This window comes from Esox lucius, chromosome 17 (assembly GCF_011004845.1).
Source record: "Esox lucius isolate fEsoLuc1 chromosome 17, fEsoLuc1.pri, whole genome shotgun sequence".
Lineage (NCBI taxonomy): Eukaryota > Metazoa > Chordata > Actinopteri > Esociformes > Esocidae > Esox > Esox lucius.
Genome location: NC_047585.1, coordinates 30,267,636 through 30,411,814, shown reverse-complemented (window position 1 = coordinate 30,411,814; position 144,179 = coordinate 30,267,636). Strand labels below are relative to the sequence as shown.

The 144,179-nt window shown below is 40.8% G+C and overlaps 2 protein-coding genes and 1 pseudogene across 3 annotated transcripts; 2 read left to right on the top strand and 1 right to left on the bottom strand.

Annotated features, from left to right (window-relative positions):
* The first annotated feature begins 42,828 nt into the window (after window positions 1–42,828).
* On the top strand, window positions 42,829–53,041 carry nr1d4b (nuclear receptor subfamily 1, group D, member 4b). The gene is made up of 6 exons (XM_010881260.3): window positions 42,829–43,627; window positions 48,381–48,686; window positions 48,784–49,017; window positions 50,449–50,996; window positions 51,097–51,493; window positions 51,596–53,041. The coding sequence occupies exons 1-6, from the start codon at window positions 43,612–43,614 to the stop codon at window positions 51,790–51,792; spliced, it is 1,698 nt and encodes a 565-aa protein (XP_010879562.2). The 5' UTR covers window positions 42,829–43,611; the 3' UTR covers window positions 51,793–53,041.
* Window positions 53,042–64,852: 11,811 nt separating this feature from the next.
* LOC105016997 lies at window positions 64,853–69,409 on the top strand (annotated as a pseudogene).
* A 6,149-nt stretch (window positions 69,410–75,558) lies between these two features.
* LOC105016998 (RNA-binding motif, single-stranded-interacting protein 2) lies at window positions 75,559–129,105 on the bottom strand. 2 transcript variants are annotated; one of them, XM_010881261.3, is made up of 14 exons: window positions 128,934–129,105; window positions 99,419–99,579; window positions 92,123–92,181; window positions 91,586–91,677; window positions 86,077–86,234; window positions 85,800–85,879; window positions 84,989–85,098; window positions 84,730–84,773; window positions 84,410–84,503; window positions 84,143–84,193; window positions 79,388–79,498; window positions 78,537–78,617; window positions 78,282–78,369; window positions 75,559–76,499 (listed from the first exon to the last, which is right to left on the bottom strand). In XM_010881261.3, exons 1-13 carry the CDS (start codon window positions 129,003–129,005, stop codon window positions 78,289–78,291), a joined length of 1,194 nt encoding a protein of 397 aa, XP_010879563.1. In that variant the 5' UTR covers window positions 129,006–129,105; the 3' UTR covers window positions 75,559–76,499; window positions 78,282–78,288. The 2 variants fall into 2 exon arrangements, with proteins under 2 accessions (XP_010879563.1, XP_010879564.1); XM_010881262.3 differs by having other exon boundaries at window positions 99,419–99,576.
* Between the last annotated feature and the right edge of the window lie 15,074 nt (window positions 129,106–144,179).

Here is a 144,179-nt window from a genome sequence, read left to right as displayed (position 1 = left end):
GAAGAGAGATGTTGCTTGCCCCCTTCTACCATTGTTGATCAATTTGCTGGAGGTTTTCTTTTAATTCGTTGCCCATCTGTAAGTCATGGTTCATTTCAGGAAGGAGAAGCAAGTCAATAGGGATGAAACTACAAATCAAACCAACAGTATAGTACATCCTGATTAACAGCAATAGAACAGCACAAATGGTCCTTTTCCGACCAGTGATTTGTATCTAGACTCCAAATGGAAACCGGTATAATGCAACAGGCTTTGTATTGAGGGCTTATCTTGGACAAAGCACTGGCTGTGTATGATAACTTAAAGATGACAATAACAAGTTAACTAACAAACAGAAATTGATAATGCAACTCCTTGCTCAACTCACAACCGGCAGGACAGAATACAAAGTCTTGTGAGTAGTTTGTTAATGTGACTTTGAACCGGTTTAACGAAACAAGGGGGGCGGGATTTTTGGGTCCCTATATGTCCACACCCTTTTATCATTGGGCTGTGCATACATCATTCCAACACGGAAAATATTGTTTGTGAATTAAGTTGTCTCAGTGTAATTAAAGCAAAACTACTTCACTCAAATTTAAAGTAATTTTAGTGCAAAATTTTATAGAAATCTATTTAAAACTGTGAAGTTACTTTATATAAAGGATTACCCTGATTTACAACCCTGTTTTGTAAAAGACTGTTTATTTTCTCCAGTGATTAAAAGGTAATTTTTTGTAATCAGATTCAGAAGATTGTGGCCTGGTGTGGTCACATAAAGCACCGCTCATTTAGCACACACTCTACTCTTTCTTTCTTTCGTTCTTTCTTTCTTCGCCATTGTGTCTTTACACAACAAAACCATAAAATATAATTTATTTCTAAATCAAAAGGGGTGTCATCAAAAAGTGATTGAAATCAAATAAAACAACCTGATACTCTACACCAACTATATGTACCAAGACCTCTATCATCCCCACAACTGTCTTGGATACCCTGTCTGCCTTTCTATCCATCTTTCTTTCCTGTGTCTATCTCTCCCCTCCAACCACCTTTTCCTCAATCTGAAAACATCCCATTTGCAACCATTTCCATCATTTCCAATAAGTCCTTGCACCACCTCCGATAAGTCCTTGCAGATGAGTTTCCAGGGCTTTAGTCTGGTTATCATTGTGCTCTTTGTTTCATCACTATTACTGGCTCTGACCCTACCATTTACAGGATCTTAGACTTTTTTACATTTTGTTTGTTTTTCTCATGTTCCTCAATAAGCCAACCCTTGATTCAATTATTCACTGCCCCATAATTACATGCCTGCATGTGATTACACACATATACAAACAAAAGCGCAAACTATTGTTTTGAAATCATAATTCCCCTCATTGGCATTGTATTCTTCAGGGGCTTTGGTTCTCTCTAAGGGTCAATGTTGGCTCTAAGCTCTTAATGTTTTCACTGAGAGCGTAAAAGTGTCTACTGCTCTAGAGAGAAATGTGTTATAGCAAGAAGTTTCTGCAAAAGCCATTGAGTAGGTGGGATGGTATGAGTGGTACAGACTTGTGTACAATGCCTATATTAAAACAAGCGGTGAAAAGACCACATTCCTTCAGACACATTTTTTTATTAAATAAAAACCTGAAGATGTGATGCAGAGATTAGAAGTCAATGCGGAAACAGCATCTGCACACCACAGATTGCCTTGCTGTTGCTTCAATTCCTATAGTTTCCTTAACTCACTTTACATGAATGAAGTCCTTCTGTAGTACTGTGGAAAATGAGGAAAAGAAGGAAAAAAGAAAAGAAAGAGAAGGAAAAAAAGAAAGGCTTAAAAGCAAAAGAAGATGGAAAAATGAAGGAAAGAGAGACAGAAAGAATTTGTTTCAGGCATCTGGAAGGCACAGAGCCTTTACTCCAGGAGGTACGTAGCATTTCATTAATTACTCCCATATTGGAAGCTGGATTAATAATAGAGAACCAATGGTGAAGAAGGTGGGGGGGGGGGGGGGGGGGGGGGAATGAAAAACATACATAAAAATAAAGAAATGGTTTTATTGTCCCCCAATAAACCCATGAAATAATGAGCGTCCAAGCCAGGGAACTGTTTCTCTAATGAGTCACACAGGCCTGGGCAGCTTCTCCCTCTCTCTCCATCCCTCTCTCCCTCCAGGGAGAACACACCTTGGGCAGGGCAAACAAAGCAGTGCTGTGCATCTCTGGGCCTCCAGGCCTCAATGCTGCCTTTATGAGGCTGGGCTGGGTCGGGTCAGACTGGGCCGTCTGGCCCTGCTGACATACTGTATGTCCACAAACACATACACACACACTCCTGCTTGAGGGGCACATCGATGACAGACACCTCACTTACCCAATGCAAAGGAATGGTGTGTTCATGTGTGTGTTATTGTGTGTGTGTGTGTTACGAGACTCTGGCTTGATTTTGTTTTACTAAATGAACTTTATCACACACCAAACACAAACCTAATGCTGATTTTAACATTGTCTTGTGGCATAGGTGGAAACATCTAAAACTATGGAATTCATACCCAGTTTTAATTCATCTTCATGCTGATATACTGTTGCATGGGACTGATAAACAGCTCCAGAAAAAATTAAGAGACCACTGCACCTTTTTCTTTCCTTTCCAAAAAAGTAGAAAATGAAAGTTTTGAGTAAGGAATAGAAGCGTTCAATTTGCAGTGGTCTCTTAATTTTAACCCTTCTGTTCCTCACTCAAAATATTCCTTTTTTGACTTATTTGGAAAGGAAAGAAAAATGTGCAGTCTCTTCATTTTTCCCAGAGCTGTAGCTTCCATCTGATTCGTCCAATCTTAATGTCAGTTAAAAAAATAACCAGAAAGAAAACTCCCCAGAAGTGTTATCAATTGCACCTGCCTATGAAACTTCAGTTGCCACAAATCATTTGTAAACAGTGTTTTTCCAACTGAGTTAAACCCACACAACAGCTTGTCTGTGAGGCGAAGCATACACTTCTCTGGGTGATTTTGAAGTACCCAGGTTTCATGTGGCTAATGCAACCCACTGTTTAATATGGAGGGGTGGTTTAATGTGCCCCTCATTATAAACTTAAAGACATATACACTAACTCACCCAGTTTCTCCCTCACACACACAAACACAACACACAGGCAACATATACACACACACACTCATACACAAAGACACGTTTCATTTCTGAAGAGATGAAAAAGTCTTAGCCATTAATTAGTGATTTATAAGTTAACATGGAATTGTTGTAAGACTGAAATACCAAGGACCATTTAACCATTTACTTAGGAGATGTTGGACCTATAATGACCCCCCCAGAAATAATTGAAGTAGAATCACAACATACAACTCTGCAAAATACATCTGTTTTTTTTTAACCTTTTTTGCATCAGTGTGCTTCCATGTTTTACAAATGTTTACAGAAAACGTTACTTAGTGTAACTTTTGACTGATAGCAAAACAGCAAAGATTACACATCCTTGTGTTGAACGATATTGTTTGGTCCTAGCAGCACTAGGACTTGGCATTTGTTTTCATGAGAAGACACCTTCAGAAAACAGTCATTGGTCATTCTTAAATCATTTGTTGGTAGCTCCAGCTGTCGGTTTCCTTAAACCGTGAGAATTGATTCCCCTAGACTCTTTCCTTTCAGAAAATGTGACTCACTAATTTGTAGTTCAACAATTGGTGGATTCCCAAGTAAGACATACAAAGAAAACTAAAACAGTGATGCATGTTTTTACCTGTCTGCCTGCCAGACTTTTCATTCACTGTTTCCCCATGTGTGCAGTTGGAAACAATTGGACACAATAATTTCAAAGAACAGTATTGTTCAACTGTGTAACCATTGAAAATAAGAGAAATAATGGCTAATCTTAAAGAGCATTTATAAATGCATTTATAAACAGTTAATACCTGGAGATACATATTGGCTCACTATCTGACAAGCACTGACAAGCTATTTAAACAATGTGTTAAAACCATTTAAAAAACGCATTAATAGCAAGCAAGCCAATTGTGAAAAAACAAACAGTGAAGAGGTCTGTTGACCACTCTCAGTGGGCAGAGAGAAGGGACCTATGACTTTCTTATCCAATGGGTTTGAGATAGAGACAAAGAGAGGGGATCAAACAAAACCCCAAGACAACTCTTGATTGGCTTCAGTCAACCAATGGTAGCTGCAATGAGCATTCTAAAAAAGTAAAATCTGCGCATTTTGTTGTCCTTTACACAGCAATCCATTTTGTGTCTATCGAGACAACACCATGGTAACCCACATCAACATCAGCAACATATTTTGTGTTACAATGAGTTACTGATATACTACACTTGAAATGTGTCAAAAAAAAAGCTAAATAGGGATTTTCTCATACATTTCTATACATATAGTACGAATAAAAGAGCTTCCCATGAAATCAACTGTCTTCTTTGTGGCACTTTCAGAGAAAACATGAGGGACACTTATTAAAGGTGCCCTGGTTGTACATTTTCAGAGGAAATCACAGTCGCCCTGATATTAGCTACAGTAGTTAATGTTAGTTATCCAAGCACTGGAAACAGAAAGAGAGTCTGCTGAGCTGAACAGCATGACAGGGGATGAGCTAACGTGTGTTGGATTATAGGGATCTGCACAATGAAACTGGGGGAACAGTTCTCCTTAAAAATGGTTCCTCAAAGTACCTTTTGCAGTCGATTCTTTATAGCGCGTTGTTCATAGTTCGTTAAATAACAAGTTTAAATAGTAATTTAAAATACCATTTGAGATTTTGTTATAGTAATTTACAGAACGTCCGCAACAGTTTCAAAGTATAATCAACCCAGAATCACAGGAATTACGGAAACATTTTACTTACTTGTAAACCGCGATTAAGTTCAGTATGAACATAGCAGTGCTATTACATTCATTATCAACATACGAGAACTGCAATCTCCTTACCATCAGAAACTGTCCACCAGGGGCAGTAATCAGTGTATTAATAGTTACATAGAGTGGATGTTTGCAACGGTGCTGTGGTCGGGGAAGGTGGGGCCCACCGACTTATAGTCTGATTATTGATTTCAAATCTGGAGAGAGGCAAGAATTTTTTTTTGTTGTGAAATGTTGTCGTTTTGTTGTGGACAGATGTTTTCTGTTTTGCAGCCTTACCCTTCATCCGAACCCTAACCTCAGTACTGTGATGCCTTACCTTAAACTAACCCTAACCTTATTCCTAACCCTAACCTCCGTACTGTGATGCCTTACCTTAAACTAACCCTAACCTTATTCCCAACCCTAACCTCAGTACTGTGATGCCTTACCTTAAACTAACCCTAACCTTATTCCTAACCCTAACCTCAGTACTGTGATGCCTTACCTTAAACTAACCCTAACCTTATTCCTAACCCTAACCTCAGTACTGTGATGCCTTACCTTAAACTAACCCTAACCTTATTCCTAACCCTAACCTCCGTACTGTGATGCCTTACCTTAAACTAACCCTAACCTTATTCCTAATCCTAACCTCAGCACTGTGATGCCTTACCTTAAACTAACCCTAACCTTATTCCTAACCCTAACCTCAGTACTGTGATGCCTTACCTTAAACTAACCCTAACCTTATTCCTAACCCTAACCTCAGTACTGTGATGCCTTACCTTAAACTAACCCTAACCTTATTCCTAACCCTAACCTCAGTACTGTGATGCCTTACCTTAAACTAACCCTAAACTTATTCCTAACCCTAACCTCAGTACTGTGATGCCTTACCTTAAACTAACCCTAACCTTATTCCTAACCCTAACCTCCGTACTGTGATGCCTTACCTTAAACTAACCCTAACCTTATTCCTAACCCTAACCTCAGTAATGTGATGCCTTACCTTAAACTAACCCTAACCTTATTCCTAACCCTAACCTCAGTACTGTGATGCCTTACCTTAAACTAACCCTAACCTTATTCCTAACCCTAACCTCAGTACTGTGATGCCTTACCTTAAACTAACCCTAACCTTATTCCTAACCCTAACCTCCGTACTGTGATGCCTTACCTTAAACTAACCCTAACCTTATTCCTAATCCTAACCTCAGCACTGTGATGCCTTACCTTAAACTAACCCTAACCTTATTCCTAACCCTAACCTCCGTACTGTGATGCCTTACCTTAAACTAACCCTAACCTTATTCCAAACCCTAACCTCCGTACCTTCATGCTTAACCTTAACGCTAAGTTAACCTTAACCGTTAACCGTAAATGTTACTGGTATCGAGTCATTTTTATTTTCATTTGATTATGTTAAGGACCAACATAGTAGCAAAATGTTAAGGAGCAACATAATGGTGAATCATTAAAGACAAATAGCACTGGGGAAATGCTGATAGCAAAATGTTATTGCACTGATTTATGTTCAAACTGAACATAATTGCGGTTCACAAGTTAGTTGTATATGAACGTAATTCCTGAGAGGTAAGGAAGGTTGAGTAAAATAATCTTTTCTTTTTGCAGTTAATGGTGCCGTATTTCTAAAATAGCTGTGTGACTTTTTCACAATTGGGGTCTTTTGACGATGCAACCGAATGCTAAACTGAAACACATGTATCCAGAACACATGCACAAGTTGATTGCAGGCCTACATAACTGAAGGGCATGGCAGATGGCGAAGTATTGCTCCATGTCATTGGTCATGGGTACTGTAGTCTGGCCCTTAAATGTCTTCACACACAAAGATTTCTAGAAATATTGGAAGTCTTTCTGGAAAAGTCATTTGCCGACTCAAATAAACAAATGTAAAGTGTGCACACAAAATTGAGCATGTGTTTTCTATCTACACAGAACCAAAGCAAGTCTTTACTGGACTTAGAACTCCGGGTCAAACAGTCCAGGTGACTGAAGCTGGCTCAAGCTGCAAATGCTGCATGAAAAGCACCTTATTACACAACCAAAATATCTGTACTCGACGCCTTGTACTGCAGTAGATTCCACCAGGAAATATAAATGACCATGTATTAAGAGTGTGAATGGGAAAATAGGCACTGTGGAAAACCATGACCTTAACAGGGTTAGCTAACTAGTGACTTTTGAAAATAGAAATCAAAGGGTTTCACAAACCAAACTCACCGAGTTTTAACCAAAGCCCAAAGCACATTGTCGTCAACAGGTAGATGAACAGATAACTCACACACACACACCAACACATGCAGCCAATCACACGAATGACAGGCAAATAAACAGACACATACATAATTCAGTTAGGTATTCTCTCTTTCACAGGCTAAAGTCTATATATTTGTTATTGTATGTACACAGTAAATTTGTAATTAGGAAATCTACATTTACTGTAGTTGGCATAGAACTCAAATACATAATACTCCCTTTCTTCTATCACTAAAGCATTTTTGCATTGTGGGGCTTTCTGGAGAATAGCTTATGAGCACTTCAGATGTTATAAAAATGGATTACAGAGATTTTAGTATTTACAAAAAATATGGTGAGTTCAAATCAGCATTGCCTTTTCTATAACTGTCAGTGTCTTTGAGACAACTGGACTTTCCTTCATGTGATTGTTCTACTTTCAGTTGAGGAGTTTCCCTCATCATTCATCATGTTTGTTTTGTTTATATCGAACCATCGAAATGGCATGCATACCTAAGCAACAGTCATCTGAATGCCTTTCTCACTGTCAAATGGACAAAGGTAAGGAAAGAAACGTTGGGGTTTGGTTAGAAAGCAGTAAAGTTCTCTTTACAATCTCATAATTCCAATTATGGAAATGGTTTCATAGAACTATGTATATTACTTGTTTTAAACAACCACATATTCATTATGCTTAATACAACCACATCTTCAACGTGGTTTATACAACCGCATGTACTGTATAACTTTTTACACCACCACATCTTTAAAATGTTTTCTATTACTGCATCTACTATATAACTTTTTACACCACCACATCTTTAAAATGTTTTCTATTACTGCATCTACTATATAACTTTTTACACCACCACATCTTTAAAATGTTTTCTATTACTGCATCTACTATATAACTTTTTACACCACCACCTCTTTAACATGTTTTCTATTACTGCATCTACTGAATAACTTTTTACACCACCTCTTTAACATGTTTTCTATTACTGCATCTACTATATAACTTTTTACACCACCACATCTTTAACATGTTTTCTATTACTGCATCTACTATATAACTTTTTACACCACCACCTCTTTAAAATGTTTTACATTACTGCATCTACTATATAACTTTTTACACCACCACCTCTTTAACATGTTTTACATTACTGCGTCTACGTGTAACTTGTTTTATACCACCACATCTTTAACATGTTTTATATTACTGCATCTACATGTAACTTTTTTATACCACCACATCTTTAACATGTTTTACATTACTGCATCTACGTGTAACTTGTTTTATACCACCATGTCTTTAACTTGTTTTATATTACTGCATCTACGTGTAACTTGTGTTACCAAGTTACACATAGATGCATGATTTTTTGGTTTCTCTCAACATCAACAAATGCCCATTATAAAACAATATATTTGTACTATCTGTACTTGGCTAGATTAGGAAGAGTTGGTTTGAGTGCAAAATGTTGTTGCTGCAATTTACCTAGTATCCACATGGTGAATAAAATGTAGCCCCTTTAATGTTACAAAAGCTGTAATTTACTAACCATATCGTAAATAATGTTAACTAGAGATACTCCAATAATAACTATATTGTTGCTTTTGTAATGGTAATCATAATAGTTAATGCAATAACAGCACTAATGATAGATGATGGTTATGATGATAATAGTGATGTTAAAATCAAACACAATGGTGAGCTTATGTGGAGCCTAACCCCTCCGGCTCATTCTGGGGTTACCAGGTCATGGCTGAGGTCACCCCATGTCGCCCCAGGCTGCGGATACAGGCCAGGGGTCACGCCTAATTGAGGCATTGGGCAGGCACCTTTAAGCTCTGTCCTCAAGTGGGTCTGTGTCTGTCTACCCTAGTGCTAAAGTTTACCCTTCTAAAACTCTCTCTATCCCCCATCTGTATAGATCTGCCTCTTTTTTGGGGCTCTCTTTCCCTCTCCTCTCTCTCACCCTGGGGGTCAAGGGTTATGGTCTGCCACGGAGTGAGAACTAGAGGTGACTGGCAGTATTTAGAACTAGTGGATTTTGATCTAATGGTAAGGCTTGAGGCAGGGATTATAGTATACAGACAGAGGACAGCTTCATTGATATCTCAGGTGACCAGATGATACAAGCTGAACCAAGGACAATGGCCACTGTTTAACACATCAAACACAGTGAATGGCCAAATGCGGGTACATAGACATACATTTTAAAATAAAGAAGCTTCTTGTAAAGACAGATTTTGGGAACATGTTTTTCTTGGAAGGAGTTAAATACAATGTTCTTATACAATGCAGACAAAGGCAAGCTGTTGAATAATGGCCTGTATCACAAGTGAACTAGCTCTCCAATAGCACTAAAAGCAGAAGCACAATCCTCCATGGTATCAAGAGTCCTTCATGTAACACCAAAGAAAATAAATCTTTGTTTCAGAACAGAAATATGTTTATTCCATCCAGGCTGGAAAACCAGCCAAAATGTTCATGAATTCTGAGGTTGACAAAAGCACCAACAGTGTCAAATATGCACAATGAACATTGTTTTTCCTGTAATAGTCAGACAAGGAAAAGTGTTGTTCAGTCAAGTACCTTTTCAGTACTGTGACTATGTCAATTTTTTGGGTGTGACTTCACATTCTGCCAGAAAGACCAGATATTCAACAAAATAAAAAGCACCCATACCAAGGGGTGAATAAATAGGCTATGGTCTGTAGTAAGTGCCAAATAAAGTAACATGGTTGACTGTAACAGGGTTTAATCTTAAAACAGCCAGAAACCCTCTTGTGAAATGGAGAATAGAAGTTTGTTGTGTACAACAGGGAGTGGCAAGTGAATACAGGCATCACAATGAAAATTGCTTAAACATTTCTAGCCTGACTATGTGTAATACTGTAGGGGGCGGTTTCCCATAAACAGATTATGCCCAGTCCATGAATAAAAAAGCAATTCTCATGAGGGTCTAGTCCTTGCTTTTTCAGTCCAGTACTAAGCTTGGTAACCCCTTATTTGGATAAACAGATGATCAACTGTAGATGCCCTGAAGATATTCATACTATCAACAAACAAAGTAAATGCTCGCTAAGGTTAAGAACTGAGTGAAATTTTTACAAACTGGTTTCCAAAAAAGTTGGGACACGGAGTTAAATGTAAATAAAAAGAGAATGCAATGATGTGCCAATCATTTCAACCCTATATTCAAAAGAAAATAGTACAACAACAATATATCCAATGTTGAAACTGAGAAATGTTATTGATTCTTGAAAAATATATGCCATTTAGAATTTGATGCCAGCAACACATTTCAAACAGATCGGGACAGAGGACAGCAAAAACAAAAAAAAAGGAAAAGTTGCATAATGCTAAAAACATAACCTGGTGGAATATCACACTACTAATTTGGTCAGTTGGCAACGGGTTAGTAACATGGGGTATTAAAAGATAATTCCAGAGAGGATGGGTCTGTCAGAAGTGAGGATGGGGAGGGCTTCACCACTCTGTGAAAGACTACACGGGCACATTGTGCAACAATTTAAGAATAACATTTCTCAAAGTAAAATTGCAAAGAGTTTGGGAATCCCATCATCTATGGTACATAATGTCATTAAAAGATTCAGAGAATCTGGAGAAATCTCTATATGCAAGGGACAAGACCAAAAACCAAAAATCTTCTGGCGCTCAGGGAGCACTGCATTAAAAACAGACACAATTCTGTAGTGGACATTACTGCATGGGCTCAGGAACACCTCCAAAAACAATAATCTATGAATGCAGTACGTCGCTGTATCCACAATTGCAAGTTAAAACTCTACCATGTGAAGAAGAAACCATATATAAACACGATCCAGAACCAGCGCTGCCTTATCTGGGTTGAGTTCATTTAAGATGGATTGAGGTGACGTGGAAAACTCTCCTGTGGTCGGAACAAATCAAAATTTTAAATTGTTTTGGGGAATCATGGACGTGAGGATAGGGAATCAAGAGGAGAGGGACCATCTGGCTTCTTATCACTGCACAGTTCAAAATCCAGTGTCTGTGATGGTATGGGGGTGCATTAGTGCACATGGCATGGGTGACATTTACATCTGTGAAGGCACCATTAATGCTGAACGATATAAACAGATTTTGGAGCAACATATTCTGCCATCCAGTCTTTTTCAGGGAAGGCCTTACTTATTTCAGCAAGACAATGCCAAACTACATTCTGCACGTATTACAACAGCATAGCTCTATAGTAAAATAGTCTGGCTGCTAAACAGGCCTGCCTGAGGTCCAGAGCTGTCACCCGTTGAAAACATTTGGCGCATTATTAAATGAAAAATACAACAAAGGAGACCCGAACTTTTGAGCAGCTGAAATCCTATTTCAAGCAAGAATGGGAACACATTTCACTTCCACAACTACAGCAATTGGTCCCCTCAGCTCCCAAATGCTTACAGAGTATTGTTAAAACAAGAGGTGAAGCAACACATTGGTAAACATGCCCCTTCATCAAAATGGGCATTTATTTTATACAAAAATTATAACGTTTCAACATTTGATATGTTGTCTTAGAACTATTTCCAATTAAATGTAGGGATAAATGATTTGCACATCATTCCATTATGTTTTTATTAGCATTTTATGTAGTGTCCCAATTGTTTTGGAAACAAGGTTGTAGTACGTATCAGGGTAAGGGTTAGTGAATGGGGTAAGATTAGGGACATAATTTTTTAGGTTAGGGCTAGGGCTAGAGCGGTTTGAGATTAGGGTTAGGGTTGGTATTGGTGTAAATCGATGGTTTATTGATGGTTTAGTAAATACTTGGTAGGGTTAGGGATATGATGAAATTTATGTTTTTTTTTTTTTGATAATTCATTTAAATTATACTGTAAATAGTCTGCTAAGCACCTACAGACTGACTATCCAAATAAACTGTTACCCTAGGCTTAATCAGTGTCCGTGAAACCTGCCTGTGGAGATATTCCAATGATATTTCCATTGAGCTTGAGAAAAAGAAAAATCCATTGAGCTTGTTTTTTTTGTCCTAGACTAGGCTTAATCTCTGTCTGCGAAACCTGCCCTATGTCTATGTGTTATGGTCGACCCACAGATCTGTTGACCAGAAAAAGTAGAAAGATCCGGAAAAAATGATGAGACCACTGCACCTTTTTCTTTCCTTTCCAAAAAAGTCGAAAAGGAAGGTTTTGAGTGAGGAACAGAAGGGTTAAAAGTAAGAGACCACTGCAAATTGAACGCTTCTGTTCCTCACTCAAAATCTTCCCTTTTGACTTTTTTGTAAAGGAAAGAAAAAGGTGCAGTGGTCTCTGCATCAGTGTTGAGGCATTGCCACAAGGGAGAATTTCTTAGCCTGGGGCTGCAAAATGGAGCCCTTAACACAGCTCGGCTGCCACTGCTTGATAAAGCACACCTGCCCCTAATCAGGCCTCGTCAGGGGCACCCAGGAACGATGTTCTGGGCAGAAGGGAATGGAAGATGAGGGTAAGATTCGGTACCCTGCCCTTTAGGTTTTTATTATTAATTTGTGATTGTGTTCCTGGTTAATAAATGCTTTCCAGTGCCCAGAACGCTGACGCTTGTGTCGGTTCCCTGTATTGCTCCCCAGTACCATACATAGTTCCCCTATTTCTACCCATTTACTTTATGTTTTTGAGTCTATCTGTGACTGTATTGTAATAATATCCATTTAGCTAGTGTCTACATTTGTCAACAAGTTGTCTCAACTGTCACGTTGCGCTGACCACAAAATGGGATTCATGATTACTGATACTGTTTGGTACAGGACTAATTGAGGGCTGTTTGTTGTTTGATTGGTAATTGTAGTATTGCCTGGTTTCTTGCAAATCCACACAATTATTTATTGACATTGAATGTGTATATTAGACATCATGTGGGGGTCCACACTGCTATGCAGTCCCAACAGGGTCAAAACCACGCATAACTATAACATGCACCTTTGGGGTCCCCCAGACCCGGATTGGGAAACATTTCATTGCACCAAAGGTTATAGAATAATAGACAGGTATGTTCTATCAAATTATGTCTGAGAGCTTTCAATGTTTAGTCCTGATTCTAGTCTTTACGTTGGCTGTTACTGTCAACAAGTGGACTGAAGAAGTTTCAATGAATATCAAGGAAGCAATTATAAGTCTGAAAAACTCAGGAAAAACCTCAATCAAAACATGATCAAAACTTTAGGCTTAGTAAAAACAGTAATTTGGAAGACTAGAGAGCTCAGCAACTGAAAACATTATTTGCGACCAAATACTGAACAAAAATCCTTAATTTGTACATTATATTAATCTGTCCCAAAACTTTCAGTGCCTTGAAATGTTTACAACGCGATACTGTAAATATATCTCTGTTTACATTTCCAAACTGTCAGGAGAGTTAATAGACATGAGACCAAATTAAAGTACTTCCAGTATGTAGTATTTGACCTACAGCTCGTGAAAACATTAAGAGACCACTGCACCCTTTTCTTTCCTTTCCAAAAAAGTCGAAAAGGAAGGTTTTGAGTGAGGAACAGAAGGGTTAAAATTAAGAGACCACAGCAAATTGAATGCTTCTGTTCCTCACTCAAACTTTTTTGGAAAGGAAAGAAAAAGTTGCAGTGGTCTCTTACTTTTTTCCGGAGCTGTATATCACAGGTGTAAATCAGGGAATAGAATATCTCACATGACTGATATCATAGAGACTGCTTCTGAAGTAATAAACTGGTACAGTTTTGTAAGACACTGATTCAGTCGGTTTTGCCTTAGAAGGTGCCTTAGAAGGGATGAGCTAATTCTAGACCTGTCTTCCCGTTTGTTGCAAGTCGGTGACCTAGAGGTTTGGACTGGGAGTATTGTTGCTCAGGGCCATTAGTTAACACTGTCCAGACAAAATTACTGGGATGTGGAAAAGTGTTTGGATGTTTACCATAAGCTACACACATACACAAGTGCGCGCGCGCGTGTACACTACTAAATTTGTTCACTCAATAGCACAATTCACAGTGACTCGCAAAGAAAAGAAGATACACACATTTTTCAATTCATTCCTGTGAAGACTAGGATCTTTAGTACACAAAGAGCACTCAGACCCATCACATGCAATATACAGTGAGGAATGGCGGTAGTAAAACTCCACTGAGACATTCAGTCTGAGTTAGTGACAAAGAGTTGTTCTGGTAGAGAATAGGAGAGGGGGACTCTCCATGGAGTATATTTAGACACTCTGACCATGCTGTCTGCCAAGCATGATGCAGACACACTGCTTTTACTAGGCCTTTACAGGCCTTCTCGCTGTGGAGAGATCCACAAACTACAGTAGTGTGTTGTGTTACAGTGTTTTTTAGACGCTTTAAAACTATTCACACAGGTATTTGGTTATGTTTCACCACTCTCAGTGCAAAAACACAACAGACCAACAAAGAACACCTATTTTCGCAACTGTAAATACATCTGACATTGACTGAGTACAAAACTATCTAAAATGACGTTTCGCTTTGAATTACATTACGTTCATACAAAGTATAACTTTTGATAAGATTTTCTTCCCTTTTATTTAAGAATGAAATGTGTTTCATATCACAATAATATATACTAATTGTTTCTAATTGATCATCACTCAACCATTTGGGGAATATGCTGTATTTTACTTCTATGTTCAGATTGAAAAGTACAGAATCGCCACCCTAAAGCGAGAGATTTGTATGTGACCTCAGTGAAATTCAAACCCACAACTTTAGTACAGTAGATGTTGGTCAAGTGGGCCACAACAGACCACTGCATTGCTTATATAATATACAATATTGTACATGATTGCCAATATTGTACATGGTTGCCATCCATATCAGTAACCACAACTGGTAAGCATATTACAATATAAACCATATTTACACTGGCAATGCCTTTCAACATGGAGCAGGATAGACAGCAAGGCAGGCTGAAACTACAAACTGAACTGCTGTGAACCATTACAAGTATATCTTTGTTGATAAAGCATGCTTCTACTGGACCAAAAGTGTCAGCACAATATCACTGGCCAATGAGCAACTGTCTATGTGCCTGGCTATCATTGCGAAACATTTATATGTGTAGCCATATCTGAAGATGGTGTGGAAGGACAAAGTCAATTTCTTGGGTCTTACAATGCTGTGACTGCACACCTTATTGAGTTCCTCAGTGAAATTCTGTGTGATAATATTGGTTTCTACCATTCAGAGGTTATTCAGGAATGGTTGTGGACCAATCTCTGATTCCTGACCCTAGACCTGACCCATAATGTCCTTTTCCTTATGGAGGAGGAAGGTCTACAACTGCCATCCCCATGAGCATGACACCCTCCTCCATGGCTAAGCCCTGCCATGACATCACTGGTGACCAATATTCACATTTGGATTTGCCAAGCCAAAAGATTCTTCATGCAGTGCATGGCAAAATGAAGATATTAATTGTGACGTGGACAAGATATCAATGCCGAAGACAGAATTTACTCAAATTAGTGTAGTGTGTGCTAGACATTGACATTTCTTATTTGTTAGTATTTCTTACAATTGATTAGACAAAAATGTTTTTGCCATATAAGTTACTTTTTTGCATCAATGACTGTAGATGATGTATGCATTGATCACACTTTTAAGGGATAGAAATTATGGAAATAATTTTCAGCCAAATGTGATTGTGGTTATGTACAGTTAGAGTTTGGCCAGATGTAAAAACAATGAAATAAATTGTAATAGATTACCTTTAGCACATCAAAGACTCATTTTGAAATACATTTATTACATTGTTTGGTCTTGAACTAACTAATTGTTATAATGACTAAACTCAACAATTGCTCAATGTTATGTTTTGATGACTTAACGAATGTCCTCGATTTCACCAAAAACATAGTGGCTGAATAATAAATTTTGTGGTGAAAGACATTTACTAACCAAATGAAAGCACAATCCGTTGTTATGAATGGAAAATACTGTGGTTTATAAGTAGGTTTAGTTTGGAGTTTCATATTAAGAGTTTTGAAACACTGCACCATACTACTGACAATAGTACATATTGTAATCTCAGAGAAGTGTGTGTGTTTATGTGTGTGTTTCTTGGATACACAGGGTTCGAAATAACTTAACATACTATTGGATATTCACTCCTGAAAACTATATCAAGCCCTACTGACGTGTTACATATGAAAAACGTCAATTTTCAAATGTTGCTAACAAGCGGCTGAAAACAAGTCAAATTCTATCTGTCCAGTATTCCTTAATCCTACATCATATGACAAAGGAAGTCAAGCCATTTAATTTCACTTAATGTTAACACATGCCATTTGCAGTAACCACTTTGTTCACGATAATGAAATCTAGGAAAAACCTATGAACTGTTATGCTGTGTTGCTGATTATGTTGATTATGAAGGAAATAAGAATGTATTTCACTTTATTATGTTAGCTTGATGACGCTGAAACAAGTTGCACACTATTGTGGGTTTGGGACTTTTTATATTACGTTTTTTTACTTTCTTCTTGTTCAATTCACTTAATAGACTGACTGACTGATTTATATGTCTTGCAGGCTCTTGCCCTACAGAGTGGACAAGAGGTAATTGTCAGTAACAATCTATATTTGTCAATAATCAATGTACTATTTTTGGTCAAAACAGCATTGTTAAGCAAAAACTAAAATAAATAGTTGAATATACCAGGTGTGTAATAAGGTGATTACATTCCTCTGATTTCACATGTTATATGTGCCATCTCTTGTTAATGTAGTGCAGTTTACCGTTCTTCTCTTATAAAGCGGGTTTTCTCTCGCATCCGGGCTTCCCTTGGTAACCCCTGTGTTTCACGTCACAGAGCTATGAACTTTCCCTCAGGCAAAGTCTGCAGAAATGCGGACTTACGAAAAGGGTGCATAAAGGGCTAAAAATGTCTGCAAAAGAGCCCTTGCGCACTTGACGTTTTGACAGTGGGACAGCCCTAAGCCCTCGCAGACTAAACGAGAACGCGCTTCAAAGTCTGTGAGTCTGTGAGTCTGTGAGTGTATACATTGGGATTGGGCCATTGACTCGAATTCAAACAGCTGCAGAAGTTGGTTGATGATTTTGTAGCTTGCTAGTAAACAGCTAGCTAACATAACGAGTGATCTGTAATTCAATGCAGAGAAAAATATATATATTTTTTTAAACACGCTCTTATGTGACTATATTGAGCACAAGTGCTTTAATTGTGTCTTATTACTATTATTGAAATTACACAGTAATGTTTACCCCAGGATGGGGGGGGGGGGTCATGTCCCCTCTGTACCCCCCAGGATTTCCACCTATGGCTGTACTTGGCTTGACTGGGCTAAGCTGGCCTTTGCAAAATATTGTTTCAATAACAAATTAATTGCTATGTTAAAATATTCAGCTAAATTACAATTACAATTTTTATGATGAAATCTGATAATAATTAGTGTTAACTAAGCCAATATGGCTACAATTTCCTCATTAGCTATGTAATCATGTCCATGATGCACGATTCTAGGTTCAGAAAAACAATTTAATTCTCAGACTCATTTACACACACATTCATGCTCAAATTAATTTAAAGTCAATCAAGTCACAAACGTCCAGGTTATTACTCATCATCAATGGCTGGGCAAGCAGGTTGGTAAAGCGAGGTACGAATAACTAGATTACTGTCGCTACAATACTGTAGCTATTAGGTCAGCTAGTTGCAGCTAATATTGGCTTCAATATTCGCCCAGCTCGCTAGCAAATCAGGCTGGCTAAATTACTCTTCTAAACATAATGTGGGGAATCTAATAAATGTAACATTTGATAGAGGATCAGCTAATATTGTACTATAAGCAATTATAGAGAGATCAACATCAAGCACGTCATGTACTTTCATTCATTAATTGTCGTAGTTTTCAGTCAGAAAGCTGTCAAGTCAACTGTGTATGTGCGGTATGCCGGTTTCAGCTCCGTGTGTGCGCGAGCAGCAACACAACCACCTGTGATGCTGAATAAGAATTGCTGGGCGAACGGACTCACTTATCCAGGCGAGCCCGACCACAGCCTCAGGCCAGCGAATACATTTATTATTGTTGCAAATTATAAAGCGTCCTTGAAGACCAATAATTTCCCCAGTCATTATTGATGATTTAAACGAGCATTCAAATACATTTTTGTGGGACCCTCCAAACTTAGAACAATAAATATTATGTCCCAATAGACTTATGTAGGGTCCCCCCCGTCCCCCCCGTCCCCCCCGTCCCCCCCCGTCCCCCCCGTCCCCCCTTCAAACCCTGTTGATACGCACCAGTGGGTAGTGGTGTTTTGTGCCCTGCTGTTTGTGATGTTTGCTGGTTCTTCCTCCTCACCCTGTGCCAAGATAGTTACTGGATGTGCTGACTAACATTCCATCAGACATTAGGAAAATAAATCTGGAATAGATTTCTCAAGAGTCTGTTACATTAGCAAGGGTCAGGATAGGACGAGTGTAGAGCTATAGCCTGTACTCCATAGATCAGCACAATGTGGTAACAACACATACCTCCTTGTAACACTGCGTAACATTGGAACACTGTTTAATATCTATGAAAGGGTACAATGTTGACGCTATTTCTTTTTTACATGGGGTCATTTTATCTTTCTATCAAACAATCAGGCACCACCTGTACACACAAACATATCTAAACTATCTGTGTAAATGAGTACATCAGCTTGCATTCCCCTAAATATATATATTGTACTAACTCTAACCCTATCCTAATCGTAACCCTTATCCTAAAACTAAACATACAGCTGACCCTAATTGTATCTGTAACCCTAAACCTAACCTCTAAGCCTAAGATAGCCCTTCTCTGGCAACATTTTCTCAGGTCTCTGAATTTGCCTTGGTTTACTATATCTGTGTAGACACATACTTGTACCACACCAGGTCAAGCCATTTCCATGACTGATGAAGCTTTCCATTAAATGTGACAGATCACAATGTTAGGGAAGTCTGTGAGCAAAGCAGAGGCCCCACTGTGTGAATGTAGTGTGGTTAGCTGACTGGACCTGTCTGCTCCTACAGAAGTTAATAGGTCTGTGCTACTGCTTGTTGCGTGGGACCATAACATTGGGCTGGAAATATACTGACACATATATACGCATGAGACATGGCTGTGCATTTCTGCCCCATCAGTCAGCAACACATTCAACACATTCAACTGAAAAAAACAAGAAAACACAGACCTGGGAATATCACATGCACAGCCTCACTCACTCATACAATTCTGCACATTCAGTCACACATGGAACAGCTGTCAAACAGGAAAGAGGCAATTGGCTTTCATTGATCTCTTTTAATGTGATTCTGACTCATTCGTTTAGCTTTATCTCTTTAAAACTCTTCAGATTCAAATCTGCTCTGTGTCAGTTGAAACACTCTGCCCGTTGTGTGCCATTCCTCCTTAAACACACACACACACACTAGTTGTTTCAATCATCCCCTTTCACACACCACACACGCAAGTGCACACACACACACACACATGCTCATGTCTAACTCCTGCTCTGACATGTTCTCTTTCTCTTTCACTGCACCGACGAGTTAAGACACAAAAAATACATGGAAATGAGAAATGGTTATGGTCTATAAAGTTGAATCCCCACCAAACTCACCAGATCTGAAGTTGGTCTAGCCTTCAGATGGACGAATGGAGAGAAAGAATGAGTTGAGGGATGAGCAGTGAAGACGTGTATTAGAGTTCAGTTCGTCCGTCAGAAGATAAAGCGCAGGCTGTTGCATTCCGCTTCTCTCCCTTTTCCCTTCTCTCTCTTCTTCGCTTCCCCACTCACACTCTCCTTCTTCGTCTTTGCCCTCTCTCTCCCCACTGAAACCATTATACACTTTGATTCACAAACCCTGCCTCTGTCACGTGATCCAACACTTCAAATATACAGCACATTTTTTTACAAGCCGCAGAATGCCTGAAGGAACGGAAAATAGGGTCCAGAAAGCTTTGGTTTCAGCTTCTAAGCCCCCTCCTCTCTGTTTTCTTCTTTCTCTCTTTCTTTGTCTCTCACTCCTGTCTCCATCCTACACTTTTGGACAGTCACCTAAGTAACTATTCTTGGATTTTCCATTATCTCCCTTTATGCATCGTCCACTTTCTTTTAAAATAAACCACTGCCCAGCCAACTTTGTCCGCGTTTGTTTTCCCCTGTGTATGTGTGTGTCAGGGGGTAGGAGGGGCATTCGTTATTTTTCCTCCTCAGCCTCAGCATGCTCTCATGTTCTATGGTCCTGAGTTGTCTTCTTATTTAAAGTCACACACACACACACACACCATGAAACAGTCATTACCTAGTAGACATACGCAAACACACACACAGCAGAAGGCCTGTGCACCTTTGGGGGTATCAGTATCAATCGCTGGCCTTTGCTTAATGTTTACAATGCCTGAACTGCGGGACTGGGGCCAAGGATCTAGGAACCCAAAGCCCAAACCACAGACAACTGAACATACTGTTTTCGCACTGAAGTTTCACTTCAATTTCACTCTGATTCAGTACCATGTGAAATTATATTTTAAAAGAGTGACAACAACAATAACAACAAATAATAAAGCCGTAAAAAATAATTACATATTTTTCTAGTATGGGTAATTAAGTCTACAAATTGAATAACGAAAAGTATCAGACATCGCTTTTTTGCCAAGTAACAACCCACCTCTGTGGGTTGGGGGGACTAATAGTACATACAACTATGCATTATTGACATTTGTTAATTATTGCATTATTAACAAAGTGCGGGCAGTGAAAACGAAGCTTGGGCAGTGAAAACGAAGCCCGGTCAGTGAAAACGAAGTGCGGGCAGTGAAAACAAAGCCTGGTCAGTGAAAAAATGCGCTGGCAGTGAAAACAAAGCACTCGTTGCACATGGTTCTTTACACCATCCCATCTGCGTTAATGTCAGACATCTTTGCACAATTATGCCCGTGGTTATGCAGACCCATCGAACCAAAAAAATAAACCCATCTATTTTTGGAATTGAATCAAAAGACCCAGAGCTGTAGCCCCAGAAGCCCATGTCTAACTAAGCCACTGACAGTAATGCAAACATTGTCCAGTGGATTTGTGCACTTTTATAATTTAGAGGGAAACACAATGAAATGGTTATAAATACATTCATTGTCCTGACATCTTAGATTGAAAGCAATTACTTTCTGCTTGGTTTGTTCACTTTAGGACAATCAAGTTTATTCCAAGATAAAGACAATCATTTTCAACGTTTTGTTTGCCCCAACAAGCAGTGAGTCCATCTGTTTCCTCTAAACTATTTTTTACAATAATTTGTTTCCATCACAGGTTTTTCATACTCAGAAGAATTGATACCCTGAGCTAATTAGCGAGTCACAGAACCCCCTAGCTCCTCGATCTCTCCCCCTCGCTCTACCCCCTACCTCAGCCCCATACCCTGCTATCACCTTTCAGCCTCAATCACACACATGCACCCGCACACACAAACACGTGCGCACGCACGCAAACACACAATTTAAAAAACACACACTGTGATTTATGAAGCACAATGGGTTCATTCTCCACTGGTTTCCATACTCTTAACTTGTTTCAGTATAAGCTTGCCTTCTTCCTCCTCCAGAATGTTCCTAGGAAAATCAGCAGTAGGGTTTTCTGGTAAGGAAGCATTTGACGGAAGTAAAATGAATCAGTCATGGCATCATACCTATATTTGTCTATAAGCCTGCTTATCTGTCTTTGTGTCAGTATGTCTGCCTCCTTTCAGCTTCCTGTCTACCTGCCTGCATGATTCCCTGTCTACACACACAGCAGATGAAATAACTACTATCTGTCTTCTAATGTCTGACAGAAAGCAGAGACAAACCAGTTAAGTACCCTAGTAGTTAGAGCACCAGAATGTGGATTGAAACCCCAAGCTGACAAGTTGAAAAAAAAGCTGTTGTTCTGTCCTTGAGCAAGACAGTTACTAATAATGGCTCCCATATTGTAAGTCACTCTGGGAAAAATGGAAACAAATGGAAATGGAAACAAATGGAAATCTTCCAGACAAGCAGTTTGAAACAAACTGTGACAAATCCTAGCCGGGTTAACATAAACCTAATAACAGAAAAGCATATGAAATAAACACTTTATCATAATAGACATCATAGTGGAACCAGACCAAACTTCATCATAACTACAGACCAGACTTCATCATAAAGACCAGACTTTATCATAGTGGTAACAGACAAGACTTCATCATTGTAACAAACCAGACTTTATTATAGTGGTAACAGACCAGACTTTATCATAGTAGTAACAGACCAGACTTTATCATAGTGGTAACAAACCAGACTTTATCATAGTGGTAACAAACCAGACTTCATCATAGTAACAGACCAGACTTATTTATAGTGGTAACAGATTAGACTTCATCACTGTAAGAGACCAGACCTTATCACTGTAACAGACCAGACTTTATCATTGTGGTAACAGACCAGACCTCATCATTGTAACAGACTAGACTTTATTACAGTGGTAACAGACCGGACTTCATTGTGGTAACAGAACAGACTATCATAGTTCTAATGGATCTTACAATCAGTGTCTGATTGTAAGATTGTAAGTGTCTGCATATGTAAATAAAGAATAGTTAGATCAGGCTTTAGATAAAAAGCATGTGTACTGTATAAGTGTGTGTGTGTGTTTGAACCTATTGCTGTCTGTGGGGCAGGAACATCAGGGAGGTTAAAGGTTAGTAGTGTTTGCGTTTCCGTGTCGGTGAAGTGAAGTGTGCAAAGAGCAGGGGGAGTAGATTTATGGCTTTTTTTGTGTGTGTGTGTGTGTGTGTGTGTGTGTGCGTGTGTGTATGAGGAGTTCCAATCCAAAACATTAATCTGAAACCGTGATGATCCATCATCTTCTAAAAATCATTACCTGGGGTTGTCCCATGACTAACATGTATTGTATTCATTTAAAATCTGTAATTTAGTTTAATTTCAGAGACAAATAATTATGTGTCAGTCAATTTTAATACATTACAACAGTTTTTATTTAAATAGAAAAAACTATATTTAAAAAATAAGATCTGTATTTAATAGACAATTTAATTAAGCTGACATTTTGTGGACGCTTTCTTCCAATGTGCAAACATTAAAACAGCTAGAGAGTCAACTACACATCTCTGTCAACTATGCAGAATATAACTATTCCATCCCAAATAATGGGAATAGCGTTTTGTAACAAAACACATTTAAAGACAGTAACCTCTATTAACATCTATTAATAAAATCTTATCTGAGATAAGTCATAATATACAAACACATCAACAATGAATTCGGATGGGGGAAAAAAACTACTTTCTAACATTGATAAATGGATATATCCTTTGGTCTCTGCACTCCTGGTTTCCTGTCCCCTTTCCACCACCACCTTCTGTCTCTGTGTACCAACATCTCCGTGACTCAGCCACTGTGTATGCCCGGCAGACATTTTGTGCCTCTGCTCTAAACACATGAATTACAACTTCTGGATCGGGTTGGCTTATGTGTCATTTTGTTGTATTGCATTTTGTACTTTGTGTGGACCCTGGTGAGAGTAGCAGTTGCCAAAGTGACAGCCAGAAAGATATACAAAAATAAATGACCAAAGAATAAATAAATGAAAAGAATAAGAGGATCCAAAGAGGGATGTGGACGGAACAAGGAGAAGAACTGGAACAGCCCGGATAATGGAAATAAAAGTTCAAAGGTGTTCTTGCAGTCTGTTTCCAGGTAAATGAAAAGAGGAATGAGAAGAAGTTACAAACTGACAGCAAACCGGAAAGAGGAAGACTTAAGTACATTGGCGACTTTTTGGAAAACTTTAAATCGGGTCCCATATAGATGTTAGCAGTGGAGAAAGAACAGGATGGTGTGAGCCCCAGGCTGGCTGGAGGGAGGCAGGAAAGAAAAAAAGAGGGGTTGTGTGTGGGAGAAGGGAGGGGGTGTATGGCAGGTTTTAATCAGCAGCAGGCCGTTGGTAATGAGATCACTATCCCACTGCTCTCAGATTTATGTCATGTGAAGCTCTGAGAGGCATGCTGAGGACAACAGGCACGCACACACACCCACACACACATGCGCAAACACACACACGCAAGCACGCACAAACACACGCCTGCACGCACACATATATACACACACACAGGCACAAACATACACACACTCACACAAACACGCACAAACACAGGCAAACACTCACACAAGCACACTCATGAACACACACATACCAGTGACACATAACAACACACACGAATGCACACGCAATGAGCAGATGCACACATACGTACATACACTTAACAAACACTTGAGGATTTTGTGTTCAAGTAGTGTGCATGCAAATTGTTTAATAAATAACACAAATAAATACAAACAATCCCACTCTCACACTCAGACCCACACAGCCTAGAGAGAGAGAGGGGAGAGGGGGGGTTTGGGGGGAGGCGAGGTGTGGTTATCGGTTTTGGGTTATAAAGTTAAACATACATCCTGAGTGCTGAAGGAGCTCATTCATACAGCAGCCCAACGCCATGCAACCTACACAGCTAAACATTAAAACACGCACACAAACAACATTTTACCCATTCATAAATGTATTTCCCCTAATCCCTGAAGCTTTTTCGCTAATCTAACCCTAAACCTTAACCCAAACTATTTTTGTCTAAACTTGACCTCTAAGACTTAAATAGCTTTTTATCTCATGGGGACTGTCAAAACGTCCCACCAGCTATAGTCATACCAAACAGACTAAAAAGACCAGAAAAAGTCTTAGGGTTTCATTAGTCAAAGATAGTACTGCAAAATCTGGGTGCCAATACTTCTGTGGGTCAATACCTCTTGAGTTGGCTGTATATCATAACATCTTCTGTTTTGTTAGTTTTTTATGTAAGTCCAGCTGGCAAACTGCACGACAAAATTCCCATATAACTAATCAATCGAAACAATCAATCAAAATATTTTTGTCTCATCTAGCCATTGTCCCCACTGGTGGAATGTTCTGTATATGGGGAGTTGAAGTGTGAGGTAATACAGTAGGGGGAGTGCGAGTCCTTCTCAAATGTACTTAAGTTTCCAATATTTTCCTCCCGACCATAACATACTGAATGGAATGCTCCCAGAGAAGGCACTAGGACGATTGAGAGCGTGAAGCATTGTTGCATGCACGTTTAGAAAGACCAGTTTTGTTGTTTTATATTGGCCTGTGTACTGTCAGCATGTTTAGAATGTCTGTGTGTGTGTGTGTGTGTGTGTGTGTGTGTGCGTGCGTGCATATTCTCCTACATGTGTGTCCAATGAGAGGTGAATAGTTTTCCTATATGAAAGCTTCTCAGAACTCTGCCATGATGTCACTTTGAACCTGTCCTGACCTACCTCTGTCAACTACCATTACTGTCTTATTCTCACTCCTTTTCTTCCATTCCCTGCTATCGTTCCCTTTCTCCCTTTCAGCCCCCCTTTCCCCCTCTGTCTCTCCCTCTGTCTCCCCCTCTGTCTCTCCCTCTCTCTCCCTCTGCCTCCCATTCTGTCTCCCCCTCTGTCTCTCCCTCTGTCTGTTTCTTACTGCCCTTCCCTTCCCTTTTTCCCTTCACTCTTACTTTTATGTTAACATACCCTGGCTCCCTTTTTCTTTCAAAGTCCTTCCGAAACTAATCTTACTTATACTGTCTCTTTCTTTAGCTTGCTCTGTAATTCCTTGCGATCATTTTGAAAGTTCTGGTCTTACAAAGTCATTCTTAATCAGAACAACCTGGCACATTTTGGCAAGTAGCAGCACTTGGTAACACATGGTAAGGCAATCAGATACTGTATAGGAGAGAGAGACAGAGTGGGGGGGGGCATGATTAGGATAGTGTGTATAAATAAGGTAAAATAAGGGATTTTTATAAAGCTGGGGAGAAAGAAGGTAAAAGAGATGGGATGATGTAGGTAGAAAGAATGAGGGAGTGTAATTCGGGTTGAATGGCAGTTTGATCAGCATGTGTAAATGATTGTCTAATTACAGCAGATCTGTTGAGCTCTACGGTCCAGTGGAAGGAAATGATTGAGAGAAAGCAGTACAGGAGAACAAAGATTGGTCGAGGCCTCATTCGAGAAAGAAGAGGATTGGTGGAGGACTTAACAAAGCAGTCCTCCCACCTTTCTTCACGGGTCTTGTCCAATGAGAAATAAGAATAATCTAAAAAGACGACAAAATCATACCTGCTACTCCCAACAATTTCAAAAGTAGTGACAGATGCAAAACTGCATTTATGTTGTCAGCAACCACAAACTCCTATTGCATTTACCTCTTCCAAATATATGACTCTCTTCACCACAGAAAAGGTGAACAAGTTGCTAGGGTACAAACTCCAGGCCCCCGTGGCAAATCTGGCACCTTTACAAAGAAAGCCCACTGTGAATAGATCACCCATAGGAGAAATCTGTCTGTCTGTTGGTCTGTTTATACTGAAAGGAAGGTAACACCATTCATTTAACACCATGTTACTAGCAAGAGTAATCAACATCTAAATACAATTTGAATAATATGTAAATAACCTTTCTATTCACATTATTGACAAAAATGTATAATTTGTCAGGGCTAAGCGATGCCTGTCCTTCAACTTCAGAACTTGGGCAACGCAACACATTCACATTGCGGAGGTGCGTCTATGGCAGAAAGCTTGCATGTGCAACAATTTAGATCAGAGGTCTCAAACCGGTTCCACGGAGGGCCGTGTGTCTGCAGGTTTTCGCTCTCACCTTGTACTTAATTGACTAATTAGGTCACTAATTGGTTCGTTTCTACCCCCACCTGGTTGTTTAGGTCTGAACTGGGAACCAATTTTTAAGGGAAACCCAAAGACCTGCAGACACATGGCCCTCAGTGGAACCGGTTTGAGACCTCTGATTTAGATAGTTTAAATAAATAAAAAATCGTATTCCCTTATAGGCCTTTACTTTATGTGTGTCTGTGGGAATTTGATAAAAAGTGATAGAGACAGAACAAAAGTGCGAGAAAATAAATAGTAAGAATGCTGGTTGAATGCTTTTTACCTGAGTGTTTTAGTGCTAGTTTATTTTGCATGAGTGTATTAAAATATGCATTGTCTGTGTGTTTACACTCCTACTCATCACTGTGGATTTGAAGTGTAGCTGTCATTTCCATGCCCTTCTAGGAAAGGTGCAAGCCGAAGAGAGTGTACAGAAGCCATAATGGCCTGTACGTAAGGGCCTATATACACACTCTAGGATGGGTAAGTTGTGTGTAGGCCCGTGTTTGACAGCAATGGAAGAAGCCAGGATGGCAGGACCAGAGAGCTCGAGGCACAGGGTGGTTTGCAGGTGTGTGTGTTGGGAAGCACACAGCCTTTTGTAAGTATGAACATGCCCTGTCACAGCCTGTTCCAACACACCCCATACACAGACTTTCTCCACAGCACAAACACACACATGCACAGACATAGAAAAAAACCTATGCACACATTCTCAAGCATGTAAACACAAAAAAACGAATATGCAAATTAAAAAGAAACTCTGGATAAAAAACAATCAATATACTGAATAACTGATGCAAATAAATGTTTAAAAATGGGCCTTTGAACCGGCTACTATGTTACAGTCTCCCTATTGCAACTGATGAATCTGCTACTATGTTACTGTCTCCTATTGCAACTGATGAACCGGCTACTATGTTACAGTCTCGTATTGCCACTGATGAACCGGCTACTATGTTACAGTCTCCTATTGGAACTGATGAACCTGCTACTATGTTACAGTCTCCTATTGCAACTGATGAACCTGCTACTATGTTTCAGTCTTGTATTGGAACTGATGAACCGGCTACTATGTTACAGTCTCCTATTGGAACTGATGAACCGGCTACTATGTTACAGTCTCCTATTGGAACTGATGAACCGGCTACTATGTTACAGTCTCCTATTGGAACTGATGAACCGGCTACTATGTTACAGTCTCGTATTGGAACTGATGAACCCGCTACTATGTTACAGTCTCCTATTGGAACTGATGAACCTGCTACTATGTTACAGTCTCCTATTGCAACTGATGAACCTGCTACTATGTTACAGTCTTGTATTGCAGCTGATGAACCGGCTACTATGTTACAGTCTTGTATTGCAGCTGATGAACCGGCTACTATGTTACAGTCGGCTACCATGCTTCAATTTCGATTTCCTGCAAGTGTTTTAGCAATGTTATCAACATAATGTGAAGTAGGATGGCCCATGTGTTTAATCACAGTTATATAGGCTATATTTCAAGAATGCGTGTATAAGATCAAAGTAACCGTATTTGAGCTAATACCTTTGGCATACAGTACGGAATTATGGGTAGTGTAGTTTATATCCTTATCTACCTGTCATGTAGGGCTATTATTTGTTCACTTCTTGTCCTGCAATTCATTTTATTTGAAAGACAAGTAGTTGACATTTCTGTATGCATCTTGTATAGAAAAGCTTAATATTGGTGCATTAAAGAACTTCTGCTTGTTCCTATTCATGTGATTGCAGGTACTGACATTTTATTGTGACATTCTATTTGCTATTTTTCTGTATACCCTTTGTACCTTTCTTAATGCTCAGTCAAGTCTGGATTGAGAGAAAGAGAGAAGCTTAATATTGGTGCATTGAAGAACTTCTGCTTGTTCCTATTCATGTGATTGCAGATTGAAGATTACAAATTGCACAAATAAAAGAACCAAAAGGGCAGTGGCGTTGTGTGGTCCCGTAGCAGTCCAGAAATCACTACACTATGTTACAGTCTCCTATTGCAACTAATGAACTGCTACAGGCTACTGTCTCCTGTTGCTGTTAATTAACTACTACAGGCTACTGTTTCCTACTGCTATCTACTACAATCTACTGTCCCCTACAGCGATTAACTACTACATGCTGCGGCTCCTACTATTATTAACTACTACAGGCTACTCTCTCCTACTACTATTAACTACTACAAGCTACTGTCTCCTACCGCTATTAACTGATGTATGTTTTCTTACTCCTTCAATTTGCCTCGATTGCACATTTAGAATGCCATTTGGAATTGCCATTTGTACCCACACAACTATTTATCCCACTTGTAACATACACTATACTTAATTATACATAACTCATTTTCTGCCCTGCTCTGTTTGCCTTAATTGCACATTTAGTACTGCCATTTGAACTCTCATTTATACTCTCATCTATACATTCCCCTTGTAATACACATGTACTTAATTCTTGTACATTTTCTGCCCTCTTCTATTTTTACTTCTGGTTATATTCTAACTGCATTTCGTTCTATGGTACTTGTTCCATGACAATGTAAAATCTAATCTAATCTACTATAGGCCATGGTCTCCTATTGCTAAGCTACTGTCTTCATTTTTGCAATTCATTTTCTTCAGTACAAGCTACTGTCCCCAATTGCTTTTTACATGACAAGCTACTGTTTCACTATTGCCAATTTATCTGCCTGAGCTAAATGTGTTGTTTATGTGCTATGCTTTCTTTAGTAGAGCTTTGAGAAAACTCATTTATAATCTTTATTATCCTGGTACAGCATACCAAGAACAGTCCCAGATGATCCTGCAAAGGATGCTGAAAACGACCGCTGTCTGTCGTGCTCAATCCTGTTTGTTAGCCATTCAGTGACTAACCTGATGTAGCTTTTCATCCAAATAATTATTGGAATGAGGCATGTTAAATTAAGATTGGAGAGAAAACCAACAGGAGGGAAGCTCTCTAGGAACATGGTTGGCAAGCCTGGTCTAACAGATTACACAACACAGGCCTCCAGAATAGTCCAGAAGTCTAGCCACTCTATTGAAGTGACAAGGCGCCTAGGCTCTTACAGTATTTCAGTACCAGGGTGTTTCACAACCAGTCATGGAAGGTGGGAACTAAATGAACGTCCTTGACTCAATGTGCTTGGCCAACAAGGTCATTAGGTGAAGAAAACCTCACGTTCAAGCACATCATGTTCTTGGCTAGGTTTTTTCTTGGAGGATGTCCCAATCTTCACATTTCTTGCTTTGACATTTGATTGGTAAGACAATTAAACTAAATGCAATTAAAAAAGCAAGATTAACAAATTATTATTGAAACGTAAAACATTTGCAATGCATTATAGCGGATGTAATTGTGACCGAGATACAACACAATCACCTGAACACAGTGGTTGGCCATCAGGGCCAGCCAGGTTATCTCAGCTGGCCTATATATTGTCTGAATCAAAAAAAAATAATCAATATATGCTATATGTCCTTCTGCTGTTGAAGCGAACAGAACCATGTTGTTTATTGTCATATTAATTAAACAGTAAAATTTTTAGTTTTCCATGGGCGTATTCTTTGACACGCCGGAATCTTCCAGTTGACACCTGGCCTAGCATTATTTTCGGTTGTGTGAAACTTGATTTTTAGCTGTAGTGCTTTAGACATTTTGTTTAGATTTTTACTTTTGGCAGAATGACAGATGGAGGACAAGCAATAGATTTGGTGGCAAATATATAAAAAAGTATTTTTCAAAAAAGAAAGGAGGATGGGATTCGTCTTCAAATTATAAGCAGCTTTGGTAAGTTTGATGGATTTTTATGTATTTTTACTTGCTGGGCCGGCGCCACGAGTGTTCTTAAGGGGGCTTAGTGTTTTTGTATTCACTTGTATTTGCGACTGAAACACAGCAGGAGGAGATCGAAAACACACTTCATCCTGGCGCCAGGCCTGTTAGTAGCTACTTATTATTATTGCTTGCTTTAGATCGTTGCTGCTGGTGTGAAGCATGTTCAGATTCAGTGGCCTAGCTGGCTGTGCCTTTGAGTGTGCATTGTGGCATACGTGTGAGTTTAAGTCCAGCAGCTTTCTGGAATCTCTGGGGAAGCCTGTAATTGATCCTGATTTTGTTGTTCCTCCTGACATTTTTGCTTGCTTTGTGGTCGCATGAGTAAAGGTGACTGGTTGTTGTGAGTTTGTTCTTGTTTATTTGGTAAGGTGGAAGGACATTGATTTGGGCAATGCAATGCCTGTATGTGATGCAGCATCCTGTCATACTGTGTTGTAGTGGTACATTCTTGATGGTTTCAGTCCCTGTGTATTCAGGTCGTGTCAATTAGAGCATTCTACGTGTCATAGGTGTTGAGCCTAGTGTTAAATCAGTTTATTCCCCTCGATAGTGGTTATCGTCACTGTGAATGTGGGGGGGTTATATGGAATGACAACCTTCTATTGCCCTATAGTGTCATGGTGGGGTTTATTAAGAGAAGATCGTCCCGGAGGCCTTGGTCTAAAATGCACGGCCCGCCACAGCCTGAACAATCTGATCAAGCGTTCCGCTTTATTGTACAGTACTCGTTTTTATAAGCCAACAGCGACCTCTAGTATCAGAAAGATGAACTTCCCAGTTATCCCTTTTTATCCTACAACTAAGAGGCCTCCCAAAAAAGCAGTAAAAGTTCATAGATAAGAGTTTCCTCATAAAACCTATTCCCAAAGCTGCTGAGGCCAACTATTCCTAAAGAATGGGGAGAGGTCTTAAGCTAAGGGAAAGGGCGGGGTTGACCTCGTTGCTATGGATGATCTCCTGTTCCATGAACAAGCTTACATACTATGCCCACAGTGATTGGCTGATAGGGGAGGGGTCTCTGTCAGTGAATTCATCATAGCAATACTGTAGAAGGGTGTGTCATGTTGCCACATTGAAATAAAGATATCCAAATAAAAATGTGGGCAGTGTCACTGTTGTAAGCTAATTGTAAGTCTCTTACATGTCTGGCTGTTCGTAAACAACCTTGATCTCCAGTGTTATTGGGTTGTTTCTGTTTGTTGTTTAAGTGCCTGCATCCATGACTAGCTTTTCTATTAACATTACCCTGCGATGAAGGCAATACCGTTTTAAAAGCTCAGTATCATTAAATGTTTCTAAGTTGTCAACATGATTGCAAGGAGGATTGCTGACAGCAGCCATTTTAGGATAATTTTTGATTTGGTCTTGGAAGCTACTTTTAGCCTTAAGACGTTTTGTGAATGCGAAGTAAAGAAAGGGACAGCTTGTTTTCCCCTCACGCGTTGATGAGACTTGGGCGCCCAACACCCACTGCTGACAGGGAGCACCCCACAAGCCTTGCTGTTTCAGAGATGCCCTGACCCAGTCATCTGGCCATTATAATGTGGCCCTTGTCAAAGTCACTCAGGTCTTTACTCCTGCCCATTTCTCCAGCATCCAACACATTCAGTACGAGAACGGATGGTTCACTTACCATCTAATCTACCCAGACCTTGATGTGTGCCCTTGTTAGGAGACGATCAACGTTATTCTATTCAGCTATGAGTGGTCATTTTTCTAGTGGTCTTGTCCATGATAGACAATCTATTGTTTCTTATAATGTTGGGCACAGCATTCATCTAGGCAGGTGGCAACCATGTGTTTTACTCCTGGGCTCAACATCAGGAAAGGCTTAGCTGCTCATGTTGATGGAACATTTGGTTTTATTTACTGTTTGCCATGAGAGCTAGTTCTGAAGAAAATCAATGCCATTTCAGCCTGTAGGACAAACGTGTCCTATATAACAGGTGAGGTGTGCATGTTTTACCTTATCCTCTTTCTTATGTACAGTTCCCCACAGCAAACACCATTTTCTCAGAGTGGCTATGTCTCTGTCCACTTGAATCAGTGAATCAGTTAATGCCAGCCTCCCAGTTAGGCGCATCCTATCTAGCTCTAGTGGACCACCAATCTAACAGGATGTGCACAAAAAAGTAAATACATTTGTTTTTTAGAGTTCAGCACATATAAAGTGCCATTTAAAAAATGAAAGTGCCTCTGTGGAATGTTTGAGAATGATGGTTCAATCTGCTGCTGAATGCAGATTTATTGGAGACTATAGAGATATAAAGACACAACACAACAGACTCTACTACCGCCCAGCCTCATAGAAGACCGCCCAGCGTCAGAGAGGACAACCCAGCATGAGAGAGGACCACCCAGCATGAGAGAGGACCACCCAGCATGAAAGAGGACCACCCAGCATGAGAGAGGACCACCCAGGGTCAGAAATGACCACCCAGCGTCAGAGAGAACCACCCACCATGAGGACCACCCAGCATGAGAGAGGACCACCCAGCATCATAGAGGACCACCCAGCATGAAAGAAGACCACCAAGCATCATAGAGGACCACCCAGCATGAGAGAGGACCACCCAGCATCATAGAGGACCACCCAGCGTCAGAAAGGACCACCCAGCGTGAGAGAGGACCACCCAGCATGAGAGAGGACCACCCAGCATGAGAGAGGACCACCCAGCATCACAGAGGGCCACCCAGCATGAGAGAGGACCACCCAGTATGAGAGAGGACCACCCAGCATCATAGAGGACCACCCAGCGTCAGAGAGGATCACCCAGCGTCAGAAAGGACCACCCAGCGTGAGAGAGGACCACTTAGCATGAGGACCACCCAGCGTCAGAAAGGACCACCCAGCGTGAGAGCGGACCATCCAGCATGAGAGAGGACCACCCAACATGAGGACCGCCCAGCATCATAGAGGACCACCCAGCATGAGAGAGGACCACCCAGCATGAGATAAGACCACCCAGCATCATAGAGGACCACCCAGCATCATAGAGGACCGACCAGCATCAGAGGACCACCCAGCATGAGAGAGGACCGCCCAGCATCAGAGGACCACCCAGCAAGAGGACCGCCCAGCATCATAGAGGACCACCCAGCATCATAGAGGACCGCCCAGCATCAGAGGACCACCCAGCATGAGAGAGGACCACCCAGCATCAGAGGACCACCCAGCATTAGAGGACCACCCAGCATCAGAGGACCACCCAGCAAGAGGACCGCCCAGCATCATAGAGGACCACCCAGCATGAGAGAGGACCACCCAGCATCAGAGGACCACCCAGCATCAGAGAACCACCCAGCATCAGAGGACCACCCAGCATCAGAGGACCACCCAACATCTCTGACTGTAACAAAAACAAGGGAGGACTAAACAATTTGGACAAGGTAACTGAGACACACAGTTTAAAGCAGACGATGGCTTTATGGCCTTTAGTCTTCTTCTACCTTATCCTTAACATGTCTGCATAGAATGCATTTTTGCTCTAGTCTGAGAACCCTGGATTGGACACAAGAAAATGTCACAAGAATATTTTTTTAACCGACTCCTGTCGTAAGTTCAGCAACCTGTCATAGGCCCAGCACCAACTGGTGAGAATTCAATATTCAATTTCATTGCAACCGATTTGCAAAAGCGCTGTTCGTTTGTCTCTCACAGACACAACCCTGCATGTCAGAAGGCCCCAATCAACCTTCATTGCAACTTTGTGTCCCCAGCCACACCAAAATGACAGATGAATTCATAACAATTCTATTTAATCTATTAAGATAAATAGTTGCAATACTACCAACGTCCACACGGGGGAGTATTAGTCCACATTTTAGTATCAGTCCCACTACACACAAAAATAACAGCAATTAAATCCACAGTACAAACAAGAGATTATAAAGCACTGGTAAATGTAAAACAAATGTTTGAATGTCATTTTGTAACTTTGACCAAAAAAATTCCATTTGGTTTTGAGAAATTCAATGTGACTCCTTGATTTTGATTTGAATTAAGTTTTTTTGGTTTGGCTCTGTACTCCAGCACAATGGATTTACAATGATACAATGACTATTGGGTTAACATACAGAATGTTTAGAAAAATCGGTACACTTTGTACATGGCCCCCTATAGGTTTCCAATGAATGAAGCCTTAGCTTGACGCTCTAAAGATTCCCTTCGTCCAGATCCACGTAAAGAATCCACAGGACCACTAGATGTAGTTCAACTATTTACTTTGACATAAGCAGTAATTAGTACACACACATGGTCAATTTCAGTATCATTAATTATAGGGAGAATCGCAAGAGAGAGGCCAAAAATGTGTGGCTCCACCCTCTTCTTGCCTGACTGCCAGAACATCACCCCCCAAAACCTTTCCTCGCGAGAGTATCAAAGACAATTAAAGGTGAACTCAGTACTAGGACGCAACAACAACAATCACCTATTCCCAAAAATTACTAATGTAAGATAAATGACATTTTAGGCATTCTAAATAATCCACACATTTTAGTGTGAGAAATAAAACAATTAAGTTGCTACATACTGTAAATATGAACTGTACATTAAATTGTAAATACTGTAAATATTCCTTCCGATTACTAATAAACAAATTAACCATGTAGTTACAATTGTTTGCATATTAACTTACATTATTGAATCACAATTAGTCAAATATTCACATTCTATTTGAAAACTGCATTTAGGCCAATACACCCACCACTTATCAAAAGTATCCAGACAATTGGCTTCATAGCGGTCTCTAGGCAGGTGTGTTTGTGTCATCAGTGCATGCTCAAGAGAGTTGTCATTGTCTACTCTTTGTATTTGCATTTGGAGACTGGTGTCGCTGGTGTCTAACTACATGAGGACCAAAGAACTGTCAGTGGAAGTCTCAATGGCCATCAAGTAACAGATACATTAGAATAAATCTAATATAGACGTAGCCAGAACATTTAGGCATTCTAAAACCAACTTTGTGTTACATGAAGTGAGTAATAAGGCGGGATCTATAATAAGATGAAGTGTGTAATAAGGTGGAGTGTGTAATAAGATGGAGTGTGTAATAAGATGCAGTGTGTAATTAGGTGGAATGTCTAATAAGGTGGAGTGTGTAATAAGATGCAGTGTGTAATAAGGTGGAGTGTGTAATAAGGTGGAGTCTGTAATAAGATGCAGTGTGTAATTAGGTAGAGTGTATAATAAGGTGGAGTGTGTAATAAGATGCAGTGTGTAATAAGGTGGAGTGTGTAATAAGATGTAGTGTATAATAAGGTGGAGTGTGTAATAAGATGCAGTGTGTAATAAGGTGGAGTGTGTAATAAGGTGGAGTATGTAATAAGATGTAGTGTGTAATAAGGTGGAGTGTGTAATAAGATGCAGTGTGTAATAAGGTGGAGAGGGTAATAAGATGCAGTATGTAATAAGGTGGAGTGTGTAATAAGATGCAGTGTGTAATAAGATGCAGTGTGTAAAAAGTGGAGTGTGTAATAAGATGCAGTGTGTAATAAGATGCAGAGTGTATTAAGGTGGAGGGGGTGTTTTGGGGATTTTTTTCCCCCATCAATTTTTTCCAGTAACATTGCCCAAATACACAATACTTCATAATGACAAAGCAGAGTAAGTATTCCAACACTTTGCTTTGATACTTTAAATTGAGCTCAGTGCATCTGGCTTCCGTTGATCATCATTGAGATGATTCTACAACTTGAGGTTGAAGGAATTGTCCATAGGGCTCAGTGACAGGATTGGGTCGAAGCACAGATTAGCATTTGATGAATGAACACACTGGCCTCCATCATACTTTAATGGAATGAAATTTGGAACCTAGAGGTGGCCGCACCAACAAACTACACTATCCGGCCTCGCTCAGGGAAGTGTCCGCAAACCTAGTGATTCATTGTGTTTCCTATCTGATTAGGAAACACGATTTGACACAACACCTGTGGGGCACAAAGGGGCAATCTGAAGTTGTTAAAAGTATTGTTGGACCTGTACATTCATGCTATTTATATATTGATATGCATCCAGTAACATCTGAAGATTATAATGTATAAATGCATCATCAGCTTTTACTGTTGTACTCAATCAGAAACCAAAACATCAGCTTATAGAAATAACTCAAACGTTTGTAAACAAAATCAAATAAAAGCACCCCTCTAAAACCTCAAAACATGCTTCAAACTCTAGGGTAACATGGGGTAAGGTAAGACACACCTTGGGGTTTCATCAAAATCTGATGCCACTCCATCTCACCCCTTTATGGGGGATCAGCTAATCCGGTCCCCAAGAAAAAAACACTATTAATTTGGAACTACTTAAATGGATAGTTTAAGCAGCATAAAATTCATATTTTTCTCCTATGTTCACTTACCAAGAGATAATCCATTATTCAGCTTTGTCCCAGTCTGTAATTAGCAACATAAACATTGCCCAAATTAATGTAGGGAAACGGTTCGTACTGCTATCGCAAAGCTGAATTGCAAGTGGAAAACTGCTACAAAACACTTCAAACTACATTCAGTAATCTGTCACGGTAGCATCTTCGTTTTTAACTGAACACTGGCGGAATTGGCTGAATTAAACTATTGAACTATTTCCTTTAGCCACCATACACAGTTTCTGTCCTTCAGCACTTTAACCTCAACAAGCTATGTGAAGATAGGTTGCTTCGCCTAGCTGGCCCATTTTTGTCGGTGAATATCAGAATAATATTTGCAATTGTGGAAAATGCCGTGGTCATAAGAAAGGGACATGGGAGAGGAGAAGTGAGGTTTCACTCGTTGCCAAATCTGTTAGGTCTGTTCACAGTTCCATCTCTCAACCACATCACCAGGATGACATAAAGCCTCCAGATCCCAAGATCCTCCAGATCCCAAGATCCTCCAGATCCCAATCACATTGAACGCAGCACTCCTCCCAGCTCCCCGCAGCTCCCATCACCGAACTACTAACCCTGTTCAAGACTTTGTGATAGCCCTGACATTCTTTGTTCCTAGCATGCCTTCCGTGTTTACGATTTAGCTTATCCTAGTCTGTACCTTTGCCTGAGCCTTTATAACTTGCACACTTGTATTTTGCATGCTAGTTTACATAGTTATGTATACTGTTGCTATACTTATTCAATATTCAATACTTCTACCCACATTGTTCATATTTCCAATCCTACTCTTTTTAAAATTGCTGCTAGTTTACACTTATGTTTATTATTGCTATATTGTTTGCGATATTTTTGCTTTATATATTTCTTAATTCTTGCTACCTAGATGTTGTGTGCCATGTCACAAGAATTGCATTGTGCAGAATGACACTGTGTTATTCGGTGCATTTGATAAATCAACTTTGATCTTCTGGATTTCCTTTGTTTGTATCAACGTTGACTTCTGCCTGTTCATTTGCCTGTTGGTTTATTTGAAATGAGAATTATATTGTGAAAATAAAAACTTCATTAAAACTGTATTTAGAGGAATACGATCATCATGTTCTTTGAGGAAAACAACACAACACCACAGTTTGGAGTGTTTGAGTAGTGCTTGCAGCTTGCAGTTCAGCTTTACGATAGTGGTAAGTACTGCTTCCATTCATGAATGTCTACAATGCTAATAATGCTATTTATTGACTGAGACAGTGCTGATTAATGGATTGCTCTCTTTGTGCCAACTCGGGTTAAGAGGACTGTCATCAAAATATGATTTTTGGACGAACTATCCCTTAAGTGGTACTTTAGTACCTAAATAGTATTAACATTGTATTAACACTGAAGTGTGTTCAAATGGAACCACTTATTTCATACATTAGTGATACATGATTGGGAGTGGCATTTTAGTACTCTTTATTAAACATTTTATTATTGACAATATTTATTGTATCTGTGTCCGAGAAGGTCGTTCATGAATTATATTGGCCCCACCAGGGTGTTCAAAATATAATACACTACTCAAAAATATTAAGGGAACACTTAAATCACAAATCGGTTTTGTAGTGTGTATGGCCCCCTTGTGCCTGTATGCATTCCTGACAACATCTGGGCATGCTCCTGATGAGACGGTGAATGAGAATTTCATCCCGGTACACCTAACAGCAGTCAGGATACCATTGGCTAGCACATGGAGGTCTGTGCCACTCTCCAAGGATTTGTCTCCCCAGACCATCACTGACCCACAGCCAAACCCATCATGCTGGATGATGTTATATGCAGCATAACATTCACCACGGCGTCTCCAGACTCTTTCACGCCTGTCACGTGCTCAGTGTAAACCTGCTCTCATCTGTGAAGACAACGGGACGCCAATGGTGGACCTGGCAATTCTGGTTTTCTCTCGCGAATGCCAATCGTGTTGCACGATGCTGGGATGTGAGCACAGGTCCCACTAGAGGATGTCAGGCACTCATGGCAGTTTGGTCACACTTGCACCGCAGTAGCCTACTGGAGGCCATTTTGTATGCTCTGGCAGTGCTGCTCCTGTTCCTCTTTGCACAAAGGAGCAGATAAGGCCTACCAGTCCTGCTTCTTGGTTGATGCCCTTCTACAGCCCTGTCCAATTCTTGTGTAAACGCCCAACTCCTGGTATCTCCTCCATGATCTTGAGACTGTGCTGGGAGACACAGCAAGTGATGGCACGTCTGGATGTGCCATCTTGGAGGAGCTGGACTGCCTGTGCAACCTGAATGGGCTGCAGGTACCGCCTCCTGCTACCAGTAGTGACAAGGATACTATCAAAACTAGAGAAGAATCAGTCAGGAAGGATAAGGAGAGGACAATTGTCTGTGGCCACCACCTGCAAAACCATTTACTTTTTGGGGGTTGTATTGCTGTTGCCTCTCCTGTGCACCTGTTGTCACATTCATTTGCACCAAAACAAGTGACATTGATTCACAATCGCTTATGCTTCCTAACTGGTCAGATTGATACCCCTGAGGTTTAATTAACTTGATGTTATACTATGATGATTACGTGTTCTCTTAGTTTTTTTGAGCAGTGTACAGTGGGGAGAACAAGTATTTCATACACTGCCGATTTTGCAGGTTTTCCCACTTACAAAGCATGTAGAAGTCTGTAATTTTTATCATAGGTACTATTCAACTGTGAGTGACGGAATCTAAAACAAAAATCCAGAAAATCACATTGTATGCTTTTTAAGTAATTAATTTGCATTTTATTTCATGACATAAGTATTTGATACATCAGAAAAGCAGAACTTAATATTTGGTACAGAAACCTTTTGCAATTACAGAGATCATGTTTCCTGTAGTTCTTGACCAGGTTTGAACACACTGTAGCAGGGATTTTGGCCCACTCCTCCATACAGACCTTCAGGTTTCGGGGCTGTCGCTGGACAATACGAACTTTCAGCTCCCTTCAAAGATTTTCTATTGGGTTCAGGTCTGGAGACTGGCTAGGCCACTCCAGGACCTTGAGATGCTTCTTACGGAGCCACTCCTTAGTTCCCCTGGCTGTGTGTTTCGGGTCGTTGTCATTTTGGAAGACGTAGCCACGACCCATCTTCAATGCTCTAACTGAGGGAAGGAAGTTGTTGGCCCCATCCATCCTCCCCTCAATACGGTGCAGTCGTCCTGTCCCCTTTGCAGAAAAGCATCCCCAAAGAATGATGTTTCCACCTCCATACTTCACGGTTGGGATAGTGTTCTTGGGGTTGTACACATCCTACTTCTTCCTCCAAACATTGTGAGTGGAGTTTAGACCAAAAAGCTCAATTTTTGTCTCATCAGACCACATTACCTTCTCCCATTCCTCCTCTGGATCATCCAGATGGTCATTGGCAAATTTCAGACGGGCCTGGACATGCGCTGGCTTGAGCAGGGGGACCTTGAGTGAGCTGCAGGATTTTAATCCATGATGGCTTAGTGTGTTACTAATGGTTTTCTTTGAGACTGTGGTCCCAGCTCTCTTCAGGTCATTGACCAGGTCCTGCCATGTAGTTCTGGGCTGATCCCTCACATTCCTCATGATCATTGAGGTCCCATGAGGTGAGATCTTGCATGGAGCCCCAGACCGAGGGAGATTGACCGTCATCTTGAACTTCTTCCATTTTCTAATAATTGTACCAACAGTTGTTGCCTTCTCACCAAGCTGCTTGCCTATTGTCCTGTAGCCCATCCCAGCCTTGTGCATGTCTACAATTTTATCCCTGATGTCCTTACACAGCTCTCTGGTCTTGGCCATTATGGAGAGGTTGGAGTCTGTTTGATTGAGTGTGTGGACAGGTGTCTTTTAGACAGGTAACGAGTTCAAACAGGTGCAGTTAATACAGGTAATGAATGGAAAACAGGGGGGCTTCTTAAAGAAAAACAAACAGGTCTGTGAGAGCCAGAATTCTTACTGGTTGGTAGGTTATGCAAATGAATTATCTAAAAATCATACAATGTGATTTTCTGGATTCTTGCTTTATATTCCGTCTCTCACAGTTGAAGTGTACCTATGATAAAAATTACAGACCTCTACATGCTTTGTAAATAGGAAAACCTGCTAAATCGGCAGTGTATCAAATACTTGTTCTCCCCACTGTATATAGCCTACAGTAGGGGTGTAACAATGCATCGATCTGCACCGATTTGCGAGGCAACAATTCAAATAAATTAATTTGTATTTTGTATTTGTTAGTAGAATGTGTGCTATTACACGCTACTCCCGATGGAGCCATTTAAATATAATTTTAACATCTTATGCTCTATTGGCTAGAAAAGGAAATGGGAAAGATGATTGGACTTTGAAATGGAATGGATTTTACCTTGCGATATGTTGATAACAAATGTATGTTGTTCCAATTAATATGTAATTTGCAGATTTTGAATGTTGATGAAAGTTTCTACATTACTGAAAAATTTAAGGATGACCTGTTAGATCTGTGCGTAACTGCATTAAAAATCTGAAAAGGATAATATCCAGTAGAATCTTGGAATGTGGTCAGAAAGGAAAAACTCTCGATGACAAATTGGCAGCTACCACTAACATCTCGTTATTCTAAACTACAGTTGGTGAAATAGTAAATATTTCGAGCAGAATGAGCTATGAAATCAATGGCTAAAATCCTACATTTTACATTACTGCACTGCTTTAATGTGATTAAGCTTTTCAGAATTAGTTATACCTATTATATTGGTTTTATACATTACTTATTTTTCAATTAAGTGGTTAACAAATTAAACCCTGTAAATGTTTTATAGACTATATTCAAAACTATCGTAAATACAGAGGTCCTGTAAAACATTATTCGGATTGGGCAAGTGTGTCATAACTTGGCCACATCATCATGACCTCTTTATCCAAAAATTCACGTTGCTTGAATCTGAAACAACGTGGCCATGCGATATGACGCACGGAATTCACCTACTGCCCTGCTAAACTAGAGCGTGTGGCCAACTGTAACCGCGGCACAGTGAACGCTACCACCAAGCGGCGCTGCTTCATTATGAACAACACGTGAGGATATGCTCTGGCTGTCGTGTCGTAAGCTACCCGTGATGGGTTTTCGCATCATAACGACGTCTAGCAGCCTATCACCATTCAACAAATCAAACCAGCTGCCAGAAAACATGTAACAGAAACAATCCCCGTTTTGCCACCTGTAAAATGTGTTATAGCTTGGCGTAAAGCATGTTTGTCAGTCATCATGACGTAATTACAAATCGGTTATATGGTTAAAAGAAAACATGAGGCGCATGTAGGTATATGTTTATTTATAACCACTGAATTGGAGCCAAGTGAATGACCTACATACAAATGTATATCCGCTGTAAACATGGGTACTTCGCTGTGTCTGAAGGTGCCTTGACATTTGACATATTGTACTTCATAAACATATTATTATTATTTTATTATTTTAATCATAGAAGTAGGCTAACTGATGTTGGCCCACATTCCCACCACGATCCATGACAATTTCCGATGCGGAGATTCAAACAAAAACAAAATCGCTTTAAAGGGCATAACGTGAGCGTGGGGGAGAGGAGGGATGGAAGGCGCGGAAGTCACGGTGAGCTCCGCCTACTTCCCATGTGCTAGGCTGCTTTTTCTCCTCCCTTCTTTTCAAAAGGCCTCGTACATTTGCATAGAATGTGTGTCAGTAGGACAGCGGGCTCCGCGGCTCACATGCCTCACGCACATGCAGCGGAGCTTTACCAGCATTCCAATGTCGATCGAGTTCAGCTGTCTCGCCTCCACTCTAGCTCTCCACCAATGAAAACGTGAGAACGAATAAAGAGTGAGAGGGAGGGGGGTTAAAGAGGTGGATGTGATATTGTAGTAGAGCGTAACAGACAGACAGACTGTCAGACAGACAGACAGACAGACGAGTGTATGAGAGTGTGTAATCCCTGGCGTACAAAACAGAGGTTGAAGGGACAAAAAAAATGGTCACATTTCGCAGACACCTGAAAACGTGCTGGTTATTGTGGGCGCGGTATATTGCCTATTAATTGGTGGGTAGGCTTAAACTACTTCCATACTTCTGTCTTCATGTTCATGGTGACTGTACACTGTAACTTGAGCTGAATTCTTGGAATTTCTTATCACAGAAAGCTTGTTATGTTACAGTGATAGTTCACTGTAGCCTACACACGACTTACTGGAACCAAGCAATCAGTCTACGGACCGCAAAGGCACTGAACCTGTACGCAATTACGCAGGTTGGAAACGATTTGTGACGACCGGCTACCTATTTTGGTTTTACTCAACTGAATTGATTATATCCACTTCACGGGTTTGAAGAACCCCCCAATGACCTGCGTACGGTCTCATTGCTCATATAATTGGGATACCCGTTCTATGCTTTCTTTGCGGTTTATGACTCTATCACCTATATCAACTAAACTCCTTGACTACAAGAGACAAATCGACGTTGAATAATTATAACACCGCTTACAAATCAACGAAACACCGGGAAACATGGACAACAGCCCTGGTGAGTTTCATTACATTATTACCAAGCTATTGTTCATTGTAAGCCATCTGTGTATTTGCTTATATAGTAGGCTACTACTATTACTCCGAGTAATGTAACGTGTAGGCTACTTTTAGGCATTTTCCTTCAGTGTCTTATAATGGCTACGTAGCCTACGTGTGTATGGTAATGTGCAGGGCATTTCCATTGATTCTCTTTATGAAATGGTATAGGCTACATTGACAATGAAGCACTTATGTCCTGTATTGGCTGAGGCTAAACATTATCCAGATAAACCGATAACTTCATTAATGAAAATGCACTGATTAGCCTGATTTCCCAGCTTTCAGTTAAAATATTTGACTGATTTCATTTTTGTACCAATAATTATAATCAATGATAGTCTTCGATCCTTTAATTTGTGATTAATCGTAGTGTAAGTTGGAGAGAATGCATTGTAAATTGTCGGAAATTGCCATGTTTATCCCATGGGAGAGTAATACCCACGGATAATGTTAACTGCCTGCAACTATGTATAGTTTGGCCAATTCAATGTGTTAATGCCAAGTGTGTTTTTGGTTCATTTGGAGACTAATTCTAATGTAATTCATCGTAAAGGATGCGTATGGCATTGAAGGAGTGGTTTGTCGTATGACATTCCACAATCTTTGCTATTTTGCGGCGACTGACCTGACTGCTACTTCCTGATTCTCTGCATGTAAACAAACTCACGTGCAGCACCGGCCTAATTTGTCTGTCCCTAGAGCTTGCACGTGCTACATCTATTATATCCCTGTGAATTATTTTCTTATCGATTCAAGATACGAGATGTCAATGAGACAACTTTGGTTGTCAATCAAACCGGATCACGTGGGAAAAACAAAACCATTCCAATCCTTTCATTGGCACTATCTGCCTACTCCAGAAATGTTTCCTCTCTTTAACCAGAGATTGTGTTTACCGATCTGTGAGTAATTTACAAAACTGTTCACTCTCCACCACTGGTGATTACAAGTGCCTCCTGTTCATCGCTGCGGCGGATCATAACTATTTTCTCTCAGCACGTGTGTCAAAGACCCGCCTAGCCATTTGAGTCAAAACAAGGTATAGAACTGCTCATGACTTGATCTTAATAAAGATGGTGATATTCCATACTAAATAATAGGCTTTACACAATAGAAGATAGCTATGGGGGGGGGGGGGGGGGGGGGTGTTGTTATCACTCTTACAAATACTAATGACTCTAAACAAATTTTTATGTTATGTTTGGGCGTCAATCCTTTCCTCTCGACTAGTCGCTATATGGGTTAACGGTCGCTATATTTCATCCGCGGTGTGCAGTTTTAAACCTTAAAGTTGGCCTCTTTAAATTCAGCGCAGTTAAATAATATTCCAAACTTAGAATGTGATGTCGAATTAGTAAATGTACCCATATACTTTTTTGGCATAGCCTACGTATTTGAGTTGAGAATATCTCAGCAATTACTCGCATGGCAAACGTGGGCATAACGCGCCTTACTTTCCGGGTGCCCACCTCGCATGCCTAACCGACATCACGTGCATAAACTTCAGTATCCATGTGCCGCGCGTGATTCCCACCCGCCCTCAGGATTATTCATCTCCCTCGCTCGCGTCCCTGACTCAATCACAGCCTTTCCCGGTGCTAAAACCGTTGCCATAGTTTGGTCAGTGGGTCAGAATGTTTTAGCAGCCTATTCATTAGATTTATGTGTATTTCTTAACACCAATATATTTGCTTAAAGACAGCTAATACCAGATAATACAGGATAATATAATAAACTGTTATAGCTATAACGATATTGTAAACCATTGACTGAATTAGGTCACGTTTTAAAGATAGCCTGTAGGCTACAATGTAGCGATTTGGTTAGACCTCATGCAAATTAGGCTGACAAATACCTAGGGTCTGGATCTCGAAAACCTTCAAATTTACGTGAAGGGTAGGCCAGCCTTTATAATACATTTGTATTATAGGTCAGTCTACTGTTCATTATTAGGTGTTTGACCTAATTGTTTATTATTAGGTCATACAGTATCTACAGACTTCTAGTCCAAGATAATGAATTGCCCTACTTCTTGCAATTTCTGTATATGCTGTCTGTATGAGTTCTGTATACTCAGTATCTGAGTATTTGGCATAGTGGTATTCAGTTTATCTTTGTTTTTACTGTTGTTCAGCTCTTAGAATATTAGCCTTCTTCACTGTAATTTATTTATAGACTTAGCCTTTCACCATAACTCTCCAACATCAAATACTTATATAAATGAAGGCCTGTGAGATTATAGATTAGACATTGGCAGATGTCAGGAGGGAAGCAGGGAATAGATCGAAGGGAGGTGGTGGTTAGGGTCACACAAGGCGAGGGGAGGGGTAGTGGTGGGACTGGAGGGGGAGAAGACTCACGTTGTCAGGCCACTGCAGCACAGCTCACTAACAGATTAGCCCACATCAGTTGCCTCACCCGATTTGACCCCTGGCCGTTTAGCTGACTTCCCACTAAGCACCAGAGTTAAAGCTGACCTCAGCCTCTGTAGCAGAGTACAATACCAGTTTAAGTATGTCTCTAGTAGATGGGTGAAGGTGAGTAGCCTGGTGGGATGGGAAGGGATGTGGGAGTTGAATAAACTAAACCGATAGCTTAGTGACTTGATGGACATTTTAGAATTAAAATATATTTCATGGGCTTTAACCTACTTGATAGGATTAGCTAAAAGATATATACAACAAACATTTAGTTTGAAAGCGATGCTGTTTTCCTGATTAATCACAACCAGGTAATCTACTTGCTACACCATAAAGGAATATTGTAAAGGGCACTTCCTTATAGATCTGATTTAGTGGTATAAGAACATCTAGCTGTCTTCTGTCTTTTATGCCCACTGAGTTGGTTGAACTCCAATGAGAGAAAGAGGGAGAAAAGAGGGTTTTACACTTTAAGTTCTGGGTCATACAGCACTACCCCACATACCACACCGTCACCTGTGTTATAACGTAGTCTAGCATGGAGGGCCTCTAGCTCGGCTCAGGTTCCTGGTAAATGACGTGTTTCTGCCATAGAGAAGGCCAGGGGTCAGGTCACCCTCATTGAGCTGAAAGCTGACACTGGAAACAAAATCAACAGAGGACTGTGAGTGTGTGTCTCTGGAAACAACCTAAGATGGTGTGGAGCCTGATTCTCACATGATAGCTGTATTTGGGGCTGTGGAGACATGAAAGGGAGAGTGCATTAGCGTGTTGTTTGTGTCATTTAGGTGGTGGGGTGGGCTGTCAGAGTTGGAGGAAGCTCTGCTACTTACACACAGTGAATCCTCAGCATAGTTCATGTCGGTCTGTATTTACACATGCTGGAGCAGGAATTAGTCAGACACACTCCCTTTAAACTAAACAGTAATTCCCAGTCAGCGGCACGTGTCTCCTCATTCAGAGACAGAAATACAGGGACAGGACAGGCTCAGGAAGGATGCTCTACATTAGGACAGGCTCAGGAAGGATGCTCTACATTAGGACAGGCTTAGGAAGGATGCTCTACATTAGGACAGGCACAAGAACGATGGTCTGCATTAGGACAGGAACAGGAACAAGGCTCTGCATTAGGACAGGCACAGGAACGAGGCTCTGCATTAGGACAGGCTCAGGAAAGCCACTCCATCTCACTGAGGGAATTCAAGGCCCCTGAAAAAGGGAGAAAATAATGCACACGTAAAGTCCATTGACAGCCAATGCCATTTGAGTCATAGGCCTTTGCTACTGAATGTGCAAAGACGGACTAAAATTATATGAAAACCTCTTTTCATCAGTCAGAGACTCCCTCCATTAAGTAATTAGTTCAAAAAACTGATGCAATGCTGAGGACATTATTCACTGGAGAAAAAATGAATAAATAAAATCCAAACCGGGACAGATTTGTGATATGTAGAACCCCTCTTGACCAACTAAATCCCCTGCAAAACAACTTTGTATGTCTAGAAAACGTGACTGTTCACATTCCCCCTCTGCCGCTCGGCCCCTCTGTGTTTCCGGTGACTCTGGAATGCATGGCGGAACACTCGCACAGTAGCCAGACTTGCCTTCCCTCTGTACTTACAATAGGCCTACTTAAGCCCTCTCTTTCAAACGTGAGCTCCCAGCTGCCTGTTCTTGTACTGCGGCTGTTGTCTACACGGGACTGCGGAAAACGCCTTGTGAGCCCTGCCGGGAACTGTGTCAGGAGTCCATGTGAGTCGGCGGTCAGGTGGTTGGCAGTTTGAGCAAGCTCAGGGCACGCCGCCAGGGGGAAAAGCGAGGCTTGCTTTAAGAGCGCAGCGGCAGCTGGCTGGCTGGCTCAGAGTACACGTGAGGGGCTGTTGCTCTTCTCGTACAGAGAGCACAATCTTCACAGTGAGCGAGGAAGGGTTGGAAAAAAAGGGGGAGGGGATGGATTAATAAGACCTTTCCGAGTTTACATCCTTAACTTGGTTACAGTTTTTTTTAACTGAGAGTAGGAATTGCACAATTAATAGTAAATAGCCAAGAAATGGTTTCAACCGAAAAAATTAACATACTTAATCAAAGTAGCCTATTGCTGAACACCCATTTGTTAGTTTACCAACATTGTGTCTTTCTGTGTGTGTGTGTGTGTGAGAATATTTTGACACAGATATGATTATGGATCTGTGTGTCTTTGCACCAATAATATCATAGTCTTCTGTCTGCTATGTTGTGACCACAGTGAGACTAACTGCCCTTCCCCCTCCTCTTCTCTTTGTCTTCCAGGTGGTGTGATACTGTATGCTGGCTCATCCGGGAGCGCCAGCCCCAGCCCTGGCAGCCCCTCAAGCGGGTACCAGACACAATCCCCCCGTTCCTCCCACTCCCAACCCTCCTCTCCGGAACCGGTCTCGTTTGCCGAGATCAGCCCCCTGAAGAGAGGGAGAGAAGAAAACCGGGGTGGACCCTCGCCCAAACTGGTCTTCCAGTACCATGAAGCCAATGCCACTACAACCACTATGTCCTCAGGCAATACCTACGCCCATCCCATGGTTGCCAAGAGACCCTGTGGCTTCACCGGTACCTTCACCAGTAAGTACCGCTTCTGATGGCTTGGACTTTCTTAAGTGTTAAATTTCTCTCTGTAATCAGGTCTAACCAGCCGTTCCTCTGTTTGTGTACCCTACAGAGACAGGAGGCATGGTTCTCCTGTGTAAGGTGTGTGGGGACATCGCGTCTGGCTTCCATTACGGCGTGCACGCCTGTGAAGGGTGCAAGGGATTCTTCCGCCGCAGCATTCAGCAGAACATACACTACAAGATGTGTGTGAAGAACGAGAGCTGCATGATAATGCGCATGAACCGCAACCGTTGCCAGCACTGCCGCTTCAAGAAGTGTCTCTCGGTGGGCATGTCCAGAGATGGTACGATTACGTCCTATCTATATCTGGCCTCGTTCTTGTTCTTCGCCCCACCCCATACTTTTCTTTGTGGCATTTCCTCCTCACCTTATCCTATCCCCTCCTCTGGCCCATAATCTCTGATTGATGACAGATGCAACTGGGAAGTCCCAGTGAGCCATCAGTGATGGGGAAAACTGTGGCAAATAGTATTTATTTTTGGAAATTAGGCCACCAGCTGATTCGCTACACATGTCAGGTTGAATGTGTTTGCACACCTATAAGAGGTATTATCACTAAGATTGTAACATATAGACATTTAATGGGTAATGTTCTACAAAATATAATTTAGACTGGTTAAAGATTATTATTATGCAAGAGTGGGCTTCAGTATATTCTTTACCCAAGATAATAACAAAATATTTATACTTAATTTAAGCTAACAGCCCCTGCTGGTTGCATTTTGCCCACCCCTGTTGGAGGACAGAATAGTTGCTATAGTTACAGAATCTCAGCTCCATCCATCTCCTGTACAGCATAACTTCCCTACAGGCCACTGTTCTCTCATGAGGTTTCTCTAAACTAGGTAATAATAAATAATCTGGTTTCTGGAACAGACCTTTTTAGGTGACCTATAAAAGGAAAATGCTAGAGAAGAGGGAAATGACCCAACGTTGAAATAATTCACCAATGAAGCCGAAGCTCTAGTATTACAACATTTTCACTCATTTCTTTCACTCTATTTCACTCTTTCTTAATTCCAAACTCTGAATCATGTTCTCATTCGGTCGCCATTTTACATCCCACCTCCTATCCTTCTCTCCTCTTTGATGCTCCTTCACCTGTTTACACCTACTCTTGTACACCTAACCCAATCACTCCTTCACACTCTCTCCTCTATCCTCAACTTCTCCCCTCCTCCGTCTCGCTGTCTTGCGGCCAGTGACAACATGTTCTCCAGATGACCCAATAACCTACTTTCCGAGAGTCAAGAGAAAGTGCTAACAAAAACACAGAGAGGAATGACAGAGCTAGAGTGAACTAAGGGAGTAAATAATGAGAGGAATCAAAGTCGAGGGAGCCAGAGGGAAATAGATTGATGGAAGGGGTATAGCATACAGTAGCAGAGTATTAATAGGTCTACCAGAGTAGGTGTGCTTTTGAATGGGATGGCGGAATGAAGGAGTTCAATATGGGAAGGTTATATACCATGTAGTCTAAAAGTTGATCAAAACAGACTGGTTATAGAGACAGGAAAGAAGTCTCTCCCAGCTTTCTTTTCCATATAGGATAAGTCTGTAATCCTGTTGCACAGCGATTGCACCCCCTAGCAGTGTCAACGCAGTAAAGTTTCAAATAGACCGATAAATAACAGGCCACAGCTATACAACCTTCAATCACTGCTATCTGTGTTGTATATACATTGGCTAACTTATTTTTCCTTTTCCTCCTCAGCTGTTCGTTTTGGGCGTATCCCCAAGCGTGAGAAGCAGAGGCTATTAGATGAGATGCAGAGCTACATGAACAGCCTAAATGAATCCGCTTCCATGGAGATTGACTCTTCCCCTTCTTCCTCGGATGCCCCAGCTAGCCCGGAATCTGGGGAGTCCATTTCTTCTGGCTACAACAGCATCTTCGCCCAAGAGGATGTGAAGCCAGTAATCAGAATGGCCAACAACAAAAACAACATCCGCAACAATCAATCACACGAGTCTGGCTACTCTCACGCCGCACCTCCGACCCACTTCCGCTCCAACTCCTCCCAAGGGTACCAGTCACACCCAACACAAAGCTACCAGACCCCCTCACGCTGCCCACGCAACAACCACGTGGACAACGCCCAGTATAACTTCAAACCCACATCCAATCAGAGTCCGTGTCCTATGTCAAGTGAAAGCCAGTCGACTCAGACGTTTCTTGCCAATCGCAACAGCTTCCCCGCCGACGAGTCTCAGAACGTGACCGCCTGCCCCTGGAAGTTGAGTGGTGGCGCCAAAGTTCTGGTGAGTTTCGTTAGTCGTATTATTACACACACTATTACACAACACTTAGTGGTGTCATAGAGCCATCGTAAACCTCTTGCCCTCTCGCTCTCTTTCTCAGGCATGTCCCTTGAATGCATGTCCCATGGCCCCCCGTGACCACTCCAGCCAGCAGATCTGGGAGGCCTTCTCCCAGTGCTTCACCCCGGCTGTTAAGGAGGTGGTGGAGTTTGCCAAGAGCATCCCTGGGTTCCAGAATCTAAGCCAGCATGACCAGGTCTTGCTGCTTAAAGCCGGCACCTTCCAAGTGCTGATGGTCAGGTTCTGCTCACTTTTCGACCCCAAGGAGAAGACTGTGACCTTCCTGAACGGTCAGACGTACCCCCTGCCGTCCCTCCGGGCGCTGGGCATGGGTTCTCTGCTGGATGCCATGTTTGAGTTCAGTGAAAAGCTGGGAGCTCTGGGCTTGGAGGCTGATGAGATGGCCCTCTTCATGGCTGTGGTGCTGGTGTCTGCTGGTAAGAGCTTCATAAGAGACACCCACATGTACTTCTCCAAATGTCTTAAAGAATTGTGTTGATGTTTCACCAAGTGTCTAACCCAGTTCTCTCTCCTCACAGACCGTTCAGGTATGGCTGACGTTTTTGCATTGGAGCAGCTTCAGGAAAGTCTGATCAAAGCCCTGCGCTCACTTATCACCCGCCGTCGCCCTGACGACAGCTCCCTTTTCCCCAAACTATTACTGCGCCTGCCGGACCTGCGTACACTCAACAACCTGCACTCCGACAAGCTGCTGGCCTTCAGCATCGACCCCTAAAGGCCCGGTGAAACTAAAGCCTGCAGGGGTAACCACTGACTCCCGGACCCACAAAAGGGTCAGTCCTTTGGGGAACACCTTCATGACCCCTTCACTCCAGCCACCAGCTGGTCACCACCAAGCTCTCCTCAATGGGCTGTGTATGCTGGAGCTAGGACTGGGGCAGGAGAAGAGGCTGGGTTGGACAGGGTGAAGAAGTGGACTGAGAGGCATCTCTGAGGAAGAGGAAAAGAGGAGTGTATGTGGAGTTTTTTGAACTTTGACCCAGACCCCATGACTTCCAATCAAGTCGTATGTTGCAGGTTAGACGGCAAACAAACATCTTAGTCCAACACAACTCTCCAAGGTGAGGGATGTGGGTATACGAATCCTCCTTTACCCATAATTCCCAGTGACAGTGACTTAAGACCAAAAGACGGTTCCATTCCTTCTCTTCCATTCCACACCTATGTCCTTCTGTCTCACCACAGACAGCCAACCAGCAGGGAGGAAGCACACTCTTCATGCCAGGAAGGAACATAAACTGACAAACTGTTTTTTTCTTCCTACACTAAAGGACAAACAAAGCACTTTCCAGACATCAACCCAAATGACAGAGCAATAGCAATATAGAACACACTATTAGATCCCTGACTGACTGTGTATGCACTGTTAAAACAACCTAAGCTATTTTCAGAATCACACCATCAATCTTATCTTTTTGAAAGTCCAGCACTTGGGATTTGATAAGACAATTTATTATTTACATTTTTAAGTATTGAGAGTATGATGCATTATATTTGTATGCTGTAATCAGGGAGAAACTATTTGGTCATTTTAGACCACATTTGTCGGGTCATATGTATTAAGGTATTCTATTGTTGTACATATTCGCTATAATGTGTGACTGTTCCCTACTCCATTTGTTTGAGTTGGCTGCTGTATGATGTGAGCCACATTGAAGACAACTCGGGGGCACTGTGTTGTAGAGTTGCCAACTGTGTGGCGGGATCCAATGATGCATCAACTCCAGTGTCCAGTGGTCTTCCCTTCATAAACTAATGCTTATAACCCTGATCCTTATCACAACAAGACAGCCGTCAATGAAACCAGTGCTCAAAACATGTAAAAAAAAAAAGTTTGATTTCAGCCTACAGTATATTATTGAAATATAAACTATTGATCAATGCATCACCTTGTGTATATTTTGTAAATGTTTCATGATTAAACCTCTGTAGAGAACCAATATTAAATGATATTATATACCTTATTTCTTGTGTATGACTCTTTACTCCTTTCCTTGTTTTATCTATTAGATATACCATACTTTGCAAGCTAAAGCTGTAACCTAGCAACATAAGTGAACTTTATGATGCAGTTTTTATTGCCCATTATACCCAACCAATGATAAAGGACATTTGGTAAGTGCCTTTTTATAAGTTATATAGGGCATTTGAAGCAATGGTTATTTAAGATCATGTCACAAGTAAGCACAACATCATAGAGGAGATACAATACACATCAAGTTCTCACGTCTCATCCTGCTCTTTTGCACACTTGGCTGGCTTCCAAATTAAGCTCACATCTGCTAAAAGACTGAAGTGCTTGTCAGTGGAGCAAAGGGAAATGCTCTTCCCTTCAAACACTATATGTCTATGCAAGCTCTTTGTTTTGCGACCTTAGGTATCTTGACCCACTCCTAACAGGAGGCAACTCCTGCTAAGCTCATCTCTTTGTCCAGACAGTAGGTTTCCTTGATGCTAAAACAGGAGAGTCCTTTCCCATGTTCCAAAATCCTCTCAGTGCCTACACTTTACAAATTATATCTAAAATAACTCCACAGCCGAACCTTCTTTCTCTACATCCACACCATTGCTTTTGTGTAAAAAAAAAAGTGTATCTTCCTCCTAACACTGACTTTGCTCCATAGTTCCTTAAATAAGGTGGTACAACCAACTACCCCTGTAGTTCCACCTGCCGAAACGTGAATGTAAATTATGAAGAACCATGCAGATATAGAATGACGTCAACGCGCACCCACGCACGCCTCTCCTCGTGAAGGTAAAAATAACGTTCTTTTAAAACGTTTTTCAACTAGATAATTTACAACGTTCCCCAATTTGGAACCTTGGGGAACATAACTGAAGCGTTGGACACGCCACTGAAACAGCACAGTTCTAAAACTGGTCTTAACGCGCCACCTAGCCTCCTGGTTGATAACAGCTGATAGCAAGTACGTCACAGAACGTTTCTGTATGGGAATAATGTAATTAAGAAGAAAGTTGTATACAGTCAGTTAGTGGCTTGGGATCGTAAATCAATCTGATGTCAACAATATAGCCTATCCCAATCCATTGTTAAAATTCCTGGCAACCGCAAACCTCATTCTGTAAATACCATTTAAAATTATTATGCGCCGTTAAGGGGAAACATAGTGGACGTCATAACAACCAGAGGTGGAAAAAGTACAAAGTACAAGTACTCAACTGGGTTCGGTTGTGTTCACGACTTTAGGGAAGTATGTAATTACGAACTAGGTAAGTAGTTAAAGTTCAAGTTCATTTATTTATATAGCACATTTAAACTGCCGCTAGACAGACCAAAGTGCTTTACAGAACAAGCATATAAAAATAAAAGCAGCAGAACAACCCATAAACACATAGAGAACATCTAAGCTAAGATTAACTTTAAAACAAAGACACAAATGTGTTTATGGGTAACTATAACGGGAGTTCAAAACTAACCAGTGATCAGTTGAATAGAAAGGAAGAGTGTAAATGTCCAATTAATGTCACTGGTTAGTTATGAACTCTGTTTCACTGGTCATTTTGCTCTAACTTAGGAACTTCCCCAAACTGGTGAACACAGCCGAGTAATTTTATTTCATACTTTTTCCACCTGTGATAACAACAGTGGGATTTTTTAAATATATATTTTTAAAGTAAAGTCAGTAATGTGGGAATATGCCATCACCAGGTTTCAACCTCAACAGAAACAAGCTATTTAAAATGCCAAAAATGTATGTTAAATTATTGTTATCACTTCGTGAGATGTGAAATCAATGCATTCATGTATTACTGTTAATGTTACCGACCCTTTTACATGTGACAAGAAAAACGTTATTAGCATTTTTACTTGTGTGAATTGTAAATATGTATTCTAGTTGCTATCTCAAATGTTAAATGATTAACATGTGCACATCCGATATTCTGGTTGAGATGACGGTTTTGGTTATGTTTAAGGTAAGGTTTAGGGTTAGTTTAAGTTTAGGGTAGGGGTTGGGTTTAGGATTTGTAAAAGTAGGATTTTTTTAAAGGAAATAAAATGTGGCTTCTCTATTTCGATCAAGGCCGTAACCATGGAGTCAACATTGGGGGGGGGGGGGGGGGGGGGGGGGGCTAATCAGCAGGGGGTCTGGGGGTCCCCTGCAGAAAAACATTCAAAAATGTTTAAAATATTTAGACTAAATATTTAGACTCTTAACCATCAATATTTACACAATCTGATATCACTTTGTTGGTGTTGTTCCTACAACATCATAATGTTGCTGCAGGACCATCATTACAGCTGACCTTCAGTTAGTTGGTTACCCCAGTCCAAAGACAGAATATTCCCCTGTTCCTCACCCTTTGACCTAACCTTAACCTCAGACACACCTGTGCCTAAACCTAACCTTAGTGGTACCTGTGCCAACATTAAATATGATGCCGTCGGAAACCGCACCAACATGGCAATATCAGATCGGTCATCAATATTTGCTCATTTTCTCACTCACCTCCATGTCACCTGCTCTCCCTGCCCTATTGGCATCCTCATACCCTCTCTCTCCATCTCTTTCTTTACTCTGAACGCACCAGAGTGAACGTGAAAAAGAAATATCAGTAAACAAGATTATTGCCAAGATGTTCAGGAATGGATTGCTAACAATTTCTAATCTGAATGGCAATGATTATTATATAAATAAACATTGACTGGCCTCTTGTGCTACTGCATACTTCTATCATCTGACTGGTACTCATTTTCTCACTGCTCTCAACTTTTCTTTTCTGAGGCTGCTCAAAAAACTGATGAATGTCACTGCCACCCTTCCTCTTGTTCAAGATGCCACTTACTGCGAATGAAAGCTGACTAATAAAACTGCTTGCACTTTAATCAAACAAACACCAATAATGCTATTTATCATAAGCAAATACAGCTATACAGTATACTAAACGAATATGCAATCAATGAAAACGACTATTGTCTGCACAAATAACACATGCAGCGCAACATAAATGATTGACACTTTACTCAGACATCACATCTGACATTTCTAACAAAATCATTAACGTAATCATTAACGTTAGTTGAATATGCACATGAGGACCATTGTGATGGTTGATTGATTAGCACTCACAAATCGGCCTGTTTTCACCAAAAACATTGGTTTACGCACAATGAAATTACTGACGCTTTTTAGCAAACTATTATTTATTTCCACAATCACAGTTCCAATGCAAAATGACATGTTGATGTTAAAATTATCAATATCGACAGGAAGATATACGTAACACTCATATTACATTTTAGTTGTCCACTTTTTAATACATTTAAAAGTAATAAGAGTACAGTGGTTGTCATAGATCAGTGTCTCCCAACCTTTTTCAGTTACTGTACCCCCAAAATGTTTTTGCACTGCTTTCAGTACCCCTGAAGTACCCCCTCATGTTAATTTCACTATGGTGTCATGAGTGTTTTCAAGTACCCCCTGTGGAGAGGCCAAGTACCCCCAGGGGTCCTAGTACCCCTGGTTGGGAACCACTGTCATAGATTGTACCTACCAACTAGTGATGTGTAGTTCTCGAATTATTCGTTCGTTTTTAACGAATCTTTCTGGTGACTCGTTCAATTGTATCGTATCGAACGTTTGACTGCGGATTACTACAACATGATCACTTGCTTCATACCCAGTCCTACAACATGATCACTTGCTTCATACCCGGTCCTCCAGCTCAGTTCTCCAATCAACTTCTATGTTAATTCACAGAGAAAAATAGATCAAGGCAGAAACATCATAAAGACATGTTTATAACTGATAATAGAACACAGACTATAAAAAATTATATAGTTAGTTGATTACTGATGCCATGAAAAAAAAGATGAAAACAAGCACGGAGCCGCTCCCTTTGCTTAAGTAAAAAAAACTTGTGAACGACTGACTCGGTCAGTTTTATTGTTCAATTGAACGGTTGTTTCGTTAATTTGAACTAATGGCAGCGGAGTTCTACCCAACCACAGAATACGCTGTTAGTTTTACTTTCGCAAAGAAAAATAAACCAAGACAATAACATAATAAAGACATGTAACAGATAATTGTAAACATTGTTGGTGTAAAATTATTAATGTGGTAGTTGATTTTTGTAGGCATTATTGACTCAAATGAACGAAATGACTCGAATGAATCAAACTTTTTACTGAACGTCTTGACAAGATCCGAGTCAGTACTACCAACAGCAATCAACCGACGGATTTTGCTGGGGTATGACAACAACAATCAGAACTGTAGTAAACCGCAAAATTAGAACCGGTAGTAATAATAACATATTGTTAAGTTTAGTTATGATTATGTTTGCATTTGCTAATGATTATTTTTGGACGGCGGTGCATGGTTGCATAGCCCATTTTTATTTTATTCATAATTTATATATCAATATATTGTGGGGGGGGGGGGGCATTTTGAGCATATCTGAATATTGGGGGGGATGTGTCCCGTAAATGGTCGGGAAACCCATAATGGTGTCAGAAGTGGGATATTTAGCTACACCTCGTTTCACGATTATTTTAGCTTAGCGTAATTATAGCCAGCGGCGAGATGGAACAAACGAGAGAGAAACGACCTGATGCACAGGGCGCCAACTTGCCCTCTAACTCCACTGTAAACACTGGAGGCAATTTCACATTGATTAATTAGTAGTGGATAACTACTCTCTCTCCATGAGAGAGCGAGCTCACACCTCCAGCCCGTGAACAAGGAGCCAGAACAACAACGTCGTCTTTTTAACCTGCCGCATGAGTTTCGTCACGGCTTCGCCACCACCTCTGGTACCACACAAAACGAATACTGGTAATTCCAAGCTGATCTGTCAGCGCCCCCGTCGCCTTCCTGCTGGACGTCAGCCCAGTGGTGTTGGTCCAAAAGGAAGATAGTACATGGAGACATTGTGTTGATTATCGGCAGTTGAATGATTTCATGGTGAAGGACTCTTACCCACTGCCTCGAGTAGATGCACAAGAAGTGGAGCGATGTCTCCCTGGAAGCCATGTTTTTCCTTCTCTGCTGCCAGAAAATAACAACGGATGGATGGAACTGCAGCAGGCTGTTCCAGATCTGAGGATGGTGATTGAGTGGGTGGAAGAAGGACCGACGGATCTCCTGGGATCAGGTGGTGGAAAATTCACCCACCGTGAGGGGACTATGGTCGCAGTGGCCTGGGGTGGAAATTCGAGACGGAACACAGAAAAGAAGCTGGCTAGAACCAGCTACAGGAGAGGCTTGCCGGCAGTTGGTTGTGCCACAGGCCTTGAGGGGAGAAGTGTTGGAGCTACACCACGAACGCCTGGGCATTGGGCCTTTTGGCATTACCAAGACTCTGAAGCAGATTTGCCATACCTCTTACTGGGGGAGGTGTAAACGTGATTTGGAGGATCACTGAAGTCACTGTGACGCTTGCATGGCCTGGAAAGGCCCGCAGGGGCTGATGCCTTGGTGTGGGGCATGTTCAGTCACTTTGGACTTCACTCGGACCAAGGGCGGAACTTTGAAGGCGATATTTTCTCAGTGATGTGTTGGACACTTGGGATCCTCAAAACCAGAACAACCCCTCTCCACCCAGGATGTGAAGGGTTGGTGGAGAGTTTCATGTGTAGCCTGGGCACACAACTGTCTCTCACCACAGCTGATGACCAGAAGGACTGGGACGTTTAACTTCCATTTGTCCTTCTGCAGTGTCGTAGTGCACTACAGGAATCTAAAGTTGCACCCCTGCACTTCTAATGTTTGGTCGGGAGCTCCGAAACACCTGCGGGAATGGTATATGGATGGCCCCTCAGACTGTCCATGTTAGGTACGAGATTAGCAAGTTCATAATGGAGGTGGTAAAAACGAAAGTAACAAAACAACACTGACACGAGGACTCACGTTTCTTATCTTTGTCAAAAATAGCAGCAACACACGGTCTCAACAAAACTCAGACAATAACCGAAATAGGAACCTAAATAGACATCGTAATCGCTAACTGAAAACATGCGTGTGGGGGTGATGGGTGCGCTGCTGCCCTCTGCTCCTGCCAGGGGTTAGTACACCGGCGAGGTGGAGCGCCGGAGAGGGAGAGAGCACGCAGCTCCATGCGGAGCAGCCGTCACAGAGTATGCCAGGCAGCTGCATGATCGTATGGACATTGCCCACAGATATGCCCGGGAGCAAGCATGGGCAGCTGGGGCGCGACAGAAGAAACATTTTACGGCAGGAGATCTGGTGTGGGTATACATACGGCCCAAAGAAGATGAGAGGCAGGAGCCCGAAGCTTGACAACAGTTGGGTGGGGCCTTGTTATGTGATCGGCCAGGTGGGGGAGGTAGTGTACTGGGTGAAGCTGGAGCCCTGTGGGCGTGCAGTTGTCGTTCACCAGGACAGAATGGCACTGTATTAGGGTCAGAACCAGACTTCCTTTGGACACAGCTTACCAACTCCCAGGGGCCATGCTTCTACGTTTAGAGTTTCGGTCACTGACGGACTGGATGCTCTCACCATTGGTCACCAGACAGCATCAGAACCACTTTTGGGGTGAAGTGGTGACCCTGATGGGCGCGCTGGTTCTTCCGAGGCATGGCATTGTGCTACCTGCTGCTTCCTCCATCCCAAGTGTTTCCCCTACCCTAACCAGGTTTCCCCTACCCTACCATACCCCACTCCACTAAAACGCCATTTGACAGTGAATTGGATTGCCTCTCCTTGCCTTATTCGGAATCAGCTAAACTAGACAGTTGGGAAACCCGTGAACGCCAGCGGATGTTTTTAATCTCAATACTTTAAAGTTAAAGCAGAAAAGCGAGACCAGAGTTTGGATAACGCAATGGGTTCTAGAAAGTGCTGTACAAATGAACGTTCCAGCACTAGATCAAAGGTTAGTGAAGGTGGTCTGACTGTTTCTGGTAAATCCTATTATGATTCAAATGAGTCATCTCAGGACCATAACGTTCTTAACCTTAATCTCATCAATCCGACCTGGCTGTTACTAAACTAGTCTCTTACACAGGCATGATGTCAATGTTTCATAAGGGTTTTTTCTTATGAGTTTAACGTTTAATATGTAATTCTCTCTGAGAAATGCATGGTTGATTTGAAAAGGAAGTTATATGAGATATTTTTTTTACAAATCATCTTGAAAACCACCTTGACAACAAAAGGCCAGGTTAATTCTTACTCTGTTTTTAACAATGCAAAAGGAATGTAATAGAAAATTGTGACATTTGTAAAGGATACAGCATATCTAGAAGGAGGTCTTCTAAATATTTACCTGTTCAAAAAGGTTCTACTTAGGTTTTTTCTATATTTCTTTATTGTAAAATGTCTTCACATTTTTGTAAAACAAATATTTTCTTGACTTTAAATAATACTGCAATTGCTTCACATTACAGTCGCTTTGGTAAAATGTTATATGACCAATAGTGTCATATAAACATGTCATAACATGTAATAACAGCTCTCATAACTTGTCAGAACCTGTTATAATATTGTCAAAACACAATCATGACACATATAGTAAGACATATAGTGTGACATATATTGTTAATTCATGTTGCTACATAAATGTGTCATAACCCACAGAACTTACTGCCCTAGGCAAACAATTCAATCAAATGCCTTGTAAATTATCTGATAAAAAAAATAAAAATCTACCAATTTAATTGATTTTACCTACTGAGTTACAGTACGGAAAGTTTCAGCTCATGAGGTTTCACTTTTTCATGGGTCCCTTTGGTTGATGCATGGTGTGATTAAAACCCATTGATCTGTATCTACCCCCGTCCTGCTGGAGCTTTATGTTTACCTCAACACCTCATACTTCCTTTCCCACAGCACAACCAACATTCCTTTTCTCATCTAAACAGTTGCTCAGTCGTTTAATCAGTTAGAATACATTATTAAAGACATTTCCCTGACAATGGCCAAGTGGGTGAAGTGAAGTCTTGCCTGTTAGGCCCTGTCCGGAGTTACCCTTGGATTGGGCCACAGTGTCACTCGACCCCTCTGTCTCAGCCCCAAGGTTTTACGCTGCTATATTTTTGGACCGGGAGTGTAGGGTCAGTTCTCCTTCTCCTTTGTAAATCCTTTGTAAATCCTTTGTAAATCTAAGGAATGTGCTCTCTAAATTTTCCTTGTGTCCTGCACCATTTAAGGAAGACATGAGGTCTTGAACCACACCTCAGGACTACCAGGCCCGAAAGACTCGTTGCTGTCCCTGTCCCAAGTCCTCCTGGTTGTGTTGCAGATCATGTAGCAGACGAAACCTGACCATTTTGGCTGCCACTACGCTGATCATTCCTGCCTCCCTGATTGTCCCTGTCCTTGTCCATCTGGTCATGCTTCTGATTTGGATTATGTTTTATTGATTATGGACACAGCTCATATGCATTTATTAATTATTATAATTTGTACTCTTAAAATGTTCACCCGGCACAGCCTAGTTCCTATCTAAGTTTCAACACTTTTTCTTAGCCACTGTGCATCAACTCTGTTGAGGCTTGCTCTTTCAGGTTTCAGGCTCTGTGTTTTGTAAAAGGACCTTGTGACAACTGCTGATTTAATAAGGGCTCTATAAAATAGAGTCAGGTCTGGAAATAATTGGACACTGACAAAGTTTTGTTATTTTGTCTGTTTACCAATATATTTTCAAGTTACAGTTAAATAATAAATGTGGGCTTGAGGTGCAGTGACTCAGCTTTCATTTGAGGATATTCACATCCAAATTGGAGGGAGGGTTTAGGAATTACAGGTCTTGTAGTGCCCTCTTTTTCAAGGGACCAAAGTAACTGGAAAATTGACTCAAAAGCTGTTTCATCGACAGGTGTGGGCTATTCCTTCGTTATTTCTTCATCAATTAAGCAGGTAAATGGTCTGAAGTTGATTCCAGGTGTGGCATTCGCATTTTGAAGCTGTTGCTATGAACACAACATGTGGTCAAAGGTGAAACAGTTTGGTACATTCTGAGGGAAAAAGAAAGCACTGGTGAGCTCTGCAACACAAAAAGGCCTGGACGTCCACAGAAAACAACAATGGTGGAGAATTGTAGGATCCTTTCCATGGTAAAGAAAAACCCCTTTACACCAAGTGAAGAACACTCTCCAGGAGGTAGGCATATAATTATCCAAGTCTACCATAAAGAGAAGACTTCACGTGAGCAAATACAGAGGGTTCACCACAAGGTGAAAGGTGAAACCCAGCATTTGGTGATGCGTTCCAGATTTGAAGCAGTCATTGCCTGCAAAGGATTCTCGACAAAGTATTAAAAATGACCATTTTGTTTATAATTGTGTTAATTTGTCCAATTACATTTGAGCCCCTGATTTAAGGGGACTGTGTATGAAAATGATTGCAATTCCTAAACATTTCATATAATATTTTTGTTCAACCACTTAAAATAAAGCTGAAAATCTGCACTTCCATTGCATCTCGGTTGTTTCAATTCAAATCCATTGTCGTGGCGTACAGAGCCCGAATTATGAAAATGAAGTCAGTGTCCAAATAGTTCCGGATGTAACTGTAAATTTGACTAATACTGTTATGATCCTAACAGTATCACTATAGCATTATTATAGTATTGTTTGAGGGAAATTGTGGTTCCTATAGGATTTTAAGACTTTCAATGTAAGATTTGTACATCTCAACAATGACACATTTACATATGAAAGCCTAAAATTAGAGCTAGACTAGAGAAATAAAGAGAGGTGTGTATTATTAATGGTTTAATTGTATTTCTGGAAATAGCTTTAGGTAATGTGTTTCAACTGGCTTGGAGATCAGTATGTTATATAACACACATGTAATTCAGATAGCTCAGGCCTCCCTGTCTGGAGCATCAGGTGATTACTCAGTTTACTGGGCAGGGCCTTCTAACCTCTGAGTCATTCCACCTCAAAGCGCATGGAAAAAGATATCAATATCCACCGTCTCAGATTGTTGGGAGATTATTTATGTAGTCTCAAACAGATACAATCTGCGTTCTTAAAACTTTATTTTGTTGAAAATAAGCTGAACTTAAGCAAATTGATTGCACCACAATTGTCCCATTCAGTTTAGTTGATGAATGTAATATTCAATACATATATTACCCAACTTCAGATTTGCAAGAAAATTCTTTTTTTAAATGATTATTATTTGTTAGGGCAATGAGAATAAGTAGGAGGAAAGGGTGTCTTCCTTCGCCCTACTATGCCCGCAGTTTGTTCCAGCAGCAGCCCTTCAGGCGGTTGGATCACCCCAGTCCAGGGATCTTCTTATTCTAACAATGACTACAATGTAAGAAAACTGTAAACACCCACAGCATCAGTTCTCACTTTGTAACAAGAACTCCAGAGCTGTGGTTTTGGAGCATTGCTTCTTCTACTTTTGTGGTATATTCCCTGTGAATCTGCAGATTGTTTTGTCTGTACGTTCTGGCCTCTAGATGGTGCTGTTTCAGCTAAACCTGTGCAAGTTGCACCGCATGTACAATTATTAGGCAAGTGAGTATTCTGATTGTATTATTATTTCTATGCACATTTTCCAACTCCAAACCATATAAACTTGAATGCTCATTGGATTGAATTATTTTCAGGTAATATGTATTTGAAATGAGGGAGGGTGTGGCAACAGTGAATAACACCTTATGTCAAGGTGTGCATAATTATTACGCAGCTTCATGACCTCAGGTAAAATGAGCCAAAAAAGAGATTTAACTGACACTGAAAGGTAATACATCTTAAAATGTCTTTCAGACAGATGCAACACTTTTGAAATAGCTTAACTATTGAGGCGTAACCACCTGACACTCACATTTTTTTTATAGTCAACTGGGGTGCAAAAAATGCATGGAGTAGAAAATACACAAATGAACTGCAAAAGACTTGAGAAGAATTAAACGTGAAGCTACCAGGAACCCATTATCCTCCAATGCCTATATATTCCAGAACTGCAACCTACCTGGAGTGTCCAGATTTACAAGGTGTCAAGTGCTCAGTGACATGGCAACTGGTCAAGAAGGCTGAAAGAAGACCACCATTGAATAGGATTCACACGTTGAAGCGTATAGATTGGAAAAAAGAAATACCCGAAGACATATTTTTCAAAGGTTTTATGGACAGATGAAATGAGAGTGACTCTTGGTGGACCAGATGGATGGGCCTGTGGCCATCACTAATGGACACAGGCCACCACTTTGAATCAGGCGCCAGCAAGGTGGAGGACCTGGAACAGGAACTGTTACTGCTTAGAAGGAATGCTACTTATATTACTTTCTAACTACAAAAACACCCTATGAATATTCTGAGATGTTGGCTGTAGTGGCTTGCTGCAATGATATGGAATGACCCTGCTTTGAAGTCCTCTGGGAAAAGCTGTTGTCAGTGTTACGAAAAACCGATCAACCACCCCTTTTTTTATTTAGATTGTGGTACATTCCTGTTCATCCCAATGCTGGAGCCTCACCTGGATGTTGCTAGAACAGCCTCATCAGAGCAGGAATAGGGGGGATTGGGATCAGAGCTGGAGAGAGATTAACCTCGTAATGGTGCTCTATATACGGCTTGGTTGGTATAATCCGCACAGTACAGACAAATTCAGCACAGTAAGAACAAGTTCAGTCTGAGATAAACAGAGTAGAAGGACATAAAAATACATCAGGAGCACAAAAAGAAAATGACAAAAATGAGCCTCATAATATAAAAGAAAATTACTACTGAGGTTGATAAGCCATATCGTCATAGAACAAGGATTCAAACACAACAGCACCATAAACATCAAGTCAACCAAGTCAACACTAAAGGACTGTAAAAAGACGTGAACATGACCAAGGGAAAGGTACGTGTTTATCTCCTGAAATTATTATTTTATAGATGAGGTTGACAGAAATTGTGAATTGTAATTAAATTCCATTTACTGACATTATTTTTGTCTTTTTCTCTGTAATGTAATATACTTAAAAATAACCTAATATACTATAGATCTTATGATCATTTCCTATACAGTCTCCACATCCCTATATTGGCCAAGTGTCTATTGGCTGAATTAAAATGGTGGCCTATTGAGAATCCTAATCCTTATCCTATTCTAAACATGAATGAAACATGGAGGCTTGTGTACATTGATACTAATCTTGGTTAACTTAGAACTAAAGTAATGAGTGTTTGGTCATTTGTTTGATTTAGTTCAGGGCCCACATGTGCAAAGAAAATGACATCAGAACAGGAGCATAGACATCCACCCCACTTTCTGTCAAAATCACTAGCAAATCGTTGTGCCAAATCTCCCCATACCCTTAAAAATGTGAAAATATGCAAACACCTATGAATTCAGGCACTGCAACTAAGGCGTCTTGTTGTCTCACGCAATTCATTGTTTCATGACCTATCTGTGGTACCGTTTATGTTTACGTTGACTGTCCACAAGAGATTACACTCTATAGTAATCTGGATTACAGATAATGAGGGTGTTGAGTGCATGAATAGAATACAAAGTAATGCTTTATTTGGAGTCTCAAAGGTGTGTCTTTAGGTGCTCTACAGATTATCTATCGACTATAAGTTACATTTTACTGAACTATCTATGAACCCTAACCGTAAATGTTATCCTAACCTTAGCCTTAAACCTGACCTTATTCCCTCTTCTAAACCTAACCCTAACCTTAAAAAGATAGTTTGTATAAATGTTATTGAATATTTTTTTTGTAGTATTGGTATCTATAGAACATCTACAGATGGAAATTGAGACTCTCAAGACAAAGTTTTATTGCATAACATATAGCAAATATATAAATTGTTTGTTATCCTGTTATTCATCTGGTAATTTTGTCTTAAAGCAGCAAAAGGATGTTGAGTTAAAAGAAGTTGAGTTGACTGAAGTGAGTGTTTGTTTTACACTAAGATTGCAAGGCCGGCTCTAGCCTTTAGGAAGCCCCAAGCAAGACTTGGTAGAGTGCCCTTCCCTCTTCAAAACCCTGTACATTACTTCATTTTAAGTCATGCTTCAAGGATATGTCAATCAGTGGCGAACCCAATATAGCAGGCGTTAAAGTCAAAGTGCCTGAAACAAAACTCTCCACATTCTGGACATGATGAAAAACTATATGCAAAGTTTGTCACCCTAATGTTTTATGTAATTCAGTAAATGTGAAGGAGGTAAGATGGAGTGTCTCATGTCTTGATGTGAACACCTTCATAGATTCACCCAGCAAACATGCCTTAGCTAACTGCTGTATGTTTTACAAGAAAATGTCAACAGTGAGACACATCCAAGCGGAGGTGTTCCTCTGAAAATAAGTTGCATCCAATTTGACGAAACATTGTTTTCCCTGTTTAAATATTCTGCAATAGCCTAAGAAAGTGTTTTACCCAAAAAACTAAAGAAAATCCTTTTTATTATGGAATTAGCGGCCACTAGCCATCGAGGTCCCTACATGCAGCACAGATTCTCTATGAGTGGGCTAGCCGGCCCTGTAAGAGTGGAGTGTTTGTAGACGTTTTTGTTAGTGTTCAATAAAAGTGTGTCAGTTTTAATTCTACTTATAACCACAGGTATGTTTATCTGACCAATTGATTATTTCACTACATTCAGGTGACTCCAAAGACAGGCAATGAATACCCACCAAGCTATGAAGAGGCTACTGCCGGTAATGACAAAACATATTTGTATCTCAGCAAGTAGATTAGGAATATCATGCAGTGATGATCTACACCCAGATGTTGGTCACTATGATGTAACCAAATGTCACTTTCTTCACATTTTCTTGTGTAATAGACTGAATGTATATATTTGCTGAGAAGTTGTTTAACCTAATGTCTTCCCTTCCTGTCAGATTATGAGGAGATGCAGGCCCAGTTCTCCTGGGATGACCTGGCTGTTAGGAGGATTTTCATCAGAAAGGTACTGCAACAGGGAGAAACAACCAGAACACAAAAAAACAACATTTATGTATCTTTTCCTTTGCACAACGTTTCGCCATTCCGAAACCAAATAAATACAAGAGTACAATAATATTGTAATATAGCTACACTGACTCTTCTTTTAAGCATGTCGCTCATGTTTATCTGATTGAGTTGCCTGTTTATAGTATTGTTAGGGTGACCGCTCAGTGGTCCCTTCTTATTTCTTTTCTCTGTGTCCTTATAGGTTTATGCCATTCTTATGGTCCAACTCTTTGTAACTGTGGCCATTGTTGCTCTCTTCACATTCTGGTAGGTGCAAAGTCCCCTCTTTTGGAAGTCCATCAGTTACGTTATAATGATTAAGGTGCATGTCCTGTGTGGACTCTCCATAGAGTAACACTATCATCTCTCCACAGTGCACCAGTCAAGTATTACATTCAGGTACATCGCGAGCTGTACATGTGCTCATAGTAAGTGACAACAATTATCTAGTTTGAAACTGTCTTTTTATTCCTTTTATTATTGTGTTAATGAACTGCTTTCCTATTGCAATTTGACAGCATGATGTTCTTTGTCACATACATCGCACTGAACTGCTGTGGTGAACAAATCAGGTGAGAGTTTCTGCTACAGTCCGGTTGTATTGCCATTGAATCGCATATTGGAATTGGATTGTATGTATAGTAAATCAAATAGTAATATGTAATTACACATCTATTGTACAGTTATGACTACCTGTCAAACAATCAAAATTATAATCCAGATTATTTCAAGATTTGCTGTGAGTCAGTACAAGAATGATGATGTCTTCATTTTGTCAGAAGGAATGATTAACACACATTTTGTATAACCTCAATGAAAGCTCATTTATAATATCATAGAGTGAATTTACCAACTTTATTTCTTTCAATTTTTATAACAGGAGGCAGTTTCCCTGGAACCTCATTTTGCTGGCTATCTTTGTGAGTATGATAAGTAATAAACATTTATCCAAATGGAAAGCATATCCTCGCCCAGACTTCCAGTCTGTGCTCCAGATTCTGTGCTCTTTGACTGATCTAATCTATGTATTTCTGTTTTGTCTGCATACTCTGGTCTTAGACTCTCAGCCTTGCTTTCATGATGGGCTTTGTGTCCAGGTAAATTACTGATTCATCTACTTCACATGTGGCTGGGGTTAGTTAGGGACCTAACTGTTCTTTCCCAGGTCACCTGACAAGAAATAACACAGGCCTTATTAATAAATTCTGAAATAAAGTCTGAATAAGTGATGATTATAATAATGCATTAACACACTGTATATCAACAGTTAAATTGATGGATAGAATGACTACATTTGAAATGTAGGTATTTATCAGAGTGACTGACATTCCTCTTTAGAGAGCTACGTGAGACAACCACATATCAGTCTTAGTGAGAATGTTTCCTCAATATAAATATCGGCAATGTCAGTGCTAGTAAGAACATGTTATTTACCTTTTTAGTTGCCTAATTTGTGGATTAATGAATGTCAAATTTTGTCTCTCCAGCTTTTGCAACACCAAATCTGTGGTTGTGTGTCTGGGCATCACAGCTGTGGTGTGCATGTCTGTCACCCTGTTCAGCTTCCAAACCAAGGTGACATAAATGACCACTTTGCTTTGTTCTGATGAAATTTGATCGATTTATCCTGAGAGCGCACACCCTTATTTTCTTTTATCTTGTTTTCTACTGTAGATTGACTTCACCTCCTACCAGGGAACACTATTCATACTCACCCTGGTCCTAGTGTACTGCTGCATCATCCTCCTCATCGCCATCCCTTTTGGATATGTAAGTAGTCTGTCTGATAGGCTTCAATCAGCCTTGATTACAGTTGACACTGTGAATTAGCAGAACTGGCCACCGTGTGGCTCTTCCCAGACATATGTAGAAGAATAGTGGTGACACTGACAGTGAGTTTAAATCTAGACTGATGCTAAGGATTACAGCCCTTCATCCCACTACCTATGAACCCTGGATGGGTATTGCATCCTAGCATATAAGAAGGATTTAGCTGTACTTCATTATAGAGATGGTCAGGAACAAACTAATTGTCTTCCCTACATTAGTGGTCTGTATCTTCTTAGCACTGTTTAATATCAATGTTACCTCCCCTCCAACAGCTTCCTTGGTTACAAGCCATCTATGCTGTGATAGGAGCTATTCTCTTCACTCTGGTGAGTGGCAGATATTTAACACACATTCATCATGGAGAAGGCCCAGAGTTTTTCCTACATCAGGGTACATGTCCATGAATCACTCATGGTCCTAATCATTAGGTTACAGTCTGTTGCAAAAAGGCATGATCACCCAACTCACTCTTTCTTTCTCTACAGTTCCTGGCACTTGACACCCAGCTGCTGATTGGCAACAAGCGCTACGCCATCAGTCCAGAGGAATACGTGTTTGCCACCCTCACCCTCTATTTGGACATTGTATACCTGTTCAGATTCCTACTGTTGTGTTTTGGAGGGGGGCGTGACTAATTATATCTTTCTGTCCATCCATCTGTAACAAAAGTTTCTCTATTTCTTATTTGGATCAGATGGGAATTTTGTCTTCTATTCTCCAACCAATCTCCTGCATCCATAGAATTTTAAGAACATTTCTATCTTCTTGTCAATTAACCCTGGCTCCTCGTTGATCAATACAGAACAGTACATGAGGATAAGCCTCATGATATTGTAACACACTGTTTAACATTAATTAACTAGTTAGGCAAAGAGCACACAGAATTAGATTCTGGGTGTCGAAATGACATGTCACACCTGACTCTAGCTAACACCTAGAACTGTGGAAGAGGAGAGCAGCTTTGTAACACAACACATCTGGGCCTTATTTAAACGGCATGTTTGTCTTCTGCTCTTTGTCATGCCGTTTTTTTATTATTAAAAGCAAATAATGATAAACCGCATTAAATGGATATAATTATATATTTGTGACACTAAGGTGATACTGACTAGTCCACTAGGGACTAGGTTAGGTCCACACAACCCAACACCTCCATAACAGTTTTTGTGGTGGTGTGGGAGGTGGAACTGTGTTAAGAGCTGGCCAATCCATAAGTGTCTCCTTGCATTGTAACAGACACTGTCATTGAAAGCAATGAAACCACAAGAATGTATAATCTGACAAATGCGACAGGCAAAATAAGGGAGCGGTTTGTGACAAACCAAAATCTTTTGTTCATTCTACTCTTCAGGAAAACAGACATACAGTTCTTGTCGGTAATCTGCTCAGCCCAGCAAAAAACGTGACAGTATCATTGGTAATTTGTCTCTTTCATAGCATTGCTGTATCATACTGTAAATATACCTTTTCCTGTTTTCCTCAACTATCATGTGCATTCAGAAAATCTTTGAAACTCAGCAGGGTTGAGTAAAATTTTCTTAATTGTAGTTTTGATATCACATAGTATCTTCAGATATGTTTACTAGATTTATATATATATATATTTGGTTTTCAATCATTTTAGATTATTCTACATTGCCAAGGTTCCAGATATGGAGAGTTGTCAACATCAACGGTGCAATGTTCATGAATGGATTTTCTTATAACCAAATAACTGTCCAGAACTACAACTACTACTTAGTGTTTTTTATGGGCACAACGGTATGTCTTGTATGGGTAGCTTTTATCGATACAGATCCATACCCAGACATTGTGCACACGTGGCAAATCAAAAGGGAAGAAGTAATAAAATATCATATAAGTTCAAAATATCGTTATCAGTTGCTAGTTATAATGGAACCTAACTGTATTACCATTTAAATTCAGTATTATTATTTCAATTTCAAGGCTTGGTTAATAACATTTGATTTGTTTGTTACTATGATCATCCAAAGAAAAAGGAGTTTGTAGTCTAGTCATTTGTATATCAAACACACAAAAATATATATCGAAGAAACATCTGAAATCATCACTAAAATAAAGTTGGTATTTGTGTAATTTTCTTGTGTCTTTTCTGTCCATTATATTTTAAGAATGTGGGTCATAACTTTGTTTGGAAAACAGAATCAGCCATTAAAAACAGGATTTTTAATTAAAAAAGACAATTGACATATTCAAATTTAAAGAGTAAAACCAAGAAAGGAAACAAAAAACATGTTTCTTTCAATTATTAAAAAACAAAATTTACAGAGATTTGAGTATCCCTGGCACAGGAAGACAAAAGTAGCCGAATAGCTAACCAACCAACTAGCAGATTAACTAAATATCAAAACCTCTCTCTAACAAACTGTACAAAATGAGTTCTTGTATAAATAAGAAAAAATGTTTACAAGTAGTGATAGATGAACCAGTTATATGTTCAAAATGTCTGATTTTTTACACAAAGTTTACAAATCGCTCAAGAGACTCCAAAATAACGAACAATATTAACGATAATAAAATATAAATAAACTGGCCCACATTTTTCTATAAATAATTAAATAATTCACATGAACTATATAATTTTTGAATGTTATAAATGCTTGAACCTGATCTACAATTGATGTTCTAGGTTTGAGTAAGACATTTTTGAACATACAGTGTGGTTCCCATCTATCCACTTGTTGGACATTCCATTTTAGCAGCAAAACATTTTGAAACTATGAAATAAGCTATTGAAATTACATGATCTGGAATGAATGGACAGAAGAATGATATTTCATACACATCTCTTGTATATAAACATGGATTTAAAATAAGTGCATGTTTTTTATTTGCCTTTGCTAATTTTCATGACATTATAAGATACCCTTCTCTTAGTGATTAACAGGTAATTTGTAATGTACAGTGATTGCTCACTCAAAAATCTTGGATCTATCAATTTGATATTGACATAAGACCACTTTTGAGATATGAAAATGACTGATACATACAGATTTTGAGTCAGATTAAAAGCATTTATCATAATGACATGACTAGCACTACATCATAATGACATGACTAGCACTACATCATAATGACATGACTAGCACTACAGGAATTGAATGTTATATCATGATTTTCTGCCAAACATAGCAACAAGTTTGTCAATGAACAAAACTGCAGTCATTTCATAGTTTCAAAACCAAATGTTTCCGTATTCAAAGTGATGACTGATACATGGACTATCAGTTTTCATGAAAATAGAAAAAAAAAACAATGACATTTTCCTTCATGAGGTGCACTGGATGTGAAAACCTTTAACTTATCACTTGTATTATTGGGACAGATCACAAGACACAGTACAACTTACATAAACACAAGTGGAAACAGGAAAAAGAAAATGTCTTGATATCAGCTCAACCAAAAAGAGAGCAGAAAAGAGTCCTATTTACAGAAATATAGATGAATGCTAAGTTCTCATCATTGACAATAAAAAAGCAAAATAGGTCCTTTTCCCTGTTCTCTATATTAAAATACACCAAATACTGTTCTTAATTTGGATGTACCAAACCAAAATGAGCATGTTGATCAAATAAAGCATGTAGATGTAAGATTTATGAATCTCTTTTCAACAATACATTCATTCAGAACCTAAAGGAAACATATTGCTTATTTACCATCTAACAGCTACTTTGCCACAATGTTACCATAGCATAACTCTAACAATGCCAATATGGACAAGAGCAGCATTTTTCTTCAAGATAGATATTCTGAAAGACAGCTTTGCTGACAGGTGGATGGCTTCATCATCTTTGGTGTTGCAGACATAAATAAACATAAACAGCTTTTGGAGGGAAGAGAGAGAGGTACAGCGATTGACAAGGAAGAATAAATTGGATATTTAATGACATCAAAAGTGAGAGTGAAGGGAGGATGTTGCCATGAGTAACACTAGGTTTGAAATAGGAATGGTTAAAACTTAGCCCTTTTTAACAGAATGACAATATAACATCGGATATTGATGGCATCTGTATGATCTTTCCTTGGCTATACTCTCAACCATAATTGAAAAGGAATAGCCTTTAAAAGAAACTGGCTTCCCTTCTAAAATAGGGTTAATCCCGAGACATACTTTGGTCGGAAAGCTAATAAAACCTGCCAAGTGTATGCATTTTTTCCCCCACAACAATTTACATAATTTATTCAAGGTTTTATAAACTTCTTTGAAAAGTGTTTTTAACTGCACTTTTATTTTATGTGTTATCTGGGAAACATCAACATTTTGTAAGACACATACAAAATTATGTGTTTACACTAGACATTCTACTGGACTAATTTGAGCTGGTGAGTAAGGTGGCATGGTTGTCAGTGATTTTCATTCAGTGTCTCTAGAATAGACATGGACGTGTTTTAGTTCAAGACTATTTCACAGAGGCATGACAAACCATATTATCGAGGACAATACAGTGTTCTGGATCGGAAATCAATTTAGAAAAAAAATACAAAATCATCTCTTAGTTTGCATGGACCATGTGCATGTGCACAACGCAAATGAAAAACAATGTATCCTATTCTCTTGGAAAAAAAGCTCCAATCTAAACTCTTGGTAAGATATTTTCATACTACTAAAATCTAAATAACTAAATCAAAATGTGTTTTAGAACAATAACAACAAAAGGCATAACAGTTCAGAAGGATTCAAGTGAAAGCCCAAAAAGAGAAAACACACTTTACTTCATTCTACAAAAAAGAAATCAGGAGACAACAGCAGCATTGAGAAAGACTTTCAGCTCGCTTTCTCAACAACAAAAGACTTTCTAATCTACTTTAAACTCCTCATTGCTTTGCTTTTTATGTATTTGTTTTTAGCTATTTTTGTATACTTTTGTACACATATTTCATAAATCAACTGCTCAAATCTAAGGCATGTCCACTCATTTATGTGTCTACTTTGTACAATAGGTGAAAATCACTTTGGACATCTGAACAGCTACCAGAACAAAACCGCTTAAAACCACTTCTTATAAACACTGGTGTGACATGGGCACCCAACACCCAAGTCAAGTCAATTGTGTTGTTTAATTTTTATTCACAAAATCCGAGTATATATGTGAATACATATAGGTAAAAATTTCAAAACAGTTAGCATTTTATGCACTTTATGCACATCTTCACCTTCACCAGAGGACGAGGGAGGAAAATAATATTGAATTTTTAGACAATCTATTTTGTCTTGTTTCTTGAGACAGAATCTGCCAATTACCTTAAAAAAGATAGTCGAATCAATTTTGTTTTACAGCAATAAAAAATTAAAGAATAAAAATAATTTAGCTGTTATTTAACGCATTTTATTACATGTACAGTAGGGAGAACAAATATTTGATACACTGCTGATTTTGCAGGTTTTCCCACTTAAAAAGCATGTTGAAGTCTGTAATTTTTATCATAGGTACTCTTCAACTGTTAGTGATGGTATATAAAACAAAAATCCAGAAAATCACATTGTATGATTTTTTTGTAATTAATTTGCAGAACTTAATATTTGGTACAGAAACCTTTGTTTGCAGTTACTGAGATCATATGTTTCCTGTAGTTCTTGACCAGGTTTGCACACACTGCAGCAGGGATTTTGGCCCACTCCTCCATACAGACCTTCTCCAGATCCTTCAGGTTTCGGGGCTGTCGCTGGGCAATTCGGACTTTAAGCTCCCTCCAAAGATTTTCTATTGGGTTCAGGTCTGGAGACTGGCTAGGCCACTCCAGGACCTTGAGATGCTTCTCACCTCCTACTGAGGGAAGGAGGTTGTTGGCCAAGATCTCGCGATATATGGCCCCATCTATCCTCCCATCAATACGATGCAGTCGTCCTGTCCCCTTTGCAGAAAAGCATCCCCAAAGAATGATGTTTCCACCTCCATGCTTCACGGTTGGGATGGTGTAATTGGGGCTGTACTCATCCTTCTTCTTGCTCCAAACACGGCGAGTGGAGTTTAGACCAAAAGGCTCTATTTTTGTCTCATCAGACCAAATGACCTTCTCCCATTCCTCCTCTGGATCATCCAGATGGTCATTGGCAAACTTCAGACGGGCCTGGACATGCGCTGGCTTGAGCAGGGGGACCTTGAGTGCACTTCAGGATTTTAATCCATGATGGCGTAGTGTGTTACTAATGGTTTTCTTTGAGACTGTGGTCCCAGCTCTCTTCAGATCATTGACCAGGTCCTGCCGTGTAGTTCTGGGCTGATCCCTCACCTTCCTCATGATAATTGATGCCCCATGAGGTGAGATCTTGCATGGAGCCCCAGACGGAGGGAGATTGACCGTCATCTTGAACTTCTTCCATTTTCTAATAATTGCACCAACAGTTGTTGCCTTCTCACCAAGCTGCTTGCCTATTGTCCTGTAGCCCATCCCAGCCTTGTGCATGTCTACAATTTTATCCCTGATGTCCTTACACAGCTCTCTGGTCTTGGCCATTGTGGAGAGGTTGGAGTCTGTTTGATTGAGTGTGTGGACAGGTGTCTTTTATACAGGTAATGAGTTCAAATAGGTGCAGTTAATACAGGTAATGAGTGGAGAACAGGAGGGCTTCTTAAAGAAAAACTAACAGGTCTGTGAGAGCCGGAATTCTTACTGGATGGTAGGTGATCTAATACTTATGTCATGCAATAAAATGCAAATTCATTATCTAAAAATCATACAGTGTGATTCCGCCTCACACAGCTGAAGTGTACCTATGATAAAAATGACAGACCTCTACATGTTTTGTAAGTAGGAAAACCTGCAAAATCGGCAGTGTATCAAATACTTCTTTCCCCACTGTATGTATAAGTGAACATATGGTTATTGCTAGTGGTTGGCTTTAACCAGACTGGTTAAATAATTTCACAAAATTATACACAATGCACAACTGGCATGTTTGAATATTTTCAAATATTTAAACATAAAACTATGATGTACATATAAATAAGAATTTTCATGATTGTCCTTAGCTCAGCACAGACTCTGTGTTTATAAGGGAATGATTTATACAGTTTAAATTTGATTTTAAATAATCTATAAATAATGAATGGAATCATCTGCTTTACCAATGAACTAACTGAACTTTGCCTTACATTGTTTTAGGAAGAAGTAGCTTTAAACGGTTTGTTTTACGTACTTAAACGTATCAAGCCTACAATACAAACATTAAACAAACATATTTTCTCATCTGTACAACTGCTGTGAAAAGAATGTAAAAAAACGACATAAAAAATCCAAACAAAAGCTTGCATATTTTAAACATACAAAAAAGACACTGTGTTGAAACTTTTTCCGTGTATCATTCTGAAACTCCAGAATGCTTAAAAAAGGGAAAAAAAGGATTTATTACGTGCACAAAAATAACACTCTGTGTCTTTCCCCCCTTACTTAGTTTCTGTTTTTCAACCTTTTTGTTTCTTTTCTCTTTTCAGATATCGAAAAGATCCGAGCTTCCATTGGGGAAGGCTCCCACTTTTGGTTGATCAACTCTTGAAGAAAAGAGAGAAAGGGTCCAGAAAAGTGTTGTCTTTTTTTCAAAGCACACACGCGACGTGTTCCTTTTGTCATCCATGTTCCAGTCTGGTGCTTACTGTTGTTGCTGTGCAGAGCTCTGTTATCTTCCTGCAGAGAACCCCTTTGTGGTTCAGGCCACAACATGGCCTCCTGACCATGAGCTGCAAAACACACACACACACTATTTCAATCAACATAGTCTCCATAGTCTTAACACGATGTATATCAATATATACATCGTAAAATCTGAGCATTTGGTTTTTCAGTGAAACATAACATTAATTGTACTATTCTGACACTAGTGGTAGGGTGGGACACTTCGTAAATAATATAGCATATGTACACCGATCAGCCATAACATTATGACCACCTGCCTAATATTGTGTAGGTCCACCTTTTGCCGCCAAAACAGCCCTGATCCATCAAGGCATGGACTCCACTAGACCTCTGAAGGTCTACTGTGGTATCTGGCACCAAGACGTTAGCAGCAGATCCTTTAAGTCCTGTAAGTTGTGAGGTGGGGCCTCCATGGATTGGACTTGTATGTCCAGCACAACCCACAGATGCTCGATTGGATTGAGATCTGGGGAATTTGGAGGCCAACCCCTTGAATTCGTTGTTGTGTTCCTCAAACCATTCCTGAGCCATTTTTGCTGTGTGGCAGGGCACATTATCCTGCTGAAAGAGGCCACCCAGCCATCCATGTGATATAAAAGGTGATTTATCAGACCAGGCCACCTTCTTCTATTGTTCCGTGGTCTAGTTCTGATGCTCACGTGCCCACTGTAGGCACTTTCAGCAGTGGACAGGGGTCAGCATGGGCACCCTGACTGGTCTGCAGTTACACAGCCCCATACGCAACAAACTGTGATGCACTCTGTGTTCTGACACCTTTCTATCAGTACCAGCATTAACTTTTTCAGCAGTTTGAGCTGCAGTAGCTCGTCTGTTGGATCGGACCACACGGGCCAGCCTTCACTCCCCACGTGCATCAGTCGCCGGTTCACTGCTTTTCCTTCCTTGGACCACTTTTTGATAGGTACTGACCACTGCAGACTGGGAACACCCCACAAGGGCTGCAGTTTTGGAGATGCTCTGACCTAGTCAGACCCATGACAATTTGGCCCTTGTCAAAGTCACTCAGATCCTTACACTTGCCCATTTTTCCTGCTTCTAACACATCAACTTTGAGGACAGAATGTTCACTTGCTGCCTAATATATCCCACCCACTGACAGGTAAAATGATAGCGAGATTATCAGTGTAATTCACTTCTCCAGTCAGTGGTCATAATGACCACTATAGATAGAGTGAAACTCTGAAGCCACACCCAACCTTGCTGTAAAATACAGTCCACACATGCACTGCCCTACAGGCTAACTTTCCAGACCAGCAAAAATATTCTCTCACAATATGTATATTGTGTGTCAAGAAATCTTAATCACTCTGTAAACATGTCAGAGATAAACAACAACACCAGACAGATACAGGCTCATGGCATAAACAAGAAATCGACTGATAAAAGCAACCTAAATACCTATAGCGTGACCAAAGTACCAAGAACAATAGAATGTTCACAAAGCATGTTTTGGGGATAGAGAGAAAGAGTTAGCTGGGCCTTAAAATATGTGAGTTACAGCCTACGTACAGAACCAAGCATTATCTGTTTTTAGATCAATCGCTTCCCACTGAGTGACGGAGAGGCGAGTGCTGGCATACTACTGCCTAGAAATCAGATTGTAACAAATACAATTGTTAGTTCTTGCAATGTTTATTTAACATTCAAAACCCACCGCAACGCACCTGCTCTTCATCCCAGAAATATTTGACCACCCAAGACCCCGATGAGTCATCCCGTGCCACCCCCAGTTGGGTGGTAACGAATGACAACGTCCTTTCTTTAGGTGGGTACAAGACCACAGGCGTTTTACGTAATAATCCTACCTCAGCTTCACTTGGTGTGCTGGTAGGCGTAGTTTGTGTGTTCTGTGGGTGTCTCCATAGCAACCTGTTGCTGTTGTCCTCCGTTTTCCTGCAAGGAAAAAAGAACATAGAGTACGACAGAAGGAACAAGACACTGAGTAAAAAAATAAAATAATAATTGCCTTAAGTAATCACTTGGATGCTGAACTCTTAATTACATAAACCTCTATTTGTCATCCCCTTAATTAGTTCTGCATTGGTTAGATAGGGTCTTACCTCCACAGGGAGACTGGAGGGAGGCACTGGTTGGTACTGGGGGATGTATGTCCCCTGTATAGTTGTGTTGGCAGGTATATACTGTGACAAGATGAAGAAATAAGTTTGGTTGGACCAAAGAACTTCGAAATTGATTTGATATGATTTAGAATGGCACACAATTTTCTATATAATGCCCCAACACACATTACAATGCAGGTCAGAGCAAAGAAATCAAGCTATTAAGTCCAAGTAACTCTCCATAGACCTCCCAGATAGAATTTTGTCTAAGTCATAGGTCTGGGCATCGTAATAGAAATCCCTAAACCATTCAAAGTTTAAAGTTCCTAGGATCACAGTGGGCTTCAAGTTTGGTCGGCAACCAAAACTTTTCCTAGGCCATCCAGCCAAAAGTAACTGGGCAAGTCGGACATTGGCTAGACAGAAGCCACTTCTAAGTAAAAGGCGTATGACATGATGCCTGAAGGACTCATAACCATAAGGAAAAAGGGACCTAAATCAAACTAATAGACCTGAATGCCAAGTGCTATGTCTGGCGAAAACCAGGTAAAGCTCATCACCTGGTTAAATACCATCCCTACAGTGAAGCATTGTGGAGAAAGCATCATTCTATGGGGAAGCATGTCGACAGCAAGAAACATGTGAGGATTGAGGGAAGGATCAACATGGAATTGGAAAAAAATTATCCAAATGTGTGTAGATTGAGGGCAAAAAACTATTTCATGAATTATAAATTAAGTCTATCATATAAAAATGGAAAAAGTGAAACCTCTAAAGGAAACTAGGGGGCTAAATGAATGGGGTAGTTGAAGGGTGCGGAGGAGCTGGATGGGTTAGTTAATGCTACTAACCGTGCCCGTGCTGCCCAGGGATAGATGGCTGAGCTGCTGGGTCATGGGGCCCATCATAGAGGTGGGCTGGATGGACATGGCATGGTCCATGGTTGGAGTTAGGACTGCGCCCTTATAGGATGGAGAGAGAAAAAGCGGAGACAGATTCTCAAAACGCATGCTCTGTTAATATTCACTTAACACCCTTACTGATAATCACATTTCATGGAATATTAAAAGGTAAAAAAAAACAAAAAACATTCATCATGTCATCTTCTTCCGCTTATCCGGGGCCGGGTCGCGGGGGCAGCAGTCTAAGCAGGGATGCCCAGACTTCCCTCTCCCCAGACACTTCCTCTAGCTCTTCCGGGGGGACACCGAGGCGTTCCCAGGCCAGCCGGGAGACATAGTCCCTCCAGCGAGTCCTAGGTCTTCCCCGGGGTCTCCTCCCGGTGGGACGGGACCGGAACACCTTCCCAGGAAGGCGTTCCGGAGGCATCCGAAAAAGATGCCCAAGCCACCTCAGCTGACCCCTCTCGATGTGGAGGAGCAGCGGCTCTACTCTGAGCTCCTCCCGGGTGACCGAGCTTCTCACCCTATCTCTAAGGGATCGCCCGGCCACCCTGCGGAGAAAGCTCATTTCGGCCGCCTGTATCCGGGATCTTGTCCTTTCGTTCATGACCCAAAGCTCATGACCATAGGTGAGAGTAGGAACGTAGATTGACTGGTAAATCGAGAGCTTCGCCTTGCGGCTCAGCTCTTTCTTCACCACGACAGACCGATACATCGACTGCATTACTGCAGAAGCTGCACCGATCCGTCTGTCAATCTCCCGTTCCATCCTTCCCTCACTCGTGAACAAGACCCCTAGATACTTAAACTCCTCCACTTGAGGCAGGCACTCTCCACCAACCTGAAGCGGGCAAGCCACCCTTTTCCGACTGAGGACCATGGCCTCGGATTTGGAGGTACTGATTTTCATCCCCACCGCTTCACACTCGGCTGCAAACCGTCCCAGCGCATGCTGAAGGTCCTGGTTAGAAGGGGCCAACACGACAACATCATCTGCAAAAAGCAGAGACGAAATTGTGTGGTCCCCAAACCTGACACCCTCCGGCCCCTGGCTGCGCCTAGAAATTCTGTCCATAAAAATTACGAACAGAACCGGTGACAAAGGGCAGCCCTGCCGGAGTCCAACATGCACTGGGAACAAGTCTGACTTACTGCCGGCAATGCGGACCAAGCTCCTGCTTCGGTTGTACAGGGACCTGACAGCCCTTAGCAAAGGACCCAGGACCCCATGTTCCCCAAGCACCCTCCACAAGATGCCGCGAGGGACACAGTCGAATGCCTTCTCCAAATCCACAAAACACATGTGGATTGGTTGGGCAAACTCCCATGAACCCTCCAACACCCCGTAGAGGGTATAGAGCTGGTCCAGTGTTCCACGGCCCGGACGAAAACCACACTGTTCCTCCTGAATCCGAGGTTCTACTATCGGCCGTATTCTCCTCTCCAGTACCCTGGCATAGACTTTCCCGGGGAGGCTGAGAAGTGTGATCCCCCTATAGTTGGAACACACCCTCCGGTCCCCCTTCTTAAAAAGAGGGACCACCACACCGGTCTGCCATCCCAGAGGCACTGTCCCCGACCGCCACGCGATGTTGCACAGGCGTGTCAACCAAGACAGCCCCACAACATCCAGAGACTTGAGGTACTCAGGGCGGATCTCATCCACCCCCGGTGCCTTGCCACCGAGGAGTTTCTTGACCACCTCAGTGACTTCAGCCCGGGTGATGGACGAGTCCACCTCTGAGCCCTCATCCTCTGCTTCCTCAATGGAAGAAGTGACAGCGGGATTGAGGAGATCCTCGAAGTATTCCTTCCACCGCCCGACGACATCCTCAGTTGAGGTCAACAGCTGCCCACCTCTACTGTAAACAGCGTTGGTAGGGCACTGTTTCCCTCTCCTGAGGCGCCGGATGGTTTGCCAGAATCTCTTCGAGGCCAGCCGATAGTCCTTCTCCATGGCCTCACCGAACTCCTCCCAGGCCCGAGTTTTTGCCTCCACAACCACCCGGGCTGCAGCCCGCTTGGCCTGTCGGTACCCGTCAGCTGCGTCAGGAGTCCCACAAGCCAACCAGGCCTGATAGGACTCCTTCTTCAGCTTGACGGCATCCCTTACTTCCGGTGTCCACCACCGGGTTCGGGGATTGCCGCCTCGACAGGCACCGGAGACCTTACGGCCACAGCTCCGAGCGGCCGCTTCGACAATGGCGGTGGAGAACATGGTCCACTCGGACTCAATATCTCCAACCTCCCTCGGGATCCAGTCGAAGCTCTGCCGGAGGTGGGAGTTAAAGATCTCTCTGACAGGAGACTCGGCCAGACGTTCCCAGCAGACCCTTACAGTACGCTTGGGCCTGCCGAGTCTGTCCAGCTTCCTCCCCCGCCATCGGATCCAACTCACCACCAGGTGGTGATCAGTTGACAGCTCCGCCTCTCTCTTCACCCGAGTGTCCAAGACATACGGCCGCAGGTCAGATGAGACGACAACAAAGTCAATCATCGACCTGCGGCCTAGGGTGTCCTGGTGCCACGTGCACTGATGGACACCCTTATGCTTGAACATGGTGTTCGTTATGGACAAACTGTGACTAGCACAGAAGTCCAATAACTGAACACCACTCGGGTTCAGATCAGGGGGGCCGTTCCTCCCAATCACGCCCCTCCAGGTGTCACTGTCGTTGCCCACGTGGGCGTTGAAGTCCCCCAGTAGAACAATAGAGTCCCCAGTCGGAGCACTTTCCAGCACCCCTCCCAGAGACTCCAAGAAGGTCGGGTACTCTGCACTGCCGTTCGGCCCGTAGGCACAAACAACAGTGAGAGACCTATCCCCGACCCGTAGGCGCAGGGAAACGACCCTCTCGTTCACCGGGGTAAACTCCAACACATGGCGGCAGAGCTGGGGAGCTATAAGCAAACCCACACCAGCCCGCCGCCTCTCACCATGGGCAACTCCAGAGTGGTGAAGAGTCCATCCTCTCTCAAGGAGTGTGGTTCCAGAGCCCAAGCCGTGCGTAGAGGTGATCCCGACTACCTCTAATCGGAACCTCTCAACCTCACGCACTAGCTCAGGCTCCTTCCCCGCCAGCGAGGTGACATTCCATGTCCCTAGAGCTAGTTTCTGTGTCCAGAGATCGGGTTGTCTAGGCCCCTGCCTTCGACTGCAGCCCGATCCTCTTCGCACCGGCCCCTTATGGTCCCTCCTGTGGGTGGTGAGCAAAAAACATTCAACAATATGTATTCTCTATGTTTCATCTTTCCAGTCATCCTACAAACCATGAGCTTCTCTTTCATCCTAGATTTTCCCACGTGTTTATTCAGCAACCTTGACTGAAGCTGCATCTCTCCTGTATGATGTTGTATGATGTTAATATGTTACACGCCTGCAACAGGTATTTAAATCCCCTCATGTAGTTCCCTTCATGTAGTGTCATCTACCCTTAATTATATTTTTTCGAATTCCCTCAGCTCTATAAAATGTCTCATAATTTCCCCAAATAACACTTCTTTTAGCAAGCTAGAAAAGTGTAGAAAGTAGAAAAGTGTAGTAACAATGACAATACATTGATTATTTAAAAAACAATACTGAACACTAAGATGTTGATTTATTATATTTCAAGGGACAATGCATATAATCAGTACTCTGATGTGGAACTGCTTTCCAGACCTTTATCACATCTAACCCTTTTACCTTCTGCTTTCCATTAGTGAAACCTTGTTTGAAAGGCTTTTACAAAAAAAGAACAAGTGATATACAACTTTAAACAAGTGATATACAACTTTTAAACAACAGCAGGTCATGATACGTTTGGTGCCTTGTTGTTGTTCCACTCTTAGCAGCAGCCGCTAACTACGTGGACTGGTGGACCCAGTAAGCACCATATAAGGAAGAACAGGGCAAATTGACTGCTTATAAAACCTGGACACGTACAGCTAATAGAGGACCAACTCTGACAGAGAAGTCAGTCCTGCTGTGCAAGACGGATGCCTAGCTACTGTCGAGCCAGAAGATTCATCTGGTTGCCACACAGGACGCCATAACCTAGGACACTGTAACATTCTGTTCTGTTGACACAGATTTCCTGATTTACTCAAGTGTGTGTTCAATTTAGTTACTCTTTTGTTCCTACGAAAACTAGGCTATTTCTTAAGTGAAACAGCCAAAGGCTCTGTAATTAATACTAATTTCTTATGAAACCTCGACAGCTCGGCATGTACTTTTACTATTCCTGCTCACAGTAGTCAGTACATTCAGTCAGTTGCAGCTAGAGATCTGAAGATTAGCCTAGCTATTCTACAGTCTGGGGATCCAACATAATTTATCATCCAATATTAGTGTATAGTTGCCTATCTACCAGAGGCAGGACATCCTGTGGCGTCCCACTGGCTTTGATCTTTAGACCTTAGTTGTTCCAAATCTGTATTGACGACCAAATCTGTATCTTCCTTACTTTGCATAATTTGTTACACAAGAACTTTGACTCAGACACAATATCCTTCGCCTTTTTTGTGTTTTGCTTGCTCACATATGTCTACACAATAGACTACTCTAAAACACAAAAAAATGTGAATTAAAGGAAGAGAGGCAAAATAAGCATTATAACTGTAGAGAGAAACACACATAGGGAGAGAATAACACAGAGATTGTTGAGGCCAACTGAATGCTAACAAAGAGTGTAGCAGCAGAAGATAAATACAATAAATACTCACTGCAGGCTGCATGAGGTACGACTGGTGGGGCATCCAGGAGGGACTATGTACCTGGAGGGGTAATACAGACACAATCTTTACACGTAAGCACACTGGGGAGAATGAGTGGAGAGGAAATGGAATTCTGGATGTCAAAATTGCGGTGACATTACTCCTATGGATACAGATATTTCCTACTTCATGTGTGAAGTGGTGTTGTTGATGAGTGGAGTGTGGGCGTGTGTTTGTGGTTGTGGGTAAGTGCTTGGTGTTTGTTCTGTTTCTGACCTGGTAGGATGAGATAGGTGAATGCATATAGGGAGAGAGGGACGTCTGGGCCATCATCCGGTTTGGGGTCAGACTGTAAGGAGATGAATAAAACCTACACACAAATTCAAGTCGATTTTTTAATAGCATGTAAAAACATTAAATTCTTTCTATCACAGTATATGTCTGTTATTAACAAATGATTGACCTTTGAAATTAAACTACATAATTGTGCATATACAGTAATTGTATAATACATTTGTGTCGTAATGCTATCTGCATCCACCAGGAGTCACTAGTCCACCACAGCAAAATCATTAGTTGTTTGTCTCTATACTCACCCATTCTGTAAGGCTGTGGGATCATAGGCTAGTGTCATCCCTCCCTGGGTAATCAACACAAATAATTCAGAATAACTTTATAAAGGACTCAATTACACACAAAAATATACTTTTCTGTTGTTTAAAAATGTTAGGATTCAACAAATTCCCTATCTCCGTGAGATCAGTTTCCTCAATATTGAAAATTATTTAGACTTGTAAAACTAACATATAGTCTCTAATCTGAGAATAATGGCATCTGTGTAATCAATCCCCTTACCGTCTCTCCATCCCTGGCCCAAGGCCTGCCATTCTGAAGGTACTTCCCCTGGTTCTGTCTCTTTTTCTGTCCCCCATCTGCAAACTTGCACAATAATGGCTCTGGAGGCACTGTGGAAAAGAGAAGCAAATGGAAACAGAGGGTTAATTCTCAGGGAGGATAGGAATAACATTACACTAGAAGAGCTGAGGGGGAAACTAGAAGGCTGGATCAGTAGCCCTGCTCACACCAAAACCCTAGCCCCTAACCCTCTCAGTGTGCAGGCAGACGGGTTGCCTCCCACAGCGTACTGTATCAATGCTTCAGTTTACCTGTCTGTAGAAGATCAGACATTTAGGACAGGTATGACAGAGGGTAAATGCAGAATTCATATGATACCCCACGCAATAACGTAAACATTCAAGTGGTATTCTTGGGAAGTCCCTACGCTAACACTAACCTCAACAGTTCAAAATAATAAAGACAAGAATAATCAGGTTACTTAAGTGTTGATTGCAGCGGAGTTCTCATTAACACTTCTCTATAGCTAAACATCAGCACAATTCCTGCAAACACATTAGACCCTGCCTACCGAAACTGATGGGAATTTGTTTTTCTTTCTCTTACAAACATTTCCAAGAAAATCCAACATACTCCTAAGACATAGTGCACTTCTTCCTTCATCTGGGTTTAAAAGACTACTGACTGTGATATATGAGTGGTTTTGATAGGTTTTTGCACTATGGTGTTAGCTTCACCTTACCCTCTGGAATCGTACCAGATGGGCTTGGTGGAAAACAAATATCTAATAATGGCAGAGAAATTTGCTCACCTGGGACTCCTGGGAGAGTCTTAATGAATTTGCCATTGAAATGTTGAATAATGGCTTCACACTTTTCTGTGGACTCCATCCTGAATAACAGACAAACATTGAAGTCCATAACTCAGAGCACCTCGGGTGACTTCTGTTGCTGCTGAGTTAGCGTGTACCTACTATAGTATATAGTTGCTAATTACCATGTAGCTGTATCATGTATAGAATAAAGCATGTTGCTAAAGATGCTGTTAATGTAGTATCTAGTGCAGAGCATGCTGTTGAAATTAGGCACCTGGCAAAACCCACACCACGACTAGTCCCATTGGCATCGCGTAGGATGCGTGTGGAGATGACTTGGCCGAAGGACTTGAGCATGTTCTCCAGCTCCTGCTCGTCCATGGACACAGGCAGGTTGGAGATGTAAAGGTTGGTGGGGTCCTGCTCTTGTTGCTGCAATAGGGAAAAAAACACTTCTGGGGTCAATCAGACGCACAGTTATTAACAACAAACAAAGAGGTTTTACATTCAGATTACATTTAATGCTATGTCATGTTTACGAAAGGCATGCGATGTAACAATAGAATATATATTGTCAGCGGTTAAATAACTGAATGTTGGTGTATGTGAGTGCTATTGTAAGCACTGGTGTTGTTCACCTCACAGAAACACAATACAACTACTAGAAAATCTAAGCATTATAATGAAGGACAGGAATGTGGAAATGTGGATAGAGCCCAGAAGCAGAAGAGTGAATAAAAACAGGAATGCGGGACCATTTTGAATCCAGGGCTCAAAAGTAAAACCTTGTGTGACTTTGTAGAAACAGACTGGAACCCAGACATGAAGTTAAGAGTTCGCACAGCCACAGGAGGTTGGCAAACAGGGGAAGAGGGGCTGGGCCAAACAGAGGAGGGGGGCTTTGAGGCTATAACAAACGTACAGCACAGGAGAAAGGAAGGATGATTCAGGAGGAAGGGAGGGAATAGGGGAACATTTGAAGATGCTGGAGAGAAGGGAGTTGGCTCACAGGAGTAGTGTTTCTATCTTTCTGACAATCTGCTGTAGTTGAGGAAGGTGAAGGTGTAAACTAGAGGATGGGTTTTACAAGGGGGAAAGAGGAGAGAGGACAAGCAAACAAAACAGATGGGGCGAGCTGGGAGAGGAAGGAAAGACAGAAGTGTCTCTCATACACAGATTGCACCTTTAATTCACTAGTCTGACTCTACCTTCTTATACAATCTTTCCCACGGTCTCTTTCACACGTTTATGCTGCATTGAAAGAGTATGAATAAATAACAATTTGTTATGAAATGTGATAGTGAATATCAGGTTACAAGTTAAATGCCCTAGGGAGTAATAGAGAAGGTATGGGTTTAGGTTTAGATAGTAATTCCATTTCAGTCATGTCTAAACTAGAAAAGGACATTTACAGAAGAACATGTGTTGTGCTTGCTATATTGTTTGAAAGTATTTAACATTTTGAAACTTCTAGCAACTTCTGGAATTTAGAATAGTTTTTTTTTGGAATTCCATCCAAACAATGGAAATGTCACGGAAACGTGAAGGAAAGATTGTGAATCTCCTCACTGACACCCAGCTGAAGCAGCCTACAGTACATTAAGACTCATATTTTAATGTGTATCTCACACTATGATGTGGGCAAAATTGCAGTAAGATGTTTTATAGACGTCAAACCCATTATGTTAATTTGAACATCACCAATCCACTACAGCTAGAAACCACTTTTCTTGTAACCACTGATTTCTGAAAGCTAACTAGAGTACCGGTGTTTACAAATGTATATTCAGTGTAGCCAGTAGCAGACACTTTTTCTCAACCAGAAAAGGACCATTTCTAAATGTTTTGCAGTGAAAATGTCAATATAAAAATCATACTTTAGTAACAACATTGTTGGCTTGTTAAAATAAATATACCATACAGGATTTGAAGGATATTCACTTTGTTAAATCAGAGTTTGATACTTTTTGTCAATAATCAGTGTTCTTCTGTTCCCACTGACCATTGACCTCTTTAACACCTCTACATTATTGCAGCCAATGTATTCCTGTGGTTCTCAACAAACCAATGATAATTTATGCACATTTAAGTAGCATATAATTAAATTAGTATTCATGGGAGCAAAAAATGCTTAAGAGCCATGTCAAATGCAACTTCTTCCCAATTAATGAATTAACTATTACATAAGGATATGCTACATATTTCACATAGGCATTGTTTGCCATCAGCCACAACCCTTGAGCTAGAAGGCTTAACTGTGGTCACTCAAAGTTTGAAATTCATTTGATCAAAATACTTCTGATAAACAAAGAAACACTGACACACCTGAAATTCGTCATTGTGAACTATATCTTGCACCTAGAAAACTATGTACCCACCTTTTTGTTTCAGCAAATGATTGCTCCTTTGCTAGCTAGCTCAAGCTAATGACGTTACTGAAAAAACTAGCTGGAACAAGACTACCTAGCTAGCTAACTGTACATGTCCATCAATCAGCTTGCTTAACGTGTGCTGCAGCTTATGGTTCCACCATCCAACCCTAATGCACAGTATAAAAAATCAGTTGACAAAAGTGTTAATGATATTAACATGTAGTAAATGTTATACAAAAAAATATAAATTGGGGCAGTCTAAAAGCTTGTTAATTGCTTAAATCTTTTAAGCACTAGTCCTGGCAGAATAAATAATGTTTATTTTAATAAACAGGAGAAGTATTTAAAAATCAAGTGTAGTGTATTGTTTTGCAAGCACACCTAACCACAGTTTGTACACATTATCAGTCAAAGCCACCTGCCACACCAGTGACACCACCCTGTGTGACCACACTAAATCTCCCACTGCCCTCCATGGGCCTCCTTTAAGACAGAAACCAAGTCAAACTACAGGTTGCATCAACAAACCAGTAATTCCACACTTATCTCTGTAAATCCATAAGCAAAGAGTTGGCTTAATCCCAAATCCAACAGACTAGAGAGCCCAGGAACAAATGTAGCTCCCTACCAGAGCTCCCTTATTGTTGTTGGAAGTAGTGCATCACATCTAGGGAATAGGAAGCACTTGGGACACACCCTGAGTCTGTACAAAGAGTTCAGCAGGAGTTGAGCTGGGTGTGGTACTAGGCTTGTCACTCTGTTGATCTGACAATGTGGAATTCAAAGGGCTGTATGTATGTACGGATGTATGATACTGAAGAGTGTCAACAAACCGAACATGTCTTATTGTCAGTGATGATGAAGTCGGGCTTATCAATATATCAAAGATACAGCAGACCTACACCAACTGGATATTTTAACGTGGGCTTCACAGAACACCACACAGAGAGACCATTTGCATTGTTATTGTTGATAGTATTCTAGGATACAAATAAAGGCAGTACTGAACTCAGATATGTTTACACTAATCAAATCCTACCTTTACATACTGGCCATTGATAATTTCTGACAATATAATTTTTTTGGGGGGTACACCACTGGGCACAGTACTGAGCCCAAAACAACTGCATAGAGTTTAACAGCACACGCGTTTTTAAACAACTTAGTAAAATGTCTAGTAAAAATGGCTTTCGGAAACAGCTGACAGCCTCCCACAAGATAGAAAGCTCCTTAAGTTAACTTGTGTACAACATGCCAAGATAGAAACATGTGGTTAAGGAGACATTTCTTTGTTCGACAACACAGAGACAATGTGACCAGACAACTCAAATATTGCTTTAAGACTGCCTGAGGCTACCTTATGTGACAAACATTTAAAAACAACAAACTTTGCTTTAAAAAAAAATGAAAATCTCAACTCCTGTTCTGCACCATGGCCAACATTTTTTAAAAGGTTTCACTGACGCTGATCTCCAAACGATGTCTGGACCACACCCAACCATGTGAAATGGAATCTCTTCTCACCACTCTGCATGTGCCTATGTGTCAGGCAGGTGGTGTGTGTGGGCTGAAGTCCGTACGCAGAAAGGGAGGATCTAGGAAGAAGAGAGCAGTCTACTTATATACCTTTCCATTGTTTCCTTGTCCTTTCATACCTGGCCATCACGACAGTGACTCCCTTGGCGGGAACTATGATCCTACTGAAAAAACGAACCCACTGGAAACATGACAGCAACATGACCCACATTCAGTGGCAGTGCAAGGACTGGGAAAAAAGCCTGACTAAGACCAAAGCACATATCAAACATAGTGTATACTTGATTTCAGTGACAGACACTATTTTAATCAAGACACAAACTGCCATTTTCTGTGGATTTCTCCTTGCTTAATAAACAGAAACTGAGTTCTAACTGGGTAAACTTATAACCTATATCAGACGGCCAGGCTAGGCCATGATATAGAGTAACTCACTGTAGCTCATGGGCCAACAGCTAACAGTCTTCTGTTTTGGCCACATCCTTTGGGTGTGGACTGGGAGGAGGGCCGGGTAGAGTGAATGAAGCCCTATAGTGTCGGCCCTCGGCCCAGACACAAACCCAAGCAGGCACAGGCTACCTCATTGTCCCTGTCCCATTGACGGCGGGTGTGGGTGCACTCTCCCCAGGGCAAACTCAATGGGCAGCCTGAGAGCCACAGAGGAATCAGCTTAATGGACCCACAACAGCCTCTTTGAATGCAGACACCCACACAAAGAGCACATGACAAGGCCCACAGCAGTGGCCACTTAGCAGGACACGCTTTCAGCCAGAGAGCGGAGAGAGAGACAGAGAGAGAGGGAGGGATGGAGGAGTCAGGCACCCTAACCAATTCAATTTGACTCTTGGATGGTTTGAATAAATCAAACAGAAACTGTAAAAATAATAATGTAACGATATTAAGTTATAATCTCTTGATACGTAGATGGTCAGAGAGTATGGAAAATTCCAAACATGATGGATAGTGGTGTATATTTGTTATGAACATTTTGAAAACATGGAAAAAATGTATTTGAAGCGTGGCCCTCTGGACCTCACTGAAGACCTAATGGCGGATGCAGGGAAAATAGGTTGTACACTGCTGTGGAGAGAAGAGGGAGAAGAGACCAGAGAAAAGTTGAAAGGGACGTTCTATTCCAACTGATATCCTTTGATAGTGTGACCTCTTCTGCTTGCCAGCCAACTGCCTGCTAACACAGGTAAACACACCTCTCAATAAACTATGGCAGTTTGTCTTGAGACGGTGCCAAGATGAACGAGCTCATCAGGCCATAACTGAAATAATATGCTGGCTCACCCTTGATCGCCCTTTGGAATGTATTTGCAGTCTCTTTGTTTTTGGGGATCAATACAGCTCCTACCAAATGACGTGGAGAACACCAAGTCTCTCTCTCAGACTCAGCTATATCCTCACATGGTCTGTCATTGATATGTGGATGACAGTCAACTACATATCTCCTTCTCATTTGACAACCAGGTATCAGCATATGTCCAGGTGCCAGACATATGCTTGGATGTCCACCACCTCAATAAGACAGAGCTGCTCTGGAGAAGGTAGGTCCACTCAGCTATATCCTGAGTGGATGTCCACCGCCTCAAACACTTGATATGGTGTTCCCATCCCAGACCAAGAAGAACCATGGTGTGACTCAAAAACCTGACTTTCTAAAAGAGCATATAGAACCACTAGCCAGGAGCGACACAGAAGTGTAACTGGGAACATATCAAGTGTTTGTGGAGTTGATGTAAATGACTGGACATATCAAGTGTTTGTGGAGTTGATGTAAATGACTGAACATATCAAGTGTTTGTGGAGTTGATGTAAATGACTGAACATATCAAGTGTTTGTGGAGTTGACATAAATTACAGTCTTACCTTAGCCATCTGAGCCTGGACTCCACTTGACTTTAGAGCAGTTACAGCTTTCTGGGCTGCTGCTGGGCTATCAAAGTCCACGAAACCATAGCCTGCACAATACATTTACACTTACGTTATCCTTACAGTGGATATATATGTGCATCAGTATGGTGATTGCTGAGTGGATTTGGCATTCTAAATACTTTAACATTAAGTACAGGTGTAAAGTGTAGAACATGCTACTGCAGCTCAAAAGTCCAGTCTAGTACTACATACTACATCTATGGCCTTCTGCAGCTGTCCATAAACAAATGTCTCCCACAATAAATGTCTAAACCAAGGCAGTTCTCTGGGTGTGGTTTAATTCATTTATAGTGTAGCAATAGACCTCTAACCAGGCATACCCTAATACTGTAGAAATATTGTAGAATGTAGTTGGGATTGAGTTCAAAAGCCTGTGACCTTGTGCAAGGAGACAGTAAACAACACAAACCAGATATATTCTAGTAAGATGTCAATGGCATCTCTGTCACTTCATGAACTCTGAACTCTCACCTTTGCACTTGTTGGTGGTTTTGTCCAGGATGGCTTTAGTGGACACAATCTTCCCATACCTACCAAAACAAAAACATAAAAACAAGAGATAATCAGACCATTTGAGGAGGTGACTATCTGACATGTTGTGGAAGCTCCCTAACATTTAGACACAAACTTATTTAGATGTTAATTTTGCACACAGATACTGTACAAACCCACACAAACACACATTCTTTATGTTGCAGTTACAAGTGTAAATATTAACTTTTCCATACACGTAAACATGAACCATACACACTTTCTGTGAGTTCTTTGGGCTGCTTTAAAGTGGTCTCTATCCAAAAACGGGTCAAAAAGCTCGGCCTGTCTGTGAGGTGAAGGGGCGGAGGATGACGAAGGACACTAACTGTCTGCGAGGTGAAGAGGAGGAGGTGGTTTAAGGTTATAGTAACTGTCTGGGAGGTGAAGAGGTGGAGGGTGATGAAGAACACAGTAACTGTCTGCGAGGTGAAGAGGTGGAGGGTGATGAAGAACACAGTAACTGTCTGCGAGGTGAAGAGGTGGAGGGTGATGAAGAACACAGTAACTGTCTGTGAGGTGAAGAGGCGGAGGATGACGAAGGTAACTGTATGTGAGGTGAAGAGGTGGAGGGTGATGAAGGTAACTGTATGTGAGTTGAAGAGGTGGAGGGTGATGAAGGTAACTGTATGTGAGGTGAGGAGGTGGAGGGTGATGAAGGTAACTGTATGTGAGGTGAAGAGGTGGAGGGTGATGAAGGTAACTGTATGTGAGGTGAAGAGGTGGAGGGTGATGAAGGTAACTGTATGTGAGGTGAAGAGGTGGAGGGTGATGAAGGTAACTGTATGTGAGGTGAAGAGGTGGAGGTGGTTTAAGGATACAGTGATTCTCTATGCCGGAGTGGTTTACAGCCATCAGGAGACTGAACTCAAGAGCAAAGACTCTAGGTTCCAGGCGTGTCTTTATCCTGCCTTTCTGCTTACATCCTCAAAACAAACATGCACCCCCCCCACCACACACACACACACACACACACACACATATATATATATATATATATATATATACACATACACACTCCAACACACACAGTCATTCTACACACAGCTCCAGTCACCTCTGTATTCTCACACCTTGTTCAAACCAACATTGTTTGGGCTGTCAAAGTTAACATGTAAATGTAAGCCATGTTAATTGGCACACATTTTTTAAACAGCGTTAATTGCACCCGCATCACATAAACACATGTTCATGCCATTAACCATCATTAAATTCACATTTTACAATGACAAATAACACAGAAGACCATTCTGCCCATTCTGATACAGCTCAGTGAACACAGCGGCAGTTCATGCATGTTGGCTTTACAAAGCCTTGTGCATTTAATCCAATCATTCAAAAGTAATGCCCAATATTACCAGAGCTCTTTATTTCTGTTGCAGATCTGTGGGCCTATCAGTTAAAAATCTACTGTAGTTAATGGGGAAGATATTTCAATTTTTGGTCTATTTCCTGAAAAAGTTGTTTTGTAGGTTTTCTCCCAGCGATATGCATAAGAGTGGGATGTTTGTGTGAGAGTATAGAGAAGGTGTGGGAGGGATACAGAACGTGTAGGCAGTAGGGCTACAGTATGTGTGTACAGCAATCTGAACACAAAGCATTGTTAGTGTGTTTCCACAACATTGTAGGATCGTTTTAAAAGCACTTTCTTCCTTGTTCCTATAGAGTCAGTTTAATTTCCAATAGTGTACAACTTTATATCAGAAGTTATTTTTGTAAGTGTGTGTGCACGTGCTGGTGTGTGTTTGTGTGTATGAGTGTGGTGTGTGACTGTGTGTGTCTGTGTGTATGACTGTGGTGTGAGACTGTGTATGTATGACTGTGGTGTGTGAATGTGTCTCTATGACTATAGTGTGTAACTTTGTGTGTATATATATAGTGTGGTGTGAGACTGTGTGTGTATGACTATGGCGTGAGACTGTGTGTATGTATGAATGTGATGTGTGAATGCCTGTGTGTGTGTATGACTGTGGTGTGAGACTGGGTGTATATATGAGTGCGGCATGAGATTGTGTGTTTATGTGTGAGTGACTGTGAGTGTATGAGTGCAGTGTGTGTGACTGTGAGTGTATGAGTGTGGTGTGTGTGACTGTGGTGTGTGTGACTTTGAAGGTATGAGTGAGGTGTGACTGTGAGTGTATGAGTGAGGTGTGTGTGACTGTGAGTGTATGAGTGAGGTGTGTGTGACTGTGAGTGTATGAGTGAGGTGTGTGTGACTGTGATTGTATGAGTGAGGTGTGTGTGACTGTGAGTGTAAGAGTGAGGTGTGTGTGACTGTGAGTGTATGAGTGTGGTGTGTGTGACTGTGAGTGTAAGAGTGAGGTGTGTGTGACTGTGTGTGTATGAGTGAGGTGTGTGACTGTGAGTGTATGAGTGAGGTGTGTGTGACTGTGAGTGTATGAGTGAGGTGTGTGACTGTGAGTGATGAGTGTGGTAAGTGTGACTGTGAGTGATGAGTGTGGTGTGTGTGACTGTGAGTGTATGAGTTAGGTGTGTGTGACTGTGAGTGTATGAGTGAGGTGTGACTGTGAGTGTATGAGTGAAGTGTGTGTGACTGTGAGTGTATGGGTGAGGTGTGTGTGACTGTGAGTGTATGAGTGAGGTGTGACTGTGAGTGTATGAGTGAAGTGTGTGTGACTGTGAGTGTATGAGTGAGGTATGTGTGACTGTGAGTGTATGAGTGAAGTGTGTGTGACTGTGAGTGTATGGGTGAGGTGTGTGTGACTGTGAGTGTATGAGTGAGGTGTGACTGTGAGTGTATAAGTGAGGTGTGTGTGACTGTGAGTGTATGAGTGAGGTGTGTGTGACTGTGAGTGTATGAGTGAGGTATGTGTGACTGTGAGTGTATGAGTGAGGTGCGTGTGACTGTGAGTGTATGAGTGAGGTGTGTCAGAGTTAACTATGAAGCATTATGTGGCAGGGGAAGTTGATGTCCATTCTGTGATGCTTTCATGTTACAGTTCTGACTGATCATGCAAAAAAAACTGTCTTTTATTTAAGGAAAGTGATCATATGAAGCCATTTATCATCACATAGTTGTTTGGCTCCTTTTTAAATCATAATGATAACAGAAATCACCCAAATGGCCCTGATCAAAAGTTTACATACCCTTGAATGTTTGGCCTTGTTACAGACACACAAGGTGACACACACAGGGGAAAATGACAATTAAAGGTGAATTTCCCACACCTGTGGCTTTTTAAATTGCAATCAGTGTCTGTGTATAAATAGTCAATGAGTTTGATAGCACTCCTGCTGAGTGGATGCATTGAGCAGCTGGACCAAGAAATATTTCAGCCAAAACTGCCAGAAAGATTGTTAGGGATACAAAGAAAAACCCACAGGTAAACTCAGGAGACATACAGGCTGCTCTGGAAAAAGATGGTGCGGTTGTTTCAAGAAGCTTGAGATACTTGAATAAAAATGAGCTGCATGGTTGAGTGGCCAGAAAGAAGCCTTCACTGCGCCAATGCCACAAAAAAATCCAGTTACAATATGCCCGACAACACCTTGACATGCCTCACAGCTTCTGGCACACTAATTTGGAGTGACCAGACCAAAATAGAGCTTTATGGTCACAACCATAAGCGCTATGTTTGGAGAGGGGTCAACAAGACCTATTGTGAACAGAATACCATCCCCACTCTGAAGCATGGTGGTGGCTCAATTATGTTTTGGGGGTGTGTGAGCACTAATCAGAAAATGCTGGCAGACAGTGACCCTAAGCACAAGGTCAAGTTGACCCGGGATTGGTTACAGCAGAAAAAGGTGAAGGTTCTGGAGTGGCCATCACAGTCTCCTGACCTTAATTTCATCGAGCCACTCTGGGAAGATCTCAAACGTGCGGTTCATGCAAGACGACCAAAGACTCTACATGACCTAGAGGCATTTTTCCAAGACGAATGGGCAGCTATACCACTTGAAAGAATTTGCGGCCTCATAGACAACTATTCCAAAAGACTGCACGCTGTAATTGATGCTAAAGGGGGCAATACACAGAATAAAGAACTAAGGCTATGCAGACTTTTGAACAGGGGTCAGTAAAAAAAAATCTTTGTTGCCATGTTTTGTTTTATGATTGTGCCGTTCTGTTATGACCTACAGTGGAATGTGAATCCCATAAGAAAGAAAAGACGTGTTTTGCCCACTCACTCATGTTTTCTTTACAAATGGTTCAGATATTACCAATTCTCTAAGAGTATGCAAACTTTTGAGCACAAACGTATATTTCAATCACACATATTTCACATATTTCAATCACATGTCAGGCTCTATGTGAATTGATAAAATTTTGCATGCAAATTTCACGTGTAACACTCTCTAACGTTGACTTAAAGTGGAACGGACTGTCCTGTATAACCACCAATAATAATAGAGAAATATAACTGTTCAAGTTGGCCAGACATTAGCCGGGGCAGGCTTTCGAGGTCTGCTTGGAGCATAACAGATCCCAAATGTGCTGAAAAGAAACCTCCTGGAAAAATATACAACTGAATATTGTTTGCAATTGTTATGACTTTGGCCATGTCGTCACAGTAAATGAGAATTGGTTTATAATTGGCTTACCAATTATGAACCAATTCATACAGATACAATACAGGTCAAATAAATAAATGTAGACAGGTGACATGATTAAGACTCAGATGTGGAAAGGTACAGTGATGGTCATCCTAACACTATTATGTAGATTGGTGAAATGATTCTTTTCCTCAGGTGTCGATAGATAAAACCATCGTCATCTATAGAATCGGATGTGGATGTAGGATCTTATTCTCATGTTAACACACAATTGTTGATGGGTGAAATTCTTCTCATCCTTGGTCTCAGACGTAGATGGGCAGGTCATTGTTATGCATTCATCTAGAGACAAAACATATAGCCTGTCTGAAGGGTGTCCCGATCCCTTTAACACTAAAACAACAATCCCTCACTTTGAAAGCCATGGGACTGGCACCAACGCCACCAGGGAACACTGGGTCATGAATGCAGGGCTTCCCACTGTTTGACTCCAACCAAGCAATCTGAAGGGATTAGCCAAATTAAGGTTGAAGTCCCACTTGACTACATTACATTGTTGGATCCCTAAAACGGCAATGTACACCCTTTCTACCAGTACGCTTAATTTAGATTGATGTCCACAAATGTAGCCACATTTCTATTATGTAGTCTTATCATTGCTGAGAGCAACAACGCAGTTATTTTGTGAGGTCCTTCTCATTATCAACTGCATTGTAATTTTACAAAACCATCTATGGCAGTTACACCAGCTGTTCAGTCCAATCCCCAGGGCAACAGAGGCAACATGGGTCGTCGTCCAGATTCCAAAAGAACGATGAATAGTCTAACCAGTATTCATTGAGTCAGATAAGGCCTTTTGGTGTTTGATGAAAAGCAGACATGTTTGGATTGGAAAAAACGAAAAATCCTACACATTACTGCACATGCTTGGTTCCATCCCAGCTCCACGGTGGGCCTTGAACATGGACCTGGCTCATGCCTGCAGGCAGCCTGGTTCTAAAAAGAAATGCAATGAACGTTCACCCACTCGCAAATAACTTACTTTTGCAGTCATTGAGGTGGGCTAGTGTTCCGCCGGTTTGCCCTGAGAGAGTGCTGGGCGGGAGTGTATACTGTAATCGGATACCTTACCCCTTCCTGTCCTCTCTCCTCTCCACTGCTCCCACTCTTTCTACCTCTGCCGGGTCCTAAAGCCAGGCATTTTGCGTGGACATCTGATCATGGACCAGGATGACGCGTGGTCATGTTTTTTCATTCCTCTATTGGTTAAGGTTAGGATCGGGTATTATGATCCGCAATCTGTGAATAAGGGGTGAAATCTATTCTGTTTTTACGGGCAGAAAACCCCTCGTTAACCCATCAGTTAAATAGAAAAGATGTAGCATGTCTGGTAAACGAAATAACAACATTATTAAGAAGCTGTACCACTCAACCTTATCTGAATAGTAATTGGCAACTGCATGGAAAGCATCCAAAAATAAGGTATATAATTACTAGGGGTGAAACCGTTGTTTCATTTCGCACATATTGAACCGTTGTTTCATTTCGTAGCAGTATGCTGTGTGCGTTAGTTATTTCACTCCAGCGAGAATAGAAGGAATTAGCAGATAGCTATAATGAAAATAGGCGTTATAATGTAAAACCATTGTTGCTACCCAAAAGTTCCTCAGTATTAAAGCACTACAAGGCTGTGTGTGTGTGTGTGTGTGTGTGTGTGTGTACAGTGCATGTGTAAACAGTGAATGTGTGTGTGTGTGTTGCTTGCACAGGGCAACTTGGTGGGTGTGGGTCTTGTGGGTTTTCTCCTGCTGAGCCTCTCCAGTCTCTTTGGTGAGGTAGGTTACATCAGGACAGTCAGGAGGAGACTAACCCCTTAACTGGCCCCTTCTCTCTCACCCACTCCATTCTAACTTGCTTTAACCTCGTTCTCTATTTCCCTCTCTCCATTTCTCTCTTCCTTTAATCCCTTGGTTTTTCTTTATACACTTCTGACCATTTAAACAGTATGCACTTATAAATGATTCTTATTCATATTCCCATTTGGACTATTTCTTAAAGAGGACTAGTGTGAAAGTTTTACCCAGCGGGTGGATATAAATTCAAAGAAACACCCAGTTACACACATTCTTTTTACATTATAATGGTAATTATGAAGAATAGCTCGTTATGAAGCTCCCATCTATGCCCTTCCAACTCAAGGATGAACAACACCACCTAAGCTTCACCACTGCAGCTGACACAAGTCTTTTATTGGGAGTGTGCAATGTGCATTGTACCTGAAACAATGGACGGCCTTGGTCAGCGTGCAATTCACGCGTCAGTAGTAACTTTCACCGAATGTGGTACAGCAGCCCAAAGTGCGGGCAATATCGAGCAATATCAAACAACCGGTTGGGATCTGAGGCTGGGCTTTCATGGAGTTAGACTTACGGTAATAACGGTAGCCACAAAGTTGGAACGCAGCACCTGTAAAAGTCACCAGTGGGCTTAGATCTAGGATCAGGTCATCCTGATTCCACAATCTGCTAAGATGAATATAATTAGATCAGCAACGTCACCCGGATCCTAATATAGTATATGTAATTGTGTATTTCGATGGGGTTGGGCACATTAGAAGACCAGTGTTAATAATCCCATAAGGATAAATAAAGAACTCTTCTTATTCTAATAGATATCTAGTAAAGGAGAGCAGAAAAGAGGCCAGAGAAGGAGACTTACGGCTGGCATAGCTTGACCAGGTCCTGGTCTGTGGTCCCGGGGTGAAGACCACGAATGTACAGGTTTGTTTTACTTAGCTGTTCCCCTCCCCCGACACTGCTGTTACTGTTGGTGTTGGGACTGGGGGGCGCCATCTGGTGGCCGGAGGACACATACGCCTGCTGGAGAGAGAGAGAGAGAGAGACGTTTATACACTCACCTAAAGGATTATTAGGAACACCATACTAATACTGTGTTCGACCCCCTTTCGCCTTCAAAACTGCCTTAATTCTACGTGGCATTGATTCAACAAGGTGCTGAAAGCATTCTTTAGAAATGTTAGCCCATATTGATAGGACAGCATCTTGCAGTTGATGGACATTTGTGGGATGCACATCCAGGGCACGAAGCTCCCGTTCCACCACATCCCAAAGATGCTCTATTGGGTTGAGATCTGGTGACTGTGGGGGCCATTTCAGTACAGTGAACTCATTGTCATGTTCAAGAAACCAATTTGAAATGACTTGAGCTTTGTGACATGGTGCATTATCCTGCTGGAAGTAGCCATCAGAGGATGGGTACATGGTGGTCATAAAGGGATGGACATGGTCAGAAACAATGCTCAGGTAGGCCGTGGCATTTAAACCATGCCCAATTGCCACTAAGGGGCCTAAAGTGTGCCAATAAAACATCCCCCACACCATTACACCACCACCACCAGCCTGCACAGTGGTAACAAGGCATGATGGATCCATGTTCTCATTCTGTTTACGCCAAATGCTGTCTCTACCATCTGAATGTCTCAACAGAAATCGAGACTCATCAGACCAGGCAACATTCTTCCAGTCTTCAACTGTCCAATTTTGGTGAGCTCGTGTAAATTGTAGCCTCTTTTTCCTATTTGTAGTGGAGATGAGTGGTACCCGGTGGGGTCTTCTGCTATTGTAGCCCATCCGCCTCAAGGTAGTGCGTGTTGTGGCTTCACAAATGCTTTGCTGCATACCTCGGTTGTAACGAGTGGTTATTTCAGTCAATGTTGCTCTTCTATCAGCTTGAATCAGTCGGCCCATTCTCCTCTGATCTCTAGCATCAACAAGGCATTTTCGCCCACAGGACTGCCGCATACTGGATGTTTTTCCCTTTTCACACCATTCTTTGTAAACCCTAGAAATGGTTGTGCGTGAAAATCCCAGTAACTGAGCAGATTGTGAAATACTCAGACCGGCCCGTCTGGCACCAACAACCATGACACACTCAAAATTGCTTAAATCACCTTTCTTTCCCATTCTGACATTCAGTTTGGAGTTCAGGAGATTGTCTTCACCAGGACCACACCCCTAAATGCATTGAAGCAACTGCCATGTGATTGGTTGATTAGATAATTGCATTAATGAGAAATTGAACAGGTGTTCCTAATAATCCTTTAGGTGAGTGTATAGCAAGGGTTTCTGGTGGTTTTCTACTTGATTATTGACGACAATCCCATGTCTAAATTGTCTTCAAAGTCCAGATTTGAATTAGCCTGAATGTAACAAAAACGTAGATACTTCCAGCTGGTTGTAAGGAAACATATTTGTTGTGTGTGTTCTGCTGCTCTTTACATATTGTGAATTATGTGCAGTACTTCTAGAGAGTGAAAATACAGAAATTACAAGCTGTGAGAGCAATTTACAAACTGGAGCATCTTAAAAGTCAGATTGCCGCAACTTTTGTGGATTTTCTCCACATCATACCGGACAAAGGATCAACAGCATGGACAATTGATAAAGGACATTTAAATATAATTGTATTCAACATTCTGTCTTGTAAAGACAATTAAGTATATTCAATAGTATATTGTTTCTGAATGGTAATAAGTGGTAACCATGGTTACAGTCTGATGTTAACACAAGGGTAAATCAAATAGAGCTATGGTGGCATTTGGGCATGGCGAGATTGACATGAATTTACTTAAAACAAATGGAAGACAGAGAATTGCACTTCCTTACTATAAATTCTATAATATATGCTTTGTGTTCTGAATTGTTCAGAGTGGTCTTTCTCTTCATTTGCATTACATCCAATACATTGGATTTAGTAACCTAATACATACTATAATAAGCACTGAACTCTGGCAGCGATTTTTTGGATTTGTGTATACAGTCATCAGTTGTTTCCACAGCTGGAAAATAGCTAAATTACCATGTCATGAGCTGAAACAAATATAAAATACTTGAGAGTTGTGGCAGCTTCTCTGCTTCCATGTAGCATTTTAGCGAAAAGTAAGCTCATAACCTGTCGTGTTTAATCTCCTAACCTGACACATTTATTATGTTAACCTCCCTGGTTAACTTCCATAACATGACTCACTCATGTTAACTAATATGCTGCAAGATAACATGCCAGAAGAAGGAACATAAATATCAACTTGTGATTCTCCCACTTTGGGAATTGATCGTCCTGATTTTTTCACTCTAATTTGAACCAATCCTACAAGGATAAAACAAAAAAAAACATTGACATGATTATGGTAGAAACAAGGATTGGGCCATTGCTTCTCATTGAATATCATTAAGATGGTTAAAACATTTACGTATTGGTAAAAACAATGAAGACAAAACATTTTACCCACATTCAGTGGGGAGAACAAGTATTTGATACACTGACGATTTGGCAGGTTTTCCTACTTACAAAGCATGTAGAGGTCTGTAATTTTTATCATAGGTACTCTTCAACTGTGCGTGACGGAATCTAAAACAAAAATCCAGAAAATCTAATTGTATGATTTTTAACTAATTAATTTGCATTTTATAGCATGACATACGTATTTGATACATCAGAAAAGCTGAACATTTGGTACAGAAACCAATTACAGAGATCATATGTTTCCTGTAGTTCTTGATCAGGTTTGCACACACTGCAGCAGGGATTTTGGCCCACTCCTCCATACAGACCTTCTCCAGATCCTTCAGGTTTCAGAGCTGTCGCTGGGCAATACAGACTTTCAGCCCCTTCCAAAGATTTTCTATTGGGTTCAGGTCTGGAGACTGGCTAGGCCACTCCAGGACCTTGAGATGTTCCTTACGGAGCCACTCCTTAGTTGCCCTGGCTGTGTGTTTCAGGTCGTTGTCATGCAGTAAGACCCAACCACGACCCATTTTCAATGCTCTTACTGAGGGAAGGAGGTTGTTGGCCAAGATCTTGCGATACATGGCCCCATCTATCCTCCTTTCAATACGATGCCATTGTCCTGTCCCCTTTGCAGAAAAGCATCCCCAAAGAATGATGTTTCCACCTCCATGCTTCACGGTTGGGATGGTGTTGTTGGGGCTGTACTCATCCTTCTTCTTCCTCCAAACACGGCAAGTGGAGTTTAGACCAAAAAGCTCTATTTTTGTCTCATTAGACCCAGACCGAGGGAGATTGACCTTCATTTTGAACTTCTTCCATTTTCTAATAATTGCGCCAAAAGTTGTTGCCTTCTCACCAAGCTGTTTGCCTATTGTCCTGTAGCCCATCCCAGCCTTGTGCAGGTCTACAATTGTATCCCTGATGTCCTTACACAGCTCTCTGGTCTTGGCCATTGTGGAGAGGTTGGAGTCTGTTTGATTGAGTGTGTGGACTGGTGTCTTTTATACAGGTAATGAGTTCAAACAGGTGCAGTTAATACAGGTAATGAGTGGAGAACAGGAGGGCTTCTTAAAGAAAAACTAACAGGTCTGTGAGAGCCGGAATATTTACTGCTTGGTAGGTGATCAAATACTTATGTCATGCAATAAAATGCAAACTAATTAACAAAAAATCTTACAAAGTGATTTTCCAGATTTTTGTTTTAGAGTCTGTCTCTCACAGTTGAAGTGTACCTATGATAAAAATTACAGACCTTTACATGCTTTGTAAGTAGGAAGACCTGCAAAATCGGCAGTGTATCAAATACTTGTTCTCCCCACTGTACTTGTAATCAGTGATAATACCAATGAGGCAGTTATACCAATGACAACACAGAGGAAGACAAAATAGAATAGTAAAAACTGATAATTTTTATAACAATTTTATTAATCTATAAAATATATAGCATACTTTTGTTTATTGTACAGCATGCAAAGGAGTAGATATACAATGCCTCTAAATCAACAAAACATGTCATTAGACATCTAGACCTCTTGATTGACAAACAAAGTTGCTAAACTCCTGTAGTTTCTACAATGCAATACTACTGGATTTGTTTGTATACAAGAATTACATAAGTTGGAGAAATGAAAGGACTAATAAAATGGTGGGGGTGGGAGAGCTGTAGGAGTTGTTAGATTCCTCTCTTTCTAGCCAGTTGAGAACATGAGTGGGAGTGTATTCAGTTCAGGTGCTTTACATTTTCATAAATTATTCACGGCGTGCTTTGAATCCTAACAGCTGTTACTGTTCAAAAGGACCAAAACTCAAACCATGTTTTTTTGTGAACACGGCTCCAAAATGGTGGCTTGAGAGACAGACGATTGTGTGAGTACAGCGTAAAATGATATCACGCAGCCCTCATGTCAACACTAACCAATACTGCATTCTGAAGTGAATGTGGGGCCTCAACGCTGCCTTACCCATATTGGTAAAATGGGCCTCTTTTCTGCTTACTCCATACCGGGCAAATGATCCCTTTCTCTATCAAAACGTTCAAACCACAGAAAATTCCTTGGCTTTTCACAGTGAAACCCAATGATAAAAAAAACATAAACCAACACTTGGTTAATTTGATGGTGCTGAATTCATTGATGTGTGTAAATCCTGTTTTCCTTTTGTTCTCTGTGAGAAGTCATGAGTTGTCTTTTCTCCCATACCACAATCTTTCAAAACACAACACAAACATCTGGTCTGGCTTAAACTCTTTTATCTCTTTTCCACAACTATACTACACCCACAGGTTGAACTTAGCTGTTCAGACTTTTCTCACTCTCTGCTCTCTCCCTCAGTCAATTGTCTCCTCAACAATACAATCCCTTAACTTGCTGAAAAACACATCTAAATTGTAAACAAATCAAACTGTGAGGTCAGCGTAGTAGGTTCAAGATATGTATGTTCATAAGCACCAAGGTAACATCTGTCACAGTTGAGTTTGCTATCAGTTGAGACTGGAACAAAACTGTTGTATTCTCTGACTTGCTATCGGTGTTTATAATGAACTAGTTAATGCGTTGTAACGCTCAAAGACGTTTAGAAATATTGGTGAAAGACCTCTCTCAAGTCAATCAATCAATCAAATATATTATTAAAACCCTTTTTACATGAGCAGTTTACACAAAGTGCTTTTACAAAGGATATAGCTTGCAACCCCAAAGAGCAAGCAACAACAGTGTTGATGCGCATTGGCTAGGAAAAACTGCCTAAAAGGGTCAAAACATAAGAAGAAACATAGAGAGGAACCAGGCTCTGAGGGGTGGCCAGTGGCTGTGCCGGGTGAACATTTTAAGAGTACAGATTGTAATAATTAATAAATGCATGAGGGCTGTGTCTAGAGTCTGTAAAACATCATCCAAGTCAGATGACCAGATGGAAAAGGATAGGGACAATTAGCAGAGTGGCAGCCAAAATCCTCTGGCATCATCAGCTAATTGATCTCCAGGAGGACACAACCAGGAGGATTTTGGACAGGGACAGCTATGAGTCTTTCGTGCCTGGTAGTCCTGAGGTGTTGTCAAAGGGGTCATGTCCTCCTAAATTAAAATGGAGCAGGACACAAGGAACATTGAAAGCGCCCATTCCTTAGATTTACAATGGATTTACAAAGGAGGAGAACTGACCCTACTCCCCCGGCACAATAATATAGCAGCGTAAAACCTTGGGGCTGAGACGGGGGAATCCAGTGACATTGTCACGCTCTCAAACAAGCACTATGATATTTCACTGGTGTTTTACCTCTACAGCATAAGCGTGCTAAAGTATGAGGATAACAGTCCAGAACAAATCCAATCCCTGGATTTATTCTGAAATATCTGATGCTGTTCATAAAAAAATGTGGCGTGGGCAAATGCTACAAAAACAACTTATAACTTAGACTGGCAGACTTTTAAGACACAAAGACACCAATGTATAAAACTTTCCAGAAAAGCAAAAGTAAACGACTACGTAAAAACAATATCTATCTCTAATGGTAGTTCTTCCAAATTCTTGAAAAGTGTAAAAATCCTGCAGAACAGTGCTGCCCCCACACTGTGTTGAGTTCTGTACCTATTACCGATCAAAATGCAATTGCTGATGCCTTTAACTGCCACGTTATTGCAGTTGATCTTATAAAAAATTCTCTATACCTACCCCAGATGACAGAGGAATAAATTATAATCAAATAAGTATGCAGGAACATACTGATTTTAAGAGTCATGGGTTTTCACTGAAAAATTGTTCCTTGATTCATTGCTAGTAATAGACACTAAGAAAACCAAAGGGGCTGATAAGCTAGATCCAGGCTTATTGGTTAGTGCTGCTCCAATTATCTCTGGAGCTCTGACGCATATATTTAATAAACATACATTTCGGGAAAACCACTGTGCTCCCACTGCATAAGGGTGGGGACACAAGTGTCCTTGATAAATACCCTTGGAGAATTGGTAATATCTGAACCATTTGTAAAGAAAACATGAGTGAGCGGGCAGAACACATGTATTTTATTTCTTATGGGTTTCACATTCAACTGTAGGTCATAACAGAATGGTACAATCAAAAAACAAAACAAGGCAACAAAGAAAAAAATGAACTGACCCCTGTTTAAAAGTCTGCATATCGTTAGTTCTTAATGCTGTGTATTGTCCCCTTCAGCATCAATGACAGCGGGCAGTTTTTGTTATAGTTGTATATGAGGCCCTGAATTCTTGCAGGTGGTATAGCTGCCCATTCATCTTGGCAAAATGCCTCCAGGTCATGCAGAGTCTTTGGTCATCTTGCATGAACCGCATGTTTGAGATTTTATGGTCAGGAGACTGTGATGACCACTCCAGAACCTTCAACTTTTTCTGCTGTAACCACTGGAGGGTCAACTTGGCCTTGTGCTTAGGATCATTGTCGTGCTGGAAAGTCCACGAGCATCCCATGTGCAGCTTTCATGCAGAAGAAGGCAAATTGTCTGCCAGTATTTTCTGATTACGTGCTGCATTCATCTTTTCCCCGTGACTTTAGTGCTCACACCACCCCAAAACATCAGGGAGCCACCACCATGCTTCACAGTGGGGATGGTATTCTGTTCACTGTAGGCCTTGTTGACCCCTCTCCAAACATAGCGCTTTATGGTGTTACCATAAAGTTCCTATTTTGGTCTTGTCCCTCCAAATTACAGTGTGCCAGAAGCTGAGGCACTTCAAGGTGTTGTCAGGCATATTGTAACTTTTTTGTGGCATTGGGGCAGTGAAGGCATCTTCCTGGGAACTCGACCATGCAGCAAATTTTTGTTCAAGTATCGTCCTATTGTGCTCCTTGAAACAACCACACACTTTTTCTAGAGCAGCCTATATTTCTCCTGAGGTTACCTGTGGGTTTGTAGCCCCAACAATTCTTCTGTCAGTTTTGGCTGAAATCTTTCTTGGTCTACCTGAGCTTGGCTTGGCTTGGTATCAAGAGATCCCAGAATTGTCCACTTCTTAATAAGTGATCGAACAGTACTGACTGGCATTTGCAAGGCTTTGGATATCTTTTTATACCCGTTTCCATATTTATTAATTTCCATTACCTTGTTACGCAGATCTTTTGACAGTTCTTTTTTGCTCCCCATGGCTCAGTATCTAGCCTGCTCAGTGCATCCACGTAGAACTAACAACGATGGGAAACCAGTTAAGGGAATAATTGAGAGCAGCTGGGTTAGGTAATAGTGAAATGTATTTTCACAACTAGGAAGACAATCATATCTAAACTAATGGGAGCACTGCATTGTGAAAGGCAAGTGTTTTATATGTAAACAGTACAGAATTGAGTTGTACATTTTAAAATAGCTTCCCAGGAAAACATAACAACTACTTGATATGATAAGAACAATGTTTAACAAACCTCTCCAATTCCCTGTTTGCCTCTCCTTTGTCTAATTCATTGTCTAATTAGACCACACCCACAAATCTACTGATGATCCTGGACCAGCACTCCTACAAGATGATTTGCTGCACCAGAGGGACAATGGTTCAATTTGTTGAGGAGAGTAAGGGTCACAGATCATCCCCCTGTGTTTAGGAATACCTCAATGGGGGGGGGGAGGGGGGGGGGTTGTACCAGTCAAGGGCAGAGCATGAATCTTGCTAATTACATCCTATCCAGTGTACCCCTTTTGTCTGATCAAAAACCCCTAACCCGTCCCTAAATGAGCCCCTACTGCCCCCCTCTCCATTTCTATTTTCTCCAGGCCTTATTCCTTTCTTCCTCCATGCTGATTCAACCTGAAACCCTTCTCTGTGTTTTCTCATGTAAGAAGACATTCAGGCTTGCCCTTGTCAAATGTCTACACAAAATGACAGGGCCACGATTTAATCTCCCTTTCACTTTACCTCTCATACACACATACCACACAACATACACACAATAAACACAAACACAAATATTGACACAAAAACACAAAAATCACATCCACTTCGGTGTTGCGATTAAATATATATTTTTCTCACTATTTTGAATGTGTATATGAATAATTATAATTGATAATGTTTGTACCTGTAGAAATGACTGAATACATTTGTGGAAGAGCGCATGCTATGTGGGAAAGAAATAACTAAAAATGGTATGCATATTCATAGAACTTAATTGGCACTTAAAAGCTTCAAGGCTAAGAGTAACACATGATCAAAACCGTAACCTTTAAATCAGCATACTAGGGCTGGATACACTACTGTGGAAGATCAAAGCAATCTGACTCTCAAAATCAGGGATTATGAGTCCACAGCAGGACAAGTATGTGGGAAGCTTGGTGAACTGGAGCAGCCACAGTCATATCAACCCAAGTCGCCATAGAGCCTGTAGCTTTCCGCTTGTCATGATAAAACTTTAACTACACACAAAGGTGCTTGGTTACATTTACACAGCCGAACTTGGTATTCTCTGTAGGTAAGTGGGCCTGAGGTTTAAATGTGTCTCTCTGACCATGCCGGCGCCTCAAGCTAACCCTAAAGTTGCCTTAATCAGTGATCCTGCTAGTCCCTAGGAAACACACACACTAACCCTCAGCATCATCAACACAGCTGAAACACTACATTTTCAGGGAAAAGGGAAAAGAGAGCCTGTGACACCACTTTAGCTTGAGTTTGTGTGCGTATTTATGAGAATACGTTATCGTTTGGCATTTGGTTTGGCGCATTGCAATGCGTTACTAATTCACGCAGATGTTCCACCCTTTTCAAACAAATATTTTTAACATTACATTCATCAGGCCTAGTGTAGCATTGCCTGATTTAAGTGCAATACATTTTCCGAGATATATCGAAGAAGACTTGAGACTAGATTATTTTGTTGCGTAAACCTATAGATTTCAATTGCTTTAGACAACAGCTTCCGAGGTAGCAAAAACATTTTGACCAAGCCCCTTGGGAGATTTGCAAGTGCGAATACATTTGTGTCAGAATACATTTCACAAAATGTTCCCTCACTATGTATGTTTCTCAAAAGTATAGTAAAACAAGGATCCACAAAATAAAATGGCTTAAGTAAACCTAGTTTTCCTTCAGCATTCACCCAGTGAACAACCTGAGACTGGGCTGCCAAATCTGCTTTACAGTTTCCATGTCCATTAATACAATCACATTCCCCACTTCCTCCATGATGGGCAGGAAACGGGATTGAAAAAACACTGCTATTCATTTACCATTTTATAGGCCTCTGTTGTTAATACATACATTTCAGGAAATCCTACTGAACATGCCCATTCTCCCATAGATCTTACTCTTTCTACTGTCTGTCTGTGTATATATCTCTGTCTTCCTGTCAGGCTTGTGTTTGACATCCGAATGACCCCTAAAATTCCATGTACTTCCTGACAATCAGAGGTACGGCAAGTATCCTGTATCCAACTCACTGAAAATCTGTCTGTGTCTGTCTGTGTCTGTTCAATTCACCAACTGGACATTATATTTCCTGAACGGTCTGACTGACAGACAGCTTCCATCTGAAATTACATTCTCATAATTACAAATATGTCTGTTGAGGAACATTTTGATGAACTAGAATGACCCTTTCAGATCCTCAACATTTATGTACCCTTTATGTGCCCTTCAGAATTATTGGACCCTGTGGCACTGGCTGGTCTTGATTGGCTGTGTAATGGGGCTGTGCCAAATGGTGATGGATATTGCTCCATCACCATTTGGCACTTTTGCTCACATAAATAGAACAATCTTTCACTGCACGCTTCCTGAGGCACCTCCCACAAGTTGGATTGGCTTGATGGGCACTTCTTAAGTACCTTACAGTCAAGCTGCTCCCGCAAAAGCTCAGTACGGTGAAGATCCGGTGACTTGTGCCCAGTCCATTATAGACAGAACACCAGCTGAATGCTTCTTCTCTAAATAGTTATTGCATATGTTGGAGCTGTTTTGGGTCACTGTCCTGTTGTAGATAGTAATTAGCTCCAATCAAGTGTCGTACACAGGCTATGGCATGGTGTTGCAAAAAGGAATGATAGCTTCCTTCTTCAAGATCCCTGTTATCCTGTACGAATCTCCCACTTTACCACCACCAAAGCACCCCCAGACCTCCACATTGCCTGCACCATGCTTTTGACAGATGGCCTCAAGCACTCCTCCAGCTTCTTTTCATTTGGTATGCGTCTCACAAATGTTCTTTGTGATCCGAACACCTCAAACTTAGATTTGTCTGAGCATAACAACTTTTTTCCTATCGTCCTATGTCCTGTGTCTGTGTTCTTTTGCCCATCATAATCTTATGGAGAACTCCAGTTTCCAATTTCTAGTATGGAATAGCCTTAATTTCTCAGAACAAGACTGACGAGTTTCAGACGAGTTCTTTGTTTCTGGACAATTGAGCCTGTAAACGAGCCCACAATTGCTGATGCTCCAGATACTCAACTAGTCTAAAGAAGGCCAGAATGGGCCTCTGTATGCCTATGTAGATATTCCATTAAACATCAGCCATTTCCAGCTACAACAGACATTTACAACAATAGCAATCTCTACACTGTATTACTGATCAACTTGATATTATTTTAATGAACCAAAAATCTGCTTTTCTTTCAAAAACAAGGACATTTCTAAGTGACGCCAAACTTTTGGTGGTAACAACCTAGATAATAAAAATGGTCCAGCTTGCAGATGGTCTAATTAATGAAAGCCCGACCACAGATGGCCGTTTGCACTGCACAACACAACCAATGCAGAGACTCACTGTAGACTTCCAGCTTGCAGATGTTCCATCAACTGAGGCCCGACCACGGCAGGACACTGACAGATTATTACTAGCTGGGGTAACAAACTACTCCTACTAAATAAACTACTTCTACTAACCATCAAATTAAGCAATATACTTCAGTGGAATGTGGTCAAATGAGAAACATGGGAGTGCAGGTCTTGCATTATGACTTCAGTACAACAACCACATGAAACTCTCCAAAAGATACAATACATTTCTCAAAACTAGAAAATCATAAATTGTGTTAGCAGTTAGCTGTGTTTCTTTATGGCCAGCTTGCACTTTAGGTGGCCTTTCATTGAGTTGACTCCAAATTCCAAAATCCCCAAACAGTCTCAAATTCTTTGGTTTGCTGTCCCCTATTCCTAGTCCATGCAAAATCTCTTCAGATCATTGGTCCTCACCTGTGTGGTCTCCCCTTCAGGTCCTCACGGAGCGTCTTAATGCCATGTATCTGTACCAGGTTCCCAGGACCTTAGGACGTTAACAACCTTAGAATATCACATCCACTCCCGTACTTCACTGTGGTTAGTAGTTCTTTCTTTATGACATTCCCCCTTTTTACGCCAAATAAACCTCTGATGTTTGTGACCAAAAAGGTCATTTATTTTCTAATCCAACCATAGAACCCAAGTACAATCATTTTAGGAAACTCCAGGCGCTGAGGTTTATGTCTTCATGACAGTAGAGGGTTTTGTTTTGCAAGATATCAGAAACCTTGTTGGCATGGAGGTGGTGTCTAGATGTAGTTTGGAGACCTGGAAAACCCAAGATTCATCCAACTTCTGCAGTTCTCCAACTGGGATCAAGGAGCAATGTTTTACATCTCAACCATCCAGGCATGTAGCTAGTTTTTCATAGTATTCTCTGGCTTTTGAACGTCAACCGACTTTGGTCAACTATTTTGACGGGTGACTAAGGATGTTTGGTATGTGTGACTCCTTATTTATACCCTAAAGAAACAGCAAGTCAATGATACACATTATATCATTGGGAAGACACTTCTATTAAATTTGGTTTATAAGATTCTATTAGATTTAGTTATTTTTTCCCTCAATTAAGGTTTGTCACACTGATAAAAAGTTTCAGTGTGCATTCAGGAAGAGCACAATTTAAACACCAAATATTTGATTATATCTTTTCATGTGACAACAAGTTTGTATAACAGTTTAAATTTGCTGTCCCCTCAAAATAACACAACAAACAGCCATTAATGTCTAATCCGCTGGTAACAAAAGCGAGTACACCCCCAATTGAAAATGTCCAAATTGGGCCCAATTAGCCATTTCCCCTCCCCGGTGTCATGTGACTCGTTACAAGGTCTCAGGTGTAAATGGGGAGCAGGTGGGTTAAATTTGGTGTTATCGCTCTCACACTGCCTCATACTGGTCAATGGAAGTTGAACATGGCACCTCATGGCAAATAACTCTCTGAGGATCTGAAAAAAATAATTGTTGCTCTACATAAAGATGGACATATAAGAAGATTGCCAAGACCCTGAAACTGAGCTGCAGCACGGTGGCCAAGACCATACAGCGGTTTAACAGAAATGGTTCCACTCAGAACAGGCCTCGCCATGGTCAACCAAAGAAGTTGAGTGCACGTGCTCTGCATCATATCCAGAGGTTGTCTTTGGGAAAGAGACATATGAATGCTGCCAGCATTGCTGCAGAGGTTGAAGGGGTGGGGGGTCATCCTGTCAGTGCTCAGACCATTCGCCGCACACTGCATCAAATTGGTCTGCATGGCTGTCGTCCCAGAAAGAAGCCTCTTCTAAAGATGATGCAAAAGAAAGCCTGCAAACAGTTTGCTGAAGACAAGCAGACTAAGGACATGGATTACTGGAACCATGTCTTGTGGTTTGATGAGACCAAGATAATCTTATTTGGTTCAGATGGTGTCAAGCGTGTGTGACGGCAACCAGGTGAGGAGTACAAAGACAAGTGTGTCTTGCCTACAGTCAAGCATGGTGGTTGGAGTGTCATGGTCTTGTGCTGCCGGCACTGGGGAGTTCATTGAGGGAACCATGAATGCCAACATGTACTGTGACATACTGAACCAGAGCATGATCCCCTCCCTTTGGAGACTGGGCTGCAGGGCAGTATTCCAACATGATAATTACCCCAAACACACCTCCAAGACGACCACTGCCTTGCTAAGGAATCTGAGGGTAAAGGTGATGGACTGGCCAAGCATGTCTCCAGACCTAAACCCTGTGGAGCATCCTCAAACAGAAGGTGGAGGAGCGCAAGGACTCTAACATCCACCAGCTCCATGATGTTGTTATGGAGGAGCGGAAGAGGACTCCAGTCGCAACCTGTGAGGTGTACTCCCTTTTGTTGCCAGCAGTTTAGACATTAATGGTTGTGTATTGTGTTATTTTGAGGGTACAGAAAATGTACACTGTTATACAAGCTGTGTACTCTCTACTTTACATTGTAGCAAAGTGTAATTTCTTCAGTGTTGTCACATGAAAAGATACAATCAAATATTTACAAAAATACGAGGGGTGTACTCACTTTTGTGAGATACTATATATAAAATATTTAACTTATTAGAAAAATATATTCAACAACATTGCTGTCCAATCCACCTTATGCATACTTCTTTCTCCTTCCCCTGTTCTCCAGCAAACAGTTGCTGTTACAACCACAAAACAATAGGCTTTGTTGCTTACAGTAAAAGGAAGTCAGCCTGGCCCTATTTCAGCCTAAGGCTGGAGAATATTACTCTGAACACTGGCTAAAGTTCTGATGATATGATTTAGAGTCAGCAGGCTGGGACAGATACAGAGGCAGACAGGACATCCTTTTTCTGTCTGCTCCTGATTTTATCAAACAGCCATTTTCATCAGCCAGCCAGCCGCTCTGCATTCCTACCAGGTGACAGAGGACACCAGGCACCAGTCCAGACTCGTCCACAAAATCTCCCTCTTTTTTATCACTTAGTACTACTCTTGACTTCCCCATTCTCTCTTTCCTCTCTGTCTTTTGTCAGTTTCTTTTGTCATTCTTTCCCACGTTTGCTGCATTAATTTAAAATACTGTATTTAATTACATTTTAATCTGTAATACCTTTTTAGATATTAATTTGAATACAATATCTTAAATTAATACTGTAAATGGGAACAATGGTATGAACAATGTTGTAAATACTGATCTACGCAACATAGCCCATACCTAAAAATGAAAGAGAAGTGAAAGTCTAGAAAATGTATAGGAAATGTCTAGAAAATGTATAGAAAATGCTGACAATTATTTACACATAAGAAACAAAGATATCGCTATATGTGTCCCCAGTGTTATAGAAAGAAGATATTGTTAATCTTGCACACACTATGAATTAACTGTATTGTTCAAGGAAAGTACAACAGATTTTTTTACCTTTTTGTCTCATGGATTCAATCAAGTTATCTTTTGGTTAATGGTCAGATGTTCTAACTGCAAGTCTGTCTTCACCCTAACAACGAGGGTCTTTGTTCAAAAGTCGGGAAGGCAGACCTGCATTTTAAGCCTCTGGAAAAGCATTGGGCTTTTTTTGGAAATATTTTGGCATGAGAAAATTCTCTCAAGGGCGCCCGTGATCTATGTACAGGACAGACCAAAAAGTGCTACCAAAGGAGCGGTTGTGATTTAACTTGACACGTTCACAATGACTTCGATGCAAACGGGGTAAATAAACAATACAATAAAATGTTTTATTTCGTTGCCAAGTGTCAAAATATGGAAAAGTATGTTCTACTGCTGTAGTGGATAGACATTAATATACAGTGGATATAAAAATTCTACACACCCCTGTTAAAATGCCAGGTTCTTGTGATGTAAAAGAACGAGACAAAGATAAACAATGTCAGAACTTGTTCTACCTTTAATGTGACCTATACCGTTAACAATTCAATTGAAAAACAAACTGAAATCATTGAAGGGGAAAAATACAAAATAAAAAACGTACAATAACCTGGTTGCATAAGTGTGCACACCCTTAAACTATTACTTTGTTGAAGCTCCTTTTCTTTTTATTACAGCACTGTCTTTTTGGGTAGGAGATTTATGGCAAAAAAGTTCAACCTTGGTTTCATCAGACCATAACATATTTTCCCATGTGCTTTTGGGGGACTTGATGTTTGTTTTTGCAAACATCAACCAGGCTTGGATGTTTTTCACCCTACCCCATAGCCCATTCATATGAAGAATACGGGAGATTGTTTGTCACATGTAGCACACAGTCAGTACTTGCCAGAAATTCCTGCAGTTCCTTTAATGTTGCTGTAGGCCTCTTGAAAGCCTCTCTGACCAATTTTCTTTTCGTCTTTTTATCAATTTTGGAGGGACATCCAGTTCTTGGTAAAATCTGTGATGTGCCATATTTTCTCCACTTGATGATGACTGTCTTCACTGTGTTCCATGGTATATCTAATGCTTTGGAAATTCTCCTGAACCCTTCTCCTGACTGATATCTTTCAACAATGAGATCCCTCTGATGCTTTGGAAGCTCTCTGCAGACCATGGCTTTTGCTCAGAGATGCAACTAAGAAAATCTCAGGAAAATCCTACTAGAACCACTGAACTTTATTTGTGATTAATCAGAGTAGCTTTAAATTATGGCAGGTGTGTAATGACATCTATTTAACATGAGTTTGAATGTGATTGGTTAATTCTGAACACAGCCACATCCACAGTTATAAGAGAGTGTGCTCATGCAACTAGGTTATTGTAAGGTTTTTATTTTTCATTTTTCCCCCTCGAAGATTTCAGTTTGTTTTTCAACTGAATTGTTCACATTATAAGTCACATTAAAAGTGGAAAAGGTTCTGACATGATTTATCTTTGTCTCATTCTTTTACATAAATAAAACCTGGCATTTTAACAGGGGTGTGTAGACTTTTTATATCCACTGTATACATAAAAACAACATTTAGCATTAAGGCCAAAAAGCTCTATTTTGGTCTCATCGAACCCTAGAATCTTCTTCCACTTGGTCTCAGAGTCTCCCACAAGCCTTCTGGCAAACTCTGGCTGAGATTTAATGTGAGTTATTTTCTGTTTCTTTTTTTACACTTATGCCACCAGTTATTGTCTGTTTAATATTGGCATTTAATTTAGAAGAATCAGCTGATTTTACATTTAACTTTGACAGTTTTGTGTGGGTGATAACACAATTAAATCTTAAGTGATAACACAATTAAATCTGGAAAACTTCAAAGGATGTGAATACTTTTTTGAGCCACTGTAAATGAATAATAAACAATGTATGCTCGCTTCACTTTCAATGCATTTCTTCACCAAGTCGGAAAACTGTCATGCAAAATTAAAAGGTAATTTCCCTGTCATCTGTTAACACGTGGTCTCTCCCCCCAGTAGAATGGATGCCAACCACATGAGCAGTCCAAGGTGAGCAAATCAAGAGAGTCCTTGGAGAAAGCACAGCTGTCTGAAATCTGATGCCAAGCGCTGCAGTGATGCCAGGCACTGGCTGCCTCACAGATCTCTTAAGCTGCTATGTATCACTGTATTAAATGCAGGATCTGATTCCCCAAGCTCCTGCCACCTACCCCATGGTGCTGAGAAGTAACTTATGAATGTGTGTATTTTAACATCACTACGCGGGTTCAGTTTGTTTAGAGTTCACAAACATTATCTATGTTCAGTAACTACTGAAATGCTATACGCTTTGTAACAAAAAAAAAACTGCAACTACATTTACAATTTAAAGTCTACTCCAGAAATGTTCGGGAAAAAGTTAATTGCTCACCCAATGCTCTAGCATTTTCTAAAATCAGTCAGGAATATACTATATATTTACCACAAACATTTTGAATGACCTTTACACATACTTTATACAAAAGTAGTGGTACAAGGACATAGTACCCAGACTGTAAAATTTCAAACAGTGATTCAACTTCAGAGCAACCAGTGAGTTTTAAAAACACGTGTGATACATTATTAGACAGGTGTGCAGAGTCATACTACCACTGTAACAATAGCCATATCTTTTTAACGATCTAGGCCAAGTCTCAGGTATGGTATTCCCCTGAAACACTGTGAAATACCAACAGCACACAGCACAAATTGTATTAAGGCCTGGGTTCAATTAGAAAGTGTGCTATAGGCATTGCAAATTGTAAAGGTCATTTTTCATTAAAGCATTTGATCAAAATGGTGATCTGTGCAAACTCTTCCGTTAAAAGCTGCAATTCCTAAAACAATCTTTGGGTTTAAATGCAGGCGTTAATGCAGTTTCAGTAAGTACATTAGTGCTTTAATGTGATAACAAAAAGTTAACTGTTAATATACTCTACAGTCAATATTTAATGCAAAACAATCTGTAGTAGAATTTACTGCACCTATCCCACCCATCCACTACATCAGTAGATCTTACTGCACCTATCCTCTATCTACTACAACAGTAGAACCTACTGCACCTATCCTCTATCCACTACATCAGTAGATCTTACTGCACCTATCCCACCCATCCACTACATCAGTAGATCTTACTGCACCTATCCTCTATCTACTACATCAGTAGATCCTACTGCACCTATCCTCTATCTCCTACAACAGTAGAACCTACTGCACCTATCCTCTACCTACTACATCAGTAGAACCTACTGCACCTATCCTCTATCTACTACATCAGTAGAACCTACTGCACCTATCCTCTATCTACTACATCAGTAGATCCTACTGCACCTATCCTCTATCTCCTACAACAGTAGAACCTACTGCACCTATCCTCTATCTACTACAACAGTAGATCCTACTGCACCTATCCTCTATCGACTACAACAGTAGATCCTACTGCACCTATCCTCTATCTACTACAACAGTAGAACCTACTGCAGCTATTTGAAGTTATTAAATCGGATCCCCCCAATTGAATAGGATTGCATGTAAGACCCAGTGGTAAGACATGGTTTTGCATTTCTCTAAACTCCACGGTTTTATTCCAAAACTCAGAATGATCTTGATACCACTGATAGGCACTACAACAAAGAAATGTAAATGTAACTATAATAAATATGACTATGAAGGAGGTTTAAAAATTGTACTTCATAATGTTAAATTGACTGCATCATAGTCACAGTGAGAGTTAAAATGTCCAGTAGATGGCAAGGTACAGGACTGTTAAAAGCAATGAAGAAACTGGCCAAAAAACGATTGGATCCTGTATATAAAACAATTATGGATTTTTGCTGTTATTTGTTGCTGTAAGAAATCCAGCCCCAGAGTATTGCACAAACAAACATAACTTACCATGTTGAGCATATTGTTTCAAATTCCCAAAATTCCCAAGCTCCCACCCACTCAACTTGAAAACAGATCTGTAAGTTCCCTGGTTTGCATTGGAACTAGTATCCTTAGTATTGGTGATATTTCAAAGGTTCTGGGAGGGTTCAAAGTAAAAGTATGAATAGTGGAATTCAAGGCACTGACATGGAGGGCCTCGCTCACAAAGAAACTTGCTCTGGGTTTCTTGGGTTGAACAGCATTTTTTAGAAACACTCAGATTGTTTCCTCATGAGGTGTTTGTCTTCACTTCTTTTTAAGCGTCTCTTCTTACAGAAATGCGTTTGCATTTTCTTTCGTCAGACATTAGCAATTCAACCCCACCATGTTGCCCATTAATGCATGATACATTGATTTAAAAAAATAAAATAACCTTGAAAATGGCATCCACCATGCATGCATCAGACATAGGGTCACAACAAGTCTACAAAAGGCACATAAATAAGAGCACAATGTAGAAACATCCAACTCACAGATTTAGATTAACCTGCATACTCGTTTTATATTTTACACCGGGCAATTCAGGACATGAGCAAAACAAATCGGATTAATTCCATTTCTTTAGGAGAGGAAATGAGGTAGTGGGGCACCCAGGGGAGGAGGGGGTGACTCTGCAGCCAACCCAGTAACCAAACCCCTGGTGCCATCTGGTTGGCTAATCACCTCTCATACACAAAGGGCTCTTTTTTCACCCTCCCTCTCAGCACGCAGTTCAGTTTGTGTTCTGCCTCTTATGTATTCCTGCCAGCTGCTCAGGTACACGGGAACAGCAGAAAGAGGTTGAGGAAGAGAGAGAATGAGAGAAAAGGAAAAGAATACACCTTTGAAACCAACAATAAAACCTGCTAATTTTTACGTGCCAAAAATGTTTCTTTACATCTGAAAGGTATTGGCAGAAAAAACAGCCATAACTTTCCGCAAACGGTCCTAGTCCCCAGGCTATTTGCACACAGCGCACAGCAACCATTTGAACTTGGCCTTAGTGGGACTGATTATATCATTCCATTTGACTTATTTAATCAATCATTTGCCATCTTTTGCTGTTAGCAAATCAAAATACTGGAATATGTGTTTCAAAATGAACCAGTTATATCTTGTTTCATCATGTGAACAGACACTAGTCCATTATGTATGTTAATAAGCTATCTACATCAAACCAGTTAGCAGCCTAAAACATTAAATTAACTCCTGATCGTTCACATTGTGACATGATTCACCTGTTGTAAAAAGGTTAAATACGGGCAACAATTAGAGATTTTCTAATGAGGTTGAAACAAGGTTAAAAGAACTCCTGTCCTTTGAGAGCATGATGACCCTGTAAAGTAGGTGTAATGTCAGGTGAAACCATAAATGGGTATAACAAGTGGTAAAACTCTGTGGTTTTACTTCAACACGAACTGAGTAAACGCCCACATTCATGATGATGTCTGTTCCATTCAAGGCCAAACAACTCTAGGAGGACTGGGAAACTACTTCAGGCTCGCCTGCTAAAAGTGCTGATGGTTCTGACCTGCTTGTTTTGTTGCCTGTCATAGCGGTCTCCTTCATGTATATTTTGTTTGCTTCTCTTTGTCCATTAAACCACAGAAATATAAAAATGTGTTCATTCATCTTTTGCATCCAGCATTTATCAGTTCAATCAATCAACCGAATGTTTCTATAAAGCCTTTTTTACATCAGCAGTTGTCACAAAGTGCCTTTGCAAAACACCCAGCCTGAAACCCCAAGGAGCAAGCAATAACAGTGTTGAAGCACAGTGGCTAGGAAAAACTCCCTAGGAGGGGCCGAAATTTAGGAAGAAACCTAGAGAGGAACCAGGCTCGGAGGGGTGACGAGTCCTTTTATGGCTGTGCTGGAAGAATATTTTAAGAGTTCTAATAATTAATAAATGCATTTAGGCTGTGTCCAGAGTCTATAAAACCTGACCAGATGGACAAGGACAGGGACAACCGTGGGGGGCAGCAGACTGGTAGCTGGAATCATCTGGTATCGTCTTGATCTGTAACACAGCCAGGAGGACTTTGGATAGGGGCAGCAACAAGTCTAGATTCAGACCGGCATAGGGGTTAAACTCACAGTAAAACTCACAATTATATCACATTTTCCTGCCCTATGCAACTATAAGCCTAATAAGAAATGTATTTCAGATATTGTGTTTTTTGACTCACCTATGTCCCATTCTCACTAAGAAATACACATAAAAAGAATTTCACCACAGCCATAGGGATCAGCGACAGGACAAGTATTTCCTTCTAACAAGCCAAGAGGCTATAAGCAAAACGTACACCATGTTAAATAATATTTGGGTTGGTAGTAATCTTGTTAATTAACTGTGTCATGCCTGAACTGAATCAACAACATTTTATTACACTAATTTAAATAATGTTGCCCACAGCTCCAAAGAATCTATTATCTAACTGTTCACGCAGATCTTCAAAGTAATCCGCTTCAATGCCATTGGGTACATCTTTCTTAGTACCTGTAATTTTATGAATATCAAATCTCATTTTGGGCTGGTGGAAATGCTACTAGTTTTCTATATTCCCTCTCACTCACCTGTTCATGTCTTGATTTCAATGGTACTTTTCCAACAATTTAGAATTACTAATTTCCTGACAATGTCTCACCCTTTATATTACTGGGTGACTTCAACCTTCTGACGTCAGTTATCGATTCATTTCTTTCCACCTCTTTCTTTCCTTTCCTCTTTTGACCTCACCCTTTCCCAGTCCCCTCCCACACACAAGGCAGACAATACAGTTGACCTCATCTCTACTAGATGCTGTTTGTTGACTAATGTCACTGCAACCCCCCCCCATGCCAGTCTCTTTTCACTATTGTCTCCTTCTCTCTGTTGGTCTCCTGCAACAAGACCTACTCAGCCACTGCGTAAAAGGTCATGCAACCATCGCAGTCTTCTGCCTCTCAACCCAACATCTAACTCCTCTTCTATCCAATCATCACATCTACATGTTAAATCCTTCTCCTTTTTGTCTAGGGGTGTTAATCCCAGTATTTTAAATGTTTAAACTGTTTTTCGTTTCATCATGTTTAAATAATCATATCTAATTTCCAATTCTTCTTCATCTTATTCGTTCCATTCTCCCTTTGTTAAAAAAGTTAAATGATTATTTACAAGTATTATAGGTGTGGTACTAAATGTTTCCAATGAATAATGTACATAAATTGCAGTGGGCCAGGCTGAATATAAGGCTACTCCCAAAACCAGGGAGCAGGCAGGCCAGCATGCTTCTGAGACAGCAATCCTCCTGTCGAATGAGCTATCCACTGAAAAATGTTTTTATAATTGGATTTTCAATTACTTTTTCAGAAATCTCCATCCTGTTAACAATCCCTACAGGAAAACAGAGATTGTTAACAGGGTTTTTTAGCAGTATCTACAACTCCATGGGCCCCAGACATTCACCTTTTCAACCCAGTGCTGCGGTGGTTAAGGTTTTTTTCAGCCACAGAATCTCTCGGGCCACCCGCCTAAATATTTAGCCAGCCCACCATATAGGAAAAAGGACAAACTGCATTAAATTAGAGTTTAACAAATAAAACATTACTCCAAAAGAAATGAGGCAAACATTTTGGATGAAATACAGTAATCTCCCCAGTAGACAGTGAGGGCTGGAATGCTCGTCACCTAAGAAGGACGAAGTGAACAAGCATTGCCCAGTGGTCCTGTGCCCGGTCAACTGCCCTTTAACTCACTTTCAGCGAAGTATTTGGTCTGTTCCTTCCATAATGGCTTGAATAATTATTAGTCAAATAGTTATGGAGGCAAAAACCATAGCCATCTTTTTTAAAAGATGATACATGATGGCAGGCAGCAACTGCCTTGTTAACTTGGTTAGCCCACGTTTCTTGTTAAAATGCCTATGAGTGAACCAGAATACTACCCAGGTGCCAAATGATCACATCACATTGGGTATAACTGTCTCCTAAATTACGTATATGTAAATGTTAAGCTAGGACATGGACATCTGTAAAGTACAGCTCTGGGAAAAAATTAAGAGACCAATGCAAAATTATAATTTTCTCTGGCTTTACTATTCATAGGTACGTGTTTGAGTAAAATGAAACTCAAAACCACCACGTGTGTAAGCAAAACAATTTTGGGGTGAAAAGTATCTTGCGCTGGAAATAAATCTTTCCAAGATTCACTGTGGCAGGCTACCGTACTGCACACGTTGCTCCTGCGTGCCCTACTGAAGACCACACACGCTTTGAAGTCGCTCATGCAGCTGTACTGCACAGTGTGCTGGATTCATTAGCTGGCCTTGACTACGACGTCTTTTCTGAAGTCCCACATGAATACAGTAGCGCTAGGAGCACAATAACACAATAACAGTGCTGTAAGTCGACAGATTATCTATATACCAAGAAATGGCAGTTCATGTGTCTAACAAAAAGTTGATGCCAGGAATGTACTCTTTTTCTTGCTGTCGCGGCTGCAAGTGTCATCGTAAAATGAATGCAGTGGAAAAGCTGAAATATAACGATCGGCCTGAAATACTGATTATTAAATTTTTGCCTATGTGCAGGCAATATAAATTGCTGGCCGATATATTGGTGCATCCCTACATATAATACCCAACCAATCCTATAAATATCTACACAAGCCATTAATCAGCCACCTATATATAATGTGTTACAAGATAAATAAAATACATATGAATATTAGTCTAGAGTATATTATGCGATATTACTGAAAAAGAGCATGATAATAATGTAACAGTATAGAAACGTCCAGCTATCTAGCATATTTACAGCAATTACCAATTGCAATCATCAGCTGTAATTAAGCATATGTTTCAGGCAATACTCTAAGTAGCTTGCTATTTCCAATATGTGATGAAGAGTGAATGTTGTTGCAGAAACGGATGAAAATGTGCTCTCTTAGTAATATAATCTAGATATTGTTGTTGAGGGGGGAGGCCAGAGGGAGGTGCTTATATTGGTAGTGGGCTGCTCATTTGTCCTTTACATGGAGCAGGCCTTTGCTGACAAGCTGCTTAAATACCAGCCCCTTTTTTACCCCTGAATGGCCTCCATTATCAGATCCAGCATGCAGTACTGATATCCTGGATTCTTGGCTATGTTCACAGTCAGACAGTACTGTACACACAGCCTACATATAAGTGGTATCTAGAGAGTTATTGCTCTGTGTCAATGGTCGGCTTTGTAGATGAGGTGCACTCTAACCTGTAAATATTATTTGTGGGTTCAAACAAAGTATGTAACATTTGAAATATGAATGTGTGTGTCTGAATTTGTGTGTGTGTTTGACAGCATTCTTCAGAGGAACTTAAATCTGTCTGTGCTAAGGTTAAGAATATGGTCAAGGTGTCACACCAAAAGTGTTTCCTTTCTAAAAATGAATGAACATAAGTTCACAGAAGTTTGCTGACGCTACTTAATCATCCAACCTAAATTTCATGGAACAGAACTCAAACTGTCACTGAAGAAAACATTGATTTTTATATTCCAGAAATCATCCCTTGAAGAGCTTGTGGCCCAAACTCATAACGCCTAAAAAATAAACTACTGGTATTTAGAATTGTATAGGCTCCAGGTCCTGTTCTAAAGTGCAGATTTCTTTGAAGCATTTCCCGCAATTTGTCCCTAAGGATATAGTTGAGTTTCATTGTTTGGCACCATCTAGAATGATGGCAATTAAGTTTAAAAAGCAAGAAAATGTAGACCATGGCTGGTAAGACAGTCATTTCCGCTTTCATTCAACCAGTCAGACACTGACTTTATGACATCTGATAAAGTCAGAGCAAAGCAGAGGCAACAGGATGCGCTGATAGAGTACATCTGAAGGTGTGAAATTAGGGGGAATGAGTAGTCACTGTGGGAATCCACCTATGTAAATTCTTACATACTGTAGGTGGATTCCCAGTATTTTTTTTTGGTTTTACACCTGGAACCTGATTGGCTTGGCTACCCTCCATTTCAAACTCTGCCCATTAGAAGTTCAGAAGGGGACACTGAATGTGTTAGTCATTCAGAATCTCACACCAGTAATGCAGTTCTGAGGTCAAATTGTACAGTTGTGCTCAAAGGTTTGCGTACCCTTGGAGAATTGGTGATATATGTACCATTAGTTAAGAAAACCTGAGTGAGCAGGCAAAACATGTCTTCTATTTCTTATGGGATTCACATTAAACTGTAGTTCATAACAGGATGGCAAAATCATAAAACAAAACATGACAACAAAAACACTTTTTTTGCAGGTGGTATAGCTGCCCATTCGTCTTGGCAAAATGCCTCCAGGTCTTGCATGAACCGCACGTTTGAGATCTCCCCAGAGTGGCTTGATGATATTAAGGTCAGGAGACTGTGATGACCACTCCAGAGCCTTCACCTTTTTCTGCTGTTACCACTCGAGGGTCAACATGGCCTTGTGCTTAGGATCATTGTCGTTCTGGAAAGTCCAAGAGCGTCCTGTGAGCAGCTTTCGTGCAGAAGAATGCAAATTGTCTGCCAGCATTTTCTGATAACATGCTGCATTCATCATGCCATCAATTTTCACAAGATCCCCCATGCCTTTAGAGCTCACACACCCCCAAAACATCTGTGAGCCACCACCATGCTTCACAGTGGGGATGATATTCGGTTCACTATAGGCCTTGTTGACCCCTCTCCAAACATATGGTTGTGACCATAAAGCTCTATTTTGGTCTCGTCAATTCAAATTACTATGTGCCAGGAGCTGGGAGGCGTGTCAAGGTGTTGTCGGGCATATTGTAACTGGGTTTTTTGTGGCATTGGTGCAGTAAAGGCTTCTTTCTGGTAACTCGACCATGCAGCTCATTTTTGTTCAAGTATCGTCCTATTGTGCTCCTTGAAACAACCACACCGTCTTTCCCAAGAGCAGCCTATATTTCTCCTGAGGTTACCTGTGGATATTTCTTTGTATCCTGAACAATTCTTCGGGCAGTTCTGGCTGAAATCTTTCTTGGTCCACCTGACCTTTGCTTGGCATCAAGAAATCCCTGAATTTTCCACTTCTAAATAAGTGATTGAACAGTACTGACTGGCATTTGCAAGGCTTCGGATATCTTTTTATTTTATTTATTTTTTATTTTATTTATACCTTTAATTGCCATTTTCACTTGTGTGCATCACCTTGTGTGTCTGTAACAAGGACAAACATTCAAGGGTATGTAAACTTGTGCTCTGGGCCATTTGGATGATTTTTGTTATCATTATGATTTAAAAAGGAGCCATACAACTATGTAATAATAAATGGCTTCATATGATCACTATCCTTAAATAAAATAGTTTTTTTGCAAGTCATATTTTCAAAATCAATGCCATAGTTTCACTCTTTCTGCCAGGGTATGCTAACTTGTGAGCACAACTGTATGATAACGGTACATCTGTGCCAAAGCCTATGCATGAAAAACGTTACTGCATGACAATGCATTCTCAAAATTAGCATCGTCACAGATCGATGAAAGTCTGTGTTATTGTTTTTCATTCTGATCTGGCTCTCTCTGTCTCCATCGCATTCTCTCTCTATTTCCATCTCCCTCTTTCCATCTTTGTCTCCATCACTCTCTCTCTCTCGTGACGCATCAGAGAAAAGGTCCACACCCTCCTCGTCCCTCAAGCAATACAAATAACATCAGACTCTTTTAGATGAAAGCAAAACACAAGAAGTCACACACAGGCTTGCCAAAAGGACAGATAGGCTAGGAGGGGATATCAAACACTATTCAAAGGTCTCTTTGGCAAGCAAGCCACACTGTCAAATTCATGACAGACTGGACACATATTACACTGAAAATATTTATATGAAGGTATACATTTATATAAAGGTATAAATCCTCCTTTTAAATTTTTTACTGTAAAATAAATATACGCTATCATTCAAATGTTTGGGGATAAACGTACATCATTTCGAAACAAAAGCATGTTTTTTAATAGGCTTTTCTTCAAATTGATCAGAAATCAAATTGATCAGAAATACAGTGTAAACATTGTTAATGTTGTAAATGACTGTTGTAGCTGGAAACTGAATATCTACTGCAATATCTACATAGGAGTACAGAGGCCCATTATGAGAACCATCAGCCCTATGTTCAGATAGCATGTTGCGTTTGCTAATCCAAATTTATCACTGATCATTAGAAACCCATCCATCCATCCATCATCTTCCGCTTATCCGGGGCCGGGTCGCGGGGGCAGCAGTCCCCTTAGAAACCCCTTCTACAATTATGTTAGCACAGCTGAAAACAGTTGTACTGAGTAAAGAAGTAATAAAACTGGCCTTCTTTTAGAGTATCTGAGTATCTGGAGCATCAGCAATTGTGGATTCAATTAGAGGCTCAAAATGTCCAGAAACAAAGAACGTTCTTCAGAAACTCGTCAGCCTTTTTTTGTTATGAGAAATGAAGGCTAATCCATGTGAGAAATTGCCAAGAAACTGAAGATCTTGTACAACACTGTGTACTACTCCATTTACAGAACAGCGTAAATTAGCTCTATACCGAATAGAAAGAGGAGCAGGAGGCCCTGATGCACAACTGAGAAAAAGGACAAATACATTAGTGTCTAATTCGAGAAACAGACCCATCACAGGCCCTCAAATGACTGCTTCATTAAATAGTACCCGCAAAACACCAGTATCAATGTCAGCAGTGAGTTGCAAAGAAAAAGCCATATCTCAGACCCGCCAAGAAAAAGAAAAGATTAAGATGGGCACAAGAACAAACACACTGGACAGAGGAGGATAGGAAAAATGTGTTATGGACAGACAAATCTAAGTTTGAGATGTTCGGATCACAATGAAGAACATTTGTGAGATGCAGACCAAACGAAAAGATGCTGGAGGAGTGCTTGACACCATCTGTTAGGTGTGGTGGGGGCAATGTGATGGTCTTGATGTGCTTTGGTGGAACCAAAGTGGGAGATTTGTACAAGGATCCATTTTGCAACGCCATACCATGGCCAGCACACCCTATTAAGCTGTTGTGGGAGCAGCTTCACCATATGGTACATAAGAAGCTTGAGGGTGGTGCTTCAGGAAGCATGGGGTGAAATCTCTTCAGATTCCCTCAACAAATAGACAATTAGAACGCCAAAGAAGTTTGAAGGGCACAATTATTATCCTTGTCAATGACTATATTTCCTATTCATTTTAAAATATTTAATATTCAAACTAATTTCTGTCTCATTTCTGACTTTTTTTTTTTCATGGAAAACAAGAACATTTCAAAAGATTTCTAAGTGACCCCAAACTTTTGCATGGTCATGCATATAATCATCCAAGAGCCACATAACTAACCTTGATAAGTGAAGAATTGAAGAAAATGTCTTGGTACCCAATAAGGATCCTGATGCAACCTGCTAATGTTCCAGAGACTTCCTAACAACATATTTATGTTTGCATAATATTTAATGTAATTAATATTTACATATTCATTACATTAAAACAAAACACCAAAAAAAAAATACATTTACATTTTAAATTATGTAATTTGTATTAGATCAGTTTAATAGCTGTAATCTAGCCGTCGGACAAATTCATAAACGTAAATAATGGTTCACCATAAAAACATAAAATAGCTTTTTTTCAGTTAGAATCTGGCTCACTGCTTTTTCAGCATAAACTATATTCTTTACTCCACTTTCCTGTCAAATAAAGTATAAAGTATCTATATGCTGAAGAACAGGGGTGCCAAACATACAGCTTGCAGGCTGGCTCGGCCAGAGGGGGCCCAATCCAGCCTACCAGGGGTTTGAATGTTTTTAGATAATTACCTTTAAATCGAAAATGCAGACATGAAAATAGAGACTTTTTTTAAAACTCTGTCCAGTTTTCTAATAATCACCCAAATGAAAGTTAGACAAAGACAATTGAAAATTCCCCAAGCAAAAGATAAAGGCCATGTTTTTCCCAATTTAGACATGAGCAAACACATCAAATTCAGAGCAATATCCCAGACCTTGTTGAAAAACAAATGTGGTTTGCTACCGCTGCTATAGAGAATCGAATACTCTTTATCAATATAATTAAATATATATAAATATATATTGTAATAACACTGTAATATCTATCAAACAATGGTTGCAAAAAATGAAATAATATCCTCACTCTTACATAAGCGTTAGATAGTGATGTTATATATTACAATGTTTGTCAAGTCAAATCCCAGAATTTAACAGTTACGGTTCAGTTGCAGATTAATAGGCGTTAGTTTCCACATTTTAGAAGGTTGTTCTGATATTTTACTATTCATAATTTGGGGAAAGTAGGCATCGTCACAATGGTGGGATTTTTCGAGGGGTGGGGCATCTTTTGCCGTTCAGGAAAAAAAACTTTTCCAAACTTACGCAGCTCCGTAGACAATTAATACTTGATTATACACTAATGATATTACTGTTCCTTGACCAGCATCAAGAAAAGGAGCCTGGAATGAATTAAGTCTAAACAGAATAACATATTCCCTTTCTCTACTCCTTCTGCACCCCACCCCCACCTATTCAGATTCACATTTACGCACACTGTCCCAATACCGTACAGATAGACCTAAAAGTTTGTATCCACTATTGACTTTTTGACTGAGCAGAATCATATCATTTTCTCGCTCTCTACGGTGTAACTCCCAAATAGGGAATCAAAGCGAAATATTTAAGCTGCAATGATGCCTGGACAATCGAACAGCCGTTATAACTCATACCACGGGGGTGTAGAATATTGAGCAGCAATTTTCTCCACGAAGACCGGAGTTGATTTTTGTAGGCTACGCTTCGCTTTTCAAGGACACTGCAGCTTACTGTCATGCATAACATATGTTTCCGTCGCCACTGACACGGGTGTACTGCCCCACTGGGTGACCAAGTGCGCACGAAAAACAGGAAATCCCGAAAGGGTTTACCTTTTTGCTGTTTCTGTTGTTATAGCCGTTGTATGGATTGATCCCTGCCCTTGGCGGTACGGAGAGCAGCATTTTCCTCGGCGCTATGTCCGGAGCGGCGAGTACAGCCCAGGCTGACAGCTGACGTCAGCAGCTTGGGAAGTTAGAGCTTGGCATCAAGAGGAGCGACGCGAGTCCCGCTGCCGCCAATGCTGCTGCCGCGGCTGAGCAGTGCGCTTTCGTTCGTCAGGGTCCTAGCGCGCCAAAAGCTTTGGCCCTTCTTATAAACCGATACAAAGATCGCGGACAGAATTACGGAATACAGATTACATTTGATATGGAATGTATATTGCACAATATAACAAAATATAAAGAGATTCAACTAATATGAATTATTATATATAGAACGCAATTGAAAACGTCTTTATTTGCCAAAACAGCCTAATCATAAATATTGTCTTATATATAATATTCCCTAAAGTCTCTGATGAAGCAGTGACAATGATGTGATTGTGTGCACACGTGTTAAATGGTAACTACAAAGTAGCGCTATACCTGGCAGAATTACAGCATGATTATTTGCATTAATCGAGTGGCGATTCTTGCAATTACGCTATAAACACCACTAGACGAACAAGTCTCTGGTTAGTTAAACGATTATTTTTTTTGGTTCTGTAGCCTATACCAACCACAAAACAATGTATATGGTTACGTTTTTTCAGATAGACTGCCTCAAATCCTGTCTCCTAATTTGGTTTCAGAATGGGCTTAGAACATCCAAACTGGTTAATTTTGTATTACAAAATAAGTTTGACTTTGAAATGTAAAACCAAAAAAAACAGTAACAATCTGAAACCTGGATAAACAAATAAGAGAACAGAAAAAAACTGAAAAGATACGGCAGAATTTTAAGTTATTGGGGAAAAAAACACAAAGTTACATGTCAAGGAAAGACTTAAATTACATGTCAACGAAGCTGACACTATTTCATATGCATAAACTGTATAATAAATGATGGAACTGTACTCAACAAATCTAAAGCTAGTCCCTACATTTAAAAAAATCACTGAGCTCACATACCTATGGAATAAAACACATCTCACAAGCTTATAAAATACTAAAACATTTATTGACTATGACTGTATAAATGTGCATACATTTGCATAATTTGCTTAAAATAATCCTCTAACAGTATTTCTTCAACGTTCAAGCAAGAGACAAAAACCCAATATTTTGTGTTTAGGCTATCCCAGTCTAAATGCTCGAACATGTATTGACAATTATTATGTTCCCTCACCCTTTGTGTTTAGTTTGTGGTGTTCTCTTGTTTTTTATGTCTTCCTCTCAGGGGTGTTGAGTTGTTGCTGATGAGGCGGGTGTGATCAGTCCAATCAACCAATCCACCAATCCAAGAAGGCCCCTTCACATATTAATGACAGTTTCTTTGGGTTCATGGGGAAAGAGGACTGTTGTGCTGTTAGTGCTTTCAGGGCATTGTTTGTTTGCCTTAACCCCAGCCTAGTTATGTTTTTCTCTATCTTGAACCCTCCATGGAGGGCTAGTTAAGAGACCTTCGGGTTTACACCCATTGATAACCCGTAACATACACCAACAGATAATCTGTAACATACATCCGTCGATAACCTGTAACATAAACTGGTAGATAACCTGTAACATACAATAAACCCATAGATAACCTATAACATACTCCCGTTTATAACCTGTTGTTATATACACTAGGTTAAAAGCCAATGGCTGTCGCTTTTCTGCTCACAGCCGGTAGGCCTAGGTTAGTTGCACAGGGATTAGTTTGTGACAGGCAGATTAGAGGTGTATGGAAATGTAGGGCTTTTGTTATTATTTATTTGCTTTCACGGATCACTCCGACGGTCCATCTCTTACCCCTTAACTATTAGCCTCCATCTTATTGGTTGATTTTGTGTGCTGTCCTTTGTTGTTATTATTATTATTATTTTTTTACCACTGTAAAAGTGTCGGGACATGTTACTTCTGCTGTTGTTCGGTGCCTTTTTCAGTTAGTCCACCCACCACATCACATCTTTCCTCCTCCAGTGTGTTGCCTGCGGGCGGTTGTTGGGCTATGAGAGGGACATGACAACAGTGATGATGTAAATGTGCATACATTTGCATACATAGTGTTCATTAACTTTAAAACAATATCTCTTGAAACGTTCCAGCCAGAGAGACCAAACTTTAATCTCTTCCTCTCTTTTTCTGTCAATCCACTGTCAAGACAGAAACATTCATCCACCTCCACCCACATTGTATTTTGAAAGCTTTGAAGCAAGCCCCAGTGACTGAACTTGTAAGGTTCCAATCTAGCCAATTATACAATCTATACAATTTTATTTTCTTTGACATACTTGGTAAAATAAAGGTTAAATAGAAAATGTAAACAAAATACCATGCTACAGCTTCATGGTGTAACAAGCTTGAAACCTTCAAACAACCAAGCAAATTACCTCACACTGGAAGTTTATCTACACTGAAGAATTAAAAAAAATCTCATTGCTGCCTCTTCCCAATGAGCTTTTGGGAGAAGATTTGAATATGCAACCTTCAAGAAATGCTCCAGCTAGCAGCATTGCTTCTAACCACTCTGCTTACTTAAAGTCAGCCAATCCAATGTGCCAGAAAGCCTTGTTCAATTGATGGCCTGTCAGCTTGCAGTTGCCTTGGCCACCAACATTAGTTATTTTTGCGTTTTGAGCCAAGAACTACCCTGCCAGCCATATCCTAACTCAGATGGTGCTAAGCCAATTCTGCACCATCCATTGGAAACAGAATTTAAGCTAGATTTCTTTTGACTGCCAATATGGCCGTTCAAATTAAATAATTAAAATTTTCAAGAATATAGAACAGCTACCAGACATATGTTTTAAATAGCCATATAATAGCCTAAATTTAAACAGCAACCTAACACAAACTCTCAAATGTTTTTTATTTAAATTTATCAGTAGAATGAACTCTTAACAGTCTTTGCGAACTGAGCTTAGGCTGCACCTATGGTTGCCGCAATAATAACATAACTGCGAGTCAGATAGAAAAATAATTTGAGCCAGATAGCAATTAATTTGATAGACAACGATCTTTTTGCACCATCTGTTTCCAATCTGAATAAAGGATTTGGAGGCCAATGTTAGAAAGGTCTCACCAAATAGCCTACCATGCACATTATGTCCGTTTCCATAGGATGTCAGAGCGTTTGACAGATCTGAGGAAAGCCATAGGCGCAGATCATTTACTGAAATTAGTTGGCTTCTAAATTTCAGTATGTTTAAATCTAGTTTAGAATTGTTTTGCAATGCACCATCGTGTACGCTAATTTCGCGACATTATTATTTAATAGACAAACGCGTTTCAGTCGCATCAATTCTGATCGACCAAAGGAAAAAACACTCAAGTGTGTGTAAAATATTATGACCAATAGCCTATTGTACGTTGCATTTTGTAATTTCCATATTTCTTAATAAGATAATTCGCATTAAAATAGATGGATATAAATATATGTTGTCCAATTGCATATTCAATTTTGAAACACTTTTTGCTACATAAGGAAGCTATTTCAAATAACTAGGCTATATCAAATTATTACGCTGTCCTTGTGGTCTCTATCTATTTATTTGGCATAGCCTATTTCACACCGGACATTTTGGTCACTTTTATTTTAATCTGCCGGACAACTTCAACTGATACCGGCAAAAAGCCGGCATTTGCCAGCTAACGTATACCCTGATAGGAACTCTGGGTCACAACTGGCTGTAACATAACCTGCAATCTTAAAGGCTTGTCTCAGCACTTCAGTAAAGATGTCCTAGCCTGCTATACTACTCAGAGGACCATGAATTTAATAAACATCTAATTTACTTATCTAAAGTTACTTTAAAAAAGAGCTATTTCCTTGTTTATTAAGGCCTGAAACTGTTAGAAATCCACTTCAAATGTATTAATTTATTTAAAAAGTTCCATTACATCTTTGGGGTTTAATCTGTAGCCTATTATGCGAATGATATGTAATGTTACTATAATAAAATAAAACATACCTTTTAGCAAGACTGCATCCAGGGCTGGCTCCAGGCATTACCTTTGGACCCCCAACCCCACGTTTGCTTAGGACCCCCGACCCCAAGGTGCCTCTGACTGCTAGGGAACCCTCGACCAATAGGGGAGAGCGGACCCCAAATTAAATTTTACTTAGGGCCCCCAAAAGGCTAGAGCCGGCAATGACTGCATCTATTCCTTCAGGAAACTTTATAAAAGGCATTCAGCATGTTGTTTCTGTGTCACCCTCTACTGAAAAATGTATTCTGCCCATCAAGTGGCACCGGGGTTTGTAGACATGATATTATTCCTTATTTTCCTAAAATAATGCAGACTTGTTATTGTTATACTGTTAACCACCCAATTCTAGATCTACCTGCTGAGTGTGAATGGCATTTGTAGCAACAGTATAAACCAAATTTGTATGAAAACTAGTTATTGCTGAATATTTGTATTTACGACATTATAGCTTAACACACTGAAGTCTTCTGAGAGACTATGAACATGCTATAAATGCAGTGCGTATATGAGTGTGTGCACGGCCTACTGTTTATGAGCGAGAGAGAGTGTCACTGTAAGTTATGTCAGTCTGTCTGAAGGCTGTTGGGTGGGAGTGTTTTACACTGACTGGCTGCAGACAGGGATACAACATAAGAGACATTGTTGCACTCCGCAGAACACTAGTCTGGCACAGGCAGTTCCTCTGACGACAATTACATTGTTTGGACATCAACAGGCCCGTCACTAAGCAACACAAGTGCCTTCTATCCCCAGTGTTCTGACATCCCCACTGATTAGCCCAAGGTAATGTATTTTTTTGCGCGTGTTTGTTTGGTGTTTGTATGTGTGTGTCTGGGTGTGTACGAAACTGGGTGCACAAGTGAATGGGAAATGTGTTATATTTGTTTGCCGGAGTAGTTCATGCTTATGTTGGATTGTATATTACCTCAAAGGGTTTCTGCATGCTTTCGAAGTTGCTCATGTATGTGTGGTATTCATGCTTTATATTTTGTGACCCTCCAAACACTGTTTATCATAACCTCAGCACTAGTCACTCTGGGTTGGATCAGTTAGGTCATAGAGGTTGAAGTAGTTTCCCGGTCAGGAAGTGACAAATGCAACAATGAAAGGAAAAGGGGCATATTTGTCAGTTTGCACACTGAGATAACTGAAATTTGGCTTCCATTTTAAACCTAACCCCTTTGAACTCAAGAAGACTACAAGAGATAGTACCCTGGTGACCCATTAAGCTAACATTTCTTTACCTTGTCCTATCAAGGATTTGTTCTGGCAACCTTTTGGTTACTGGTCAGGTGCTCTAACAGCTTGATGACATTCCATCCCTGACCATGTCTGCCAGTTAACAGGTAATAACTGTCTATGTTAATATTTCATTTCGGACCACACACGTTCAAACACTTCCTTTACTTTTATCATGTGTCATGAGAAAATACTGTAGAAAGTATATTAAAAAATTCTATGTGAATTTTTTAACTATTCACATTGTATCGCTTCTGACAACTCGACCCAGTATGAAGGTTCGCCCCAATAGCAGATTCCGTTCCCATGTTCGAGAAGGGTCAACATTTCCATGCAGGGGGAGAACCCCCTATCCCGCATGCTTCTACACACAAAGTTCAAAACAACTATTTTTGTGGGACTGAACAGTGCACCGACATCAACATGGGGGGAAGTGGGAGGAAGGAAGGGGTGTGTGAGTGTGTGTGGTGTCCATGTGAATGGCAGTAGTGTAAGGTTCAGGGAGTTCACGGGTGTCCGTGGGTCCGTGTGTGAGGCAGAGGGAAGGCGTTCGGGGGTTGGGTCACTGAGACTGACAGCGTAGGGTTCAAGGTCAGAGTGGGCACAAAGCCGGGAAGAGAAGAAGAAGCAGGCATCTTGGCAAAAGAGAGAGACCAAAAGTGAAGAGAGTGGACAGAGTGAACCAAGTCAGAATCACATTTAAAAAGAAATAGCGGTGGAAAAGCAGAATAAAGCATATTGTAATGTTGCAGTAATAAACCTAGAAAGATAGGCAGACTCACAGACAGACTTACACACACATAAACCATAAAAACTATTCCCTATTGTCCCTATCCCTTGTCCACTAAGCCAAAACCCAACCCTAATCCTAATCTTTACCCTAACCTTAACCCCTAAACTTAACCCCCATAACCTAACACCTAATGCCTAAACATGAAACAAGCCCTAATTCTATGTTTTGCCCTAAACATAACCACAATGCCAGAAATAGCCTTTTTCCTTGCAGGGACCAGATAAAAAAAACTTTGTGTAGACTTGCTGCTCCTCATATGTATAATAAAACCAACACACACATAAACACACTTAAACACATTAACACACATAAAGACACTAAAACACACTTATGTTTGTTTTTTTATCTGTATGAAGACCAGAATACCAGAAATACACGTTCCCTGTCCTCTAAACCTTACCCTAGAACTAACCTTAACTATTACCCTAACCTTAAGTAACCCTAACATTAATAACATAACCTTTGTGCCTAACTTTAAACTAACACATACTCTAACTTCTAATATCTAAACCTAAGACTAACCCTCCTTTTAACTCAAATCCTCAATCCTCAAAACTTCAATCAAATACACAAATGCACATGCCAAACATTTTATAGACTGAAGGCTGAATATGTGTATTCGTGATTCTATACTTCAGATCGAAGTGTATTTCTCCAGAAGAGACCACACACGAAGACAGTGTTTTGTCAGTCAGCTCTGTTCCTGAGAGCTGGAATGTGTTCCTCAGAGTACATGTGTGATAGAGCAGGTTTTGAGGCTTTGTAAAGCGTCAAAGTGTAGGGGGGTATTTAGTGCACACATTCCTATTGCGGTAAGAGAGAATTAATCAGATCACATGTGTGTTTGTATGTGTGTGTACATATCTGTGGGTGTATGGGTGTGTACATTGTGTTTAAATAAGAGAATAGCATATTGTTGCTTGCTAAAGCTTATGCACCAAATGTTATAGAGCACCATGAGGACCTGTGATCCTCCGAATACAAAAGAGTGATTCATATGTGAGAAAGAATCATTACATTTCCTTATATCTGCATTAGCACTGGAAACCCCCTCTTATTATCACTAGCAGTGTTTTACAGCTAAAAACAATTGTAGTTTGAATGTCATTGTTCCTGTATAACCATTCATAAAAGTTTAGCATTTTATACAGTGGGGAGAACAAGTATTTGATACACTGCCGATTTTGCAGGTTTTCCTACTTACAAAGCATGTAGAGGTCTGTCATTTTTATCATAGGTACACTTCAACTGTGAGAGGCGGAATCTAAAATCACTTTGTATGATTTTTAGATAATTAATTTGCATTTTATTGCATGACATAAGTATTTGATCACCTACCAACCAGTAAGAATTCCGGCTCTCACAGACCTGTTAGTTTTTCTTTAAGAAGCCCTCCTGTTCTCCACTCATTACCTGTATTAACTGCACCTGTTTGATCTCGTTACCTGTATAAAAGACACCTGTCCACACACTCAATCAAACAGACTCCAACCTCTCCACAATGGCCAAGACCAGAGAGCTGTGTAAGGACATCAGGGATAAAATTGTAGACCTGCACAAGGCTGGGATGGGCTACAGGACAATAAGCAAGCAGCTTGATGAGAAGGCAACAACCATTGGTGCAATTATTAGAAAATGGAAGAAGTTCAAGATGACGGTCAATCTCCCTCGGTCTGGGGCTCCATGCAAGATCTCACCTTGTGGGTCATCAATGATCATGAGGAAGGTGAGGGATCAGCCCAGAACTACACGGCAGGACCTGGTCAATGACCTGAAGAGAGCTGGGACCACAGTCTCAAAGAAAACCATTAGTAACACACTATCCCGTCATGGTCCCCCTGCTCAAGCCAGCGCATGTCCAGGCCCCGTCTGAAGTTTGCCAATGACCAGGCCCATCTGAAGTTTGCATCTGGATGATCCAAAGGAGGAATTGGAGAAGGTCATGTGGTCTGATGAGACAAAAATAGAGCTTTTTGGTCTAAACTCCACTCACCGTGTTTGGAGGAAGAAGAAGGATGAGTAACCCCAAGAACACCATCCCAACCGTGAAGCATGGAGGTGGAAACATAATTCTTTGGGGATGCTTTTCTGCAAAGGGGATAGAATGACTGCACCATATTGAGGGTAGGATGGATGGGACCATGTATCGCGAGATCTTGGCCAACAAGGTCCTGGAGTGGCCTAGCCAGTCTCCAGATCTGAACCCAATAGAAAATCTTTGGAGGGAGCTGAAAGTCTGATCGACCAAAGGAAAAAACACTCAAGCGACAGCCCTGAAACCTGAAGGATCTGGAGAAGGTCTGTATGGAGGAGTGGGCCAAAATCCCTGCTGCAGTGTGTGCAAATCTGGTCAAGAACTACAGGAAACGTATGATCTCTGTAATTGAGTTTCTGTACCAAATATTAAATTCTGCTTTTCTGATGTATCAAATACATATGTCATGCAATAACATGCTAATTAATTACTTAAAAATCATACAATGTGATTTTCTGGATTTTTGTTTTAGATTCCGTCACTCACAGTTGAAGAGTACCTATGATAAAAATTACAGACTTTTACATGGTTTGTAAGTGGGAAAACCTGCAAAATCGGCAGTGTATCAAATACTTGTTCTCCCCACTGTACATATATATATATATATATATATATATATATACACACACACACACACATATATACATTATGTACTCTTCATGTGTAATGTTATACAGAAGGGAAAGAAAAAGGGAAAGACTGAGGGCGTTACATAAAGGAAGTTACAGTTTGAACCAAGCTAACATTCTCTGCTCTGGATTCTCCCTTCCACTGGCTGAATTAAAAACACCCTATATTTAGAGGTAGCAGTTGTATAAAGCCTGTCCTCTTATTTTGTGAGTACAGCCAACCAACACCACTTCATGTCCGCTCAATGAGAAGGTTTCCATCTGAACAGGTGCATGTTTTCAACAGCCTGACACAACAACATTCACATACCATATTTCATGTTTTACTACTTTAAATAAACATGTTTTAGGATTAATTTACTTAAAATTAAAAACAAGCTACACATAAACATCTTATCAAATCATTCAGGACAAACACTAATTTGTATGTGTATGTGTGTACACATTGCGAATTGATCATTAGAAAAGCCTTTTGCAAATATGTTAGCTCACCTGAAAACGGTTGTGCAGATTAAATAAGTAACTGGCCTGCTTTAGACAACTTTGAGTATATGGAGCATCAGCAATTGTGGGTTCAGTTACAGGCTCAAAATGTCCAGAAACAAAGAACTTTCTGAAACTCGTCAGTCATTTCTGGTTATGAGCAACAAAGGCTATTCCAATGTGAGAAATTGCCAATTAACTGAAGATCTCTTACAACTCCCTTGACAGAACATCACAAACTGTCTCTAACCAGAATAGGAAGAGGAGTGGGAGGCCCCGGTGCACAACTGAGCAAGAGGACAAATACATTAGAGTCTAGTTTGAGAAACAGATGCCTCACAGATCTTCAACTTGCAGCATCATTAAATATTGCCACCAAAACACCAGTCACAACATCAACAGTGAAGAGGCGACTCCCACAAGTTGGATTGAGCTGTTGTGGGGGCAGCTTGAACGTATGGTACCCGTAAGTACCCATCAAGCCAATCCAACTTGTGGGAGGTGCTTCAGGAAGCATGGTGGGACATTTCTTCAGATTCCCTGGACAAATAGACAACTAGAACGCCAAAGATCTGCATGGCTGTTATTGCTGCAAATGGAGGATTCTTTGATGAAAGCAAAGTATGAAGGACATATTTAAATTAAAAATCCATATTTCTAATCTTGTCAATTACTATATTTCCTATTCAAACTAATTTCATGCGTGTTTTAATGGAAAATAAGGGAATTTCTAAGTGACCCCAACTTTTGAACGTTAGTGTAGGTATAAAATATGATTATTTTATAGAACAGCATATGCACCAAATTAAATTTTTTCTGAATAGATAACCTGTGTAGTAATTTGACTACAGAATTGTTTATGTCCCTTAATGTCTAGTTGTGGTCTTAACTACTTTAAGAACCAACATTCTATGCTGTGTCCATTATTGAGCAAGTTTTCAACTCAACAAACGCAGCAGATCTGCATAGCACCCATGAATTAAAAGGGAAATTAAGGCATCTATCTGGTCATAGTTGAAAGAAAAAATGTCTATGGGTTGAATAGATGAGAGAGAAAGATAGATCAAATTACCCAATTATTTTTCTTGTCAACTTTCTCCATTTGTTTTATCAGACGCCCTGACCCTTTTCCTTGAATCCCCTTGACCTCTGTTTAAAACCCTGCACAAGCCATATCCATGGAATATGATCGACACCCCTGATTTACTTGAAGCAGCTTAAGTGACATAGGTCAGAAGGACCATGATATCTGCTGCATGTATTACATTACAGCTGTATGGTCTGTACATGCAGGGCTATATATGGTTGCATGTGGTTGTCAAGGTAATACTACATGAAAAAAGCCAAGTGTCAGCTAAGTGGTATTCCATTCCACAGCTATTCCATGGTTCATTTGTTAGTTGATCCGTCAATTAAGCAATAAGTCAGTGTGTGACACCTCTGCATACACACTGCATTAATTTTATTTAGACTGTCAGAGCGTTGGCTGGTCTGGTGCACTATGCAATCATTATTTAGTTTGTGCCTGGTTTACCATTCTCTCTCTGCCTTCCAATGATAGCCCATGTTTGAGTTTGAGTTTCTCACAGGGAAACCGTGTGTTTGCTGATAAGATTCCAGAGGCTCAGTGCATAACTCAGATTGTCTACTCTCCTCTCTACACAACTTCCCAGACAGAAGAAGGTTTTCCTAACTAGTCTGGTGGTGTAAAATCGTCTGGCATTTGGGAGCACTTCATAATACACAGTGTTAAAAACTTTACAGATTTCTCTTTTCTTTCTTTTTTTTTCTTTAAGATTCAAGATTCCACAATTACTAGTGATGCGTATTACTATACTCCCCAGATGGAAGTCATTTGAGGAACAGATTTCTGAGACTGAAGAGAGGGAGAAAGCGAGGGAGATGGAGTGGGGGCATGGGGGGCGAGGGCTGGGGGAAGGGAGGACAGGGGAGGGCGGGCAGTGTGGAGGGATGTGGATTTGAGCAGATGGGGGAAGGGCTGTTTGTGCATGCCTGGCATTCCTTAGGTGTTATCAGCTGTAATTATCCCTGAAGGGAGGGAAATGCACAGAAACTGTGCAACATGCTAACGCTTTTGCTAATCCGGTTTTGATAGTGTGTGCATTTGTTAAAAGCCAGACATGAAACTACATTGTTTCTTTTTTGTTTGCTTCTCTCAGAGGATGAAAACCCCAGCTGTGACTCAAAACAGATATAAACTATTGGAAACAATAACACATTGAGCAAAAACACAGAGCTCCTTCCATTCCACACTAACTTATTGTATACCAGGAATACTTTAAAATTGACCTCCAGAATGAGATGAGTGCAATAATTACTGTCACCGTGCTGTAAAAGTGTCCCCTGGTCACATAATTACAACACTGAAATGGCCAAGCTCCTTCAAAAACACACTGTTTATAAAAGTGATCTCATCATGTCTCAGACTCCACCAATCCTGGTCCTGAATAGGTTGAGGTGCGCAGCCGTTCCTTTAGGGAGGGGGGATGCACTGCCTTTTCTCCATTCATTCAGTTTTCTGTTCTGTTTATTTTCTGTTCATTGTTTTTTTTTCTTCCAAACCCAAGATTTTTGTGCATGGTGGGTCTAGAAAGAGATTTCAGATGGTTGATCACGAGTGCAGCTTTTACATGTGAATTCTAGACCTAACTGCTTCACAGCTTAGTGCTGCAAATATTTCTGTTGAACATTATGAAAATTCTATAAATGAAGTAAATACGCAAACAGTTCGTATTTCTAAACATTAGAACAAGTGCAAGTTTTAGATGAAAGATCTGCCAAATAAAATAATTGAAGTACTCTAGTTAAATGTGATACTTTTCACTAATGGAAACCCCCTGTATACTGATCATACCGCTGTCAACCTCTGACAGGGAACCACTAACCTCCCAAGGTCAACCAATCACATAAAAGTATGCAAATTAAGGTCGGTGGCACTATTCACTGTGACCCATAACTCTGAAGATCACTACGCTCTGAAGGCTAATAGGGTCTCAAGACCTCAAAGAGCTGTCTGGCCATCATTTATAACACAGCCCTGTGAAGGAGAGGGGGACACCTAAAGTGATATCTTCTGCCTATTGGTCCAGTTCCTGTGTCATGAATTCAATATATCCAGCTGCATTATATATTATCACCACTTCAACATGCCTGCCTTTGGCAGCTGGAATAGACCTCATTTGGTAAAATGTTTACATGATATGGTGCATCCTATCCAGTGGCACCACAGGTTCCACGCAGGACCATACAAGTGGAACATGTCCTTTGGGGAACAGAATATGCAACCCTTTAGAGAAATCCCCTGAAATAATGTGAATGGTGTCTTGATAATGACGGTATTAATATAACGGGGAGAGAGTATTCTCTGTCCTGCTGGGCTTGATAAGGTATGCTGCCCTCTCCCTATAACAACCTCAGTGGTACTGTGTTGGGAGAGCTGCTGTCTGATTGCCAGGAATCAATGTGTTCCTCTGTGGATAGGAGGCCTGTGACTGCCCCACACTGATAAGAGGACCGCTTTCCTTTCCCTGGATTCCACCCCTCCCCCCACCCCACACTGTCCTGTTCTAATGTATTCTGCAACCCCAACTTCTGCCAAACCCTTCTACAATGTATTTCTGTGAAGCACTGTTTAAGTGGTTTTCGTGCCTGGGCTAGATTAGCTGTTTCCTGTTTGAGTCCTTCAGAAAGTGTAGATAAATAGAGCGGGCCTGATGAGGTAATTCCGTTTTTCTACCCCAAACTAAATGGTTGCATGAAGGATCCTTACTGTTTTCTCACTGGCTGGAGCTACAGTATTGTTGGGATACACAGAGGAGACAGAGCGCACTGGGAGACTTGATTGATGAGATAATCCATCTGGCTCTGAGGTTAGTGGAGATCAGGAGGGAGAGACAGAGAGACATGAATTGGAGGGGTACACAGAATACAGAAGAGCTGACCACAGTTCCAAATAATTATGCACAGCCCATAGGCGTGTGTATTTGTCTGTATGTGTCGGTGTCTGTGTGTGTTTGGGTGTGTGTGTGTGTTTGTGTGTGTGTGTGTGTGTGTTTGTGTGATCCTGGTATTAGTATACATGTGGTGAAAAAATTTCACCAAAATATAAAAGTGTTATCAGTCCCCAATAAGTTTTTTAGCTGGACCCCAAAAGGAAAAATGCTATTTATGTCTTAGATTCAGGTATAGGGGCTAGGGCCAGGGTTAGTCTTTGGCTATAGATAGGTTAAGTTTAGGCATTAAAGGTTAATGAGGTGAAAGTTAAGGTTAGCGTTAGGTTTTGGGTTATGTGTAGGGAAAACAATATATATATTTTCTCGTGGACTGAAGGAGTGAGCGATTGAGTTTGATGGAGTAAAGTTTGAAGGGAGACTACCTTGGTCAGTAGTTAAAAGGGAACAAAATCAGCGTAGTCAAGCTGCACGCACAACCAGTGGTATTTCTGAATGTTAATTCTAAGAATAAACTCAAAGTAGCCAGGAATCACAGGAGGCTGGTAAGAGGATAATGGCTGCACATAATGGCTGGAATGGAGTGAATGGAATGGTATCAAACATGAAGACCTACAGTAAGTCTGAGGTGTTTGGTTCTAGTCATAGGTTTAATCCTCAATGTAGATGTCACCAACCACCTCGTTGCTGCCCCTGTCCAAAGTCCTCGATTCCAAGATGATTCCAGCTGCCAGTCTGCCCCCCCCCCCCCCCCCCCCCCCCGGTTGTACCTGGACACAGCCCAAATGCATTTATCAATTGTTACAACTCTTAAAATGTTCACCCACCACAGCCAGAAAAGGACTGCTCACCCCTCTGAGTCTGGTTCCTCTCTAGGTTTCTTCCTAAATTTCAGCCCCTCTTAGGGACTTTTTCCTAGCCGCTGTGCCTCAACACAGTTGTTGCTTGCTCCTTGGGGTATCAGGCTTGGTGTTTTGTAAAAGCACTTTGTGACAACTGCTAATGTAAAAAGGCCTTTATAAATACATTTGATTGATTGATTGACCTTGTTTTGGGCTGAAACAGAGTAATTGAGTGGCTGCAGTCTGCAGATCTGACTATTTCTCAGTTGGACCAAATGATCCCAAAATAATGAATGCTTCTGCACATGTGCAGAACACACTATAATGTTCCAGGGCAAAACACACTGGTATGTTATTCTACAGTTTATTAAAACCTCACATATTATCTATTAATTCTACATCACAATAACACTATGCTACTTCAATACAGCTCTATTATGTTTGCATGTGATGATGATGATGTGAAATCTTAGTTTCGGTTTGCATTACCTGCATGCTCATTATGTGGCAGAGACTGTGCTTGGGGAAACGTGACCCACACATTCACAAAACCGTCAGAGGATGGTGGATCTCTTGGTAAAGCAGTCAACTCAATGTCCTAAGTGGTGTGTTCCACAGCCACTCGTAAAGCGCTGAGCAGCATCTCGTTTGAAGTGCTACTGTTGCTAAGGTTCACCTGTTGAAACAGCACACAAATGCAGATGTGTTCCCTCTAGTCTCTGCTGTAGGGCTCAAACCGGACTTCATCACCATGGGGGAGGAGCAGGGTAGAGGCTCCGCTCATGACTGACCTCTGTTAGACATGAAAATACTAAACGATGCACGCCCCAATTGTGACACAAACCAGATAAATGCTATTTTTTTATTTTACTCTGCAATGAGTTGAGCCTAAGAGCAGCTCTCAGCTATAGATTATTGACTATATGGCACACTCCCTTATGCCTATGAAGAGCTCTCAGCCATGGAATGATGACCACTAACCACACCCCTTCATGCCTATGAACAGCTTTCAGCCATGTTATATTGACCTTAAACCATACCCCTTCATGTCTAAGAACAGCTCTCAGCTGTAGTTTATTGACCGTATACCACACCCCCTCATGCCTACAAACAGCTCTCAACCATGTTAAATTAAACATATACCATACCCCTTCATGTCTAAGTACAGCTCTCAGCCGTTGTATATCGACCA

Bases quoted from the DNA above. Each gene is read 5' to 3' on its own strand.
- nr1d4b (XM_010881260.3), top strand. The intron at 50,997-51,096 runs GTGAGTTTCGTT...TCTCTTTCTCAG, and splicing joins GTGGTGGCGCCAAAGTTCTG to GCATGTCCCTTGAATGCATG. The intron at 51,494-51,595 runs GTAAGAGCTTCA...CTCTCCTCACAG, and splicing joins TGTGGTGCTGGTGTCTGCTG to ACCGTTCAGGTATGGCTGAC.
- LOC105016998 (XM_010881261.3), bottom strand. From the start codon at position 129,005: ATGCTGCTCTCCGTACCGCCAAGGGCAGGGATCAATCCATACAACGGC. The intron at 84,774-84,988 runs GTAAGGGGATTG...TTGATTACCCAG, and splicing joins GGGCCAGGGATGGAGAGACG to GGAGGGATGACACTAGCCTA. The intron at 79,499-84,142 runs GTGAGTATTTAT...CCATCCTATAAG, and splicing joins CGTACCTCATGCAGCCTGCA to GGCGCAGTCCTAACTCCAAC.